We start from the raw sequence: 121,896 nt of genomic DNA on the forward strand, positions 1-121,896 counted from the left end.
TTTCCTGTTGTCACTTGCATGTAAATATTGTTTCAATGCTGTTGGTTTTTCCATAGTCAAATTTACCGACTTCCCCTTGCAATTTCATATGTTTTCTTTATGTTTGTAAAATTCTTTTCATCTCTGAGATATTTTTCGTTCTTTGTAAATTTTAAATGGTATTATTTTATCCATCCAGAATTGATACATTTTTTCAAAGTGTTAATTGAACAACTTTCTGGTTGCTGTGTCATTGGTGTGAGTTGACACCTTAAGTAGACACCAAATTCTTGAACACGATGGCATGTATTTCTGGGTCCCCTCTTCCCTTCCATTGATCTATGTTTGTGCTGCTGTAATACTATTTATTTAGGTTGATGGCACATGTGAATATCCAGTAGGATAAGTTCTACTTAATAATTTTTTCTTCAGAGACACTTTAGAATAAATGTTTCAACTCTCCTCCCCACCCTCCAAATTACAATCCCATTGGGTTTTTAAAGTAACATTTTTTATTGAGATATAGTTCACACAACATGCAGTTTACCCATATCAATGTACGAGTCAATGTTTTCTAGCATATTCACTGGGTTGTGTAACCATCACTATAATGTAATTTTTAAAATATTTTTTATTGATTTCAGAGAGGAAGGGAGATGGAGAGAGAGATAGAAACATCAATGATAGGGGAGAATCATTGATCCGCTGCCTCCACACTGGGGGTCAAACCTGCAACCCAGGCATGTGTCCTGACTAGGAATCGAACCATGACCTCCTGGTTCATAGCTCACTCACCCACTGAGCTACTCGGACCAGGCACTATAATATAAATGTGTTTGGTGACTTATCCTAGTAAGTTTCACACATTTGTACAAAATGGTATGCTATATTTTGTTACATTGTTATTGCTATAATATGCTCAGCTTTACTTCGGTCAGTTTCATGCTTTCCGATTTTACTTTTTATAATTTCCAGAATTGTTCTTTGTTTTGTTTTGTTTTTTTAAATATACATTTTATTGATTTTCTACAGAGAGGAAGGGAGAGGGATAGAGAGTTACAAACACCGATGAGAGAGAAACATCGATCAGCTGCCTCCTGCACACCCCCTACTAGGGATGTGCCCGCAACCCAGGTACATGCCCTTGACCGGAATCGAACCTGGGACCCTTCAGTCCGCAGGCCGATGCTCTGTCCATTGAGCCAAACTGGTCAGAGCTGTTTTTTGTTCTTTGACCTTTGCCATATAGATTATATGTTCTCCTCTTTTCTTTTTAAGTTCTTCCACTGACTTGGAAGTTACATGTTCTGTTCTTATTCTATTAGTAATTAAGTACAAATTTTTAAAAGCACATATTTGAACCTATGGTTATGCAATTATCGATATTGGGAAATAAAATTATCTGTTAAACCTCCCATGTAATATGAGGGAGATAATGTAATTATTCTTTCTTCCTGGTAACTATCCCAGCTTTTGTTGATATAGTTTAGAGTTTTAACGTTATTCTTTATCCCTTCTTCCCCAGTATTTGGGGCCTTTATGAGGCCACCAAAGCAGCACGGAGGAGACAAAGGCCAGGTCAGTCCAGCTGCAGAATTATCCTATATAATAAAAAGAAACATGTAAGCCCTAACTGGTCTGGCTCAGTGGATAGAGCATCGGCCTGCAGACTGAAGGGTCCCAGGTTCAATTCCAGTCAAGGGCATGTGCCTTGGTTGTGGGCACATCTGCAGTGGGAGGTGTGTAGGAGGCAGCTGATCAATGTTTCTCTCTCCTCGATGTTTCTAACTCTCCGTCCCTCTCCCTTCCTCTCTGTAAAAAGTCAATAAAATATTTTTTTTAAAAAAAGAGAAACATGTAGATGAAACCAAGATGGCGGCATAGGTTAACGCCGGAGATTGCTGCCTCGAACAACCACTTTAAAAAAAAACTAAACGACGGAACGGACATCATCCAGAACCACAGGAAGGCTGGCTGAGTGGAAATTCTACAACTAGGAGGAAAGAGAATATCATACCCAGACTCAGAGGAGGCGCAGTGCTGAAGTGAAATACTAAGGTGCGGAGTGCATGCGGAGCGGGCTGGAGGCGGAGGGCGCGGTTGTTGTTTTCAATCGGGAAGAAGTTTCAGACTCTGAGCTCCAGATCCAGGCAAGTCTCTAGGGACCCAGACTCAAACGGGAGAAGCGGGACTGTCTGGCTTCGGTCAGAACTCGAAGGCAGCTTTCTCTCCGAGGTTTGCAGCGGTTGCTGGGACTCTGTGAGGCAGAGCCCCTAGGGACGGAACTGAGAGCAGCCATAACTGCTCGCTCCGGCCCGCCCTGTAGATCCCCGGGGACCCGCCCCGCCCAAGCCCTGCTCAGAGCCATTTGCCGGATAGCCTCAGGCAAACGCTAGATTAGCACCGCCCTAGAGATCCAGCACAGAAGCTCTCCCACTGCAGACACAGCGGACACTCATAGCCAGTTAGCCTGGAGGTCAAATCACCCCCGGTATCACCAACAACAATCAAGACTTAACTACAACAAGACTGCGCACAAAGACCACTAGGGGGTGCACCAAGAAAGCATAAAAAATGTGGAGACAAAGAAACAGGACAAAACTGTCAATGGAGGATATTGAGTTCAGAACCACACTTTTAAGGTCTCTTAAGAACTGTCTAGAAGCCGCCGATAAATGTAGTGAGATCCCCAAGAAATCTAATGAGACCCTCGATGTTATGATAAAGAACCAACTAGAAATTAAGCATACACAGACTGAAATAACGAATACTATACAGACTCCCAACAGCAGACCAGAGGAGCGCAAGAATCAAGCCAAAGATTTGAAATGCGAAGAAGCAAAAAACACCCAACCAGAAAAGCAAAATGAAAAAAGAATCCGAAAATACGAAGATAGTGTAAGGAGCCTCTGGGACAGCTTCAAGTGTACCAACATCAGAATTATAGGGGTGCCAGAAGATGAGAGAGAGCAAGATATTGAAAAACTATTTGAAGAAATCATGACAGAAAACTTCCCCTACCTGGTGAAAGAAATAGACTTAAGGTCCAGGAAGCGCAGAGAACCCCAAACAAAAGGAATCCAAAGAGGACCACACCAAGACACATCATAATTAAAATGCCAAGAGCAAAAGACAAAGAGAGAATCTTAAAAGCAGCAAGAGAAAGAAACTCAGTTACCTACAAGGGAATACCCATACGACTGTCAGCTGATTTCTCAACAGAAACTTTGCAGACCAGAAGGGAGTGGCAAGAAATATTCAAAGTGATGAATACCAAGAACCTACAACCAAGATTACTTTATCCAGCAAAGCTATCATTCAGAACTGAAGGTCAGATAAAGAGCTTCACAGATAAGGAAAAGCTAAAGGAGTTCATCACTACCAAACCAGTATTATATGAAATGCTGAAAGGCATCCTTTAAGAAGAGGAGGAAGAAGAAAAAGGTAAAGATACAAATTATGAACAACAAACATGCATCTATCAACAAGTGAATCTAAGAATCAAGTGAATAAATAATCTGGTGATCATAATAGAATCAGGGACATAGAAAGGGAATGGACTGACTATTCTTGGGGGGGAAAGGGGTGTGGGAGATGCGGGAAGAGACTGGACAAAAATCGTGCACCTTGGATGAGGACAGTGGGTGGGGAGTGAGGGCGGAGGGTGGGGCAGAACTGGGAGGAGGGGAGTTATGGGGGGAAAAAGGAGGAACAAATGTAATAATCTGAACAATAAAGATTTAATTAAAAAAAATAAAAATAAAAAAAGAGAGAAACATGTAAATTGACCATCCCTTCGCTACGCTCACCAGCCAATCAGGAGAGTATGCAAATTAACCCAACAAATATGGCGGGGTAATTTGCATACACAGGCCGCCAAGTGGCCTGGGTCCTGGGAACATCCTCGGGACCCCGGCTGCTCCTAGCCTGTAGGTCCATACATAGGCCCTGAGCAGCTGGGGTCCCAGAACGCCACCGGCCACTTTGGGCCTACGGGCGCAGGCGCCAAGCAGATGTTCCCGCCCCGTGGCCGCTTGCGCATGCGCCGGTGCCAAGCAGCGGCCTGGATCCACGCCCCCCAGCCTGGCGCCCATCATGGGGCAAATAGGCCAGGCCAAGCCTCCTTGCGATCCCAGGAGAAGAAGCCGTTCTGCTGACCAGCCTGCACTATGGACCTGTTTGGGTGGGTGGCGCGGAGTCTGGGACCTCTAGCTTGCAGCCACGGGAAGTCTCCCTCTCCCCTGAGTTAGGAGCACCAGCCCAGGTACACCCAGCGCCGGGTCCTGACTGCCGGGGTGAGTTCCTGCAGGCTGGGGTTTGATCCCTAGGCATTAGCAGTAGGAGACCAGTGCCTTTGTTATTGCTGTGTGTCCGTGTTTTAATTGGACAAATGACTGGCAGTTCCGGGAACCAGCTTAGCAAAATCTTTTAGGAGGAGAATTCTGTCTGGGTTTCCTCAAATGCCTTCAGCCACTATTCACCCCTCTGTAAAGGCGCAGAACAAGTGAGGCCTCTTAAATAAAAATCAGGGGTCTCCAGCAACAGTGGGCCTCTCTCATCACAGTCATTTGGACTGGATGGCATTTGAGTATTTATCTAGGCACCATGATAGGGAACACACAAGCTCAAGTCATGATCTCTGCCCTTAAATAATTCACAATCTTATTAGAGCGAGTGGCTGATAAAAGCGCAGTAATGACATCAGAATGTAAGGCAACAATACAGAGAGGAACAGAGGCAATTGCTAGGATGATTTTCCAACAATTAGTACAAAGAGTATGTGCTGTGAATTAAATAAAAAAAATATGTGTGGAAGTAGCTGCTTCATGAGTATGGGATCCCTTCCTATTTTAAAGGAAACTGAGTTCCATGTGAACTGTGTAATATGCTATGGTATCTGAGGCACAGGACAAGGGAGGCCCTAAGTGTACTATGCTTTGATATTTGAGTTATTCTTTATTGTTCAGTGTGATTTATTTCTGCACGCCTCAGTTTTGTAATAGATTACTAGAATAATACATCTTGCTATAAAATATTACTAGAAGATCAAATGATCAGGTGACATTTATTGTTATTTTCTATAAATGAACACAATCTCTGGTATGCTAGAGTGATAGATATTATAGAAATATTCAGATAGGGAGACCTACAGGCTTGATTACAAGTGAGGCTTACTATCACAACCCAAATTTATTGCTTAAAAAAAAAAGCAGGGAGTCAACTAGAAACTGAACCAAATATAAGCCCTTGAAGGGCAAATGTAAACTGGATAAGCTTTGCTATTACAAGAGCAAGAAGAAAAAATTCAGATGCAAGAATGAGAAGCACATTGCATCCACCCTAAGTTGCTGTTAAAGAAAAAGAATGATATACTATGAAAATACTTAATATGGATTGTAAAGAGATTTGTTCAAAGAGGATTTCCTAGAGTAGGTGGTATTTCAGTTAATTTTTTTAAATGTGAAGAGGTTAGCTAGATAAGAAAAAGGCGTAGGGGTCCCGAATTGCAGAGGGTGCAGGCGGGGCTGAGGGACCCCCCACCTCCGTGCATGAATTTTGTGCACCGGGCCTCTAGTTCTTTAATAATCAGTGCTCCGTATTTTTAGTAATATTTGTTCTGATTTTGAAATAATCACAAGCTTAGAGAAAAGGCCCCCAGACAGGCCCTCAGTGGACAGAGCTGGGAGATGCTGGGCTTTGGGCAGCTCCCACTCACAGCTGCGTCCCTCAGAGAATTGCCTTATCCATCGTTGTGCTCCTCCCTGGGGATAGCCCATGCCCATGACACAGGGCTCCAGGATGCAGAGGCCTGGCCCCTGCCTTAGTGAGCAGCTGTCCCAGCCCCAGAGCTCCCGAGAGCATCATCTGAAGCTTCGTTCCCTCCAGATGGTCCTGTGGGCTTTCCTCTGTCCAGTCCTGTTCCCCTCACTTCCTTGTGGGGATATTGCCTGAGGCCATTCCCCAATAACCCTCTGCAGGCAGCTCTTTGTTTCAGTCTGTTTCTAAGGGACTCAACCTAATACACGAGTGATACAAATATGTGTCATTTAAGTCACACTCTGGGGTCACCGGGTGACCTGAGCTGGAATACACACTTCCAGAATAGTCAGCCAGCATCTGATCAACAAGTAGGCAAGGGTTCAACTGCTTATCTCTGGGAAACAGCAGAGGCTTCATTAATTTTCATGATGAGTGTTAGAAATGAGTTTTCATTTGTGTATTAAGTGTCTTAATAATTAGCATAGTGTGTGTTAAAAATGGGGTATTGTTGGTGAAATTGATAGCAAGCAATATTGTCTAAAGTATTGTAGACACTTCCCACCCTTGTTTGAACAGTGTTTCCTGTTAGTGGTGCCCACGGCTTGAGCTCTAAATGGTCCTGCATTCAGTCAGTAGTGCAGAAGGATCCTGGTCCCCGATGCCAGCGTAACAGCTACCTGAATATGGACCTCAAGGAGGTGGGCAAGTTTACCTCGAGGGCACCTTTTATGACAGGCGAGTTCAGAGCGCCTAGAAGGCTAGCCTGCTGGGACTCCGTCAGAATTACAGAACAGGCTGTGAGCCCATGTTGTCCCTGCCTGCTATCAGTCATCACCAAGGACTCTCTGTCTCTACAGTCGGCTGGTCGGGTCTCAGCTCTGACTCCCACTGCGGCGCCTTCATTCTCCAGCACTCTGGCCTCCCAACGCACCAGGCTTAAGCCAGGTTAATCTGTCAGGTGTCAGTTCTTGTTGGAAGATATCAGTAGCTGCCAAGAATTGAAGGTAGGTTTTCTCCTCACACAACCTCACTACCAGGTAGTTTGTTGCAATAAAAACTCTTTCTTTTTTTTTAAATTTTTTTAAAAAATATATTTTATTGATTTTTTACAGAGAAGAAGAGAGAGAGACAGAGTTAGAAACATCGATGAGAGAGAAACATCGATCAGCTGCCTCCTGCACATCTCCCACCGGGGATGTGCCCGCAACCCAGGTACATGCCCTTGACCGGAATCGAACCTGGGACCCTTGAGTCCGCAGGCCGATGCTCTATCCACTGAGCCAAACCGGTTTCGGCGCAATAAAAACTCTTAAAAGGAATTCTGACACATTTTTTTTTTTAATAAACAAGTGTTGCTCTGACAAGTGGTAAATAAAGGAAAGGATCAAGGAAGTCACCTTTTTCCTTTTATGCACCATACCTCAGGGCAACTAAATGACGGATAAAGGGAAGTGTCCCTTTATATAACACTAGAGGCCTGGTGCACGAAATTCATGCACTAGGGGTTGGGGTTCCCTCAGCCCAGCCTGCTCCTCTCATAGTCCGGGAGGTCTCAGTGGATGTCCTACTGACGGCCACAGTCTGGCAGCAGAGGCTCGGAGCAGGCTTCCCGTGTGTGTGTGTGTCTGTATGTGTCTGCTGGGGCCTGCCCCCAGCCACACCACGTAGGCTCGGAGCAGTTGCCGTGTGTGTGTGTGTGTGTGTGTGTGTGTGTGTGTATGTGTGTGTGTGTCCCTGCTGGGGACCTGCCCCTAGCCGCATTGGAGGCTCAGAGCAGGCGCTGTGTGTGTGTGTGTGTGTGTCTGTGTCTGTTGGGGGCCTGTCCCCAGCCACACCATAGAGGCTTGGAGCAGGCGCCCCTCTGTGTTGATCTCTCAGGCTCCTGGCCTCCACTGCGTGTTGTTCTCTCCCTTGAGCTGTGGCCAGGGTGGGGTGCTGCCTGCAGGCCGCATTTTCCTGCTCACGGATCGCCGGATCACCTCAGAGACCTGGGGGCAGGCCCTGCTGGGTGCTGTCTGTGCAGAACTTTCCTGCTCTGGGGTTGCCATGGCAACCCAGGAGCAGGCTCACCTGGGGGCTGCCTGCTGGCTGCACTTTCCTGCTCTGGGATTGCCATGGGGTCCTGGCTGGGGGCAGGGCTTAGGCGGCATGGGGCTTGGGCCACACACGGGGGCCCGGATGGCGGCTTGAGCTGGCCAGCCCTGCCTGCCGTATGCAAATTAGCCGCCATCTTTGTTGGTGGTTAATTTGCATATTGCTCTGATTAGCCCATGGGAGGTGTAGCGGAGGTACGGTCAATTACCATGTTTGTCTATTATTAGATAGGAATCCAGCCACTATGTGAAGATGAAACACTAGAAATAGAACATCACCAATTTACCACACCCATCTTGACTCAGTGGGTGTAGGTGGCGATCACCTATGACTAACACCTCAAATGCAGACCAGGTGGAAAAGCCAAGCACCTCCTAGGATGTCGTCTTGTCCAAAAACTGAGCCTGCAACAGAGGAAGTATCTAGAGCTAATACTCAATGTACAGGGGTGACAGGAGACAGAGGCACACGCTACATGCCACTAGAGGGTGCATCACCAGTCAGAGCCAGACTAGGAAACTCTGGGACAAATGATCCAGGTCTTCAGCAAAAAATTGGGGGGGGGGGGGAAGGCTGAAAGAAAATAACCTGATAGAGAGCGATTTTCAACCTTTTTCATCTCATGGCATACATAAACTAATTACTGATATTCTGCTGCACATCAAAAATACATTTTTTGCCAATCTGACAAAAAAAATAATATAATTTTGATTCATTCACATTGGATGGCTATTGTTATGTTGGCTGTTGTCATTTTTTTATTTGACAAGCTAAGGGAAAAGAGGGCAGTGCCCCTGACTAAATAGTCAGGTACTGCATGTTTAACAAAATTCTTATGGCACACTGGTTGAAAATCGCTGTTACAGATTAAAAGAGATTTAAGAGATATGTCAATGGATTGCAGGAAATCTACATTATTTGGACTTTGATTCAAATAAATTACTAACAATTTTATAGCATCTGCTAGAGGCCCGGTGCACAAAATTCGTGCATGGGGGGAGGTGTCCCTCAGCCTGGCCTACGCCCTCTCACAATCCGAGACCCCTTGGGTATGGCCCCTAGGCCTGGCCTATCAGGGCTTTCCTTCCCCCTGGCTGCTGGCAGCTGGCCCTGCCCCTGCCGCTGCCACTGCTTGCCATCTGTGCCGTGCTGCCCCCCTGCCTCCCGCTGCCATCGGTTGCCTCCCTCTGTGGGTGACAGGCATGGGTGATTGCTTGGCTAGCCTGGGCCTCCCTCTGTGGGGCAATTGCTGGCTGGCCCCGCACACCAGCCACAGCATTGCTGGCTGGTGGCCTGAGCCTCCCTCTGTGGCTGCCAGCCGGGAGGCACCACCCACCTGGCTGGGGGTCTGCGATTGATCACTGTGCAGAGGGTGGCCTGGGCCACCTTCTTTGGGGCAATTGATCATGGAGCCCCCCCATCAGTTGCCCTGCAGAGGGGTGACCTGGGCCTCCCTCTGCGGGGTGATCATGGGGTGATGGCAAGGCCCCCCTGACCAATTGCATCACACCCACCTTGGCTGGCCTGGCACCAGTGCATGTGATAGCGTGGTCATCTGGAAGGTCGTCTGGATAGTCGTTCTGCTGTTCGGTTGTTAGGTCAATTTGCATATTATACTTTTATTATTATAGAGTAGGGGCCCAGTGCATGAATTCATGCACATTGAAAGGAATTGTGGGCTGAGAGGCTGCAGTAGGCACAGGGGCCTATTCTCTGCACCTCCCCAGCCCCTCCCACCATGGCCCCCAGTCCCCTGTCAGCTGGCAGCCCCACTCCCGCCACCGCCACTCTCATGCGCTGATGATGCCAGCCCCGCTCGCACCCGCTGACAGCGCACAGCAATTGGGGCCAGCACCAGCAGCAGGTGCGAGGAGGGCCAGCCCTGTCAGTGGGTGCGAGCGGCAGCTGCTGCCCTGATCGCCTCTCAGGAGCAGAGGGAAGTGGAGACTCCCTCAGGGGCGATCAGGGCCAGCATCCTCCACTCACACCCGCTGGTGATGCTGAGTGATCGGGACTGGTGCCAGGCAGCTCCAGTGCCTGCTGCAGATGTGAGCGGGGCCAGTGCTGGCAGTGGGTGCGAGTGGGACTGGTGCCGGCAGCAGATGTGAGCACCAGGTGGGACCGCAGCATGCGGGAGCAAAGAATGCTCAGTAACCACCAGAGATTCACTCTGATGACAGCAACTGGCGCCCTGCTTGGTCTGGTGCTCCTGCTCACCTGCTCCACCATCCCATGGTGGCCAACGCCCGCCATTTTCTGCACACGCCTCCTAGTGGTCAGCACATGTCATAGCAACCAGTTGTTCGATTGTTCAGTTGTTCTGGTTGTTCTGCTGTTCGGTCTATTTACATATTAGCCTTTTATTATATAGGATGAGACAGTTGAAGATATGGCACTGATCAGTTTGGCTTAATGGTCAGAGTGTCAGCCCTTGGACCAAAGGGTTGCAGGTTCGATTCCCAGTCAAGAGCATATACCTCTGTTGTGGGTTTGATGCCCAGCCCGGGTTGGGGCATGTGCGGGAGGCAACCAATGTGTCTCTCACATCAGACTCTCTCTCTCTCTCTTCTCCTCCTCCTCCTCCTCTGCCTCCTTTTCTTCCTCCTCCTCTTCCTTCTCCTGCCCTTCCAATCTATAAAAGTCATTGGAAAATATATCCTTGGGTGAGGATTAACAAAAAAAGAAAATGTGGATACCAACTGACTAATGATTTTAAGAGATGATTGTATATGAATAATTATTTTGGTGTGATACTGGTATTCAGGTTATGGTTTTCTTTGTTTTCATATTTTTAGATAAATATATTGAAATAATTACTGAGGAGTTAAAATGATGTCTGAGATTTGCTTCAAAATGATATGGGGGTGGGGTGGGGTATAAGTAAAGCTAGATTTGCTTAAGTTAACTATCGTTGAAGCTGGAAAAGAGGGATGTGAGGGTTCATTGCACCATTTTGTCTAATTTTATGTTTAAAAATTTTTTGAGTGCTCGCTTCAGCAGTACATATACTAAAATTGGAACGATACAGAGAAGATTAGCATGGCCCCTGTGCAAGGATGACACGCAAATTCGTGAAGCGTTCCATATTTTTATAAAAAAAATAATAAAAAAAATTTTTTTGAGCAATAAGTACTTTTATTTATTTATTTTTAATTCTCACCTGAGGATATGTTTGTTATTGATTTCATTTTTTACTTTTTACATATATTTTTATTGATTTCAGAGAGAAAGGGAGGAGTGAGAGATAGAAACATCAATGATGAGAGAGAACCATTGATCAGCTGCCTCCTACATGCTTTCTACTGGGTATGGAGCCCAGAACCAGGCATGTGCCCTGACCAGGAATTGAACTGTGACCTCCTGGTCCATTGGTTGATGCTCAACCACTGAGCTACACCAGTCAGGCCATTTTTCATTGATTTTAGAGAGGAAGGGGGAGAGAGTGAATCTTCAGTCAGTTGCCTCCCCTACGGGCCCAACTGGGGAGCGAACCTGCAACCTTTCGGTGTATGAGATGATGATGGAGCAGTAAGTACTTTTTAAAGAACAGTATTCTTCTGAGGCTTGTTCTTTCACTCAACATTATGTTTCTAAGATTCTCCCCCAAGTTGTAGCTGTAGTTCATCCAATGTTCACCTCTGTGTTGTCTTCTCATTGTATGAATTTTCTCATTTGGCGGACAACGGATATTTGAGTTGTTTTCAGGTTTTTGCTATCACAAGGTGGCTCAAGTGCATTCTTAACTTGGTAAAGCCAAACATCTGCACTTTGCTGGTGAGATAAAGCAACGAGGATGGAAACGGAGGAAACTGGCACCAGGGCGCTCTCTCAGACCTTGCTCACAGGGGACCTTCAGGCTGGTGCGCTGCTGCAGAACTCATGCCAGTGAATTGGGAAGGTTTCTTTGGTTGCTAATGAGAAAACAAAATAAATAGAGCAAAAATGAAATGAAATTAACTAAAATAGAAAGTGGGAAAAAGAGCACAATTTATTTGTTAATATCTTTAAACTGATTTTTAAAAAGTAATCCTCATCTGAAGATATTTTTCCATAGATTTTTCTTTCAGAGAGAGTGGAAGGGAGGAGGGAGGGAGGGAGAAAAAGAGAGAGAGAGAGAGAGAGAGAGAGAGAGAGAGAGAGAGAGAGAGAGTGAGAGAGAGAGAGGGAGAGAGAGAGAGAGATGTGAGATTGACACATCGATTGGTTGCCTCCTGCATGGCCCCTACTGGGTCTGGGATTGATCCTGCAACCCAGGTACGTCCTCTTCCCGACGGGGAATCAAATCTGATTAGTGCGTGGGCCGCCACTCTCAGCACTGAGCCACACCAGCCAGGGCTTTATTTATTGATTTTTAGAGAGAGAAATATCGATTTGTTGCTCCATCTTCTATGCGTTCATTGGCTCATGCTTGCATGTGCCCGACCAGAGTGGATCCCACCCCCTGCGGGCGCTCTAACCAAGGGAGCTGCCGTCCCAGGGCACTATAGCCTCCTTTCATGTACAAGTCTGATTGCCAGCACCTCCCTGTTGAGGGGCTCTGTTCCTGGGAATCTTGTCTCTTTCCCCATCACCTGGCTCTGCTCAGCCCCACACTGTCCTCCTTCTCAGGCAGGGTCTCCCCTGCCACTCCCTGCTCACATCCCGCCAGGCTAGCCCCAGGAAAGAGAAGCCCAGTCCCGTCTCCAGGCCCCGAATGGGGTGTGGCAGGAACTGCGCTGCTCCCAGTGCTGGTCTGGGTCGGCCGTCCTTCCCTGGAGTGTGGTGAGAAGCCAGCCCTGCCAGAGCTGCATGGCTTGAGACTAAGGTGGATCCTGAAAACATATGGGGGTGAGGGGTGAGGGGTGATTCCAGAAAAAGAGGCAGGGGATGCTGGGCTCACAGAGCAGCAGACACCCAGTACAGCGCATCAGCGCCTTTTCTCACGTTGGCCCGGGAAGGCGTATGTGGGACACAGTGAAACCGGAGCCAGGTTCTGCCGCCTGCCAACCCTGCAAACCAAGTGCTAGTGAAAAAGGAAAGAGGTTTTATTCAAGTGTCAGCCGCCGAGGAGATGGGGGACTCTTGTCACAAAGCCCATCTCCCTGTCTGAGTGCAGGCAGAGGTTCCATGGGGAGGGCGAGGGAAAGCACAACAGAGAGACCAAGGGGAGGGTTGGAAGGTTCCCTACGCGCAGGCCAGAGCATCCATTCCGATAAGGACCTGCACACCCGGGGTGATGTCTGTGCGCGTCATCCTGTGCTCATCATCCTGGCTCCACGTCATCCTGGCTCCACGTCATCCTGGCTCCATGTCATCCTGGCTCCACGTCATCCTGGCTCCATGTCATCCTGTGCTCATCATCCTGGCTCCATGTCATCCTGGATCCATGTCATCCTGGCTCCACGTCATCCTGGCTCCACGTCATCCTGTGTTCATCAGCCTGGCTCCATGTCATCCTGTGCTCGTCATCCTGGCTCCATGTCATCCTGTGCTCATCATCCTGGCTCCATGTCATCCTGGCTCCATGTCATCCTGTGCTCATCATCCTGGCTCCACGTCATCCTGTGCTCGTCATCCTGACTCCATGTCATCCTGGCTCCATGTCATCCTGGCTCCATGTCATCCTGTGCTCATCATCCTGGCTCCACGTCATCCTGGCTCCATGTCATCCTGTGCTCATCATCCTGGCTCCACGTCATCCTGGCTCCATGTCATCCTGTGCTCATCATCCTGGCTCCATGTCATCCTGTGCTCGTCATCCTGACTCCATGTCATCCTGTGCTCATCATCCTGACTCCACGTCATCCTGGCTCCATGTCATCTTGTGCTCGTCATCCTGGCTCCATGTCATCCTGTGCTCATCATCCTGGCTCCATGTCATCCTGGCTCCATGTTTGAAGGTCAGCAAATCTCCCAGAACTGGGACAACAGAAGGTCCGAGTCTGCATCTTCTGAAGTTAGTCCCTAGGATTCTGATACAAACGTGCTGTTTACTTACAAGCTGCTTATTAGTCAGAGTCCCATTTACAGAAACAATCCTTACAGTTCCCACTGTCACACCTGCCTGTCAGGGGTGCTAATGGGGAGTGAGGATCAAAAGAACCCTTGTTTGTGAGGTGTGACCAGAGCCCTGTAACTTGGCAGCCAGCAGGCAGCTGGGAGGAGCAGAGGCCAGGAGGGCTGCAGACGAGGCAGGAGAGGCTTGCTCGGAAGGCCGTGGGCCAAAGGCCTGTGATCTGACGGGCAGTTTTGACGAGGAGCTCTTTCCTGGTGACTGCAAGATGTCAGACAGGTTTTATTAAAAACTTCCTCCTACTGCGAGTGGTACTTTGGGGCAAATAAAAGGGGAGATGGCTGTGACCTCCTAGGGTGGGAATGTGAACTGATAATGGGATGGAGCAAGTGACTGTGGAAGTGGCAGAAACAGGGGCTAGAGGTGATAGGTGCCCACGGATGGGACCTCAGTACGCAGTCATCACATCCGATGCTTACTGAGCACCTACCGTGCGTCAGGCACAGCTCTGAATGTGTCCCCATCACATCTGATGCTTACTGAGGCACAGCTCTGAATGTGTCCCCATCACATCCGATGCTTACTGAGGCACAGCTCTGAATGTGTCCCCATCACATCCGATGCTTACTGAGGCACCTACTATGCATCAGGCACAGCTCTGAATGTGTCCCCATCACATCCGATGCTTACTGAGCACCTACCATGCATCAGGCACAGCTCTGAATGTGTCCCCATCACATCCGATGCTTACTGAGGCACCTATCATGCGTCAGGCACAGCTCTGAATGTGTCCCCATCACATCCGATGCTTACTGAGGCACCTACCATGCGTCAGGCACAGCTCTGAATGTGTCCCCATCACATCCGATGCTTACTGAGGCACCTACCATGCGTCAGGCACAGCTCTGAATGTGTCCCCATCACATCCGATGCTTACTGAGGCACCTACCGTGCGTCAGGCACAGCTCTGAATGTGTCCCCATCACATCCGATGCTTACTGAGGCACCTACCGTGCGTCAGGCACAGCTCTGAATGTGTCCCCATCACATCCGATGCTTACTGAGGCACCTACCGTGCGTCAGGCACAGCTCTGAATGTGTCCCCATCACATCCGATGCTTACTGAGGCACAGCTCTGAATGTGTCCCCATCACATCCGATGCTTACTGAGGCACAGCTCTGAATGTGTCCCCATCACATCCGATGCTTACTGAGGCACCTATCATGCGTCAGGCACAGCTCTGAATGTGTCCCCATCACATCCGATGCTTACTGAGGCGCAGCTCTGAATGTGTCCCCATCACATCCGATGCTTACTGAGGCACCTATCATGCGTCAGGCACAGCTCTGAATGTGTCCCCATCACATCCGATGCTTACTGAGGCACCTACCATGCATCAGGCACAGCTCTGAATGTGTCCCCCTCACATCCGATGCTTACTGAGGCACAGCTCTGAATGTGTCCCCATCACATCCGATGCTTACTGAGGCACCTACCATGCATCAGGCACAGCTCTGAATGTGTCCCCATCACATCCGATGCTTACTGAGGCACAGCTCTGAATGTGTCCCCATCACATCCGATGCTTACTGAGGCGCAGCTCTGAATGTGTCCCCATCACATCCGATGCTTACTGAGGCACCTATCATGCGTCAGGCGCAGCTCTGAATGTGTCCCCATCACATCCGATGCTTACTGAGGCGCAGCTCTGAATGTGTCCCCATCACATCCGATGCTTACTGAGGCACCTATCATGCGTCAGGCACAGCTCTGAATGTGTCCCCATCACATCCGATGCTTACTGAGGCGCAGCTCTGAATGTGTCCCCATCACATCCGATGCTTACTGAGGCGCAGCTCTGAATGTGTCCCGCATATTAACCATTTGCTTCTCACAACAATCTTCCACGGTAGGTCCTATCATTACCCCCATAATAGAGACGAGGAAACTGAGGCACAGAGAGGTTAAGTGACTTACCCAAGTGGCAGAGTCTGGATTCTACCACTGCCACTGCCTCACATAGGTGGGGGTGGTCTTGACAAGTCTACAGGAAGAAAGCCCGTTTTATAACCCTTTTGGTGGCCTTACAGCGGAGGGACTGAGTGTCTATTGGTACATTTGGAAGGAAAGGTGAAGGGGATCTGGGTGCCACAGAGGTGACCGGGTCCTGCAGGGCAGGAGACCTGTGCTGAAGGCAGAAGGTTTGCTGGGACAAAAACTGCTGAATTCCTGGTCTCTCAGAACTATTTTGCTCACTTCCTTTTGCCCTTTTCCAATGGCCCAGCACCCTTTTGGGGAAATACTGCTCCCCCAAAGGAGACCTTGAGCCGTTGTGGGCTCTGCAGGGTATCATGGTCCCTGGTGGGCCCCACTCTCAACCCAGAGCAGCCAGCCTTCCACTGTTAGCCCTGCCTGGGGCAGCCAAGCTGAGGCCTGCCTTGTCGGGAAGGCAGGAGATGGGCGTCCCGATGGCTCAGGTCCCGCTGTGGATGACTGAGGCGTTACAAGGAGAGAGAGAAGGATGAAGAGGCACAGACAGTGAGGCATGCACAAGATAGGCACAATGAGAAATAGAGAGAGAGAGAGGGATGGCCCCAGCTGGTTTGGCTCAGTGGACAGAGCGTCAGCCTGCGGACTGAAGAGTCCCAGGTTCAATTCTGGCCAAGGGCACATGCTGGTGAAAATGGAAAGGTGTCTTGATCCCTAGTAGGGGGCGTGCAGGAGGCAGCCAAACAATGATTCTCTCTCATCATTGATGTTCCTCTCTCTCTCCCTTCCTCTCTGAAGTCAATAAAAATATATTAAAAAAGAAAGAAAAATCAGTGTTTAAAAAAAAGAGAGGGATGGAGACAAGAGAGATACAAAGACAAACAAAAAAAGACAGAAGGAGATGAGAGTGATGGACAGAGAGAGTGAGATGGAGAAGAGATATAATGTCAGGCAGAGAGAAAATGTCAGATGGAGAGAGGGGAGCAGGAGACACACTGCCCTCCCAGCCCCACAGAGGGACACGCTGGGACAAGCTTGCAGAAACATACCCCTCACACTGACCTCCTTCTAGGAACTCCCACATTGGCAGCCGGTCCTCCCTCAGCTCTGCCCTCCTCTCCTGCTGCTGGCCAAGCCCATTAAGCTGCTCTCCTGGCCACAACTGAAGGCCCCACGCCCTGGGAAGGAAACCACTGAAGAGGCGTCCATGCTCCCCTGCACCTCAAACCATCAATTAGTGTTAATGAGGGAAGGCTTCTCACTGCGTAAAGACCCCCATCGGAGCCCAGTTGGCGGGGAAGCCCCACCTCCGTGACTCAAGAGGTTAAAGGGCCTGGGGCCAGCCTGTGAGCCCAGAGTGTCCAGATGGCGTGTGGCAGTGGGAAGGTCACCATCCAGCTGGTGGATGAGGAGGCAGGACCTGGAGCCCAGGACCCGAAGCTTTTTAGAGGCCAGAGCTATGAGGCAATCCAAGCAGCCTGCCTGGATGAGGGGATCCTGTTCCGTGATCCCTACTTCCCTGCTGGCCCTGATGCCCTTGGATATGACCAGCTGGGGCCGGACTCAGAGAAGGCCAAAGGAGTGAAATGGATGAGGCCCCATGTAAAGTGTGGCTGGGGGCTGGGTTCTGGCTCTGAGGGAGGAGGGCTGGGGCCTGGACTCCTGGGTCTGAGGGAGGAGGGGCTGGGGGCCTGGACTCCTGGGTCTGAGGGAGGAGGGGCTGGGGGCCTGGACTCCTGGGTCTGAGGGAGGAGGGGCTGGGGCCTGGACTCCTGGGTCTGAGGGAGGAGGGGCTGGGGGCCTGGACTCCTGGGTCTGAGGGAGGAGGGGCTGGGGGCCTGGACTCCTGGGTCTGAGGGAGGAGGGGCTGGGGGCCTGGACTCCTGGGTCTGAGGGAGGAGGGCTGGGGGCCTGGACTCCTGGGTCTGAGGGAGGAGGGCTGGGGGCCTGGACTCCTGGGTCTGAGGGAGGAGGGGCTGGGGCCTGGACTCCTGGGTCTGAGGGAGGAGGGGCTGGGGGCCTGGACTCCTGGGTCTGAGGGAGGAGGGGCTGGGGGCCTGGACTCCTGGGTCTGAGGGAGGAGGGGCTGGGGGCCTGGACTCCTGGGTCTGAGGGAGGAGGGCTGGGGGCCTGGACTCCTGGGTCTGAGGGAGGAGGGCTGGGGGCCTGGACTCCTGGGTCTGAGGGAGGAGGGCTGGGGGCCTGGACTCCTGGGTCTGAGGGAGGAGGGGCTGGGGGCCTGGACTCCTGGGTCTGAGGGAGGAGGGGCTGGGGCCTGGACTCCTGGGTCTGAGGGAGGAGGGCTGGGGCCTGGACTCCTGGGTCTGAGGGAGGAGGGGCTGGGGCCTGGACTCCTGGGTCTGAGGGAGGAGGGGCTGGGGCCTGGACTCCTGGGTCTGAGGGAGGAGGGGCTGGGGGCCTGGACTCCTGGGTCTGAGGGAGGAGGGCTGGGGGCCTGGACTCCTGGGTCTGAGGGAGGAGGGGCTGGGGGCCTGGACTCCTGGGTCTGAGGGAGGAGGGGCTGGGGGCCTGGACTCCTGGGTCTGAGGGAGGAGGGCTGGGGGCCTGGACTCCTGGGTCTGAGGGAGGAGGGCTGGGGCCTGGACTCCTGGGTCTGAGGGAGGAGGGCTGGGGCCTGGACTCCTGGGTCTGAGGGAGGAAGGATCACTGTGGGACCAGCTCAGAGCAGGCTCAACCACCCTGGGTCCAGGAAGGTCCAGAGAAGCCTACCCCCGCCCGAAGCTTTACAAGCCTCTCATGGGGTTGGAGACGCTCATTACTCCGGAGCAATGAGGCAGGAGGGGACCCAGGCGCCTGACCTCCTAGTGCTCCTTCCCGCCCTTCCCTGGCTGAGGCCTGGAATCCCCATCTCCCCAGGAGTTTTGTGCCGAGCCCCAGTTCATCTGTGAGGACATGAGCCGGACAGACGTGTGTCAGGGGAGACTGGGTGAGACCACTGAGCCCACCTAAGTCCCCAGATCCTGCAAGTTGCAGTTGCGACCCTGACACCTCTGCCCTCGATCTCCCCCTTCCCACCCTCCCACCTCCCCTCCCCCTCCCTCAGCTCCCCCTCAGCCTCTCCTCTCCCTGGGCCTTAGCCTTCTCTCCTCCAAGGTAACTGTTGGTTTCTTGCGGCGGCCGCCTCCCTCACGCTGCACCCCCGACTCTTGCACCGAGTGGTGCCCCCTGAACAGGGTTTCCGAGACAACTATGCCGGCGTCTTCCACTTCCAGGTAAAGCTCGGTTCCTCTGCTCATGCCTCAGTTTCCCCAGGTGACATGGTTTCATAGCTGATGTTGTTTCTTTGGGGCTGGAATTTTGGACAGGTACAGCAAGGTCAGGGGTCAGAGCTGGGCCCAGACGGGTGGGGGTTGGAAGCTGAGCCAGGCCCTGTCCCTTCCCCACCAGCTCTGGCAGTTCGGCTGCTGGGTGGACGTCGTGGTGGATGACAGGCTGCCGGTGCGTGAGGGGAAGCTGATGTTTGTGCGCTCAGAACAGCGGAATGAGTTCTGGGCCCCCCTTCTGGAAAAGGCCTATGCTAAGTAAGGACCCCCCTCCCCGTCCCGGCTGCAACCCTACGTCCCAGCCAGCAGACCCCGGCCTCATGACAGCCCCCAGAGCCCCTCCACTTCTGGGATCTTCTAGATGCCTTGCTAAGGGTTCCAGACCAAGTCACAGCCCCCGAGACCCTAATGCATACCACCCCCTGAAGCCCTCAAACAGCAAACTCCTTCCTCCACCAACAGGTCACACAGGACATTCTTAGAGACCCACCAACACCAGAATCGTATAGGTCCCTTGGGAGACCTGTAATCTCAGACAGTCTCTCCTGATCCACTGAGAAACCCAAAGCACTCCCCAAAATATTGGGTGGAAGACCTGGGACCTCAAATCTTTGCTTTTCCCCATCCTGTGGATCTGAAATCCCTGACAAGCCCCGTGGGGATTACCCCAAAGGGAGACATCAACCTCCCAGAGACCCCAGGTTTCAAACAGCCCCCAGGGTGCCCAGAATTCTGCCTGCGCTCTCCTGACACCCCCAAATCACTCAGTCCTGGTGGCCCAAACACCAAGGCTTCTAGGTGTGTCACAGTCCCCACCTCAAGAATCTGCAAATTTTCGGAATAGCCCCTGGGACCCCACACCCTGGGACAGAGGTGCCCACATCCCGAGATGCTCGCACATGCCTCAGGCACCCCCATGCCAGACCTGCTCCCACAGGCTCCACGGCTCCTATGAGGTGATGCGAGGCGGCCACATGAATGAGGCTTTCGTGGACTTCACAGGTGGCGTGGGCGAGGTGCTCTACCTGAGACAAGACACCCCAGGCCTCTTCTCGGCCCTGCGCCATGCCCTGGCCAAGGAGTCCCTCGTGGGTGCCACTGCCCTGGTGAGAGTCAGACTCCCATGGAGACCCCACCAGGACCAGTGTGGAGGGGGGCGCATTCCATGCCCTCCTCTCTTTCACTGGTGGCTTATGCTCTTTCACAAATCAAACATGGACAAGTTGAAAGGATATTTATTTGCTCTCATAATGAATGAGCTTCAGGCACAGCTGGATCCAGGTGCTTAGCAGATATTGTGAATGTGTTTTCTATTCCTGGTTCTATTTCTGGGTTAGCTTCACTCTCAGCCAGGCTTTCCCTTCATGGGCCCAAAAGAAGCTCCCACAGTTACCTCCCACCGCCCCAGAGTTGAGAAGGAAAAGTACCTCTTCTGAGAATCTCAGCAGAAGTCCAAGATAGATATTCATGGGCTCAGCTTGGGTCATATGTTCATCTGTGACCCAATTACATGCTCATTCATTCACTGAGTCAGTCTAACTCAGTGATGGTGAACCTTTTGAGCTCGGCGTGTCAGCATTTTGAAAAACCCTAACTTAACTCTGGTACTGTGTCACATATAGAAATTTTTTGATATTTGCAACCATAGTAAAACAAAGACTTATATTTTTGATATTTATTTTATATATTTAAATGCCATTTAACAAAGAAAAATCAACCCCAAAAAATGAGTTCGCGTGTCACCTCTGACACGTGTGTCATAGGTTCGCCATCACTGGTCTAACTCATTCACTCATCCATTTACTTAACCCTGTTCTCAGTTGCCCACTTGCTCTGTCTTATGTTTCTCTGCCTCCTTCTGTCTCCCTGTCTATTCTTTATCTTTCTTTGTCTCTAAGCCGCTGTCTCTCTCCTCCTTCCATCTGTGTTGTCACTTGTCTCCATCTCCCTCTCTCTGCTTCCTTGCTCCCCTTCACTCACCAACTCCTGCCTCCCCTCGGAACGCTGTGTCACTCAGCTGGGTGCTCTGAGAGGAGCACTCCCCAGCCCCCGGCTGTAGCCCCAAGTCCCAGCCACATACCTGAGACCCTCTGATGGGACAAGGAGCAGAGAAGGCACAGATGAGAGGGAGGGTCCTGACCCTCAACGTGGCCTCATCGTCCTATCCTCTGCCCAGAGTAATCAGGGCGAGTACCGTACAGAAGATGGGCTGGTCAAGGGACATGCATACTCAGTCACGGGCACGCACAAGGTGAGCAACGCCATGGGTGGGCTGGCAGAGGGTGTCCAGGCACCCACAGGCCGGTCAGCCAGTGACACTGTTGCCCTCAGATGTCACTGGGCTTCACCAAGGTGCGGCTGCTGCGGCTACGGAACCCATGGGGCCGTGTGGAGTGGACCGGGCCCTGGAGCGACAGGTGGGATGGATCTGGGGTGGTGGGAGGGCTTGGGCCCACCTGCCCATCCCTCACACCCTGGTCTCCCCAGCTGCCCACGCTGGGACGTGCTGCCCCCGGAGTGGCGAGATGCCCTGCTGGTGAGGAAGGAGGATGGTGAGTTTTGGTGAGTAGGAGAGGCCCTGGCAGGGCGCAGGGAGGGTTCAGTTCTGCTTGAAGGGTCCTGGCAGAGGTTCACGGGGAGGGGTCATAAAGGGAGAAACTGTCCATGTGAGTGGTGATTTGGGGACGAGCTTCAAGCTGGGGAGTGAGGACGATTAGTAGTAACATTAGGGAGCCTGGGAGGCATAGTAACCTCTGGGAGGTTGAGGGGGAGGGAGAATATTCAGAGCAACTGAGGGGTCTTGGTGACGCCTGGGCATTTCTTGAGATTTGGCAACACTGAGGGGCTGAAGGACATCTGTTGGTAATTGAGAGGCTGAGGGTCTTGATATTTGTGGGCTGAAAACAATTGGACAATCTTTGAGGGAGTTGGTGATCTTGGCTATTTGTGGGGCATTTCTGAGGACTCAGAGAAATCTGGGGGAGCTGGAGGGCTCAGGGATTTGGGGGTCATTCTGGAACATACTGGTTGGTCGTCTGCAAGATACTTGGCAATACTTGAGGAGTCTGGGGGCCGTGTGATCTGGGGGTGGGCAGGTGTGACTTCGGACCCTTTCCAGGATGGAGCTGCAGGACTTCCTCCGCCACTTCAACACCGTCCAGATCTGCTCGCTGAGCCCGGAGGTGCTGGGCCCCAGCCCTGCGGGAGGCGGCTGGCACACCCACGTCTTCCAGGGCCGCTGGGTGCGAGGCTTCAACTCCGGCGGGAGCCAGCCAGCTGCCGGTGAGGCCCAGAGGGGACTGAGAGGCGAGCGAGGGGGCTGCCGCAGGCGGGTAACCCCATTTCTTCCTCCCCCACTAGAGACCTTCTGGACCAACCCCCAGTTCCGGCTGACGCTGCTGGAGCCTGATGAGGAGGACGAGGAGGACGAGGATGGGCCCTGGGGGGGTTGGGGGGCCGCAGGGGCTCGGGGCCCTGCTCGCGGGGGCCGCGTCCCCAAGTGCACTGTCCTCCTGTCACTCATCCAGCGCAACCGGCGGTGCCTGAGGGCCCAGGGCCTCACTTACCTCACTGTGGGCTTCCACGTGTTCCAGGTGGGACCTCTGGGCTGAAGAGAGGCAGGGCTAAGGGGTGTCCGAGAAGGCCAAGAGGGGCTGGGAGGCTGAGGGTGGGAGCAGAGAGACACACAGAGAGACAGAGCTTGGGCTCACGCATGCTAAGCAAGGGGTGGGGGCGGGGCAGGGGGAGACTGAGGGGCTAGGGAGGGGGGGCACAGAGTCTGGGTCAGGAAGGAGTCAGAGAAGGGGGGGCGGCTGAGGATCAGGGAGGTGACAAGGAGCGAAGAGGCACAGATGAGAGAGAAGCTTGGCCAGGGGCTGAGGGCCAGGGGCTTCATGGGGGCAGAACGGGAAGGAAAGAGGGAGGGGTATGACGGAGGCCGGGAGGGAGCGCTGGGCGTCCTCCCCCGCCCACCCTGACTCCCCGGCTCTTACTTCTTACAGATCCCGGAGGAGGTGAGTCTCCGATGCGGCCCCATCCCAGGCTCTCTCTAAACTGGCCCCAAGGCCTCGGACAGCCTGCAGGGAAGGCCAGGGGCACCGTGGCGTGATGCGGGGACGGGCGGGTTTCACGGGCGTTCGGAGGGCTGCGGGGGACGCGCGGCTGGGCGGGGTGCACTGGGGCGTCCGGGTCACGCCGTCCCCGCCCGCAGCTGCTGGGCCTCTGGGACTCGCCGCACAGCCGCACGCTCCTGCGGGGCCTGCTGTGCGCCGACCGCTCGCCCTTCTGCGCCCGCCGCGACGTGAGCCGCCGCTGCCGCCTGTTCCCCGGCCACTACCTGGTGGTGCCCAGCGCCACCCGCGCGGGCGAGGAGGCCGACTTCACGCTGCGGGTCTTCTCGGAGCGCCGCCACACCGCCGTGTGAGCCGGGCCCCCAGCCCCGCTGCCGGGGGGAGGGGGCACCCACCTCCGGGATCCGGGGCCTCGGGGGACCAGCCCAGGGCCCCAGGATCCTGCCTGGGCCCCACGCGATCCTCGGCTGAGACCCCGTCGGCCCCCAGCCCCAGGCGCGGAGTGAGCTGCCGCTCCCCCATTTCCGTCTGTAATTCGCAGGGAGATAGACGACGTGATCAGCGCTGACCTGCTCGCTCTCAGGGTGAGGGGCTGCCCGGGGTCGGGGTGGGGGCCCTCTTGGCTACAGCTAAACTCCCCCCACCACGCAGGCCCCCAACATTCCCCTGGACCTGGGATTGAAGCTGCTGTTTCAGGAGCTGGCAGGAGAGGTGAGGAGTGGGCTGCGGGGGTCCTGCCCTCCCCTGGAATTGCTCCTCCACCCTGTCTAATTTTCCTTTCCATTTCCCCCTCTTAAATCTCTCAAAATGCTCACAGCTCCTCCCTGCCTCAGGGCCTTTGCTCAGCCTGGGAATTCTCATCCTTTGTGCCCCCCCCTTCCCGGTCTTTCCAACGCGCCCTTCGCTGAAAGCTCTCCTGCCCCTCCCAGGCTGGTCAGCCACATGCCCGCTATGGGTTTCAGCAGCCCCCGGGCTTCCCCATTGCAGCCCTGACCACCCTCCTGGGCTGTGAGCTCTGGAGAGGGCAGGCCTGGGCTGCCTTTGCCTGTCCCCAGCACCACCCAGCATGTTGCTTGGCTGGGCCCAGAGCCCCTTATTGAATGGCTGCCTGAGTGAATGGCCTCATCACCGGCTCTCTTTGACCAGGAGGAAGAACTCAGTGCCCCTCAGCTCCAGACCTTATTAAGCATTGCCCTGGAGCCTGGTGAGTTGGGACCAGAGTGGTCATCACAGGGCCCCCCGATGTGTGGGAATCCGTGATGCTGCTGGGAGTCAGACCACAGGAAGCCTCACACGTGGGCCTTGCGGCAGGACCGGTGCCAAGGCCCAGCGACTCATAAGCCCCCCTCCCCTGAGGGACAGGCAGGGAGTGTGGCTGCTACTAGCACTCAGAACTCCCTCGCCTGGGTTCAGATCCTGGCTGTTAGGTACCAGCAGTCCTTTGTGTGCCTCAGCGTCTATAAGATGGGGGTGCAGTAATCCCAGCAATCACAATGACGGCCAGCCACGGGAGCTTGGGTTTGTTTGTTCCTGTAGCCAGGGCCCACAGCTGGACCACCGGAGAGATCGGGCTCAGGACCTGTGAGCAGCTGCTGCAGTGCTTCGGGGTATGTAGGGAGCTGTGCCTGGTAGGGAGGATGGTGATGTTGGGGCCTCTGCTCCCCTTCTGGGGACATTGACTTAACCAGATGTCCCTCTCCAGCATGGCAGAAGCCTGGCTCTGCACGACTTCCAGCAGCTCTGGGGCCACCTCCGGGAGTGGCAGGTAAGGTGACTTGGGTGGAACCATCTCCTGGACAGAGAAGACTTTACTAATAGGGACGCAGATGCTCTGTGGGCTAGCAGGGCCCCAGGGGAGTCGGGGGACTGGGCCACACCACGCCATCTTGGAGGGATCTGGCTAGGATGTCCCTGCTCCATCACCCTCTGTGGTCCATGTAGAGTGGGGGTGGGAAACTTATTTTCTGCCAAGGGCCATTTGGGCATTTATAACATCATTCATGGGCCATATCAAATTATTGTCTTAAAAACTAGCCTGTTGGGGATTAATGGGGGGGGATGAGGACACATTGTAATACCTTAACTAATAATAATAATAATAAATAGCCTGCTATATTTAGACAAACATTTAACTCACCCCTAATGCCTTGGCAGGGCCAGAACAAATGATTTCAAGGGCCTTCTACGGCCTGCGGGCCGGACATTCTCCATCCCTGCTCTAGGGCATCAAGAAAGAACACTGGCTCTGGTCTGGGTTGGCATTTTAGCTCCCAGCTCAGCCCCTGTCTGGCTGTGTGATCACAGGCCAGTACCTCCCCTTGGAGCAACTTTGCTTGTCTAGTAATGGGAGGTGGTGATCCTCCCTCCACCCCCAAAACCCATGTGAGAAGAAAATGGTCTAAGGCTTCTCTGTACTAATAATGGTGATAAGCCACCATTTGTTGTGCCCTCAGTAGGCCCCCTGTGGGTAATCTTAGCGTGTCCTCACGACCACCTTATTACAGCTCTCATTACTGGTCCCATTTTACAAACTGGGAAACACAGACCCAGAGTGTAAATCTGCTTCCCCACGCCACGAAGCCAGGAAGAGAGGGAGCTGGGGTGGGCACCCAGCCTGTCGGGCCCCTGAGACACCCTTTCAGGCAGCTCAGGGGCCTGGCGGGGGACTGACCTGTTCCTCCCCACCCAGGCCATATTCGACAAGTTCGACCAGGACACCTCTGGCACCATGAACTCCCATGAGCTGAGGCTGGCGCTGAATGCTGCAGGTATGGACAGAGGCCTTGGGATTGGCTCCCCCTCCTGCCTTGTCCTCTTCAAGTCCTAGCAGCTCACCCAGCTGCCAACACCCACAAAGTTGACCTCTCAGCTTGTTGCCAGCTCTTGGCAGGGACTGAGAGGCCACAGGGAGAATCCTGTGAGGGGAAAGGAAGGTGTGAGAGGTAATGGGCCAGGGAGGGCATGGGAGCTGGTGTCTGAGAGGCCCTGGTCCCCAGGGCACCGTGGCAGAACGTCCTGTGTTCCCATGAGCTTGGGTTGGAATCCCAACTACTGACAGCTCCTTGGGGCCCTTCCCTAGGCATGTGAGTCCATCCCCTTGAGCCCCCATTGCCGCCTGTAAAGTGGCTCCAACACAGAGTGGCTGCAAGAGTTCAACATTCCCCCTTGTGTGGAGGGGCGGGGGAGGGAAATCAGACAGGAACTCCTAGACCCCCACCCACCCCTCAGCCAAGTGAAGGGTAAGACATCGGGAGATCAAAGATCCAGGGATGTGCAAGGAAAGAAAGGAGCCCAAGGCAGAGGGGGAGGGATGGAATCAGAGAGAGGATGGGGAGACAGGGACAGGGAGAAACAAAGTCCCAGACAGACAGAAGCAATGGCCAGAGAACAAGGAGAAGGTGCAAGTTTGTACTTAGTATCACTGAGCACCTGGTATGTGCCTGGTGTACTAGGCGGAAGAAAAGCGATCACGTGCCCTTGAGGTTCTATGGTACAACAGCAAATAGAACCCCTAGGTCAGATGGTGGTAAGTGCTAGGGCAAAAGAAAGCAGGGCTGAGTGCCAGGGCATGCAGGGATGGGTGAGGTGAGACAGGGTGGTCAGGGAAGGCCTTGCTGAGGTTTGAGCAGAGACCTGAAGGGAGTGAGCTTTGGGGACACTGGGGCAAGTGTTCCTGACAGAGGGAACAGTGAGTGCAAAGGCCGAGGTGTGAACCTGCACCCTGAGGGACTGGTGTGAAGGAGGGCCCCCCTTGGAGATAACACAGGGGCCTGAAGCCAAGTGGGGAGGGGAGTGGTGGTCAGAGTAAAGATTGGTGGTGGTGGTGGGGGGGAGACAGGAGAGCCCACGGGGCATCGTGAGGACTTTGGCTCTTTAAAACATTTTAAATTATGTATGAGGGAAAAGGGAGAGGCAAGTCCAGGTCAGGGTGCAGGGGCTGGAGTGACGGCAGCATCTAGAGAAGGGAAAGCCAGGGAGGGGACCAGCAGGAAGCAGGCTCTGAGACCCAGGGACAGGTAGGGTGTCAGGATGGGGGATTAGCAGGAGAAACAGCCCTGTTCCAATTCAGTCACATTCTTGGCTCCATAGAGTCCTTGAACACCTGCTCTGCTCACGGCCCTGGGCAGGCTGATGTTGGGACTCAGGGTGACCAGAGTCACGCTGACCCCCCACGGCTTCCAGTCCAGAGGCAGCAGCTACCAGTGACAGTGACAGCCCAGAGTGGTCAGGGTGGGGGTGGGGGAGGCCCAGGGAACTGTGGGAGCCCAGAGGTGCTCGGTGCTGCGTGCTGGGGTTATCTATGGGGGTTTTCTGACGTGTGAGATGAGGAGGAATGCCTTGGGCCAAGAGGGTAAGAGGTGCTCTGGGCATAGGGAACAGCATGCACAAAGGAGGCAAGAGGCCAAGGTCCAAGTGAGGAGGGGAGGAGAGTGGGAGTGAGGTTTGGTCTGTGAGGGCATCATGTGCTTGGTACAATGGGGCCCTGGGAGGGGTAACCAGGTCATGGTCACTAGGAGTGAACCTTGGGTAAACTGGGTGAGGGACTTCACAAGGACCAAGCAGCCCTGGGCAGGACCCCACATCAGGCACCACAGAATACAGAGCCCACAAAAGTGGTCAGAGGAAGCCGACAGCAGGAATTCCAGAGAGGGCTGCTGAAGGGCTCTCGGCCCCTTCACCTCCTCTGCCTGCCTGGGTTTCCCATGGCCCTGGGCACAGCAGCTCTACCCCACCCCCACCCCACCCTGAGGGCAGATGAAGGCCAGAGGTCACACCACCAGGATGAGGGGGCAGCCTCTTCTTTCCCCCAAGACTTTCATGGCACCCAGACAAGGCACAGATCGCAATGGCACTTGATAATTATCCTCGAACTGTTTATCTGGACCTGTGGCACATGGAGGGGTCACCCTGCAACCTTGAGTCCCAGAGTGTTATCTGTGACCTGGGAGAACCAGTGTTTGCAGCTTTTAGAAGCCTGCATAGGTTCCTCATCAGAGATGCTTTCTAAACCTCAGAAATCACCCCTGATGTGGAGTATAAAGAAACTGACCCCATATGGAACTGTCAAGAATGCTTTGCTACACAGAAAAATTCTCCAGGGCCCACTAGCAGAAATTCTGCGTTTAACACTGACACAGCTGGCATGTGCCAGACAGTCCTAAGTGCTCTACACTGAACATCTTCACACAACCTTATGGGGTCAGGGCTGTCACAGTTCCCCTTTGACAGATGCGGAAACTGAGGCCCATAGCAACACAGCTGGGTTGAGGCAGAGCTGGGAACAGGTCCCGAGCTCCCTGAGGAGTCAGGGTGGTGCCATACTGAGGCGGGGCTCCTGGCAGCCCAGGCTCAGAGGCAGCCTCCCCCTAGGCTTCCACCTCAACAACCAGCTGACCCAGGCCCTTACTAGCCGCTACCGGGACAGCCGTCTGCGTGTGGACTTGGAGCGCTTTGTGTCCTGTGTGGCCCAGCTCACCTGCATCTTCTGTGAGTGCCATGCCTAGCAAGCGTTGGGGCACAGGGAGCATGTCTCCCACAGCAGGGGGATGGGGTGGTGGGCACTCACCTGGCCCTCCCTGCACAGGCCACTGTTGCCAGCACTTGGATGGGGGCGAGGGAGTCATCTGCCTGACCCGCCAACAGGTGAGCCTGGGCTGGAGGGAGTGGCACCAGGCCGCTAAGGCAGGCGGCCCGAGAGACCCCTGCCTCAAGCCCCCTCACTGTCTTCTCTCACCCAGTGGACGGAGATGGCCCACTTTTCCTAGGATCTTGTCAGGGGAGCGACTGCGGCTGGAGGCAGGAGAGCTGCAGGAGCCCTGCCTTTCCGGGTCAGCCTGGACCAGGGTTTATTCCACAGCAAGGGGGTCCTGAGCCAGACCAGCCCACCAGCCCCTCCACCTCCCTGCCTGGCATGGGGGCTGATGCCCTGACATCAGGCAGTGCTTCTGAGCATGGCCTTGGGAGCGGGTCTGCCACACACTCACCACCGGGTGACGCTGGGCAGGTCACTGCCCTTCTGTGCTTTGCTCTCCTCGCCTGTGAACAGGGGTGGTGACGCGCCTTCTTGGGCAGGCTACGTGAGCTAGTCGATTGTGTGCTGAGCATAGTGCCTGGCCCTGACTGGGTCCCCAATAGCGTTATTTTACACACATGGAAACAGGGATTGTGGCACCCCAGGCCCTGCCCCACTCTGCGGAGAGGTGCTGTATCACTGCCCTGCTAAAAATTAGAGAACAGAGACTGGAGAAAAAGAGAGGATACTGCAGACTCCTTAAAAATATTAGGTTTTATTATCCTGTCCCCAGAAGGGTGGTTTATCCAGAAACCAAGAAAAAAAATCAATCCAAATAAAACAAAAGGGAAATGGGAAAGGAACAAAACCATCAACTAACAGGCAGCCAGGCCAGCAGCCCACCCCCCACCTCAGGAGGGTCCCCAGAGACCCATGCCTGACGGCAGACAACAGAAAAATCAGTAAGGGGCTGGGGGAGGGGAGCAAATCAGCTATGTCTTCATTATGAGCAAGAGGCGGCAAAGATATGTTGCTAGGTGAATATATATTTATATAATAAATCCGTAACTTAATAAAGTAAATAGTAATTCTCTGAAAGGTTTAAATTTTTTATAGCTTTCTTTTTTTTGGTGATTTTGTGTGTTTTTTTTTGTTTTTTTGTTTTGGTTTTGGTCCTTAGAAGATCTGAGAGAGACCCAGGTCCAGACAAAGCCAGGTGTGAGCGGCTGGGGGCAGGGGTAGAAGGCTGGGTGCCCAATCCACTCCTCTGTTGCAGAAGGGGACACTGAGCTGCACTCCCCCACCTCCTGGCAATCGCAAAGGAGGGGAGGGGTGAAGGGAGCAGGGTGGGGTCCTCTTTCCTATTGGTTAGCTGTGGTGCCCTCTGCTGGGCCCATCACAGGTGTGAGCAGTTCCTGGACAAGGCACATAGGGCTTTGGCCTAGATGTGGGAGGCCTTGAAGGGACCTCAGGGGGGAAAAAAGGAAGGGGCAGGTTGTGGTGGGCATTCCTTGGGCCCGGAGGGGACCTGTTTTGCTGTGGGGATCCACTGTCCCCTGGTTAAAAACAACAACAAACCAATACATCATATATATTTACCAGACCAGAAGTGTTGACCCCCAAAAGTCTCCAGTACCCCTATCCAGGGGGAGCGGGAGAGAACCTCCTGGCCAACTGACAAAGAGAGAGGAGAGAGCCTGCCCCAGCCCCTCCCTGCCCACCCGCCCCACCCCCCAGAAAGGACTAACAGAGTGCTTTGCATAGATACAGAGTCAGAGGAACAGGACCAGGGAGGCCCCGCAGCAGGGAGAGGGGCTCTCCCAGCCCCTCCTGGAGGCTGTGAGGAGGGGGTGTTTGGTCAGGGCTCTCCATGGGAGCCTCACAGGTCACTCTCGCCGTACAGGGCTGTAGAGAAGGACTTGTAGTCAAGGGCGCCGGGCATCGCATCAGGGCCCTGGTATGGTGCCATGCGGGCAATGCAGTACTCGGCCTGGTCAGGGGGCAGCTCTCTCCGAAGCTCCTCGGCTGTGATAAAGTTCTGGGGAAGGCAGGGTGGGACTTTGGGCCACCTGCACCAACCCTGGCCCCCAGCCCCTCATGCCCAGTCCTGACTGCAGAGCCCCTTCCTGCTGGCCCCAGGTGCTCAGAGGTGTCTGGCTTACCTTGTCCCCAGCCAGGACTTTGAAGGAGGCGATGACCTGGTCGGCTGTGTCTGTGTCGGTCGTTTCCCTAGACATGAAGTCGATGAAGGCTTGGAAGGTCACGAGGCCGCTGTGGTTGGGGTCAACGACGCTCATGATGCGGTTGAACTCAGCATCCCCCTGCGGGGCAGGAGTGGGCAGGGGACAGGCAGCATTTGAGCGGGGCAGGATGGCTGGGCCGGGCAGCAGAACCGAGCTAGGAGGGCAGGGTCCGACCCCAGTGCACACTCCAAGTTGTCAGTCTGCCTCTAAGGGCCTGGATTCCCCGGGCAACTGCCCCATGTGCCCCAGACAGGATGAGTGCCCTCTACTCTTCCCCTCCCACATTTTTGGGAAGTGGGGTACAGATCAAATAGGTCTGCTGCTCCTCAGCCCTAGGCTCACAAGTTAACTCTGGAGGGTGGGGAAGAAAGAAAAAGAGAAAGAAAAGGGGGGGAGAGCTGGAGGCCTGACCTCCTCTCTCAGAGCCTCTCCTCACAGCCTCCAGGAGGGGCTGGGAGGCTCAGGGAGTCATCGGAGGGACCCAGTCCAGCAGATGCAGCAGAAGCGGGGAGGTGAGGCTGCACTGATCTGGTGGAGGGGTGTCCCTGAGGACCTGGAAACTCTAGACTGGGGTAGCACAAAAAGGAGGAGGAGGAGGAAGGGGGAGGGAGGAGGAAGAAGAGAAAGGGGAGGAGGAGCAGGAGGAGGAGGAGTGGCACAGCAGCGAGGGAGGCAGAGGCTGCATACCAGGCTGTATCCTGTGGAGATAAGCAGAGCCCTGAAGTCATCCGAGTCCATGCTGCCTGTCTGTTTCTGCTCGAGGACGCAGGGACAGCAGGAGGCCAGGCCCACAGTAGGCAAGAGGGGCAGACCCATGTGCACAGCAGGGAAACAGGACAGTGGCAGGAGCAGGGGAGACCAAGGCGGCCCCAAGAGACCAGGTAAGGGGAAGGGGTCCAGAAAGACACAGGTAGGAAGGAGGCAAGAGAACCGGTGAGATGGTACACATAACGAAGAGGGGTGAAATGGCGAGGGTGGGGAGACAGAGAAGGAGAGAGAGAAAGAAGAGCAGTTAATGCCATGGTCCACTGGGGCCCAGGGGGCGCGTACCTGCCGGTCATTCTCCACGTCGTAGCCCAGGCTGATGAGGCAGGCCTTGAATTCCTCTGGCCCCAGCGCCCCGCCGTGGTCCTGCCGGGTGTCCAAAGGCAGGTGTGCAAGGGGCGGTGTGGAAAGCAGGCCGGCACAGAGGTGGGAGAGGGGCCAGGGTTATTTGCAGAGGGCCGGGGGATGGGGGAGACACACATGGAGGAGGGAAACACAGAGTTAGAAGTGATGTGGACACGGTGATGGCCAGGGACAGCTGGGGCAGGTGGAGGGATGTGGGTGGTCTGGAGGACAGTCAGAGGCTTCTTCCTACGTCCTCGGGGCTAGAGCAGGGTGGGGAGTTGAATGGTGCAGAATCGAGGATTGAGTCCCAGGACTGGGCGGGGGGTGTGGGGGGGAGGCACACTTTGCCTCCAGGGTCTGGGGTGGGAGAAAAGGGATTGCACTCTATCCTGTGCAAGGCGTCAGGGTCCTGCTTGATGGTGCAGGGCTGAGGCTGCACCCTCCTACCCACGGGTGAAAGCAGGCAGAGGACACATCAGGCCCAGCAGTGGATAGGGACTGGGGTCAACTCTGGCACTCAGGCCCTTCCCAAAGGGGCTGCCAGACCAAATCTGAATCTGAAGAACACTGTGTGTCTGGGTAAACCAGATTCACGGGTCAGGTCTCAACTCTCGGGTGTGCTGGGACTTAGTCTGTCCCATGTCTCATGGGCAGGTTGGTGAGGAAGCACGGCCTGAAGCAGAGCTCAGGACCCCCCTTTTCTTCCTAAGGGAAACTGCTCATGCTGTGGACACGGTGATGCACGTCTGCACCACCTTCTGTGGCTGAGGCCCTGACAAGCCCTGTGAGCGGCGGCTGATACATAGCAACTGTGATGTGAATGAACTGACAGATGCAAAGATAGAGGGGCAAGATGCGACAGTGACAATGGTGACAGTAGGGAGGGAAGGTGCCAGGGGCAGACGGAGTTGCTCACCTTGTCAAAGTGATTGAAGGATGCCCGGAACTCCTGCATCTGCTCCTGGCTGATGCCCTTGGCATCTCGGGTGAGGATTTGGTTCTCAATCTCGTTGATGGTGCGGGCAATGGTGGTGAGCAGCTGCTCCCAGCCCACTCGGATGTGCTGGGGGAGAAGGGAGGGTGTGACTGCAGGCCTGGCTGATGGGAGTGCTTAGACCACCACAGCTGTAGCTGAGGGACACTGGGAACTGGGTTCCCCCATATGGGAGTGCGTATAGCATGGCGTGAGGCTCACCCTGACTTTCTCCCAAATGCCAGTCCAGGCCCATGCTCTCTTGTGCACCTGATTTGCACACAGGGACAGAGGCATGGTACTTACCTGTTGCCTCGGCTCACCAGCAGAGTTCATGTAACCTTAATATATATTTGGTGACAGGTGTAGCAGAGGGCCAGGGCCCAATACCTGTGCAAGGTCTATGTGAAAACCTGGCAGAGATATGTTGGGCAAAGTTTAATTGGCTTTCTGGGGAGAAACACTCCCCGTTTTGTAGCATCTGCCATGTGCATGGTGTAAATACTGTCACCAAGGATGATTTCAGGCTACCAACATGATGATAAGCAGCCCTGACAGTGTAACTCGGCCGCAGAGAGCTGGTACACACAGATGCTGGCACACATTGGCTGGATCTGTGTTCTCAAGTGAGGACTCAGTGCTGAGGCCACAGCAGGGGCTGGTGCTACCCTCCCAGCTCTCAGGAGCTTGTCCTGAGATGTGTTGTCATGGTGTTGGGAGAACAGTGTTAGGAAAACAGTGATATTAAAAAATGTGTAAACATTTTGATCTAGTCTTTTCAGTCAGGATAAAAGAGACCAAGGAAGCTGCAGATGCCTTCCCTGCTGGACTACATAGGGCTCTTCCGTGCTACCGACGGGGTGTGGGGGCCTGATGGGGTATAGCGTACCTCCATGGTGTAGTTGGTGTGCTTGTTGTCGAAGATGAGGGCCTCCTGGATGAGCTGGTGCTGCTGCTCGAGCAGGTCCAGGTTTGGCTTGTAGTCCACAATGCTGCGCTCATACTGCTTCAGGTGGCTCAGCTGGTCCTCCAGGGTCCCGTTCATCTCGATGGAGATGCGCCCGATTTCCTGCACACAAGGCAGGTGCCACTGAGGGTGGGGCTGATGGACCCTTGGCCACAACCAGCCACCCAGAGGAGATCTTTGTTTCTGGTGGCCTCCCTCCCAGGGTCCCTCCTCCTAAAAGGCCTCTGCCTCAATGATGGTCCCTCTCTGCCCACCCTCCAGGGTAAAAGCAACCACACTGGAGAGTTCTGTGCTAAGTATTACACATGCCTGACCTCAATGCACCTTGACTCACTGTGACAGGCTCTGTCTACAAATGTGGAAACTAAGGCCCAACAAAGCAACTTCTCACAGTAAAGGCAGAGTCAGAGTCTGCACCAGGCCTGGCTGATGTTAGAGCCCCTGCCTTCGCTCCCTCCGTGGCCATGCTGTGTAGCTGGCAGGGCCGACCAGCCCATACCCTTCCCCAGCTGTCGGAGTTTCAGCGAGGCTGCGCTGGTCAGCGTGAGCCTGGTGGGTAGTAAGCACTTAGTAAGAGGTTGTCAGAGTTGCAACTGGCATCATTACAAACCTTCCTGTGGCTAGGCCACAAGGGTTACTGTGAGACGCCGCGAGGGTCTGAGCTGGGACCACCTTGACCACAGCGCCTGCAGCAGGGCCTGCACCGAGCAGTGCACAACAGCATTTGTGGAGCAAATGAAATAACTCTTTTCACCCCCATTTCAGAGATGAGAAAACCGAGGAGCAAGGTTAAATTGCTCACAAGCACCAATCAAGGGCAGAGTCAAGACTCAAACCTACCTCCATCTGCCTCCTCAGCCAAGTAGCCCGCTGGGTGGTGCTGCCACTTCCATTCATATCATTGATCCACCCTCCTAACTCCACCAAGGATCAGGGCTCCCAGCTGGTGAGAGCTGGGACCCACACCCACTAGGCCTCCAGGTCCGCTGGCCCTGGGAGCACAGATGTTCCAGCAGGGCAGACAACTTTTTCTGCTCACTGACCTCCTGCTTACCAGGGGCTCTTTCCCACTCCGCCCTAGGCTCAGCAGGGCTAGGGCTAGGGCAATGGCCCCTCACCTCCATCTTAGTCTGGATCCAGGGCCCCACGATGTTGGCTTGGCTGGCGAACTGGCGGCGGAGGTGCTCATTGGACTGCTGTTTGCTCTGCTCCTCCAGGAGGGCATGGTCCCGTTTGGGCACCAGCTGCTGCACCTGGGAAGGACATGGAGCAGGAGCAGTCAGGGTGATGGCCCCCTCACCTGGCCAGCCCTGCCCCTGCCCTGGCCCTGTTAAGGAGCTCTCCCCACCTTCTCCCACTTGGAGTTGATGATCTGGGGGGTGACGGTGGTGTAGGGGTTGCTGCCTGACAGTTTGATGTGGTTGCTCTCGGCGATCCTCTGGGCCTCCTTGTGGATGGCCAGAATGGCCTCCCGTTCCCTGTCGGCATCCGGCAGCGTTGACTTGAACTGGTCATGGGCTGAGATCAGACCCTGAGAGAAAAGAAGGGGTGAGGGGCAACCCAGACCCTCAGAAGGCCCACAAGAAGGATGGGTAGGGGCGGACCTCGATCTCCTCGATGGTGTGGACGATGAACATGTCCTGGAGGTCCTCCATGGCACTCTCCATCCAGTTGTTGAAGGGGGCTGCCCGCTTGGCATATTCCAGGTGCAGCTGGTCAATGGTCTCCAGCTGCTTCTCTGTTTTCTGGTGTGTGGGGAGGGGCAGGGACAAAGGAGAGAGGTCAGTCAGCAAGCAGGAAGTGGTGAATGGTAGGGAGGGGTCCCTGGGTACACCAGGCTCCAGGGTGACATTGCCCCTCCTCACCTCCAAGGCTTCCCTGCGACTGTGGGTCAGAGAGCCAAGGGCATCCCACTGATCGCAAATCTTCTGGCACCGGGTGTTGACATTGTGGGAGTCATAGTAATCCAGCTCACTGTAGGCAGAACAAAGGGTGGTGAGACCTGGCAGGGCCATAACGGGTGGACCCGGATGCACCTGCCCCCTAAAGTCTTGGTACCAGGGGATATCAATGTTGAAGACTATTAGTCATCCACTACTCCTAGGACTTACGGCCTCCCAGGGTAGGAAGAATTCAGGAGTGGAGTTGGGGGAGGGGTAAAGGAGGGGCAGGGGCTTCCTCTTACTCTCTCTATGGGCTGCTAAGCTGTGATAAACTAAATGGGTGGGTGGGTGGATGGGGGCAGGTGTGGCCCTTGACCAAGCCTGTATGTGGATTGCTTTCCCACTTAAAGAAAGTCAAGAAGAGTACACTGGTTAGACAGCATGGGTTCCAGAGCTGAGTTCCCTACATCTGAACTCTGGCTCCATGATTTTATACTTGTGTGGCCCTGAGAGGGGACCCTGTTCTCTTGTTTGTTAAGTGGTGGTGGGGTTATCGCAGAGAGCATGTGAAGTGCTGAGAGCAGTCCTTGACACCCAACAGGTGAAAGTAATAACAGCTATTTATTAAAGGTTGTGTATTTATTTTAATGGGTATTAAAACACACACACACACACACACCAGCCCAGCCAGTGTGGCTCAGTGTTTGAGCGTGGACCTCTGAACCACGAGGTCCTGGTTTGATTCCCAGCCAGGGCAAATGCCCAGGTTGCAGGCTCAATCCCCAGTGTGGGGCGTGCAGGAGGCAGCCAATCAATGATTCTCTCTCATCATTGATGTTTCTATCTCTCCTTCTCTCCCCCTTCCCCTGTGAAATCAATACAAAAATAAATTAAACACACACACACACACCATATAAAACTAGCCTGCAATTTAGTTCTAAGCAATTGATAATTAAGAAAAAAGTAAGCCAATTAGGATACAGGTATTATTATTCAAATGATTTAGATTTTGAAAATCCTGGGCTGATAATCGTTACTGGTCCCCAGCCCTCCACATGCTCCCTGCCCCCCCTCCCCAAATCCCCTATCAGCCCCAGTATTCCCACCTCCTATGGTCCAGACACTTGGATACTCTTAGTAGCAAAGCGCTAGGGAACTGGTATACAGGAAAAATCTTGGTGGCCTGGTGAGGGGTGGAGAGCAGGGAACAACTCTGGGAAGGAATAGGACATAGGGACCAGATGATGGTGTCACCTGCTTGGATACAGGGGCAGAGGGGAGCAGGCAAGGCTAGTAGAGGGAATGGAGCAAGGCTATGCTCCAGAGCAGCGGTCGCCAACCTTTCGGACCTCACGGACCACGGGTTGGCAACTGCTGCTCCAGAGGACCAGGCAGCCTGGGCTCCGCTCCTGCCTTGACCACTTCCTAGCTAAGTGACCTTGGGCAAGGCCCTTGGCCTCTCTATGCCTCAGTCCTCCCTGTGTAACATGGGTGCCAGAAGACACCAACATTTAAGGCTATCCGTCACCCAGGCTGGGAGATTAAGTGAGCTGGTACAGATATGGCACCGAGTGCCCTTGGAGTTTCCATCACTGCCATTAATCAGGGCTCAACCAGGCTGTCCATCAGGGCTCATTCTGGCTGGCTCTCGGTCGTCTGAATCATCTTTCGGGGAGCCGACAGCACCCATTTCTCTCCTCCAGGGCTACTGTCCAGAAAGCTGCTTCAGGGACCGCCTGTTCCCTGGCTCAGGGTGATGGGTTTCACATGGCAGTTCCCAGTGCCTGAAAGCAGGCTGGCCTAGGATTTATTCAAAATGTTTCTTAGCAGCTTCCAGGGGCTCACTGGTCAACTAAGGAACCTACTCACGTGCCACCCTCCATGATCCCTGTAGACATCTGCGTCTGCGGCCTTGCTGTCCTTGGCCTGGTGTGCCAAGTGCAGGAGCTCTATCCTAGGAGAGTCTGCAGGACTCCTAGGGGAGGCCCCAGCAGGGACCCTGAATTCCAGTACGGAAAGGCCCCATAGGACTTCTGCCTCTGGTGAGCAAAAGGGGAACCCCCAAAAACTGGGCAATATGGAGCGAATGAGTCAGGGAATAAACTGGCCCTCCCCGGCAGGGGGGTGCACAGGGCATCACGCTGGCCCCAGCCATGTAGGAACACGCAGAACTCTGGGAATGACTGTAGAAAGGGCAGCTCTAGCTAAGGATCCTATTTTTGAACAGAGAGCTATTTTGGGAGCCCTGCTGCCCCTCCAGGGCCTATGGATTTTCCATGAAGTAATGGCCTGGGCCTCCCACCCCGAGTCCTCCCTGCTGATGGCCATTGCACTGGTGGAATAAGGCCCTCATTCACTGGCTCTGGAGATTCAGTGTACTAATTGTGTGCACAAGTTTATCTGACTGGGGCAGGAAAGGGAGGGCAAAGAACCCGGCTGCCTGGAAGGCCTTACAATAGTGTATTCTGAGCATGAGAGGAAAGGGGCAGAACAATGGACTCTCTGTGCACTCCATGCAGCCAAGTCCCTTGGGGAGGAGCAGGGATAGAGGTGGGGGCTGGGCTGCCCACCCTATCAAAGACCAGGGATCTCCTTGGTGTGGCAGGCAGGGAAGTGGAGCCCAGGGACCCCTAGAGCCTGAAGAATCAGGACAAGGTGTCAGAGCATCTAGATTCTGCTGTTTCTCATAAGACAAGAAATGACACAGACATCACCCCATAAGGCCCTGGCATCTGAAGGAGGGGTGAGGGTGGAGAGGACTGGGAGACCCTGCTCCAGGCACGGGGCAGCATAACCTTAGTTGCAGTCCACCACTGTTCTGGGTGTGGTGCTGGAGGGAAAGCAAGTGATGGGCTCATGAGCCCGTACTTACTTGAGCTCCTGGGCAATAGCTGCGATCTGCTCCACGCGGTCCTGATGTGCAGCCAGGTCGCTCTCGAAGGCCTCGTGCTTGCGGATGAGGGCTTTGATGTCCGACAGGGTGGCTGTCTCGTAGTCCCGATGCTTCAGCATGGCTTCCTTCCCTGGGGTGGGGCAGAAGCAGGAGACACGTAGACAACAATGCACCAAGAGTCCACCAGAGGCCTGTGCCACCAGGGGCAAGGAAATGAGGCAGACCAACATCCTATCTAGCTGAGAATGGTGCCATGAAGACTAGAAACTTCCAGAACCTTTTCCCTTGACCTTTCCAGGGATCTCTAAGACCAAATAAATCCTGAATGGAGCTGGGAGACACTGTGGTGTTGTGAGCCTGAGCCAGATATCCCAGTTCAACATGTGTGTTCTAAACTTAGTGTCCACTAGTGGTAGGAGACTGGAAGCCTGGACTGTTGTACCATCTGTAGAGGGCGATGATCTGGAGAAAAGACTGGGGTGCAGCCCATGCCTCAGCAGGGTAGAGGAAGGGGAAGTGTTTCAGTTAGGCTTCTTCTTGGAGCCCACCCCTCTGCCTGCTCCCTGGCACTTGGGGGCTGGCTCCCTTGGGTGGGGGGGGCGGTGGTCTTATCACATATCTATAGGCCCCATACTGTCCTAAGGACTTTGCATGTGCAGTGAGGCAGGGCCTGTCATTAGGCCTTTGAAGGAAGGGAGGAACACTGTTATTAGACCTGGAGCCTGGCTAATTATATGCCCCAGGACAGAAGCTCAAGTGGCCCTGAAGGCACAGTAAGGTACTGCAGAACTGGTGGAAATGTTAGCCTGGGAAGGGGCACTGCTTCGGGTAAGCCACTTTGGGTTGCCCCTAGAGTGGCAGCTCAGAGACCTCTCCTCAACGCAGCACCAGAGCATCTGACCAGCAGCTGCCCTCCAGGTGAAGCGGCTCAGAGCTGTGGGTCGGCAGGCAGTTTCTCTCAGCTATTCCCTCATCTGCGGGATGGAGCCCATGCCGGCGCCCGAAGCCTCAGTGAGGTGTTGCTCGAGAAGGGCAGGCACAGAGCCAGGACCACTGCAACCTCAGCCACCCCGAGGACAGGGCCTGGCATTGGCAGGCAGGAGGCAGCAGCCTGGGAGACTGACTCCACTGGCCCTGCCACCACAGGCCTGGGGTAGGACACGTAACCACAAAGGCAAGCTTGCAATTCCCTTCCCTAAATTGCTTTCTCCCAAGGGTGGGAACCCAAAATAGTAGGTTAGCACTTCTCTGCCTCAGCAGAGTTTCAGCACGGGCTGGCAAGGGGTGCACTGGACGACTGGACCACAGCCATGGCCACCTTGTATGCAGGCCAAGGGGCAGCCACGAAAGGGAATTGGGCTCATTTTTGTTTCTTTCCCCAAATAACCCAAGACCTGAGAAGCATTCACATCCCTATAGGCTGCGAGGGATGCTGAGAGGGGTCAGGAGGTGGGTTTGTCCTGTTTTGCATACTTGGTGGTACAGAGGCTTCAGGCTGCAGGTCTTGGGAATGAATGGGCAGGCCTGCCTGGGGGCTCGGGCTGATTCATGACACAGGCCCAGATATTAAAGTGCCTGTGCACCTGCCTGTGGGGAGGCAGGGGTGAGGTGAGGGCATGTGGAGGCCACCAAGCCAGTCAGTCCACCCTGGCACAAGATCAGGCCAACTTCCCCTGAATGCCTTCACATGCAGCCAGCCCCTGCATCACTCCTAGGAGAGGAATGCTCAGACCCACACCCCTGGGCATCAGGAGGCCATCTTCCCAGGGTTTCCTGGAGCCCAGGTAAGGGACTAGAGAGCTGATAACACGGACCAAGAGGCCCTAGAAGAGAAATGCAGAAGGATGACGCCCAGAGCCTGTTGAATGACATGCAAAATGTGGAGAATAACGGGAGGAAACAGCTCAGTCCAAGTGTGGGACACGGGTGCTGTAAAATCCACTTATGTGCACAAGGCCCTCTGATGTGAGAAATACCCAAACCTGCTGGCCTGTGAGTTTCCCAGGCAGGAACCTCACCTACCTGGGCAACTACTGAACACAGGGAAGAGGTTCAAGAGGTATTTGTGGAATGAATGAATGAACTAATGAAGCAAATGCTAACATCCTCTCCTCCAGGGTTGGGGTAGAGCCATGGGTGCCATTTCTTCAAAGCGTGAGGGAGGTGCCTATACCCCTGGCCCAGGCTTCTTGTTTGCCCCACCTTCTAGCATCTCCCTCTGCATTCTTTCCCTGGCGGAGGAGGTTAGGGTATTGCTCTGATCTGGCAGCTGCAGCTGGAGAACAGCCCAGGACTGAAGATCATGCAGAGTTTCGTGTTCCCATGCTGTTAGGGGGTGGGGCCTCTGGGTAGGTCTTAGCATCTGGCCAGTGTTGGGGCTGCCTGACAAACAGCTGGGAGGGGGACTAGAAGAGCTCCCCGAGGTTCAATGAGATCTATCTCATGGTGAACTATGGGTTTGGGAAGGATGAAAAACCACCACGAGCAATGCAAAAAATAGTGAAATCAGCTGGGCAGAGTGGTAGCAGTGGGCGACCCCGAGTTTGATAATAGCAGGAGGGCAGAGATACTCGGGAAGGAAGGAGGGGAGTCCTGTGGGTGGCGCTCGGCTTTCCTAGGCACCGGCTGTTTCCTGAAGGCTTTTAGGCCCCTGGTATCTGGAATCCCAGCCATGGTGTGGGTCCTGACGGAGGGCCAGAGGCATGATAGAATTCCACATCCTGAGCCAAGGGAACAGGCAGCTGCAGAGCCACCGAGAAACAGGAGGCCTGCCCTCACCGAGACCATTCTGCCCTCGGAGGCCATGAAGGCTGCCCTTTTGGAAAAAGCCATCCTGCAGAGGCCCAGGCCCCTTGGAAGGAAGCTCTGCCTGGCTGGCAGTCAGTGAGCACGCTCTGTGGCTCAGGAGGTGGCTCTAGGCCTTTGCCTTGAAGGACCATGTTCGGGACCACAGACCCATACAGTGTGAGGTCCTCAGTCACAAAGGGCGTGGAGAGCGAAGGCAGACTGTCTGCACACAGGCTGCCAGGGATGGGAGAACCTGTCCACCACTCCTGCAGAGTGGAAAGGAACAGGGTTATTTCCCTTCCGAATGACTGGCCTTGATGACCCAGGAAGGGGCCCACCTATAAGTAATTTCTGAGAGCAGATGGGAAATGCATCAAGAAAAGGAGGAGGGGTGTGTGAGAGAGAAGAAGAGAGGAGGGGAGGGGAGGGGAGAGCTGGGAGGATCATACCATCGGTCCAGGCCTCGTGGATGGAGGCTTTCTGCCGGAACTTCTCTGCGAGGTGGTCAAGCCGCTCTAGCCTGCGGATCTCATTCAGCAGCCACTCTTCGTAGCCCTTCTCGGCCTGCTCCAGGTGCTGCCAGCAGTTGTTGATATCCTGCAGGGCAGCAGAGGGCAGGGCTATCACAGGGGTAGGTCATCCAGGATGGCAATGCCTCCCTGAGGGATGCTGCAATGGGCTGATCATGTCTACCTCCTGCTTTGTTATATCTGTGTACCCAGACAGGACCCAACACATAGCAGGTGCAATCAGTTCTTCTGGATTAGATGCATAAATGAAAATGAATAAATGCCATGGATGGGGCGAAGGTGACTATTCAGGGAATACTGTCCCACCCTGAGAAGGGGTCTCAAGCCCTTGGTGGTGGTCCTAGATTTATGGCCGACTGGGTTCCCAAACTCAAACAATTCCACACAAACTGGTGTGGTTTGAGGATGGGTACAAAAATCTGGGGAGTGATGAGGGGAGGGGTGTGACAGTGGTGGTGGTGAAGTGTCAATGCAGCCCCACCCACCTCTGCACCAGAAAGGCTGTGCATTCTAGTTAAGAAAGACTATGCTGGCCAAACATCAGACTGGGGGTTGTCTGGCTCATCTGCACTCCTGCGTCCTGGCTCCCTCTGCCCCCAACCCCTGTCCTCACCGAGACCATCCTGCCCTCGGAAGGCATGAAGGCGGGCCGGTTGCTGAGGCGCAGCTTGGTCTGCAGAGTGTTGAAGTTGATCTCCAGTTGGCACTTCTCCTGCACCTTGGGCGGCTTGTGGACTCGCCGGTAGTCTCGGAAGTCCTCCAGCTTCTGCTGCATCTCCTGGATGGTCTTCTGGGGCACGCGGTCCTCCAGCCAGGGGATGGTGCGCCGGATCCACTCCAGAAGCTGTGGGCACACAAGCAGCCATGTGGCGGGACCACCCCTGGCTCACAGGCACATGGCATCCAGATCTCCGAGGGTTCTGTCTTGGGGAATCACCCCTGCTTTCCAGCGCCCCGTTGGGATCCCAGGGCAGAGAATTCTGGGAACGGGTGCCCCCTCAGAACCACTGTGCTGTTCACTGGTTACTTCCTGTTCATGCCTATGCTCTTGGTCTTACTTTTCCTCAGATCTAATCAGGGCCCCTCCTTGATGGTCTCCCTCATTTAGAGGGTCTCACTGCTTCCCTATTCACGGACTGTCAGCGCCTCAAGGGCAGGATCTGTAGCATGCCTGGCTCTCTCAGGGGCAGCCAGTGCCATGCCCAAGGCCTGGGACATAAAAAATTAGAATGTAAAATTTAAAAAGGTGACATGCATTTTTATGAGCTACTCATATCTTTGATGGAGTGAGGACAGGCCACAAAGAAGCAAACAAACTGTACATTCTAGAACAACCTCAGGAGAGTAAAATCAGTTATTATGCAGCGTAGATATGCTCAGAGGAGTGATTCCCAATGACAACTTCTGGCAAAATGAGAAAAGCAAGGATAAAGGTATCCTTGTGTTTATGTCTTGATGCATGATGCCAAACACCCTTTCTTGGGAAGGGCTGGGATCCTAAAATATATAACCTTTAACCTTTTCCTGGTGTTAGAAATAATGGTGATAACAGAGGTAGCTTTCTTTCTTTTTTTTTTTTTTTATAAATATCCCCTCAACTTGGCAAGATAAAAAGTCAGCCACCACAGGTCAGTTGTAAAAATCTTTTCCGAATTTTCCTGGTCTGTGAAATCTCAATGTCTTGTGAACCACTCACTGGTCTAGAAGAGAAGTCAAATTATTGCCCTTGGAAAGCTTACATGTTTTTTAATTTTTTTTTAATATGGAAATTTTTCCAAGTAAAGGACAGAATCCAGAAGAGATTTATTGGACACCCACCATCCCAACTGATGCTCCAGGTCAGGCTCTGGAGCAGAGCTGCCTGTGTTTAAACCCCAGCCCTCTCTCCTACCAGCCGTGTGACAGTGGACGTGTGCCTGACCCTTCCTGGGCCTCAGTCTCCTCACTTGGGAAAGGGGGTGATAGGGAGGGCAGATCCTCAGCCTGCAGTGCTGTTGCCCAGGACCTGCCATGACAACCACGGTCCTGGCCAGCACCGCATCAGCTCTCGGTCTCTCTATCCATGGGGAGGGTGTGGGAATGTTAACTCTTAAAATGCTCCCTAGATGATTCTAAAGCAATGCAGTGTTCAGAAAACTCTATCCTTGATTACCTGTGTTGGAACCCAAATTCCAGACCTCAGGAGCCAGCTAGCATGTTGATGTATCAGTTTGATGCTTAACCATGTGAAACTTACCTGAAAGGCCACATCACATAGTGGCTTGGGCAAACTCCACAGCCTGTAATCTTACCACCTTTTCTAAAAAGTCTCACTGCAATACCTGCTGTCCACTCTAAGTGTCACATGACCTTTGGTCAAGGGTAACAACGGTGACCCAATCTTTCAGCTCTGGTGGTATCACTGGGGGTAGGGTAAGTGGCACTTACGTCACTGGCCAGCCTCTCGTAATCTTCCATCAGGTGTTCATTTTCCTGATTGACAGCCAGCACCTTGCAGATCCGGTTGGCGGCTGTCTCAGCCTGGAACGGGGGAAGTACACAGTCAGGGCTGCCTGGGGGCTAGGGACCCTCCCCCCTGACAGGCATGTCCCTAGAAAGCTGGCTCATCCACAGCCCACACAGAACTCCCCAAGGAGGAAAGGAGAGAAGTGCAACTTCAGCAAGACGGCACCTTAGTGCCTATTTCCTGACAGCCCTTGCCGGTGTCTGCACAGCTTACTGCTCAGGCCCCTCAGCTTTGCTGGCCTGGACCCCGGGGGTGCTGAGAAGGGTTGGAAAGCCCTCCACGGTGGAGGAAATGGGTTAACAGACTCCCTAGTAGCCCACAAAGTGGAGGGTTGGGTGAAGCTGGGTGGGGTCCTCCACTAGGTCAAACCCTGGATGAAGTCTCCCCTTGGGTGGGAAGGTAGGCTGCAGCACGGCTGAGTGCTAGAGAGCTGTAGGGTAAAGGGTGGGGATGCTGGTGCCCCCCAGAGAAGCCCAGTGGTCAGTGCACAGGCAGAACACACTAGGCCCCTTTCTAATCCTCCCCTTGATGGCTCACTGGGCCAAAGTCACCATCCACAGGGCAGAAGGGAGCGAGGGGTTCACAGAGTAGGGAGTGGTGGAGACAGTGACTACTCTGCCTAGAACACAGGACACTGCCCTGTGCTGGCCTGCTGAGGGGAGATGCGAGGAGTGGAGGAGGGGGGAGGGGTTCCACACAAGAGAGGAGAGACCAGGTACCTTTCAGGAAGCACAGAAAGGGTCCAAGAGGAAGAGTTGAAACGGCAACAGAACAGGAACAGAAATAGTGAGGAGGGTCTACAGAGTGGTGGGGAAGGAAAACAGAGAGGCTTGGGGATGGCTCCAGACCTGGCTAACTACAGGCACTGATGCCCGGCCTCTCCCTCCACACACTGCTTCTGGGACAAGCAGACAGGTGAGTGGGGGACCAGCCAAGGTTGGTGTGCGAACACACACACACACACACACCCTGCATCATGCTGCAGGATACTTGCCAATGGCTCCAGGCAGTGCTCCTCAGAGATGAGGTTCACAAGGGTTTGGCCAGTGAACACCCGGCCCAAAGGAAGTGCAAGAAGCAGAGCAAAGGTTGCAGCTTTCAGGGCAGTCATGGAGGTTAGTCCCTGACCGCTCACTTGGAAGAGACAATGATACCCCAAGCTGAAACCCTCTCCTGTGCAGACCCACAAAGATGGGGGCTGCTGGTCACGGTTTCACTGTCCAATTCCTGGCATCCAGCTCAGAGTTCAGTGTCTTAGGTAGTCGGGTTGATGAATGAATGAGTGAACAAGGAGTAAATGCTTTAGCCTGGGGATCAGCTTGAATTTATAAAACAAAAAGAACCCTAGAGAGCACTCTTTTAAGAGATGGGATTGGTGAACACACAATATAATATACAGATGATATAACAGAGAATTGTGCAACTGAAGCCTATATAATTTTATTAACCAATGTCACCCCAATAAATTCAACAAAAAGAGAGAGATGTGCTTAAGTCTACAGGGAAAGGACAGCAGCAATAATAAAAAGTATTCTATGGCTGGCCTGAGAAGCAGACACAAGCTGGGGGAACCCGAACTTGGGCTAGAGAAGCCTGGGTCCTGCAATGCCTTAGTGAACGGCAGCTCCAAGGGCCAGGCCTTTATTTCTTCCCTTACAAGAGCAGTTTGGCTACCTCAAAATGGCCAGGTGCTCTGACCTGGGCCTTCCTGTCAGTGTCCACTCCCACAAATCCCTCCAAGTCTCCTGTTCCCCACTACATGGAGGTTAGCTCTAAGCACAGGAGGGTAGCCAGGGCAGAAGAGAAAGCACTCTTGCAAGGGCAATGTGGTGGGCAGGGAGGCTGGCATGGGGCCCGCAGAAGGGAGTCCAATGGCATACATGCTATTAGTTGGGGTTTGTGGCAATGAATCGTCCACTGCTATCCACCCCTGCCCCACCCTGCCTTCCCACTAAGGCGGGGGTCCCTTCCACTCCCCTGCCTACGCTCTCCCACAGAACACTCCAAACACAAGCTCCCACCACATGTGGGGTAGGTGGCAGGAGGCTAGGAACATGGCTCTCTGGCACAGGGCTGGGAGGAACCACAGTGGGCAGGGACAAGGCTGCTCCAACTACCTGACCATGTACCAGGAACAGTCATTTCATCCTCAGAACAACCCTGTGAAACAGGTACTAGTACAATCCCATTTTACAGATGGGAGAACTGAGGTGAAATGACCTATCCAAGGTCATACTGCTAAGAGGTTGCAGAGCCCAGGCAGGGCAAACTAGCACAGGGAGCACCTGCTTGACCTGGACTCTGAAGGTAGTCCACAAGAGGCAGCAGACGCAGTCCATGTCCTATGACGCCCTACTCACTCTGAACTTAAATTTCCTCTTTTAATTGAGGATAACAGCACCCCCTGCCACATAAGGGGTGTGTAGGGACCAAGAGTGTGTGTCTAGCATGTAGTAAGTGCTCAATAAACCAAAGCTAGTTTCTTTTTCTCCTCCCTGCCCACTTGCAATTGGTGACACAAACTCAGGTCACTGGGAGTAGCTGCCCACAAGCAGAGACAGGAGGCAAGCAAAGGGGACAGAGGTGCCCAGGCCTCCATGTGGGACTCTCCTCAGGGGCAGCATGAGATCAGCCAGGCTCAGGGAGAACTGCCACTGGGAACACTTGTGACTGCTCTGCCTGTGGCAGCACGGCTGCTTCAGACAGGGGCCCCGAGAGCTGGGTCAACAGGAGCAGGCTCAGAGAACAGTCCAACCTGTTCAGGCCGAGCCTTTCCTGGACCATTTGGGAGGGGAAGGGGCCGCAGAGAGGGGCAGAAAAGCCAGTTCTCTCCGGTGAAAGGGCAGAGCCAGTGCACCAGGCAGGGGACCTAGTGTGGATCATGACCAGAGAGAAGCAGGGGCAACCGAGTGGTCAGGAGCACGGGTCCAAACTGCGGCTCTGCTAAACTTAATGTGACGCAGGGACTCGACTGCCATTTCTGAGACACTGGGACGCTACCACCCATCTCCCTGGGCAGGCTGTATCCACAGAGAGAATATCTGTGTTGCGTCAGCACTGGACCAGCGCCAGCTACGGGATGACACTGAAGCCCATGGTCACAATAAACCTGCTTAACCGGGTCAGTCCTCAGCCTGGCCAACCACAGATGGATGGTGAGGACAGGAGGAGGGCAAGGGCAAGCCTCTAGGCACAGCAGCCAGGTGTGCTCCCACCCCAGCTCACCTTTTGAGCCCCCGAGAAAGCGTGGTAGAAGCAGGACACGTAAGTCATGATGGCTTTCTCATCTGGCCTCAGAGTGCCTACAATATCTGCGCAGAGAGAGAAAGAGAGAGAAGCAGGAGAGAGTGAAAGATGCAGGGAGGGCAGCCGGGACAGGGCCCGAGGCTCATGCAGGAGGAATAGCGCTTGCTCTGGACTGGAAGCCAAACCCTGGCTCTGGCTATGCGGGCCATTTGTTCAGGTTTTGGTGAGGGAAGGGGGTGGATTCCTCTTCTAACCAGGCCTGGATTTGTGACACTAGCCATTGGGGCTGGAGGGGTTAAACCCTAACTGACCTTTCTGAAAATGTAAGATCATTTCTGCCACCTCAACATAAACCACTTAACAGTTTCCTGGGGCCCTAGAATAAAACCTAAATTATTTTTTTTAAATAATGATTTTATTTTTTTATATATTTTTTATTGATTTTAGAGAGGAAGGGAGAAGAGATAGAAACACCAATGAGAGAGAATCATTGATCGGTTGCCTCCTGTACGCCCCCTACTAGGGATCGAGCCTGCAGGCATGTGCCCTTGGCTGGAATCAAACCTGGGACCCTTCAGTCCACAGGCCAATGCTCTATCCACTGAGCTAAACCAGCCAGGGCTAAAACCTAAATTCTTGATCTCAGACTACAGTAGTCCTACATAGCCTGGCTCTGCACCTGCACCTCGCTTACTCTTCTCCAGCCATTCCTTGAATAAGCCACGCTTATTGCTGCCTCACAGCCTTTGTACTTGCTCTACCCTCTGCCTGGAATGCTTTTCCTACAGATCTGCATATGACAGCTCCTGCTCATCACTCCAAGTGCTGTTCATGTCACCCCCCGGAGGCTTCCCATGATGGCCCCAGCTAAAGCAGCCCTTGGGCTTCTCTGTCCCACCACCCTGTCCCATGTTCTCTGCTGTGCTTATCACATGAAATTACTTGATCTGTGAATATGCCTATTGTCTGCCTCACCCACTAGAATGGAAATTCCATGAAAGCAGAGACCCTGCTTGACTGTCACCACCATATGAGAGTATGGTGCCTAGTACAGAACCTGGCACAGACTGGGCACTCAATAGACAGTGTGAGCAAAGGGTGGCAGCAATGCCAAGGAGCTGGGGTATGGCTTCTAGTCGGAAAGGCCACTGCCGTCTGCAAGAGAAATGAGGTGAGCATGGGAGGCGAGAGGCAGCAGTGGCATTGGGCAGTGGCAGCGAGGTGGGCCTGCCTGGCCCTGCCCGGTACCTTCTGCGCTCCCGAAAAGGCATGGTAGAAGCTGGACACATAGGTCATTATGGCCTTCTCGTCGGGCCGAGCCGTGTTCACGATGTCTGCAAGTGAATGACAAGGGTTAAACTGCCCACGTAGCGGTGGGGGGAAGGGATGGTCACTCACCAGGATCCAAAGGCTCCCAAGACCACAGACATCCCAGGAGAAGGACCCTTACAGCTGATTCAGTGACCCCTGGTGACTCTGGTAGGCTTAGCCACACCCTCAGCCCCTCCATCCCTAAGGTCTTTAGAAAGGCCACAGCTGTGGGAACTGGATTAAAATGAGGCCACTTCCTCTCTCTGAGAATGGTCTCAAGGGGCTTCTGGATAGTCAACCCCCAAGGGCCACCAGAGGCCAGAGGCATGGATCCTGGCTGGGTGGTGCATGGCTGGGAAATGGAGAAAAGCCAGAAAAGGAAAACACAAACCACTCCAAACGGGTGGGCTCTGGACTCCAAACCACAGCAGGCAGGGTAGGTAGAAGCCTTGCTTATTCAGAGGAGCGAGCCCTCCCTGGCCACCTTGCTCCCTGCCTTCCCCCAGGTGTGGGACTGGGTCAGGCAGGGCTATGGCAGCCCCCAGAGTCAATCCTCCTCAAGCTCCCCCTTCCCCACTCCTCACCCTGCTCTATCCCTGAGCATGTCTGGCCTGAGCAGGCTGCTCCTGCTTTGGTTCCCCTGGAGACACACTGTCCCGGGTTCACCCAGATTCTCAGCCATTCTCACTGGCTCTGCCAGTTGTCTGAAGTTATCATAAGACACACACGAAACAATGTGTTGACTGAACAAAAGGGATGTACATACCCTCTGCATCCAACATTTTGGGGATGTCTAGGTATTTCTCTGCCACTTCAAAGGCATTGTTCAGGTTGGTGACTGGGTCGTCCTGGGGAGAGGGAAAGGAGAAAAGGAGAAAAGGAGGAAGAACTCAGTCAGGGGCAGGATCCAGAAACAAAAGGGACCCATGGCTGGCCTACAAGGAAGGGATCTGGGGAGGGGTTAGGACTGGAAAGGGTACTTTTTAGGCAGTTCTCAGCCACCTGTGCTGCTGGCAGGGTGAGGAGGCCACCTGGATAGTCAATTCCGACCCAAAGGGACGCCTCTGGAAATCCTGCTGGACAAACTAGGGACCTTTTCTCCAGAAAAAAATGTGCTCTACTATCCAGACCCCAGATTAAGCTCCCTGTCCTGAACCCCTGATAGTTAGTTGGCCAGACTTGAGACAGCCCTGGGTTGGGGGCTGGGGGAAGCAAATTGAGAATCTCTACATTCCAACCCCTCTGAACCATCCCTTTATGCTGTCTCCCACTGCTACGGGATTAAAGCCCACTTGACTTGGACCCTTCTTCACGTGTCTTTACTGCTTTCCAGCTAGAGCCTAATTCCATTACTCACTGTGGCTTGAACGGGCTCAATGAGGCCCATGCCCCCTCCACCTGGAATGCCTGCTCTCTGGCTCTAGGCTGGCCCTCCTCCACGGGCCTTTCCCAATCATGACAGCCCGAGTGTGCCATCCTCCCCCTGTAGTATTGTCGGGCCCTATCTCCTCCCCACCCCATTCAGCCTGAGCACCTGTGCATGGCCTCATGTGGCTGGCTTGCTCTGGATACATTGTCCTGCCTTCCCCACAAGGCTGGGGAACTCCTAAGGCAGGGCCTGGGGCTTACAGGGTCACAAGCTTTGTACAGACAAAGTAGAACAGGACCCTGCCAGGAAATGTCTGCCAGCAGTGATGGTTTGGAATGTCTTACCCCTCCTCCCCATGGACAGAGAGGGAATGCTTCCAGAATCCAGAAGTTAAGGAAGGGGAGCTAGAAGACATGGTTGGTCAGGCCCTAAAATAACCCTGATGGTTACAATGCTCATGGAAGGAGAAGGGGACAGTCTCTGAGGGGAGCAAGGGAGGTGAGAACTGAGCCAGGGGGTCCGGTGACAGTTGGCACTAGGCTCTCCAGCCTGCCCATCTGATCACAGAATCCAGCTTTGAATACCAGCGATAGATGGACTTGGGGGACGTGATCCAGCGTTAGGGTCAGACACAGGTTATCTGTGGACTGTTGAGGGGAACACAAGATGCATACCTTTCTCAGCTTGTCATACTCGATGAGCTCAGGCCTGTGCCGGTGGATCAGGGCATTAAAGGCAAGACCGTCCTTCCAGCTGGGGGTGGAAAGGCCAAGGTTATGAGGGTGTCCATGCACTGTAATGGGAGTTCAGAAAGGTCCCGGGTACCCATAGCAACGATCAATTCCCATTTATTGAGGTGGTTTAGTGTGTGTGCCAGGCTCTGCCGGGAGATGGTATGGCTATGACCTTGACTGCTGGAGCTGAGAGTTACAGGGTCAAATCCCAGCTCTTCTACTTAATATTAGCGTGACTATGGGCAAGTCCTACAATTGCTACCCATTTCCATGTCTGTAAAATGGGGATAATAACAGTGGCTGCTTCATGAAGGTTGTCATGAGGATTAAATAAGTATATATGGAAACACTTAGACCAGGGCCTGACATGTGTACATGCAAGGCTCCAATGAATTGGACAGGCCCAATGAGGGGAGACGGCCTACCGCGGAAGGCCGGTGCCTGTGCTGTGTGACCTCCGCACCCTGGCTGACATGGCCCACAGGCTGGCTAAATGCCAGGATGTGGCTGGCATGAGGGCCTTTGCGAGGCAAAATGACAACTGGTCACAAGCTAGGCTGGTCACATGTTTCTTCCTGGGACCCTCTAAGGGCTGGTTCCTTGTAGGGTCAAGCTTAATGACACTTCCTCGGGAAGGCCACTCCTGACCAAGGTGCTCTCCCAGTTACTTTCTATCACCTCACTCTATTGTGTGGTCCTAGTTTATATAGCACTTCTCACTACCTGAAATTGTGTTGGTTTAGTTGCACCTTTGTCAGCTCGGGGTCCCCTCTGCTGCAGTGTAACTTTCCAAGGGTAGGGAATCATTCTGGTCCTGCTGGATCCCCACTCTCGGCAAGTACTAGGCATTGCATAGCTATTTACCAGTCCGATATAATAAAAGCCTAATATGCTAACTGTCCAGTCATCTGGTCGTCCGTTCAAAGTGTAATATGCTAATGATATGCTAAGGCCGCTCAACCACTGGCTATGATGTGCACTGACCACCAGGGGGCAGGCACTCCAACTGGCAGGTTAGCTTGCTGCTGGGGTCCGACTGAGCGACATGGGCTGGACATGCCCTGGAGCCCTCCTGTGGTCCCTCCCCGGCTGGCCAACCTCCTATGTCCCTCCCCAGCTCCAATGGGGTCCCTCAGCCTGACCTGCGCCCTCTCGCAATCCGGGACCCCTTGGGGGATGTTGGTTTCAGCCTGATCCCTCTGGCAGGCTGAGGGACCCCGTTGATGCATGAATTAATGCACCGGGCCTCTAGTTGAAAAAAATAAATGAACAAGAAGTACAGAGAGGACCAGTGAGTTGGTGGCAGGAAAAGGAAGGAGACACACAGAGGAGCTTAAGGGCAGGACCGTTTGCTATTAGTAGCAGAGTACAATGGAAAGGTCCCCAACCTCTAATGCTGGGGCTCTGGAGAGACTGGGGGCACAGAAGAACCTCTGTGGATTCTCTGAGGCCCCATTCTTCATTCCTATGTGTGCTCTCTCCTTTGTCTATCCACCCTGGGAGGACACCAAAGGCTCAGAGGGTACAATCACAGGGCCAAACTGGACCTGACCTCAGGACCACCCTGCCCCCGGTCACACTGGATCTCAAGTGATGCTGACCATGTTTGCCTGTGTCCTGGCAACTGTGGACACGTCTCCTTTTCTTCTCACACAAGGGAGAGCAGGTTCATCAGAGGGCTGACTGGGTTTTGTTCACTAGAATGGACAAAGTGTGTTTTCCCAAACACTCAATTCACGAGCATCTCTAGGGATGGGTTTCTCTTGAGAGGTCAAAATCAAAAAAAGAGCTTTGTTGTTGCTTTAGAGAATCACTTTGCTTGTGGAGGAAGAAGAGTCATAAGGCTGGCCATAGAACCGGCCTTTAAAGCCTTCAGCCCAGGACGGTGAGGCAACTGCCACTGTCGGCCTCACCACCACCACCTCTCCTCCCCCTCCCCCTCCTCCTCAGAGAGGACACAGGGACCTTACAAGGAGCTCACAGGAGTCAGTGTCAGGAGAAGGGACTCCTGGAGGGCTGGCAACTGACAGATCATGAGGAACGCACAGGAAAAGAAGGCAGGTGGGAGGATAGTGCCTCAGGTCCCAGGAAGAAGCAAGGGAATGAGTAGGGCTTCGGGGCTGCCAGCGCTCACCTGATGTGGAAGTTCTGCACATTGACATTCTTGTATGGAGCTGTCTTTCTCTGGCACCAGAGGAGGAGCCCTTCCTTGGCAGAGGTCTCTGCAAAACACACAAAGACACTGAGCACTGGTTCAGACAAAATCATTCTTCTTGTTCAAGCAGAACCTGAGGGACAGGCCACCAGACAAAGCAGCAGCAGCAGTGACGGTAGCAACAGCCCCTTCCATTCCAGACACGGGCAGGCCTCTGCTGATCCTAACCACCGATCAGCACACATGGCCCCAAGAAGTAACTCACTCAGGGTCACCCCAGGAAATGGCAGTGACACAATAATGTCAAGGTCTGAACCTGTGCCATGTTTCAGACCACAAGGCCTGTGCCTTTTACTGCCAGGATACATCATCAAAGAAGCCTTTGATCCTGGCCTCGGCCTCTCCTTGAACAAAGTGAAGAGTCGGTGATGGCCTGGACTGATTCCAGATCCACAGAGGCAAAAGTCGGAGAGTGGAAACAGGTAGGCACTGACGCTCAGGGGAACCAGGCCAGGCCTGACTCTGACTAATGTCTATATGACTCAGATTCCTCGGCTGTAAATTGGAGCTGATCATGCCATCTTCATGAGGGTGATGTGAGGGTCCACCGAGACAGAGGCTGTGAAAGCAAAGTACTCTGGGTGGATACCAGAGTTGGGTGGCTTCGAGGGGGATCCCTTCACCTACAGCCTGGGCCAGAATCTCCACTAACCACCCCTGCACATGGCCAGGCCCTGGAAGTGACACTGGGAAACAGGGATGAGCCTTGAAGCATGAAAACAAAATGCCCGAAATCCTAATCTAACTCTCCCAACTCAGGTGGAACCTGGGTAGGGAGAAAGTGGTTTTGGCTATCAGTAGGACTCTTGGCTCTTACCTTCCACCGAGATGTCCTGGATGGCGAACCTGAGGATGATGGTCCAAATCATCCCCAGCGTCATCTTTGCGTTGCCATCCACGATCTCTGTGTGCAGGGAGGGGGCAAAGGGCGAGAAGGTTGTTAAACCAGACTGAGAGCCCCCTATCCCCAGGGCAGCCTTCCCAACCCACTTAAAGTTAGCTGCCCAGGCCTACCCTCCACCACTCTCACTAGAGATGTCCCCTGAACACTCTGGGAAGCACAGTCCAAAAGCCTCTAAACATATGTGTCCTTGGCCATGCAAGCCTCTTTCCCTCATGCCAGCTCATTCTCTCTCTCTTTTTTCTTTTTAATATATTTTTATTGCTTTCAGAGAGGAAGGGAGAGGGAGAGATAGAAACATCAATGATGAGAGAGAATCATTGATTAGCTGCCTCCTGCATGCCCCCGACCGGGGATCGAGCCCACAACCCAGGCATGTGCCCTTGACTGGAATCGAACCCGGGACCCTTCAGTCTGCAGGCCGCTGCTCTTTCCACTGAGCAAAACCAGCCAGGGCTCCCTTGACCCAGCTTAAAGACTGCTCCTCCCCGAAGCTTGCTCCCAGCCCTCTGTTGACACCTCCATCAGGCTTTATGGACACGTCTCCCCACTAGTAGGTACATGTTGCACTACTGTTTGTTGAGAACCTGTCCACTTCCTTCCAAGCCCAATGCTGCCACCTTTGCCCAAGCCAGTGTTGTCTCCTCCAGAGCTTGATGCACTGTGCCCTACACCAGCCCCTGCAATCCACCTCCACACAGCAGCTAGGATGGTCCCTTTAAAAACTGCATCAGATTTGTGTCACTCACCTACACCTCAAACGAAGCCCGTGTTCTGAGGCCCAGCTTACAAGGCCTGCCCTGGGTGACCTTGCCCTTCCCCTTCCCCAGCACTCTTTAGCTGTGTGCTTTTGGCAAGCCAGGCTCCTTTTTGCTTTAAGGACCTCACACCTTCTGCCCATCAATAAAAATGCATCCCTCAACCCCCTTTCTCAGATGCTAGTCATTCTTATCCTGTCAGCCGCTGCTTATTGTCACCTCTTCAAAACGGCTTCCCTGAACACGTCTAAAGGTGCTCCCTGCACCCATCCCAGGGCTCCTCTCCCCACCACCTTGCTCTTCCCCTCATACTGATTGCCAATTGGAACCATGTATTTCTTGGTTGGTTTACTTGTTCATTGTCTGCCTTTGTGACCACTGCATCCCCAGCACCTGGCCCTGGCCCTGGCCCTTGAGAAAGATATGATGTTTTTGAAGGAAGAGGAAAGTAGGGACACAGAACCCAAAAACCAACTTCTCTCTGAGACGTCTGGGAGTGAGAGAGAAGGGTCTGGACCACACATTCTTTAGCTTCAGCAACTTAGAGAAAGTCATCTCTGCAGCACTCAGGGTACCATGTGTCCACTGCTGGGTGACAGAAGTACAAGGGGCCTCATCCAGGAGGAGCCCATCAGCCAGACGTGCCTTTGGCAGTCTTTTAAATGTCCTCTGCCCCCACACACCCTGGCACAAAAGATGCAGGGAGAAAGGTGGGAAGAATAGAAGGACACTTCAAGAGATCTTGTTCAGGGATCCTCAAGAGCAGAAAACTCTAGGATGGGCTTGATTTAAAAGGGGGTATCGTGGTCATCCACAGGATGGGGCCCAACCTTCCCCAAGGACACACTCAAGAGAAAAGGGTGGGGACGCTATTGGCAATGGTGGGGAAACTCCCCAATTGAAGCCATGGGCTGATGGCTGAGGATAGCTTTTGGCTTTAGTTTCAGGATAAGAAAATATGTGTAGTCTGCAGCCTGGAGGCAGAGGAAGAACACAGTGTCTGCAGGCCCTTTCCCAGGGCCAAGAAGCCCAGACTCTGAAACCAGGCAGAGGCTTCCCAGTGTGGTGCACAGGCAGCCATTCATTCAGGAAATCTAAGCTGCATTCCTCCCAAGTGCCAGATACCCAGAGGTGGGGGATGGGCAATCTGGAGAGGAGGTCACAGCTCCCACCCCAGCCGGTTACATGGGGAAGCTGGTCACGGAGGGCTTAGGGAGTTCCTGTGAGGGGAAGAAGAAGGCTTTTCTCATTACACTTCCACCAGCTGCTTCTCGGAACTGCAGCTGTGCCTCCAACTCATTCCCTCTAATAACCCCCATAAGGAAGTAATGTTCCTACAACTGTGTAGATCCTTAGAGGGACAGGGAGATAAGGGCAGTGTGGGGGCTGGGGTTCTCAGGTATCCCAAAGCCCTTGGAATGTCCCTGGTAGGCTGTTCTACAGCTTTGTCTAAGGCCTGAGGGTCACAGAATTGGGAGTGAACTAATTTGGACATGAAAAAAGAACGTTTTTAGCCTGAGTTTTTCTCCAAATGAAAACTGATGACTGCCACGGGCCTCTCCTCTAACCCCTTCTGTATTTACAAAATAGAATTTGAGCAAAATAAATGCAGCTGTGAGAAGCAGAAGGCTGGAGGGCAGCCAGGAGGAAAGATCCATGCAAGGACAGAAAATCTCAGGGCCTAATTAAATCTTTGGGCTTTGATTTTTTTTTAAACAAACACCAACTACTCCGACTGTGGTATCTAAGGCTTGGCACCCTTCTCTGGAGAGGTCCCAGGGCAGCAGGGGCAGGGGAAGTCTTGGAACTCTCTATAGGCACTCTAGCCTAGAGTCTTGGCCACACTCTCAGAGTACTGTCACTAATGGCAATTAGTTTTCTTTGTTTTTTGAAATGCTGGGACAACATGGATGTTGTGCATAGGAAAACTGCTCTGACTAATGAGAACTTTTGAGTCTAGGCTGATGGGGAGCAGCTGAACTCCATCAGGCTTCACCTAGTCTCCAAAAGTGCCTGTGACCACAAGACAAGAACCCGCTGCTAGAGGGACAGCACATTGTTGCTCTAGTAGGAGGGCTTGAAGTAGAAAGTTACAGTCCTGAGAATCCCCATGGGGCACAGAAGGATCCTGGGTAATCAGTCAGAGGACAAATTCTCCCAGGCCATGTAGCCAGCGAAGTCTGGTCATTGACCTTTGGGCTTGCACTCCCTGCCCCAGAGCACTGACACTGGGCCTCAAGTGCCCTTCTACCTTCTGCATCCCCTCCTGCCCACAGATACCAGGCAGGGCCTAAGGGCAAATGTGCTCCTGGCACAGAGATGTCATGTCACTTGTCTGTCAGTGCCCCCAGGGTACAAGTCAAAGCCGTTCCTCTCCCTGCAGAGGAAGCATGCCCTGCGTGATCAGGGGCACTAGATTCCTCCGTCTTGGGCTGGATTATTCTGTGGGAGGGGAGGGGAGACTGTGGGCCCAATGCCACACTGAGGCAATCACTGTGGTCACTGTTAAGAATATATCGGGGCTTTAAGCACACCCAGTGTTCTACCATCAGCACAACTTCTGAGGCAGAGGTCAGGCCTCAGAGCTTGCAGGTCAGAAACTGAGCTGCCCAATCCAAGCTCACCTTCTGCCCCGATGGAGACCAGCTTGACTCCTTTGCTAGCAATGAAATCCAGTGCTTTGTTCACATTGTTGATTTTGTGCACTCTCATCTTGCCTCGCTCTGGCTTAGGTAACCGCTCACCTGAGAAAGAAGAGAAAAAAAGAAAAGCTCTAGGGTCCCCATTGCTGCCACAGAACGGGCTGCCACAGCACTCTGGGCCCATCCCAAAAGGCCCATGCTCAGACACACTGCTACTTCAGCCACACAGCAACTTGCTACTCTTCCCAGTAGCAACAGGACAGAGGGGGTGGGCCATGTCCTGGGGCCTGCTGTGACAGGTACCCGGTTCCAGGTGGGGTGTGCTTCATGAGAGAGGAGTCTCACCTGAGATGACCTCCAGGAGGAGCATGAGCTTGAGCCCATCTCGAAAGTCCTCGTCGATGTTCTCGATCTGCGTGCCGGCCTTCCGCAGGTGGGAATTGCACCAGGCTGTGAAGGTCTAGGGAAGCAAAGCAGAGAGTGGCCAGGAGGGTCAGTCAGCATGGCTGTTGGGGCTTCTAGCAAAAGGGCTGGGCCATAGCCCTGGGCTTCACCCTTTATATATACTGTTTCTAATCATTACAACTCAGCAGGTTGATCTGAGGAAACTGAGGCTCGGGGTGTTTGACAGGCCCACTGCACAAACACCTAGGTGAAAAGGGGCAGAGCACAGACTGGAACCTAAGTCTGCCACCCTTGGAACAAGTGCCCTCTCCAAGACATCCTAAACCTAGCACAGGTAGCAGACAGAGGTGCCACAACCTGTGGTTTGCTTGTTCAATCACACAAACCTATCCGACTAAGTACCAGGCCCAAGTGTGAAAACAAGAGGTAGGGGCCCTGCTCCTGTAGAGCAGCGGTCGCCAACCTTTCGGACCTCGTGGACCACCAGTGGTCCGCAGACTACCGGTTGGCGACCGCTGCTGTGGAGCTATGTTCTCTTGGGCAGACACGGCCAGCCCTCATTCATCCAGTGGACTGGCCAGATCACAAGCACCAGCTAGTACTGCCTCCACCCACCTGCCCTGTAGAAGCTTGGGCAGCCACTTCCCCATCTCTGGCACAGAGATGACCTGGGACAGGAAAACAGCTGGAAAAGTAAAGCCTCCTATAAATTCAAGGTTTCCTTATGTTAGTGTCCCTTGGGAGCTTTGAGTGGCCTACCAGCAAGCACCTCCCCTGTGCACGTCCTCACAGTTTGCTTTCCTATTGGCCACATGTCCTCTCTTCCCTGGGGAACATTCCACATCCCACCCTTCCAAATCTTAAGATCAATGTATCTTAGAGAGGGATGCCAGGCAAGTGGGAGGCAGGCCCCTCCTCCCCCAGTCAAACAACTGTTTCTGAGGAGGAAGTTTCTGAGGATCAGTGGGCATGAGGATGCTGGAAGGTGAAAGGGAGTTTTCAGGTAAAGAGGGCCATAGACAAGAAGCCCAAACCTGAACACAGAACACCCAAATCACGGCACTTGGCCTTCTGGTGGTGGCCAGCCACTCAGCCCCCTGCTGGTTGGGGCATGTTATCAGATGTCAGCACCAGGGAAGCATGTCACACCAATTAAAGGTGGACATGCCCAGACTCCTTCTGGGAAACCGGCCCACTCAGCCTCCCAAAGCAGGGTGTGGGAAAAGCCTCAACCAGTTTCTCATAGGAACCTCTACCCTCTTCATTCTGCAGGGGTCAGTGTGCACGTGGGCAGACAGCCAGGAATGTGCAAGAGCACACACTCCGTGCTCAGGTACAGGCACAGGCAGAGGCCACGTGGGGGTGAGGGGCTTCCAAGAAGCCTCTGGCCAAACACTATGTGTTCCGATAATGTCACCAGTCCTGCTCATTCAGAGACTCAACACAGGGTCATTCCCAGACAAAGAAGCTGCCTAATTAACATGCTGTACTACAATGGGGACCACGAGAGGTTTCCTTCCAAACCTGAGTGCGGGGAGGGGAGGGCATGGGACAGGATGGGATGGACTGCCGGTGGCCCAGGACTCCCCCGTCTGCCTCTTGACAACTATGAATTCCTCCGCCTAAGAGACAGAAAGCCCCTTCCTGTTTGAGGCTGTTCCCATTGCCTTGTTCCTGCCTCACCTTAGCCAGCAACTGCCTTTTCCTCAAACCAGCCTGAAAGGCAGCTCCTCGGGGGGTGCCTGCACCAACTTGCTTGCTCTGACCCGATTCTGACCTGGATGCCCCCTCCTTTGTGTCTGATCTCTCAACAATTATGCATTGTCCCCTGCCTCCCATAGCTGTGAGCTACTTTGAACTCTGGCCACCAAGCAGGTTCTCATTAAGGAATGTATGAATTTGCCTTCCCTATCAAATTCCCACACTGCCCCTATGCAATTCTGAATTCAGACAAACCAGGGCTAGAATGCTGGTTACACCTCTCATGTGGGCAAGTTACCCATCCTAGCATCTGCTTCCTCATCTGTAACGTGATGATGAAGATGGCACTGGGGTCACGGTCAGTGTGAGGACTCAAGGTGACAATGCCTGTAGAGCGCATAGCAGGTGCTCAGAAAATGTTCTCAATACGTCCCTGTGCCTCCCCTGAAATCCCGCCTGCCTCCTCCAGAGTGCTTTCTCTGTGCCCTGCCAGCCCGCATTGGTACACAGCCCTCAGCATCTGACAGCCTCCTCCTCTTCTGGATCTCACTGGAGGTTCCGTGCACATGTGCACACTCCCATGGGGTAGGAATTACTCCTCACATCTCACATGTTTTTATAATGCCCAAAGCACAGCTGGTCTCAGTGGTGGGCAGCGAGTACACATGGAACTCAGCTGACCTGTAAAGCCAAGGGCAGTAGCAGGCGGGGCTAAGGCAGGAAATGACAGGGGATGCTGAGCCTCTGATCTTGCATGTGCCTGATAGATGCTGTTGGGCAGTAAAGTGGCCAATCACATCTCACGGCTGAGAGGATGCAAGAGGGCAGTTCCCAGAGGGCAAGCCTTATTGGTGTTCTGCTGCTGCTGAGGCCAAGATCTAGGCACCTGGTCTGCAAGCATGGCTGAGCAAGTGTCTCAATGGCAGCTCCACTGCCTGGATTATACTTGCATGCTCTGAAGGGGCACAAGTCTGGGTTTAAATGCCAGCTCCTCAGCTAACTTGTTCTGTGTTTCCAATCAAGTGACTTGACCTATTATACCTGATTTTTCCTTCTCTATAGGATAAACTTACCAAACCTACCTCCTGTAGTTGTTGCAAGATTAAATGGGGGGGGGGGGCCAGTATGCTTTAAAGCCTCTTACACAGGGTTAGCATGAAGTGTCAAATGAGCCTGGCCAGTATGTCCTGCACACCGAAAGGTTGCTGGTTTAATTCCCAGTCAGGGCACATACTGGGTTGTGGGTTGATCCCTGGTTGGGGCATGTGCAGAAGACAACCAATCAATATTTCTCTTTCTTTCTTTCTCTCTCTCTCTCTCTCTCTCTCTCTCTCTCTCTCTCTCTCTCTCTCCTCTCTCTCTCTCTCTCTCTCTCTCTCCCTCTCTCTCTCTCTCTCTCTCTCTCTCTCCCCCTCCCTCCCTCCCTCCCTCCCTTCCTTTCTCTGAGCATGTTCTAGGGTGAGGATTAAAAAAAAAATCTCTATATATAAAACCCTAATATGCAAATAGACTGAACGGCATAACAACCGGTCGCTATGATGTGCATGAACACCAGGGGGCATGAGCGAAACATGGCAGGCATCGACCACAGCGAGATGGTGGAGCAGGTGAGCAGGGGCGCCAGACCAAGGCGGGGCACCTGTTGCTGTCATTGGGGCCAGCCTCCAGTGGTTACTGAAAATTCTTTGCTCCCACATGCCACGGTCCCACCTGGCACTCACACCTGCTGCTGGCACTGGAGCCACTGCTCACACCCATTGCAAGTGCCCAGCACCAGTCCCTATCGCTTGGCGCCATAAGCAGGTGCAAGTGGCGGCTGCGGCCCCAATCATCCCTGAGGGCTTCTCCACCTCCCCCTGTTCCTGAGGGGCGATTGGGGCAGCAGCCGCCACTCGCACCTGCTGCTGGCGACGGCCCCAATCACTCGGCACCATCAGTGGGTGCAAGCAGCAGCGGGAGCTGCCAGCAGACAGACCAAGGGCTGCAGCAGGAGGGGCTAGGTAGGGGCGCAGAGGACGGACCGAGACCTGCCTCTGTGCCCACTGCAGCCTCGCAGCCACAGTTCAAGGGGCACAGATTCGTGCACTGGGCCCCAAGTAATAAAGTGCCATTTGAACGGTGTGAGCACACATATCCACACTGCTGCCTCCCTCTCTGCAAAGACCCTTACCCCACCCCCATGGTTTGAAATGGAAACAAGATTGCAGGAGATCCTCTCAAGATGCACCCCAACCTGTGGAGGCTTTGAACAATCTTGCCTTGTTGGGTTCACACCATCTTTGCTCACAAGGTCACTGCACTACCCATGTCCAAACACATGTCCCATCTCTGCCCTCTGCTCATCTTCTCCGAGCAGAAAGCAAGTGCCCTGGCTTAGGACCCACACAGACCTGGGTTCAAATCTTGTCTCTGCCATTGAGGCAATCTGCCAAAAGTGTAACCTTGGGCAAGCAATGAGCCTTGGCTTCCTTGTTGATGAAATAAAGATAATAATCTCTTCATTTAAATGAAGATCAGACAAAATAATGCAAGTAAACCACTTAGGACTGTGCCTGGCACAAATTAAGTGCTCAGTGCTACATACATGTCAAGAAAGATCTATTTTTAAATAAGTGGTAACTCTGCCATGTACTTCTGTCTCCCTGGCTAGAGGCAGGCAGAGTCCCAAGCAGAACACTGAGCAGGTGCATGGGGAGAATATCCACTTACCTGGCCTAGGTGGTGAGTAGGAAGAACTCCCTCCTGAACCTGACAGACACAAAACGGAACTCCACCCACAGGCTTCCCCCGCCTCAATCCATGCCCTGCTTGGCACTGTTTTCTCTCCTGAAAGTTGAGAGGCGTCTACTGACACTGGAGGCTCATGGAGCCCTGAGCTCTGAGCAAGAACAGCATGACCTTGTGAGGCCATCTTCAGGGAACTGCAGAAGGTCATTTTTCCATGCAGTATGACTGGTGAATAGGAGCTGGAATTCAAATAGGATATTAAAAATTTATAGCTTTTTCTAGTTGGTTACAAAAATAGCATTCTGCTTATACACTCTTCCTACCTGGATTTAGACTAAGATGTGTGGAGTGGATAGTGCCGAGGGGCAGTTTCTAAAGATGGAGGCCTCATGAGCAAAATTCAGCTATGCAAAATTCTCAGTCTGACAGCAGGGCCCACCTGCTCCCACGCCCCAGGCCACTGCGGGGTTGGTACACATCCATTCCTCAACAAGCATTTGCTGAGTGTCAACCCAAGGCCAGGCACTGCACCGAGGACATAGTGAGCCAAAGCAGACACAGACTGCACTCTACGGAGTTCCCAGTCTGATGAGGAAGAGGATCTCATTAATCAAGCAAATACTCAGTACAGAAAGAAAAGTGATAACATTAACAACCGTAGCAGATGCTTCCATAGAGCTAACTATGTGCCAGGCACTGTTCTAGGCAATTTGTCATCCTCAGAGCTATCTTCTGAGGTCAGTGCTATTACTGTCCTATTCTACAAATAGGACAAGGGTCTAAGACAGCGGTTCTCAACCTGTGGGTCGCGACCCCTTTGGCGGTCGAACGACCCTTTCACAGGGGTTGCCTAAGACTATCCTGCATATCAGATATTTACATTACAATTCATAACAGTAGCAACATTACAGTTATGAAGTAGCAACGAAAATAAATTTTATGGTTGGGTCACAACATCAAGAACTGTATTTAAAGGGCCAGAAGGTTGAGAACCACTGGTAAGAGGTGATGTGACTTGCCCACAGGTAGTTACACAGCTGGCAAGTTCTAGAGCTGGATTTAAAGCCAGGTACTAAGCTCCAGAGGCCAGGCCCTGATGTAGTATGTTGCACCTGTTCTCCTCTCTCACCACTGGAAAGGGAGTTAAAGAGAGGGTTCCATGTGCTGGGGTACAACTCCTGATGTAGTGGCAGGGGTAGACACGGGAAGTTTCCCTAAGGAGGTGATTCTCCAACTCTGATCTGACTGAGAATGAGTTAGTAATACAAATGTAAGGGAGACTTTCCAGATAATGGGAACAACAGGTGAAATAGCATGTTTCAAGAAGAAAGGAGTGAGGGGAGTAAGATGTGCCAGGAGGCGGGCAGACCAACCTCATCGGGCCTTCAAAAGGTCATGCTGGCTGCTGTTGCATGGGATTAAGCTGAAGGGGGCAAGGGTCAGTGTGGAAAAGAGGGTAGAGAGCTCTGAGAGAAATTTGCAGGAGGAAGGCAGAGGAGCCATGTTGGCAATGCCAGCTCACGATGTCAATTTCATTTGGGAGGGCCCAAAGGTGCCGGCCTCTGTGGGGAGGAGGGGAAAGCAAGAGCATCGAGCTCATCTGTATTTTACTGTCACGGGTCATTTTCCAGGGGCAGCGCTGACTGACTGGTGGCCATGTCCCCAGAGCTTCACCTAAGAGGCACTCAATGTATTCACTTGACTGACAAATCCTGACTTGGAACTCCTGCTAGGTACTTGCTATATAGGAGGAAGCAAAACAGACACAGAATTTACATTCTGATGGGGAGAGCATGCTAAAGGTTAACTACGCAATAACGGATCATTGCTAGTTCTTTCCATTTACACACAGTAACTCTTTAAAACCTCCAACCTCATGATCATGTGAGAGATTATCATCTCCATTTTAAGAGGAGACTGAGACAGAGAGAGGTTAAGTGACTTGCCGAGGGTCACACAGCTAATTAGGACAAACATGGGTAGTCACTCATTCCACAATGTTTTGAGTAGAGTGCCAGGTACCAGATGGGCAAAGCAAAGCGAGCAGAACCAAGTCAGCAAAAGCTCCAGCCCTACCTCAGTCCCAGGGCTGGAGGTGAGCTCACCAAGGCAGGCAGGCAGGCAGGACTGTGGCTCCAAAATTTGGCATGCTTTTTAGAGGATGGCCTAGGCCCAGTGTGTGAGGCAGGCACAATGCCAAAGGTGGCCCTGCTATTCCAAGTCTGTCCCTGTCATCCCATGAAGGGAGCTTGCACCCAGCCCTAGACCTATCTAGGCAGGAAGGATGTGGACTCGTCTGTCTTTCAGAACACACGTGAACAAAACCACAAAGAGCCTCCCAAACTTGCCTCTGCACACTGGCAGCCTGTTAGAGATTCTTCTCTAGTTGCTAAAATAGCACTGGGTATAGAGGAGGAGAGGGAGGGATAAAAGAAGAAAGACGAGCTTGTTGGTTCCATTGGGATCCACTGTTACCACTCCCTATGCTGAGGCCCCATGGTGCACCCAGGAAAGCAGGTTTCAGAGGGGCCCCAGAGCTGTTTCTGCTTTGTCACTCAATATGAAGGGGGAGGGAGAGGTGGCCTGGCATGGCTGGTCATAAAGTCCTTCCTGTGTCACAGGGACCCCTCCCAGCAGCAGGATGTGGGGTGGCTGGGTAAATGAATGATGGATATTGTTCGAGAGGTGACCTAAGCAGCCAGGAATGTGGCAGCAGTGGGCTTTAATGAGCCATTCGGGGATGACGCCCTCTCCCAACCCAAAGAGGTAAACCCTCTCTCTCTATGCTGGGGCGGGGGAGGAGGGGGGCGGTGTTACTGAGCAAGAAACAAACATTTGAAAGACACTGGCAATCCAGTGGTGTTCCAAAGGGCAGAGAGATGGAAAGTGCAAGAAGGATCCTGGTGGGGTGCAGCTGATCCAGCTAAAAAGCTTTTCTTCTACTCCCCCCCGCCCCAACGCAATGACTTCCTGCTACACAACATTTTCTTTAAGCCCAGAATGAAGGGACTCTTTTGCAAAGTCAGTTTTGACCTAGAAACAGCCCCCGCTCCAGGCTGAGGCAAGCATGCTGGCTTTTGATTATTAGCAAAGAAGAGCTCCTGGATCAGCGTCAGAGGCTGCACTATTCCTGCCCGCCCAGCAGAGGCTCACATGTGGATTCTGCTGACTCCAAGATTTTCGAAAAACCTGTTCACTGGCCCGCTGTGTACACCATGACCCTCTTTAAGCAGGAGGTCACAGGTCAACTGCTGCCCCAGGAACAGCAGCAAGTCTTTCCCCCAGGCCCAGGCTGACTGGAACTGGACACAGCACACTCCCCAAGTGTGTTCCTATGGTGCTACTTTTTAAACCTCATCTCTGCTATACCATGTAGGGCCTGCTGGTCCGCTGGGGCACTAGCTGCTTTGAGGGGGAGGGTACAGTTGCACCTCTTAAACTCCCACCTTGCCTGCTGTGGCCTCTGACACTGCCCATAGTTCCTGCTTCCCTAGGTCCTCAGGGAGGATGCCTGGGGCTTGGACATAGGGGAAGGAGAGCTATTTATTCCTAGGGTAGGCATCCACCCTTCTTATTGTCCATCTGCCAGGCTCCTGCCAGACCTCAGAGCACCTTTTCAGTTCTGAAAGCAGAGACTGCTCCCCTGGCCCTGGGCTTCATCGCTAGCTATGAAAGTGCTTTCAGGGCCCAAAGGCTAAGCCTTCTGGAATCTGGGTTACCAGGGGCCCAAGCAAAAAGGTGATTATTCTGGCAGTATCTGCATGGATCTGTCCAGGGTGTCTGTGAAGCCTCTGGAATGGTCTTGTGATGGTACATGTAAGCACTTGTTTGAAGATCCATTGCCTTCACCAGATCCACAGGAGAAAAAACAAGAGACCAGGTTGGGAGACAGAAAATGAACTAATCATGACAACATGGCCACAATTTAAGTGGGTTACAGCAACCACTAACTTGCATACAGTAGGTGCTCAATAAATGCTAGAATAAATAGAATGGTATCGGGGCTTCTCAGTCAGCCCTGCCAGCATGGGTACTGTGGCGTGGGGACACAAATGCATATCTAGCCAGGGGCAGAGTGGGCATGCTGTATGTGCCTGTCCCATGACAACATAAGCTAATCTGAAAGCAGTTACAAGGAGTATGGAATGCTTCTTTTGTGCCGGCCTCACGTTGCCTTATTCGGAGTCTTCTCAGCCTACATGAAAAATCTCTGATTTCCCAGTTGGAGGAGAGGTATAAATACTGAGTGGAATAGCAAGCATTCCAAGGGTCCTGCGTGTCCATCCAATAAACCAGCCCTTTCCCCTCTGCTCCCATCCCGTAGCCAATCCCCTGCGAGGCACCAGAAAGCATGCATGTCATTGCCGTAAAGGACGATTTTGGAGTGTAGTCCCTTTCTCATGAGGAACACTGGTCTAAGGCTTTATTCTAGCTCCTAATAGGATTGTTCCTTTCTTATCACTCAGGACTTCCCTCAGAGGCCATCATCCTAGGAGGCTTTCCCTGACTTATCTCTACCATGGAATTACTTTACTCTTGTTTTATCTATTCTCTGTATTTGTTACTATCAGAAATGATGTTCTGATTTGACTTTGAGTAGTGAGCACATCATGCAATATACAGATCTTGTAACATAGAAACCTGTACCTGAAACCTATATGTTCATGTTGACCAATGTCACTCCAACATATTTAAAAAAAAAAAAAAAAGAAATTATGTTCTTTGTCCACAACCAGTCTCCTTACCAAATGTAATATAAGCTCCACGAAAGTGGGATATTTTTTGCTGCAGGACTCCACTAACTTGCATACAGTAGGTGCTCAATAAATGCTAGAATAAATAGAATGGTATCGGGGCTTCTCATGCCTACTCATTTAATGACCCCATAGTTTCTAATCCCATTTTGCACTGGTGAGGGTTCCTACTTAGGGATAAAACTGCTTGCTTTCAGGAGGAATCCTGGAGCTGGAGCTATTCCCAAAACAAGCCAGTGCTCTCAGCTTGCCACTCCAATGGAACAGGAGCCCTCAGCAGCCGTTTGCTTAGGCACCTGAGGTCCCTGAACTTGCAGATATCCTGGTTTAAGGGCTGGGCCCAGATGGTGGGGTAGAAGCGGCTCGGCTGGAAGGAGGCAGGCTGAGGAAGGAACAATGTGACACAGAGCTCCAGAGCAAGGGCTCTTGGATCTTAATAAATGTGGGTTCAAATCCTTACTTCTCCACTTATTGTGTGTGGCCTCAGAAAACAAATTTCACCTCTCTAAGCTTCAGTTTCCTCCTTTGTAAAATGAGTATAAAGGTACCATGTGAGCCCTCAATAGGATAAGGTAGAGAAAGCATTAGTTTATCACATAGCCTAGCAGAGAGTGAGTAATCAGTAGATACCTTCATTACTATATGATTCCTGGACAGGAAGGTGCCTCAGTATTAGAGCTGCAGTTGGTGAAGGCAGACCCCTCTAGATTATTTTCCATTTTAAATATTTTTCTTTGGTAGCTTATGCTTTTGGTGTCCTATGGAATAAGCCATCACCTAATCCCAGGGTTATGATTTATGCCTATATTTTCTTCTAAATTTTATGGTTTTAGCTCTTACATTTTGGTCTTTGATCCAGCTGGAGTTTTTTGTATATGCTGTGAACTAGGGGTTCAACTCCATTCTTTGTATGTGGATATCTGGTTCTCTTAGCACTATTTACTGAAATCGTGCTGAGAGAAGGTGAACAGAGGGAGCAATGGGAGTATTTGCCCTGCCTCCAGATGCCCCTAGCCTGCAGCATTCTTTGCACCTCTCAGTTTTGTTCGGGAGTTCCCAAGGTGGTCCCATTGAATATGTTTTTTATTCTTATTGAAAGTGAACTGACAATAAATGTATGGGACCTAGGGGCTTCTTAAAAATGCCTAACCTTCACCCCAGGCCAAATGAATTCGATTTCCTGAAGGTGGGTCCTATACAATGATATTTTACAAAACTTACCAAGTGTGCCCTAGCCAGTTTGGCTCAGTGGATAGAGTGTCACCTGGACTAAAGGGTCCCAGCTTCGATTCTGGTCAAGGGCACATACTTGGGTTGCGGGCTCGATCCCTAGTGTGGGGTGTGCAGGAGGCAGCCGATCAATGATTCTCTCTCATCACTGATGTTTCTATCTCTCTCTCTCCCTCTCCCTTCCTCTCTAAAATCAATAAAAATATATTTAAAAAAAAAAAAACTTCCCAAGTGAGTCTAGCATGTGGCTGGGGTTGAGAACCACCCACTCTAATCTAACCCCCTCATCCTACAATTGAGGGATCTAGGGCCCAGGTAGAACCAGGGAGTCCTTGCCACTGGATTTGTTAGACTGCATTGGACCCTGGATGCTAAAAGACCAGAGAAGCAAGGGATAGGGAGCCCAGGGTAAGGAGGTGCCCCAGTCTGATCTTATCTTAACCAACCATCCAACCCAAAGCTACTGAGATTAGATGCCACAGAACTGGGTCCTCCCCAAGGGGGAAGAGCCTGGCCCCTGCCAACCTGTACAGAGTCCACAGAGAGATGAAAGTCCACAGAGAGATAAGTGTCTGAACTAAAGACAGGTGGGACCCACAGGGTAGAGGTCAGAGGCAGTACTCAGGTCTTAAAGGAGAGCTTTTCGGCAGGAAAAGGAGATGGGTGAGGTCTACCCTGAAATAGCTACCTTTAAAAGAGAAAACGTCCACTCCCAAAGGGCAATTTTTAAATTAGGGCAGCAGCAGAGGCTAGAGACCTGCCCTCCGCTTCCTCTGGCCCCGTCTGGCATTTTGCTGCAAATGGATTGGGCACAGGGCCCTTCACCTGCAGAACAGGGAGTCTGAACTACAAAAACCCCATTTACTGTCAATGGCTTATAGCTGAGCTCAGGTTTCGGGGTGGGAAGGGAGATTAAAGATCGTCTGGTTTAAACTCTGATCCTTCAAAAAGATACCGGAGAGAGCCAATTCTGGTCGTGAGACTGCTTGGCTTAGAATCCTAACAGGTGTCTAAGAGGGTCCAGTTTTAGTTGGGACAAATCCTCCCATGGCGTGTTCATCCAGATAATGGGAATTTGGCATTTGAGGAGAAGTCAGAAGGGGCAATTGATGAGACTCTTCAGGCAAGGGCTACTTCTGCCCTGGGCTACTGGGACCGCCTTGGGAACTCCCCAACAAAACTGAGAGGTGCAAAGACTGCTGCAGGCTAGGGGCATCTGAAGGCAGGGCAAACACTTCCATTGCTCCCTCTGTTCACCTTCTAGCAGACAGTTTTTTTTCTGCTGGAATTTACAAGATCTATAATTGAGCCTTGCTGGTTGGTGGAAGGGCAATTACGCCAAGCTGAGTGGATTTCACCTTTGACAACTAAAACTCCTCCTTGCTGATCTTTTATTCCTGTTTTGGGATGATCTGATTCCATGGTCTGCCTATCTGGTCAGAAGCCTTCTGCTGCTCCAGTGAAAGCAAGGAAATGTGCTTGGGGTGGGCACCATGGCTAGGATGAGGCAGGTTGGTCTGGAAAAGTGTGCTCTTGACACACTGGGGGAAACTGGGCAGTGCTCACAGACATGCCCTTGTTTCACATATACTCTGGCGGCCCACTGGCTTCCCACTCTCAGAACCTGGGTGTAAGATGATCCCTTTGAGAAGCAGGGTGAGTTTGGAGGCCAAGAGAATATAGGGCATTTATCTGCATGATCAATTCCTCTCATCTCTGAGTGGACCAGCACTGGCAGGGGGCCCACAGAGATGCTGGGTCCTTGTCAGCCAGCCTGCCCTTTGCCGAGGTTCAGTGCAGCTCCTCTTTGGGGCTGGCAGCCAGCAGGGATCAGGGAGTACTGGATGAGGGAGTGAATGAACCCATCAGTCAATCTGGGAGGTGCCTCAGACCAGAAATTCCTGGCTTGGAGTCTGGAGTTTGCCAAGAAGTAACTGGTGGTGTTCAGAGTTACCTACTCTTACCCTTGGCCTCGTGTAGCTCTACTTCCTGGCATGGCACTAGGATGGTGTTGGGGGCACAGTTTTTGTGGTTTAAGAAATCATTCTGGATTTGAGGTCTTTTGTGTGTGTGTTTTTTTCTTTGTCATATTAACTCTATCTTAGACCCCTTGGACACATGAGATGGACAATATTAATAGTATTTTGGGAGAGTCTTAAAAACAAAATAAGGTTCTATAGCCAAAGAGTGATTATAGGATTGGGAGGAACCAATACAGAGAGACTGAAACCTCTGACTCAGATTGCTCCATTAAAAATAGTGAAACCATTTGCCCTGGCAGGGTGACAAGGCTAGACTCTCACCCTGGCTCTCCCTACCTACAGGCCTTCCTGGGGCTGGCACTAAGGGCTGGCCAAACCATACAGGAGTCATAAGGAGTGGCTGTTTCCAAGAACAGTGTGAGGTCAGAGGAGAAAGGGGCCCCCACCACTTTCAGGGACAGTTCTGACTCTGGCTCTGTAACAACAAAGGAGTGTCTGCCTCTGTGTATGGGGGGGTGGGCTGTAATGGGGTGCCATCATGAAGGTGTGGGTTATTTTAAAGGGAGGGACTCAACATACCAGTTCACTATGCCCCATTAAAGCTATAAGGGGCTGAATGGGTGGGGTAGGGCTTACCCTAATTGTACAAATGACTCATTTATTGAGCACATTCTGTGTACCAGGATTTGTTGAGTGCTCTACATTTTACAGATAAGGCTCCAAATGCTGAAGTTATCTGCCCATGGACACAGAGCTGGTAGGTGTCAGAGCTGGGACCCACTTCATCTCCTAATTAACCTCAACTCTGGCCAAGGTTGCTTTCCATTTCTGTTTCTTTCCCTGTCAGGTCCTTGTGAGTTACCTCACATAGTTTCTCTCATCTGATTCACTCTATGGAAGATATAAAACCAATTGCTACCCAGGAGGCCCTTGGCCAATTCCATCCACCATAAACTCAGCAGGCCTAGTGCTGGGCTGCAGGGTGAGTCATGGGAGAAGGACAAGTCAGGTGACCCAGTGAGAATCAGAGCTATGCTGAGGTGTCCTAGTTACCTTGACATTCCTGTAATTCTGCCAAGGTAAAAAGAAACCTGAGGAGTTTGCCTTATATGGGCACAATGACAGATTTCGACACCACGTGTTAACTGATCCTGCATCAAATCCGTTCAGGATTGCATAGAAGATAAAGGTGCTCTGAAAGAATAGGAAATAACAATTTATGATAGGTGGGGCTAATTGCCGATGACTCATAAAGCTAAGGTGCAGCCCAACTGCCATTGTGTGCCTTTAGAGAAGAGTGGGATAAAGTCAGTGGCTCCTGGGCTAAGTGGCTATATCACTCTTCTCCCCACACATGGCAGGGGAGGCCTGGCTTTAGACACCTCCTTCTGTTCTCAGGGCCAGATTCAAGGCAAGGCCCAAAGGAAATCAATTTCAGGCTGGAACAGACCAGAAAGTCCTGTTGAGGTTCAGAGACTGGGCCTCACAGGATTCCAGTCATCCCATCCTGGGCCCAAAATGTTGGCATAACACATCTTCCCCCCAAAGGGCAAGACTCACTGCTCTGAGCCTCTCCCAAACTTCATTCATTAATTCCAATTTTAAAATGTATCGAGCGCTTACCACATGCCACCTACTACTCTGAGCACGAGAACTAAATGGACAAATATTCCTGCCCTCATGAAGCTTACGTACTAGTGGCGGAGACAATACATAGGAAAAAACGGTATTGGATAGTGATGGTGCAATAAAACAGGGTAATGTGGTGAAGAGTAAATAGAGGAGGCGGTCAGCCGGGTAGGGAATCAAGTTTAGCCAATCAAGGAAGACCTCTCTATGGATGGGACATTTGAGCCTGAACAAACAGAAAAAGTCAACCAACGGACAAGTAGATGGAACATTAATTATTCCAGGGGGCCTAGAGGAAGAGTATTGGAGCATTTACATTGTACCTTATAGGCCATGGGGGTGGGGGGTAAAAAAAGAAAGAAAAGCAGGAGTCCTTTAAAAAAAAAAAGTTTTTAAAAAAAACAAACCAACAAAGGGAAGACAAGAAGGCCTGCATCCCAAAGTTCCCCCAATGTCTGGCCTGTTGTCCACAGATGGGACCTGACAGGGAGAACCAGATAATGGCAACCTGAATTCAAGTCAGGGTTGCCCAAAGTTGCCCAGTGGGAGCAAACCCTTGCATGAGTTTCTAACTTCCACAGCATTCTCTCCGGGGGGGGGGGGGGGGGGGGGGGGGGGGAAGAAAGAACTAACTAAAGACAGAGCGAATAAGAAAGCCTCAGTTTAGTTAACTAAACATCTATTAAGGTGAAACTGGCCTTCAAGTAGCTAGCTTCCCATCTTCTGGGGGACCTGAGCTTCAGAACAAGTAAAGACAGTCACAACCAAGAATGTGGGGAGATCCGCAGAACCTGCCAGTCCTACCCTGGAGGAGTGCATGGTCTGGTTGGAGAGGGACACTGGTGAGCCAGCCCCTGCTGGGCAGTGTGATCTGAGGACAACAGAGGTCAGGTGACACCTGATCGGGGCCATGAAAGAGGAGAGCTATTTCGATAGGTGGTGACCTGGGAAGAAGATTGTTCCATGTAGTGGGAACATCAAGAGCAAAAAAAAAACACACAAATATGCAGGAGATGTTTGGGAACCTCTAAAGGAGGTGGCAGGAGATGGTGTCAGTTGGGGTCAGAAGGTAGAGAGACCAAAAAAAACTAAGATTTGTTCTCTGGGTAGTGGGGTGATGGGAAGATTTCTCAGTGACCTGGTTAGATATGAGTCTTGGAGAGATAATGTTCATGGAGACACTGAGGTGAATTAGGAGACTGGAGTGAAGCCAGGTAGGAGCTGCTTCGGGAGACCTGAGCACAGGAATGATGATAATGATGGTAGTGGTGGTGGGAGCCAACACACTTCCTGGGTGATGGGCATGGTACAAAAGGCACACAGGTACTAACACACTCGAGTCTCACCACAGCCTCTGGAGGCAGACATTATCCCCACAGGGTGGTTAAGGCATTCTCCCGAAGTCACCCAGCTCAAGGTAGCAAGTGGCAGCACTATAGTTTACACCCAGGCTATCTGACTTTGGAATCTGCACTTTTAAGCACCCACTATGTGGTCCTGACTTAGGATAACAGTAGTAACAAAAGAAAGGAAAAAGGTTAGGATGCTGAGAGACATATAAAAGAAAAAAATATGTAAAACTTGGTTCCCATTACAGACAGGGTGAGGATAAAAAATGATTCCAAGGTTTTGGACTTGGATGACTAATGTCAAACCGGGTATGGAGAACCCAGAGAGGGACTGGAAAGAGAGTTTGATTGGGGACATGCTGACAATTAGGTATGTGCTGCACAGCCAGCATCATTCAGAAACTGAGGTCTATGCCCAGCTGGCATGACTCAGTGGTTGAGTGTCAACCTATGAATGAGGAGATCATGGTTTAATCCTGGTCAGGGCACATGTCCGCGTTGTGGGCTCGATCCCCAGTGTGGGGTGTAAAGGAGGCAGCCAATCAATGATTCTCTCTCATCATTGATGTTTCTATCTCTCTCACCTTCTCCTTTCTTCTCTGAAAGCAATAAAAATATATATATTTTTTAAAAAGACACCGATGTCTAAACCTCGTCAAGAAGGTCATTTATTCACACACCTTCATTCCGTCACTCATGTAACCATTTCATTCCTGAGCTTCTCCTAAGGCCGGGCATGGTGATGGTGCTGGGGATACAGAGAGAAATAAGAAAAGGATCTTCCATGAAAGACCTCCCAGTCTAATAGAGAAAAGAGACATGCTAGTAAATAACCGCTCTGGAGAGTAATAAGTGCATCAGGACTAGAGATATGGGAGTTATCCACAGAAGCGTGCAGCTTATGACTAGGGGAGGGTGGGCAGATAAAATACTCCAGGGAAAGGACATTGTGGAATGTCCACATTTAAGGAGCAGAATTCAGAGACAGGGAATGAGAAGGAAGAGAAACAGCGAGAAGGTCATGTCAAGGAAGGCAAAAGGAGGCATTTTGAGTTTGAGTCTGAAGAAAATGGTCAGAAGCATCAAGTATAACTGTAATTATATAAAGAACATGTACATCGAAATCTATTAGGAACATACTAAAGCACTTATAGGTGATGGCTGGGATTGTCTTTAAAATTCTCTAAGGAGGGAGTATGTTGGGAGAAACTGATGGAACAAGTCTGGCAAAATGCTGATAATCATTGATGCTGGGTGATGAGTACATGAGGATTCTCTCTTCTTTTGCACATGTGTGTGTGTGTGTGTGTGTGTGTGTGTGTGTGTGTGTGTTTAAGGATCATGCATTGCAGAGAAGTTACGAAGAGAGGGTAGGGCCTACCGCCTATACTATAGCACCTAATACAGCACCTGGCACATAGGAGGTGCCAAATACATCCTGACTAGGTGGTGTTGCACACACACCCTCAGGGATGGAAGTCTCTAGAGATCTTAGAGAGCAGACTCAGGGGAGCCGTGGGGCTGAGAAATATGTGGGAAGTGAGGAAATGGAATCAGTAAGCACCAGGTCAATTTCCAAGTATGTTTTTTTTCCCAGGGTAGAACCCAGCTTGTGGGCCATCCAGCCCATTCCATTTTCCTACAAGAGAGACTCGTCTGCTCCTACTCCCCTTCCAGCTTCAGATTCCCACTAAGTTCCCTGTGTTCCCCTCCTTATGTTATCCAGTAAAAGCCTTTTCAAAGGCCTATTGGAGCACACCTTACTATTGTCAAAGGAACAAGCCACCTCTTTCTCACCTCTTTCTCGCTTTTCGCCTCTCCTGCAGAACAAAGTTGCATTTAAAAGGAGGAACAGTCTCAGGTTTTGTCTTCCAAACAGAGAGAAGGTCCCAGGGGCAGGGACTCAACACAGTGAGACTGATTCCCTAGCATTGCTCATGCCGGCAGTGAAGGAGGTGTGGAGGGACAAGGCAGACAAAGCCCAAGGACAAGCCCGACAGCAGAGACAGGGCGGCCGTGTTGTTCTGAGTCCCATGGCCTGGAGAGCGCTGAGGAGCTATCGAATTCTGCTCAACCACACCGTGTAGCCTCTATCTTTCTCTAGAGTTTCCATGGTACTGACTTCTCTGCCAATGCCCCATAAATAACAATGGCCACCAAAGATAGCCCAGACTGTGCTTCCTTTCCTGGTATTGCGAGTCTCCAGGCTCAGCTCAGGACAGGGAGATGAGTGGGCTGCCCCAAAACTCAATATAACAGTGAGCGGGGTTTCAGGAAGGTGGCCAGCCAGCTAAACCACAGGGCTATGTTTTTATGCTTTTAGCTATCTCTAGAAATAAAACACTTTATTGTCTCTTACTATATATGTTTATTTGACCTATAGGTAGCAATTTCTGCATAAAAGGGAAAGCTTAAAAAGGGGGGAAAAGGTCTGGCCACATGTCTCACTTTGAGAGGGGCCTTCTCTTGTCTCTATCACCCATGTGTCCCTGTGCCTAGACCCATGCCTGGCACACATAGACACCTAGCTTGATAAATATTTACACAAAATAGGATGAATTCTGTTCTAACAATGATTCTCTCACCTCTTCAGGCAACAGTGATTATCTCCTCTTCTTTCCCCACTCAAAAAGCATCCTATTTGTGTCTCATACCTGGCAGGCACTGATACAGAACTCTTCAAGGACACTTGGCTGCCTCGAAATGTCCAGGGAAGTACTTGTTATGATCATCCAGCACACGGCTTAGCATAGGGCCAGCTTTTAGATGGGACTCAACTGGCCTGCAGAGGTAACCTGGGCCTGGACAGTGACAGCATCCTCTTTCTCAGAGGAGGGGCTGTGAGTGATCAATCTCTGTCCCTAACACTAAGCAGAGGTACTGTTCCATGCAAAGTTCTCAAATAAACTAGAGGCCTGGTGCATAGGATTCATGCACTGGGCGAGGGTGGGGGGGTGGGGGGTGGTGCCTGTGGTCATGCCCTCTGAACAGCAGCTCCCTGGTCAGGCATCTTCCATGGAGCCAGAGCACTCATCTCTCCAGGGGACCCGGTCAGGGCCGGGCCCAGGGACAAAAGCACTGAGAGGCAGCAGAGTAGGCCTCAGTCCTGCTGCAGCCACAAACCCGCATCCCAGCCTCTGGGGTCAGCTCTGTGAGCCTGGTGGTGGTGCTGTGTGGCCTATGGGCATCCAGAGGAGGCGGCAGGGAGTGAGGAGGAGGAGCTTAGGGCGAGGAGACAACTATTGCAGCCTGGGTTTCTGCCCATTAGCCTGGGGTTCACAGCGGGAGCAGCAGCCCATCCCAGTCAGCAGAGCGGCGCTCCCACTGTAGTTGGCACTGACCACCAGGGGACAACTCCTGTGTTGAGTGTCTACGCCCTGGTGGTCAGTGTGCATCATAGCGACTGGTCGACCAGTCGTTCTGGTTAGTCTGCCGTTCGGTCACTGGGCTTTTATTATATAGGATGGGTGGACAGATGGGTGGCAGGTCCATTCTATCAGCCTGATTGGTTAACTACTGATCTGCTCATTCAATAAATACTTATTGAGCACCTATATTTGCCAGACATTGTCCTGCATACTATGGACAGAGCAATGGAAGCAATAGATTCAGTCTCTATCCTCAATGCTAATGGGGGAGGGTAGTGGTGGAGGTAGAAGGAGCAAAGGATAGTTAGAGGTAAAAAGAAAAGTGGAGGTAATAGGCATGCCACAAGAAGGACAGAACTCAGGTCAGAGGGTTGAGGCCCAACTTCCCTACAAATAGGAATATAAACTCAGATCTAAAGTGGGGATTTGGAGAGGACAGGGGATTCCACAGGTAAGAAAGAGAACGGAGCCGAGGCAGCTGGTGTGTACTGATATGATGAAGGATAGAGAGAGGAGGCTGGAGAGAACAGATCCTGCAGGGCCCAGCAGACTTCCAGATTTGATCCGGAAGGCAAAGGATTCCGATCGAGATTTCAAGCAGGGCATTTTCTGGAGAATGGAGTGGAGGGGGGCAGGGGTTGCTGCTCAAACTTCAGCCTCGGTGCCTGGGCCACAGTGGTTCTCCATTGGTGCTTCAGGAGCTGGAGCACTGGTTATGCTCCTGCAAAGGAACAATGAGCTGCTTCAGGAGAGCCGGGGGACCTCAGGGCTTCCTGAGATGAAAAGCTACAACACGGGCCTTTCCGGGCCTGTCTGTGGTAAAGAACAGAAGGGCTGCCTGTTTACTTTCCACATCCGGCCCCAGAGGCCCTGCATAGGTGGAAGGTTTCCCAGAGGGAAGGGCACACGTAGTGTTCTGCAGGACACACAATACCTCCTCCTAGCCTTTCCCTCAGCCGTCTCCAGCCAACTTGTGGGACACTACTGAACAAAGCACTCAGCCTCTTCTGGCTTAGCTTTCTAGCCCAGCAATGCCCAGAGTATGCCCCTAAACTACATGGGCTCCATCCACCACCCTGTGTCTGAGATAATGATGATGAGTAAGAGATTGCTGCCTCTTTCTAAGAATCTTGCTTCCTGGACCCCTTGAATGCTTAATGTGTATATGCCTAGCAGTTGAACTTGTTGGAACTCAGGATCAATATTCAAAGAGCAGCTGTCTTCAAATGTAAACACCATAAGACAGCCCTAATGCCTTAGTTCTTTGGCTGCAGTTTCCTGGTTGAAGAAAGGTTCCCAATTCTCACTCCCCCAACCAATCACTCCTATTGGGACTCCAGACACCACAGGATGAGACCTCATAAGACTTCATCCCAAACCCCCGCACCCTCGGTAGACAGAGTAATAATTAAAACAGCCACCATTCACTGATCTCTACAAAGTGCCAAACACATCACTTCACTGAGTCCTGGTGTAAATACATTATCGACCCTGTACTGTATGAGGAACCCGAGGCTTCCTTCCCCAAAGTCCCTTGGGCAGTTAAGTCTTGGGCCAGGATCAGCACCTGAACTTCTCTAGCTTCATGACCTGTGTTCATAAGAAACCAAGTCCACAGCCTCCAACGCAGAAGAAAGCCTGAGAATGCACATGGGTCCAGCTGCAGCCTCTGCTCAGCTGGGCCATGTACCATGGGTGTCCAGGCCCTGCTCTTTCCCTGCTATGAGGCCTCTTGGCTGACAATGAAGAACTGGATCCATCCAGCTGACCTTTCATCAGGAAACCCTCTGGTAGCGGCTGAAACCTCTGCCCAGCACCTCATCAGCCAAAGTCTACAAGACAGAAAGATGGACTTGAGACCTTCTGATAGCTGGAGGCCTCTGCTGTCAGCCACAAAGAATGCGCCTGAGACTTTCACAAAGATCCTCCCTCTTGAGAGATTTTTAGGCTTATTAAAAAGCAACAAAGTCACCTGGCTGGTTTGGCTCAGTGGATGGAGCGTCAGCCTGTGGACTGAAGGGTCCTGGGTTCAATTCTAGTCAAGGGCACATGACCAGGGTTGCGATCTCAATCCCCAGTAGGGGGCATGCAGGAGGCAGCCAATCAATGATTCTCTCTCATCATTGATGTTTCTGTCTCTCTCTTCCTTTCCCTTCCTCTCTGAAATCAATAGAAATATATAAAAAAAGCAAGGAAGTCAAGAAGGCAATACCCAAGCCAGGTTGGCCGTACCCTCATCATATGCTTTTCAGACCTGGATTCACTGCTTGGCTAGTTTCAGACCTTCAATTTAAAAAATATCTAGTTTGTGCTTGTCTACAAAGGAATGTAGCTGGGCACCTCCTACCAGCAACACAGAAAACTCCCACTGCCATCACCTGTTCTTTGAGATGAAGCCATATATAGACAGACTGAACCCAGAAGGTTTGTTCAGAGCCAAGTCAACACCCCAACTTCACAACACTGTTTAGACAGGTTCCCCAGAAAGGTGTCAATCAGTGAGAGGAAGGTGAAATGCCCATGGACTGGCACGACTAGGCTGTCCCCTCTCCATACCCCATCCTATAGGACCCAAATCATTTGAACTTTGATGCTCACACAGCCATAACATCCAAGGATCACTGAGAACCCCAAGTCTTACTACTAAGGGTGGGAAGTGAGAGGGAAGAGAACCAACAGCTCAGTCATGACGCGAGAGAAATAACGTAAAAGGAGAAATAACCTAAAAGGAGAAGAAGAGTACCTAAAAGGATTGATTCTTAGTTCTGTTGATGACTGGCTGAATGACCTTGGGAAAGTCATATAACCTCTCTGAATCTGTTTCTTCATCTGTAAGGTGGGGATAAAAACACAAGGCTGATGTGAGGATAAACTGAAGGAATAGAAAGAAAAGTATTATTTGCGTTATAAGCTATCACAGGATCTATACTAGCATCAAAAAAGACACATTTCCATGGTGTTCCACTTGTCTAGGAGTGCAATGAGGGCAAGGATGGTTCTGTCTGTCTTCTTCATAGCTGTATACCCAGTGCCTAAAACAGTGCCTAAAATGAAATAAATATTTGTAGGATCCATGCTTTCTGTTGCATTTAGATTCTAGATATTTTTTTATTTTAGAATAAAATCCATTAGAGGTATGTTCTGGCGGCCATCACCTTTGTTACCTCATCTCACACCACCCTCCCCACTCTGCCCCAACTTCTTCTTCTTCTTCTTTTCTTTTCAAGATATGTTTTTATTGATTTCAGAAAGAAGAAATAGAAACATCAATGATGAGAAAGAATCATGGATCAGTTGCCTCCTGCATGCCCCCTGCTGGGGGGATGGAGCTCCAAACCAGGGCATGTGCTCTGACTAGGAGTCGAACCAGGACCTACTATTCATAGGGGGATGCTCAACCACTGAGCCACACTACCTGGGTGACTCTGCCCCAACTTCTAGTTCTTTTCTCCCACGTTCCTCAGGACTCCTGCCTAGGATGCTCCTCTCCCAGGCTGGCTCCTGCTTACCCTCCAGGTCCCATTTCACTGTCACCATCTCAAAAAGGACATCCATAATGGCTCTTGCCCAATCTGCATCAAGTTCCCTACTCTACCCTCTTAAAGGGCTCTGTTCTTTTCCTTCATAATTTGGAACACTCATACTTCGGATTTTGTTGTTTTTGCTGTTTAATGCCTCTCTTCCCCACTGGGCTGTAAGCTCCATGAGGATAGAAACAACTGTTTTGTTCACATCTCTCTTTAAAAAACAAACACACACACACACACACACACACACATATATATATATATATATATATATATATGATTTCAGAGAGGAAGAGGGAGGGAGAGATAGAAACATCAATGATGAGAGAGAACCATTGATCGGCTGCCTCCTGCATGCTCCCTACTGGGGATCAAGCCCGCAACCAGGGCATGTGCCCTTGATGGAAATCGAACCTGGGACCCTTTAGTCCGCAGCTGGCGCTCTATCCACTGAGCCAAACTGGCTAAGGCCTTGTTCACATCTCTTTATCTGGTACCTTGTTTATGCCACATACTGGATAATTGCTCAATAAATGATGAATGGATGGATGACCCCATCTTCTCTGTTAATCATGCTGGGATCAATTATTAAACAATGGTAAGAGGGCTTCTCCTTATCAAACTGTTGCTCTATCTCTCCTTTCCCCTCCATAATTCACTTCCTTACTCTCCATTCATTCCAAATCCACCAAAAGGAATACAGATCAAAAAATAGTGCCTCATGTAACAAACACCCCTGTGTAGCCAAAATGGCTGGCAGTTCCCACTTACATACGAGAACTCCTACTGTTCTGGCCTCTACTCCAATGAACCATGAGCTGCCAATCTGTGGAGAGCTAGAAACTTTCTCATCCTAACCTCTGTGGTAAAGTGACAGCCATGGGGCATAATGGGACAGGCTAGCCTGGTGGTAAAGTCTGTACTGCTCAGGTGTTTTTTCCTAAGTGAAAAGCCCTTTCCCTTGCAGGGTTTCCATCCAAGGAGAGGCAGTGAGCAACGCAAAGCATTACAACCATTTTTCCTCCAGCTATTTCTAGGCACAAATAACATCTAAGGACTCAAGGCCAGCTTGAGAAAACAATTGGGCCAGGAAATACTCAAACCAGTGCAGAGGCAACAGAGCCCAAAAAAAGTTAATGTTGAGGGCGATAGCTTTATGGAGAATTTCCTGACTTTTTCCAGACTGACAGTTCCAAATGCAAAGTTTGATAAGTATTCTTTTCTGTGAGGTCACTAATCCCATTAAAAGGGAACTCAATTAGAGTTTAGAAAAAAAATTACATGCATTTTTTCAGGTATAAGTGTCAATTTTTTTTTAAATATTTCATTGCTGCCCTAACCCGTTTGGCTCAGTGGATAGAGTGTCGGCCTGCAGACTGAAGGGTCCCGGGTTCGATTCCTGTCAGGGGCATGTGCCTTGGTTGCGGGCACATACCCAGTGGGGAGTGTGCAGGAGGCGGCTGGTCGATGTTTCTCTCTCATCGATGTTTCTAACTCTCTATCCCTCTCCCTTCCTCTCTGTAAAAAATCGGTAAAATATATTTTAAAAATATATATTTTTTTATTGCTTTTTTTACAGAGAGGAAGGGAGAGGGATAGAGAGTTAGAAACATCGATGAGAGAGAAACATCGACCAGCCGCCTCCTGCACACTCCCCACTGGGTATGTGCCCGCAACCAAGGCACATGCCCCTGACAGGAATCGAACCCGGGACCCTTCAGTCTGCAGGCCGACACTCTATCCACTGAGCCAAACCGGTCAGGGCAGTGTCAAATTTTTTTTCAAGTCAACAGCTTTATTGCACACCTAGTATATTCCAGAAACCATCAACTGTTTCCTGTATAATTAGTGCTGTGTTCTCACTTTTCTATCTACTTAGTTCTTAGAATTGATCTCTTTCACAAAACCTGGATTGCAGGTATCTTATGGATGTCTAATTGAAGTGGTCAATCCTATGTGAGTACTTCTGTACATCTGCCATTTGGGGGCAAATTATGAATTGGCAGTTAATTTTGAAGGTTGGCATTGTTCACCAAGTTACTGTGTGTGCAAAATAACTGCCTTTGTATGAAAGTGTTCTTTGGAGCCTTCTAAAACAAAAACAAAAATAACTTTCCACTATTTTTGTTCACAAAAACATGGAGCCAAACCCTAAAAATATGTATATGGTGAGAGGAATTTTGAGGAGCCAACTCAATAATTATAGCAATGTAAAAAAAGGGAAAAGTCCAGAAATGGAAAATCACAGATATAGAGCTGTCACCAAGGAGCAAAAGAATATGGATTTTCTCCTTTCCAGTAAGCAGCAGCAACCCAAGAAGGAAGAAGGAACTAAAAAGGAGAGGCAGAGACAGGATAAAAATCATGCAAATATCCAAGGTCAAAGGTCAAAGATAGGTAGTACTCAGGGCCAAATAGATCTGCAGGTTTTTAAGTTGAATTAATTGCCCCACATAACTCTTGGTTTCAAAATTCTAGGAAAATTAAATGCCAGGCCCTCATGCACACCTGGCCACAGTCAACTGAAGCTAAGTAGTATCTGTCCTGTCCCCACCCAGGCTACTTCATTGGTTGTCACCTGCCCTATAATAATACAGGACAACAGTTCCTCAGAGCTCCAGAAGAAAACCAGGAGCACTCACACACATTCCCTTCACAATGGCCTGGATGACAGGACCACTCGTGGAGCCACCTGTCCTCACTATTTCTGAAAGGGAACTGATGGCGGAGATGTACCTGCTCAGCCTCCAGCCTCTTTTGACCTGCATTTCCACATATGGCTTGAAAACCCCAGGCCAGAGTGGAGGATGTTATGTGGTCCCCAACTTCTCTGAGTGGAAGCACCAAATTTCCTAGGGGACCTAGGAGACATTCTTTCCAGGCACCCTATCCAAATGGTGGGGCTGGAAAGCTGAGCTAGGGCAATGTTAGAAACACCAGATATACTGGTCTACAGGGCGCTGGAGGAATGACTCCCTTCAGCTGCCAACACTTAAATTTGGTGCTAAGAATGAACAGCTATTTCCACTAAAGATCAGTAAAGTTTCCATACATTGAAGACTGAGCCTGGAGATTTTGGGCTGGGCTGCAACTGCCTCTCCCTCCTTTTCTCAACTCTTGCTTCAAGCTACCTAATGAACAAGTGAACAAGCATTCCAAGAACGATTTCCAAAATGTGCCCCAAACAAAATCCCAGGCACAGACCATGAGGTATCAGCCCTGGTACTGTTATCAGCCAATCAAAAAGGGTGCTAACTTCACCAACTTCCCGGCAGTTACCACAAAAAACATGGCTCCAAGTGTACAAAGTAGCCCCTTAATCAAGCAGCAGCTCGAGCAATCCTTTCCAGGCAATGGCCACCACCCCCACCATGATGATCTCCACCAGCTCCTCTCCAGCTGTCTCAGACAACTACTTAATCTAAGTAAAAAGTAGCACGCTTGCAGCTTCTAGCCTAGTCTTTTACCCATCCACTTCAGACCAGACTGGGCCACCTAAGCTTTTCCCACATAGAAATTCTAGATGCCATTGATGGGGGTTATCTGTAAAGTCTGGTGTCCTGGGCCAGGAGATTCATCCTTCTTGCCTAGATCTGTCTTCTCTTCCCAGCAGCATATCCCAAGCCAGAACAGTTTCAGGAAAAGCTGGATCTCACAGTGACTTTGCAGCTCTGAGGAGCTTATGAAACCACACACCAAAAACCAAATACTCAAGACTCACCTGCAGTCGATTTATAAGAGAAGTAGCCCTGAACACCTAGATACATACAGCATGTTGGAAAGATCCTTTCTGAATCCAGGAAATGAGTCTACTGCAGTTAAACTATAAGCAGTAAACCAAAGATCGTATTCACATCCACTTATCACCCTAAATATTTGGTTCACTTCCATCATTCCATTCATTGTCTATCTGCATCTCCAGAATGTAACTGCTATGAGGGAAAGAGCTACATTGGTTTTCTTTCTTAGTGTATTTCTAAGACTAGGGGTCTCAGTAAATGTCAGTTGAATGGGGGGTGAAGGGGGCAGATACTAACTTATCACAAGATGTGCACCACAATGAAAGAGAATTACAGGCCAATATCACTCATTAACATAGATGCCAAAATCCTCAACAAAATCTTAGCAAATCGGATCCAGCAGTACATCAGAAAGATCATACACCATGATCAAGTAGGATTTATCCCAGGGGTGCAAGGATGGTACAATATCCGAAAATCAATAAACATGATACATCACATAAACAAATTGAAAGAAAAAACCACATACTCATATCAATTGATGCAGAAAAAGCATTTGACAAAATTCAACACCTATTTTTGATAAAAACTCTCAGCAAGGTGGGAATAGAAGGATCATACCTCAACATAATAAAAGCCATATATGACAAACCCACAGCCAACATCATACTCAATGGACAAAAACTAACACCATTTCCCCTAAGAACAGGAACAAGACAGGGATGCCCACTCTCACCACTCCTGTTCAACATAGTACTGGAAGTATTAGCCATTGCAATTAGACAAGAAGAAGAAATAAAAGGCATCCAAATTGGAAAAAAAGAAGTAAAACTGTCCTTATTTGCAGATGACATGACATTATACATAAAAAAACCCTAAAGACTCCATCAAAAAACTATTAGACTTAATAAAAGAATTCGGCAATGTAGCAGGATACAAAATTAACGCCAAGAAATCTATGGCATTTCTATACACCAATAGTGAACTAGCAGAAAGAGAGACTAAAAAAACAATCCCATTTACCATCGCACCAAAAAAGTTAAGATACCTAGGAATAAACTTAACTAAAGAGGTAAAAAACCTCTACTCATAAAACTACAGGACATTGAAAAAAGAGATAGAGGAAGACATAAACAGATGGAAGAATATACCGTGTTCTTGGATTGGTAGAATCAACATCATTAAAATGTCCATACTACCCAAAGCAATCTATAAATTCAACGCACTTCCCAGTAAAATACCAATGGCATATTTCACAGACCTAGAATGAACTCTCCAAAAATTCATCTGGAATAAAAAAAAGATCCCGAATAGCTGCAGCGATCCTGAGAAAGAACAAAGTAGGTGGGATCTCAATACCAGATATCAAGCTGTATTACAAAGCCACTGTTCTCAAAACTGCCTGGTACTGGCACAAGAACAGACATACAGATCAATGGAATAGAATAGAGAGCCCAGAAATCGGCCTGAACCAATATGCTCAATTAATATTTGACAAAGGAGGCAACAACATAAAATGGAGTCAAGATAGTCTCTTCAATAAACGGTGTTGGGAAAATTGGACAGATACATGCAAGAAAATGAAACTAGACCACCAACTTACACCATACACAAAAATAAACTCAAAATGGATAAAGGACTTAAATATATGATGGGAAACCATACAAATACTAGAAGAATCCAAAGGCAACAAAATCTCAGACATATGCCGAAGCAATTTCTTCACCGATACAGATCCTAGGACATTGGAAACTAAAGAGAAAATAAACAAATGGGACTACATCAAAATAAAAAGCTTCTGCACAGCAAAAGAAACCAGCAACAAAACAACATGAAAGCCCACTGCATGGGAAAACATATTTGCCAATGTTATCACTGATAAGGGTTTAATCTCCAACATTTATAGGGAACTCATACAACTCAACAAAAGGAAGATAAATAATCCAATCAAAAAATGGGCAAAGGACCTAAATAGACACCTTTCAAAAGAGGACATTCAGAAAACCAAGAGACATATGAAAACATGCTCAAAGTCACTAATCATCCAAGAGATGCAAATCAAAACAACAATGAGGTACCATCTCACACCTGTCAGAATGGCTATCATCAACAAATCAACAAACGACAAGTGCTAGAGAGGATGTGGAGAAAAAGGAACCCTCGTGCACTGCTGGTGGGAATGCAGACTGGTGCAGCCACTAAGGAAGACAGTATGGAGTTTCCTCAAAAAACTAAAAATGGAACTCCCATTTGACCCTGTGATCCCACTTCTAGGAATATATCCCAAGAAACCAGAACCACCAATCAGAAAGGATATATGCACCCATATGGTCATAGCAGCACAATTCACCATAGCTAAGATCTGGAAACAGCCTAAGTGCCCATCAGTAGATGAATGGATTAGAAAACTGTGGTACATCTACACGATGGAATACTATGCTGCAGTAAAAAAGAAGGAATTCTGACCATTTGCAACAGCATGGATGGAACTGGAGAGTATTATGCTAAGTGAAATAAGCCAGTCAATGAAGGAAAAATACCACATGATCTCACTCATTTATGGATAATAAAGACCATTATAAACTTATGAACAAAAATAGATACAGAGGCAGAACTGCCTCGAACAGACTGTCAAACTACAGCAGGAAAGCCAGGGAGGGTTGAGGGGCGGGAGGTGGGGCGGGTAAGAGATCAACCGAAGGACTTGTATACATGCATATAAGCATAACCAATGGACATAAGACACTGGGGGGTAGGGGAGGCCAGGGGATTGTCAAGGGCGGGGGGAAAAAAAGGAGACATATGTAATACTCTTTGTAATACTTTAAGCAAAAAAAAAAAGATGTGCACCACAGGTTGCTTACATGGCTCTTCTATTAATCCTCAAACTTCCTTCTAAAATTATTATGGTGTTTTTTACGGAGATGGGAGTGCAGGGGACACTCAACTGTATCTTGATCCTGCGTTAGCATTTCATCAGCAAACTGGACTGTGAAATGCATGAAACGAGACACCACATTATATCCCATCTGAGTAAATTACCCATGGTTTATTTGGAATTCTAAGGAACAGGCACCTCAAAAGACATAACTCTCCTTCACCAGGCCTGGATCTTCTTAAGACTGCCTTCTGCCATATAAATAGTAAGCCAGCTTGCATATTTTACATTAATGTTTTCTTGCAGGGCTGGTTCGAGTTTATTTTTGTTGCTTTCATTTTAAGACTGTGTTTATGCTTTTCTGTTAGACTTCCAGCCAGATGACAAGATGCAAAGTTTGTCCTTTTTTCAAAGATGCTCCAGACAGTTCCTGAAGGCATATGAAAAGATTAACAACTCAGAGATGCCAACTCACTGGCATTGGTAGTTTTTCAAATGGTTTTTGTGGAAGAAACAGACTGGTTCTGTGCCTCAGTTTCCACACTTCTTGGGTTTTGTGTGTGTGTGTGTGTGTGTGTGTGTGTGTGTTTTGTGAGTGTGTGTGTTTTTTATTAATCCTCACCCGAGGATATTTTCTCATTGATTTTTAGGGAGAGTGAAAGAGAGAGGGAAAGACAGAGAGAAACATCAATGTGAGAGAAACACATCGATTAGTTGCCTCCTACACAAGCCCCGATCAGGGCCCGGGCCAGAGAGGGGCCTGCAACCAAGGTACATGCCCTTGACCAGAATCAAACCCGGGACCCTTTGGTCTGCAGGCCAACACTCTATCCACTGAACCAAATCAGCTAGGGCTCCACATTTCTTAACAATGGAGCCTCTCATCCTCAGAGCAGCAGCAGGCGGTTACCTCGTGCCTAACTTAGCACCCTGCCTTGTGGGTCACAAATCCCAGACTGTAACAGCCAGTTACTCAAGAAAACACTACCAGTAAATGGAAAATGGCTCAGAAAGGGCTGTCTGAAAAAGCAGCAACATTTTGAGGAGCAAAAATAGTAAGAGAATTTTTTTTAACTTGGGAAAACAAGGAAAGTTGAACCTAAGAATATTTCAAAGACCCCAAAACTTGTGATTTCTCTTCTTCCCAGCTTTTCAAATGACTTGCCTCTTCTAGAGACAACTAAACACACATATTTACACTCTTTTTTGTAATCCCACGAACCCTCCTCCCTGCAGGCCATGCTTGGTGGTGACAGCTTTGAACAATGACATCATCCCAGGTTTGTCTCTTTGGCAAGGTCACCAATATTGTTTGCAGTTAATTTCCTGTAAAGTCAGGAAACTAGCCCTGTGCCTTGAATCCTCCGTCTGTTCTGAGCCATCCTGTCAAACCGAAACAAATATTTTTTGTTTTACTTTTAAAAATACAAAACTTCCCTGAACTTTTAACAAGCACCTTAATTACAGCTATTAGAATTAGATATATTTATGGATGACCTCATGCCTGCTGACAATTAGTCAACTGAAAGACCTTGCCCATCCTTAGATGGTTCCTTGTCCTTCATTCCCTCCTGGAAGCTCCTTTACCCCGACTCTGAACATTCAGGTTAATTACTAAACGTGGCCTACCAAAACAAGCAGGTCTGGCCAGTCAGCACCCCTCCCTCAGGGCTCCCTGAGAGGGGCTTGTCCCTCGTCCCAAGTAGAGAATAGAAAATGTGCACTGCAGAGGGCTAATGATGCAGGAGATGTGACAGGTTTCAGGGCCCCACTTTAAGTGTCGACACCGTTTAATTAAGCCTGGGCTAATTTAACCCTGGCACAATCAAGGGGAGAAACTGCTCATCTCAGAGGCAGCAAGTGTTTGGATTTGCCAAATCCCAGTTGCAACAAAGGAAGATCTCTCCAAGCAGATTCCCAGGCGGGCTCCTGATGTGCGTGTGGCGTACCCCTGATCTGTAGAATCCCAAATGGAGGTGCAGCTGACGCAGGCTGTTACTTCCTTTCCGTGCACTTTTCTGTATAAGATGGGTGTCAACCACCACAACCCTGGTGGCCCTCCCACAGGATCCGCCTGCTGCCAACAAAGGGCAGCTCCTGAAAATGGCTGCCCCCCCCAACTCCCCCCCACACACACACACACACCAGCCAGTTGTAACATTTTCCAAATTTGCTTAGGGCCTGCTGTGTTAGGGGAGAGGCTGGGAGGCGGACATTCTCCTCATTCTTTTGCCTTATTAGGTTGTGAATTTGATTGCTTTTGGGGGGGACTAGAGGCTAAGATGAGGAATGACATCAGGAAGTGACCTTGGGAAAGGAGGGGCAGGATGAAGGTGGAAGAGGCTGAAGCAGCAGGCATGAGAAGCACTGGGGAAGGAGGCCTAGAAGGAGCTAGAAGGAGCATGGCTCTGCTAAACCCTCTAGATCAGTGGTTCTCAACCTGTAGGTCGCGACCCCTTTGGGGGTCAAACGACCCTTTCACAGGGGTCGCCTAAATACATCCTGCATATCAGATATTTACATTAAGATTTATAAAAGTAGCAAAATTACAGTTATGAAACAGCAACGAAAATAATTTTATGGTTGGGGGTCACCACAACATGAGGAACTGTATTAAAGGGTCGCGGCATTAGGAAGATTGAGAACCACTGCTCTAGATGGTCCCTCTTTCCAGGTCAGCAGCTAGACACAGGATCCTACACACCTCAAGCCCCACATGATAGCAATTTGGAAGTTATTTTTGGGGTTATCAGTGGGAAGGCCTTCCTGTTTCCACATCATTATCAGTTGAGAGAAGGTGGCCTGGCTTAAGGCCTTAGGTTGTTTCTAACTTGAGTCAGTAAGTTTTCGTTTGTTTGTTCTTACTTTGGGGGAAGGGGAAAGGGGAACAGGGAAAGAGCCCCTCGGTTGGTTGATCCCAAACTTAATAACAAACTGAGTTACTCGTGGAAGAGCCTTGCCAGCACTGCCTATGGCTCATTGAGACACAAAACTGTTCAGGGCTTGCAACTCTGAAAAAGAAGTTACCTCCCAGGTAATGAGGCCCAGATGGACCCAGAGGCTGGGAACAGGGCTATGTTATGTCACTTGCAGCTCAAGTGCCAGCTGCCACTTGACAGAGGCTGCTTCTTTGAAGTTGGCTGGATTTAGGGTTCAGAGCTCCCTGGCGGAGGACTTCAGGAAAGGAGGTATATAGTTTGGCTTTCCACTGAGCTGCACATTTCTGCAGACCCTTTCAACTCTTTTGAGGAAGCTCAAGCAGCAGATCCCACCTGGACACAGGCTGGTGAGCTGCTGAAAATCTTTTGAGAAGCTACATTTATTGAGCACTGACAATGTGCCAGGCACTGTGCAAGTGCCTCACACACACCATTTATATCATTTAATCCCAGAATCATCCTGAGAGGTAGGATAATGGCCCTTTTCAAGGGACACTGAGGCTTAATTTCTGCCATGTGCCCAGGACCAGTAGGTGTTGGACGAATATGGAGCCCACGTCTGTCTTCCTCTAATGGCTGTGCTCTGACCCCAACCCTCTCCCATACCATACCTTTCACTACCTCCTTGTTCTGTCACCAGAAGCACCCTCCCACAGGAGCTTCCGCTCTCTCAACACCACATCCCAGGTTGCAGCTGCTTGGGCCAAGAGACAGCCTGAATCCCAGGGACATCTGAGCCGCCTCCTATCGTCTGGTGGGTAGCCTGGGTGCTATCGGCTAACCCACTGGCGGAGCAGGTGTGTCCTCCCAGCACCTGGGTTCATGCAAGAAAGTTATATTATGCAACAGCTCCCCAGAAACCTCTCTCAAAATGTGGGAAGAGCAATGCATCCCCAAATTACAACTAATGATCCTGTTTCTCTCCTGGAAAAATGTCCACCTTCCTAACACCTTTACCTTTCAAAGGGGTGGGAAAAGGCAACTCTTGAGGATCGTCAGACAGACCCTGTCTGGAAGGTGCAATAAAATGCAATAGGAAACAGAAACGGGCTGTGATAATACCTTGCAGCCCTTTCCCTAACACACAAGCTACAGAGACTGGTTCATTCCAGGAGACTCCTGCCATTTTCTCCATCTGCACCAAATCCTCCCACGGCAAACCTACTGGTCTCAGGCAGCTTAAGAGATGAAGACCGGGTTCTCCTGGATGATTTTAGCCACTAAGTTACTTGCATGAGCTGAGCTATGTCATGGTTCTCAAGCATTATCTAGGGGAGAAAAAACAAACAAACCTGAAACCACATGAAGAAAAAGGCCTGGGCCAGCATCCCAACCTTATCTCGCAGCAGGGCTTGAGTGCAACTCCAGTATGTCAAGTTTGGGAATGCATATCAAGGGCATTGCAGTATTTGAGTCAAACATTTAGCCATGAGCATCTGAATGAGTTTGTGTGTTTTTTTAACACACTAGAGTATTTCCTGGGATAGGAACTCTAAGTTCCGTAAGCCAGCTCTAAGGCATTTATTTAGAGAAAGAATAGCACCTGGCAGCTGAGCTTGGCAGGCAAGAATAAACTCTCAAGGCACAACACTTCGAGGCTACCTTCATTCCAAGGACAGCATGTTAGCTGTGGCACACCAAAATCAGCCAGCCTTTTGGGAGTCAACCCCATTCATTTCTATGATCTCAATACAGAACTACCAGTCCCAGCTTTGGGTTGACCAGGGGGCAGTGGCAGCTTCACACACTGGAGGGGCCATAAGGCACAAAGCTTGAAGAGACCCTTGCACATAAGAAGGGAATCTCTCTTTTCCTCTTTTTCTGAAGCCTGTGCTTATTCTGAAAGCAAATGCCTTAAAAGTATCAGTCAGCCCGGCCGGCACGGCTCAGTGGTTGAGGCATTGCCCTATGAACCAGAGTTTGATAACCGGGGAGGGCACATGCCCAGGTTGCAGGCTCAGGCTCCAGTGTGAGGCGTGCAGGAGGCAGCTGATCAATGATTCTTTCTCTCTCTCCCTCTCTCTTCCTCTCTGAAATCAATAAAAAATATAGACATATATTTTATTTTATTTTTTAAGTATCAGTCAGAGCAGACTCCCATCTAGGAAGGTGTCTGACCTGCTCACTATAGCCGTGAAAGCAACAGGGCCTGTGAATGGATTTGGATTCAGAACCTAGGGTCTTGCTCTTCAGAGCTCGCAAGGCATGGCTAAGAAATACCCAACATAGTGACTCAAACGTGAAACTCCACAAAGACAATGCTCATCAGGGGAAGGAATTGGTAGGACTGCTCCTAAGAGGCAGCTAAGGAAAACTGTTCAATTGCACACACAGGACCCCTTAATACTTGCCCCCAGAAACCTGCCCGCAGCTGAGGGAAAGGCCCACCCCTCCTGCACACTCACCTCCTTTATGAAAGTTTCCATGACTGACCCCACCTGCCCTTATTCACCCCTTTCCTCTCCCAGGACACGGCTAGAGAGCTGTGGGCTTGTCGATGTGCAGCTTAGTGTCCTCCTGAGGTCTCATGTGGCTTTGCTCTCTCCCCAACTACACCGTGAGCTCCTTGAGATCGTGGGCCGGGTCTCCGGTTTCTCATACCCCCGAAGGCTCACTGCGGAGCTTCCCTCTGCAGAGGGGCCCAGCAAGGGCTGTCGTCTGGCCCTGGCGGTCATGTTTCTACCTGAGTGCTGGACTCCAAAGCCCATGAAGCCCTAACTCATGTTACACAAGATGCTGGTTGGCTATAAAACGCAGACCCACTTTGGTCAGTGGCCTCTAATTCTGCTCCCAAGTGACGACTGCTGAGGTCTTTCAAAAGACCTCCCAAGTTTTTACAGTGTGATAGAGAGACAGCTTCTCGCAAAGAAAGCCTTTTCTAACTAAGTGCAGGAACAGCTTGGAGCAAGTTCAGCTCAGCATAAATGCACAAGCTACCCACCGTGGAAACTTACAGCCGCATCCCAAACGCGGGGTAGGACTACATAACGACACATTTTCCATTTGCCAAACACTTGCTTCCATAAGGGGAAGTTTCATTTTTTTGTATTCAAGAGAATAAGGATAAATACCTACACACACTTTTCTCCCCTCCTATACAGCTACTTAAAAGATTTAACAAGTTCACATGGGTATGCTGCCAGGAGAATGGAAACCTCACCATCTTCTTTCCAGCTGAAGCAGCTGGGCTGGCCATACCATTATAAAGACACCTTCATATTCATCCCCTCCTTTATATTGTGTTGACAAAGTTGATTTTTTGCTGCCAAATCACAGGCAGGGCAGGGCAGAGAGAATCCCAGCCCATGTTCACAACGGACATTTTATGATCCATGAGCTCCTTGCTGAATGCTGTGTGTACAGTCAGGAATGTCTATTGATAGACCCAAGCTCTCTCTGTTCCTCCCTCTCTGAGTAAAAGCCACATAACTAGTTTGACAAGGTGTGCATTCAAATGGTGAGCCATGGGCCAAATGAAATCTATGAGTTCCTGGATTGGCTTTCAGTGGGGTCTGGAAAGCTAAACGCCTCAGAGTGAATCGGCCTGCATGCCTGTCTACCAGACCTAAGAAAACAAGGGGGAAATACTGGGTAAATGAAGAGGGATTTACAGAGAAAGGGAGGACCTAGGAGAAGAGCCAGTTTAAAAAAATCAAGCTTCCTGCCTTCCCACTTCAAAGAAGGAAACACAACACTTCACCAGAGATGCTTTGTAAATCAAGCAGCCTCTTGATGGGACCGAAGGGGGCTGGAATTTGTTCATGGGGTAAAAGTTAAGCTCCCTGAGAGACACTACAAAGCTATATGCGTACACAGTGCCATAAAACTCCAGATTTAAAAGTTACCAAGGCTTTAATCAAACACAGGTGTCTCCTGCAGCAATGATCACGGAGATAATTGAAGCTTTTGTTTGGTTTAATGTTCTCCAGTCCTGGGGTTCCCACTTTAGAAGTCAGTTCTGGTCTGGCCTGTCCAGGAGGCCTGAGAGGAAAGGGTTGCAGTAACAGTTCTGGAAGCATGAGGTTCCTGATCTACCACAGTCTAAGACAGTGATGGCGAACCTATGACACCTCTGACACGCGAACTCATTTTTTTGGTTGATTTTTCTTTGTTAAATGGCATTTAAATATATAAAATAAATATCAAAAATATAAATCTTTGTTTTACTATGGTTGCAAATATCAAAAAATTTCTATATGTGACACGGCACCAGAGTTAAGTTAGGGTTTTTCAAAATGCTGACACGCCAAGCTCAAAAGGTTCACCATCACTGGTCTAAAAGGGACTATATTTGCATATTCTAGGCCTCAACACCAATTCTAACAAAGCTCTAAACAGCGTTTCTCAACCTGTGGGTTGTGACCCCTTTGGGGGTCGAATGACCCTTTCACAGGGGTTGCCTAAGACCATTGGAAAACACATATATAATTACATATTGTTTTTGTGATTAATCACTATGCTTTAATTATGTTCAATTTGTAACAATGAAATTGGGGGTCACCACAACATGAGGAACTGTATTAAAGGGTTGAGGCTTTAGGAAGGTTGAGAACCGCTGCTAAGAGATCTGGCTGTGCCCAGCTTTTCAACATGCCCTGCCCTAAACCACTTTGGCTTTCTTTCTCTTCTCAGTGCCTCCACACTAGTTCCCTCTGCTTGGAACAGCCTTAGCCTAAAGCTTTCTTGGCTCCCTCTTCCTCACTGGTGTAAAAATAAGAGCAAAGGCTTGAGAGGTAGACCTTCCAGGTTCAAATCCTGACACTGTCACTCGGGCAAGTGGCTTAAACTTCCACCAATTCATTTTTTGCACCTATCCTATAAAGGTAACAACACCTACCTCACAGGATTACACAAGTCAGTCCATGTAAAGCACTGAGAATAGTGTCTAATATGGAGTAATATGCTAGCTATTGTTTAATTCCTAGTACATAATCCTATCTGAAAATCCTATTTTATTTACATGCTTGCTCTGTCTCCCCACCAGCCTGTGAATAGATAAAGAACATATAAAAATGAAAAAAAATATATAGAAATGAGATGGAGGATGGTTTGCATTTGGTCATCAGATTTTCAGGGTAGCCAGTGGCCAATCCGAAAGCAGAGAACAGCTCCCCAAAGCCCCTCAACTGCCCACACTCTGACATAACTGAACCCACAGAGTCTGAATGGCTACTCAGACATCTCATGTTTAAACTATGCTTGGAATGTTTGATAGGAAACATGCATTTATTTTTAGGCAAAAAAGTTCTCCTAAGCTAACCCTATGGCCCTGTAGCAGGCCGTATTTGGCAAGGACTGCCTCGTGGTTGTTTATTAAAGAAGCCCAGAGCTTTCTCAAGTCCACGGTAGCTGCTAAGAGAACTCAATGCACTGTGAGCCGTCTATTTTTATGGCCAAAGCTTGTTCCCTTTGGATCTCTGGGATGTTTCTGTGCAGCAGGTAAGAGCTGCTCACCTTCCCCAGCTTTGGGCCAATCATCCCTAAAAAGGTTCACAGCTCTCTTCTGTGGGTTGTCCCTGAGTTGTGAGTTAATGAAAGTTACAAAAGGAAAGGGAAAGTTTGTTTCTCCAAATGGTTACCAAGGCCCTCCAAACTGGTCTAGGTATTCCCTTTCACCCCACCAGTAGACACAGTACTGGGTGACTACAGGCCTGACATCTCTGAAAAAGACATCTTGATACAGACCATTCTGTCTTACAGAAAGTCAAATCCTACCAGACTTGGCAGCATAGCTCAAATGGTCAAAAAATTAAATAAATAACTGCCTCACAATCCTGGTGATGTTTACCATCTGGATACCTTCCAGGACTGGTTTGCAGACAGCCTGTAAGAAGGGTTGATTCATCAGATTGCCCTTGAACCAGCTTGGCAAGCAGGCTGCTTCCAGACATTTTGAATTCTGAAACTGAGATTATTTCATAGGCCAAAACTGGAAGATCATACAAACCTAATAACATTTAAAAACAAAAAACAACAACAACTGACTCTTCCAAATACAAGTCATGCCAGCAACAGGCAAAGAAGCACTTGGTAAAAGCATTTAATATTTTCTTTTTTTTTTAAAATATATTTTATTATTTTTTACAGAGAGGAAGGAAGAGGGGGAGTTAGAAACACAGATGAGAGAGAAACATCGATCAGCTGCCTCCTGCACACCCACCACTGGGGATATGCCCGCAACCAACGTATATGCCCCTGACCGGAATCGAACCCGGGACCCAACCCGGGACCCTTGAGTCCGCAGGCTGACGCTCTATCCCCTGAGCCAAACCGGTCAGGGCAAGCATTTAATATTTTCACCAGACTCTGAGTCTAATGCTCATTTCCTTAAAGAAGGGGAGAATAAAAAGGGGGAAAATGGTTTATTTACTGTCAGAGTTGAGGTAGGAAGGAAGTGGATTTTTAAAAAAATGTTATCATGGAATGAACTGTGCTTGGATTTGCTGGAAATTTGAGTTCTTTTTGTCAGTGTTTGTGAAAGCAGGCAAAAGATGCAGGCACATTTTGCCCTGCTATTCAGAAGTCACATAGCTGAGATTCCAACTCTAAATGCCTAGAGAAAAAACACACGTCTCAGCCACAAAACCAACAGCAGCTTTCAGTGTACTCTCCTTTTTCTTCTCCTTCTCTCATGTGCAAATACACACCCCTAGTCGATAAAACTGGCCTGAGTCCTATGTCAGGGAACAGGGGTCCCTGGTCCCCCTACCCAGCATGGCCACCATGCATGCATGTATTTTCCTGAGGCCAGTTAGAAGCATCAAATTTCTGTCCAGTGAAACCAACATTCCACCATTAGAGATGCCTCCCTCTGGTTCGAAGGCACTCCTCCCCCAAAACAGTAAGTAAGCAACTCAGTTTCTATGGTAATATCAACCAAATACCTCTCATTCACACACCCAGATTTAGACTGATAGAACACTAATGTGTGACTGTTAACACACTGGCATACTAAGGCCATGACTTCCAGCACTGCCCTTAGCGCTTGGTAAGGAACGCCTGTCATTTCAACAATGCAAGCTGAGGAAGCAATCTTCACAACCTGTCTAAGTTGTTGAATCACTTTCAAACTTCCTCCTGAGGTTTTTACTAACTTCAAACTGGCCTTCTCAGCCATCAAAACGAAGCATGTATAGAAAGAAAGAAGGAAAGAAGGAAAGAAGGAAAGAAGGAAGGAAGGAAGGAAGGAAGGAAGGAAGGAAGGAAGGAAGGAAGGAAGGAAGGAAGGGGGGAAGGGAAAGGAAAGGAAGAAAGGCAACTCTTTTACTTCCTGCCATGCCCCCATCCTGGATGGCTGCTAATTAAGACATTCTTTTTTTAAAATATATTTTTATTGATTTCGGAGTGAGAGGGAGAAAGGAATAGAAACATCAATGATGAGAATCATTGATTGGCTGCCTCCTGCACACCCCTTACTGATGATTGAGTCCACATCACGGGCATGTGCCCTGACTGAGAATCGAACCCTGACCTCCTGGTTCATAGGTCAACGTTCAACCACTAAATCACACAGGCCAGGCTAACTAAGACATTCTGAAGAGCTGAATCAGATTCATTACTACACAGGAGGTAAGATATGAAAACTCTTTACTTTGGGTTTTTTTGAGATTAAACAACCAAATATGTTCCTTTCACACATGGAGAACAAGGAGTAAGGAGTGCTGCCTGCCTTCCCATCCACCTAGACTGTGCCTTCTACCTACTCTCAACAGCTGTCAGGGATGGGGGAAAGATGAAAAGAAAAACCCACTAGAAAGCCAGTGACAGACATCACTCGGCCCCACACCTTTGGGGGGGAAACTTTAAACAGCATAAAACAAACCACAGTGTCTTCTTTATTCCTACCCAAAGCTGTAGACACAAATGCTATTGTACTGCTAGTGCTCTAGCATCCCATTCAATCATTTCAACACCATCACCGATATTTCCCAAGATGACTTCACTGTGTTTTGCATAGTAACTGCCACTTCCAACTATTTCTGCCCCATTTGGATAGTTCCACTGGAAGACAAAGAATCTATTCTGCTCTGATATTTGGAAGAAAAACATTTAAATAAGCCTTTCTTAACTCTGCAGGAGAGCATTGCTTTCCTTTCAGAATTCAGGATTCAAATACCCAGACGGGGTAGCAGTATAGTTGATGCATGGAGCAGCCAAACTTTAAGTGTATATGTGTAAGAAAACTGGAGTCTTGAAAAGAAAAAGGTGCCCAGCGGCATGGCTAAGTGGTTGAGCTTCAACCTATGAACCAGGAGGTCATGATTCGATTCCTGGTCAGGGCACATACCTGATTGCAGGCTCCATCCCCAGTGTGGGGTGTGCAGTAGGCAGCCCATCAATGATTCTCTCTCATCATTGATGTCTCTGTCTCTCTGTCTCTCTCTGTCTCTCTCTGTCTCTCTCTCTCTTCCCCTCTCCCTCTCCCTCTCCTTCTCCCTCTCCCTCTCTCTCCCTCTCTCTCCCTCTCTCCTTCCCTCCCTCCCTCCATCCTCCTTCCTCTCTAAAAAAAGAAAAAGATGTTTGGGGGGCAAGTGCTGAACCTGCAATTCTTAAATTTACCATGTGGCCTTGGTTTCCTAAAAAAAAAAAAAAAAAAATCCTAACCTTTGGAAGCAAAGATAAATCCCATGTCAGCCAGCTATGAGTGACATGTTCAAGTTTGGTTGGACACTGGGCAAGCAAAACGGGCTGTGTACTCCTGGGTATGTCACTCTGCTCTGAGTCCAGTGAGATCAAGTTCTTTGCAAGTGCGGCACACACATATGGTAGAGTTTACGCTTATCCACATTCTATATTAAACCTTGAATCACAATGAGAAAGTTATTCCCTTTAACTCTCTTATAAACCTTTTGATTACTTCAAAGAGAAGGTCTATGCTTGATAGCACCTCACCAGTACCTGCCAATCTCTCTCTCTTTTTTTAAATAAGTTTGCTATTTTTTTATTTGTTGTTAATCCTCACTAGGATATTTTTTCCACTGAATTTTGGAGAGAGTGGAGGGTGGGAGGAAGATGGAAAGACACAGAGAGAAACATGGAAGTGAGGGAGACATTGACTGGTTGCCTCCTAGGCAGTGGGATCGAACCTGCAACCCAGGTACATCCCCAACTGGGAATCTAAACCTGACATCCTTCAGTGCACAAGCTGATACTCTACTCGCTGAGCCACCGCATCCAGGGCATTCTTTCTTTCTTTCTCTCTCTCTCTCTCTCTCTCTCTCTCTCTCTCTCTCTCTCTCTCTCTCTCATCTATCTATCTTTAAATTGATTTCAGAAAGGAAGGGAGAGAGAGATAGAAACATCAATGATGAGAGAACATCATTGATTCATTGATCAGCTGCCTGCTACACACCCAACACTGGGGATCAAGCCTGCAACCCAGGCATGTGCCCTGACCAGGAATCAAACCATGACCACTGAGCCACTCGGGCCTGCCAATCTCTTTTTAACAAAGGGAGCAGGCCCCTGGCCCAGAGCCTTCAGCAGGAATAATGCCTAGCTAGAATTTAGCAGCATTGTTGTTTTCAGCCTGTTTATTTTTGCCATTTCTATTTATGGCCAGAGAAGCTGGGTTTTCCATTTACCACACTCACAACTTTCCCTTTTAAAACAAGTTTAAATAAACAAATTGACTTAAAGCTATAAAGTATATAAAAGTGGGGAAAATCACAAATGACTGATTTAGGAAAAGCGCAGGTGGGGGTCGGGGGAAGCAACTACTGTCCCTTCTGAAAACAGGATGGTTCCTCACACTTGTGGACATGGGGACTCATCCCAGGAAGGCAGGAGCCAATACAGAAACAAGTGGCAAAAAATAAATAAAAAATAAAAAAGAAACAAGTGGCAAATAGCAAATCCCAAGGAAGCTCAATCCACTCACTTTTAGATAACACTTCAATAAATTACATTTAAGAAAAAGGCTGGAGTAACTGCTGCCCAGACTAAAGAGAAAGCCATCAAGTTACACACCAGCTTTCTAAAGATTTTCCACGGACATTCCAAGTAAAGGCATTCGTTGTTTATGAGGGAAAGGAGACGGGGCAGGACATAAAAGAACAACACAACCTAAACGCACACCACCCAGGCAAATGTCTCAGGGATTTTTATAAGCCCAGAGAGACCACTTCTTGGATAGAACTTCCCAAACACTGGTGTCAGCACTCCTGCCAGTTAAATATATGCAAAGATTCCACTTTCTGGAGGAGGCAGGGTCCTTCTCCTCCCAGCCAGTTGGTTAATTTCTCCTCCCAATCAGCTAACTCTTTATACAGAGGTTGGAATTTTAAATTATTTGTTTCTCTTGATTCACTGAACCTTACACTACTTGATACCTGGGATACTGACTAAAATGTAACTCATAAACCCTCTCCAAGAAAATCAAGTGTTACTTGTGCCACTTTCAGACACTTTAACAAATTCTGGTGCCTACAATGCCAACACTGTAATACTAATGGTTCCTTATATGTGTGCTTTAATGTTTCCTGGAGACTCAAACCACCCATGATATAAAGACTTCTTTCAAACCTCATGGATGATGGGATTTGTATCTGTCCAAGTAGAAACTTCCGCCTACTTTTTAGTAGGTCAGTGTTTCAGTTACCACTGCCATTGAATTACCAAAATGCTATCACTTGCCTCCTATTTCCATGAAAAAGAAAGGGGGGAAAGGCTTAAGGTAACAGGAGTGCTTTTGTTATTCTCTAAAATAAATACATACATAAAGACAGCGAAAGAGACTGAAGGTGATGATGAGAACATGGACATCACTAAGTGAAAGAAATAAGGATAAAGCTAGGGGGATCTAGAATATACTAATGTCAGGGAAGAGATAAACATGTTGACAGGTTAGCTATTCAGAACACTTCAAAGTTAGATATTTGCTTATTATTTTTGCTCTCCCCCACCCACAAATAAAACAGCAAGAGAATTGTTTTGTTGTGTTTTTTGTTTTGTTTTGTTTTTAAAGAACAATCCTTTGCCCTAGCTGGTTTGAATCCGTTGATAGAGCATTGGCCTGCGGACTGAAGGGTTCCAGGTTCGATTCTGGTCAAGGGCACGTACCTCGGTTGCAAGCTTGATCCCTGGCCCTAGTCGGAGCAAATGTGGGAGGCAACCAATTGATGTGTCTCTCTCACATCGATGCTTCTCTCTCTGTCTCTACCCTTCCCTTCCACTCTCTCTAAAAATCAATGGAAAAATATCCTCGGATGAGTATTATTAAAAAATAAAAAATATAAAAATATATAAAAAGAACAATCCTTAGATCTGGTCGCAGCACACTATAAATCAATATTACAGCAAAAGCCTAGTGTTCACCTCAACAGTCTCAAATTCCTTGAGCCTTCCCAAATCAATTCTTTTTTTTGCTCCATTCTCTTTACGGTCATCTGCTAAATAACATTGCCAGATAACTTACACCACTCATTCTGTTAACTCTGAAAATGGGCAGTGTCTGGCCAAAGTCTGCCATGACTGTAGTATGTTTAAATGGCAGAAACTCCCCACCCGAGACTTAAGATTGGAATCCAGACTTGTCCCTGCTGTCCTGACATCTGATTAAGAGGACATTTTGGGAGTGCAATCCTACATTTTAACTGACCTCCCTGACTGCATCCCAGGAGTTTAACAGCAGCAGCAGCAGCACCTGGATATTAAAACATCACCCTGATTTCCTGGGTTGTTTTCCTCCAAAACTTTCACCAAACTTTCCCCTCACGGCAGCCCACTCGAGGCCAGGCAATCGGCTGCCATTAAATGAAACCATTTGTACCAGTTTCCAACTGGAGAGTGAGTCAGCTCCCTGCTGTAAAGTAGTCTCCGAAGCTGGAACTAGGGAGGGTGTTTCAAAAGGCAGAGGGCAATCCTGGGTCCACGTCCTGAACTACTGGAGATTAGATGAAGCAGCAGGCAACACTCCACACCACCAACCAGATTTCAGCTCTCAACTGAATGAGTATGAGTGGCTACAAGGGACGCTGAACTCCCAGGCCATTTTCCCACACCTCACCACTTCTGCAGTCATCAGAAAAGCCACGTTCTAAAACACATCTGGGGAGAGGGAAAATATATAGTGCTAGCAGCTGAAAAGCTTCCTCTACTCCATCTTCCTGAAGGCAGAGTATACCTGCCCCCCACCCCCCACAGTCTTATTTCTAAATGGCAACAGAGTTTGGTGGTGGTGATTGTGTGTTTTGTTTTATTGTAAGTATGTTATTCAATTTGGAAAACTGCAAAGGACATGTTAGTCTTAGCCAGATCCTAAGAGGTAAGCAATTAGAGTAATGGAACAAAATAACAGGTGGCTACTTTGGTGCCTCCATCATCAACCTAAAAAAAAACACCTTCTTGGGCCCTAGCTGGCTTGGCTCAGTGGTTGGAGCGTTGGCCTGCGGACTGAAGGGTTCCTGGTTCGATTCCGGTCAAGAGCACATGTCCAGGTTGCGGGCTCAATCCCCAGTAGGGGTTATGCAGGAGGCAGCCAATAATTACATTGATGTTTCTATCCCTCCCTCACCCCTCATCTCTGAAACCAAAATATATTTAAAAAAAACAAAAAACCTTCTTGGAGAAAAACAAAACACCATCAGACCTTTCAAATAATTAACTCACATCTGATACAGCCTGAGCCAAAGGTCAGAATATAAAGCACTGAGGCCCCGTAAACTGGTGTTTCAATGAACATGCAAGCTTAGCAAAGGCAGCATTTCCTATTGCTGTGATAAGTTCTAGAGCAGCTGTCACCGGACCTCACCTATCCAGGAGAATAGGTGGTGACCAGGCTACCCAAGCCCCTTTCAGTTCTGGAAGAGGGAACTGTAGCCCAGAACTATAATTCCTGGAGCACTTACTCAAAAATCAGACCTGTCCTTGCCCCACCCCCCAGGAGAACTCCCAGGGTCTTCTTGTGTCATTAACTGTTGTATAACCTACTTATCAGGAAATGCCTTGGTTACAGAGATCCCTAGAAGTCAGAGCAAAGGTAAAAGCTTTAAGTAAAAATAAAGAACCACAGGAACCACAAACACCCTCTGACTTGGGCCAATCCTTGTTTAATTCCTAGAAGAATTCAATTCCACACGCTTTAAGGGCCTACAGATGTCCTGGAAACAGCTTTTTAGAATGAGAATGCACAAAACATTTACAGAACTGCCCTTCTCCCTGTGACTAGTGGCTCAGCCTTGAAGAGGCAAGAAGGCAATCTGCCATTCACTAAAGCAACGCTGCAATATAGAAAAATCCAACTATCCTGTTTGGGTGTGTGGGGGTGGGGTGGGAGAGGGTCCTCTTAGAAGGAGAACAGCACAAACTTGTGTATATATTCCTATTATTCCTTCTTTTCATAAAGGATCCCTACCCCATAATAGGAAAGTGCACAGCAACCAAGTAATATTTTCCCCCAAAGAACAGGTATGTGTAAATATCTGCTGTAGTAGGTATAAAGCAGGACATACTGGAATCTGGCCCTTATTGAGAATCTAAAGCACTGGTATTACAACACACGGTGAGCCACCCTTTCCTTCAACCTTGCCTGGTCACTGAGGATGGAAGGAGGGAAATGACACACAGCAGCAAGGCCTTGGGGTTCTGGTGAGTCCTGGTCCACACCCAGAGTTGGATGGTGCCCCAGCCTCACCCTGTGTGAGGGAGCCTGTAACCACAAAGGAGCATACACTCTACCTCCCAGAAGAGTGGAACTGAGCTGGCAGGAGTCGCTCAGGGAGTAGGGGAGGAAGGGAGGGAGAAGGGGCAGGGGCTCCAGCACCTGGAGCAGGAGAAGATCCCAGACATTCTCCAAAACAACCGCACGGCACTTTGTTCCCCTCCCAGCTTTCCAGGTCTCTTGGCAACTCTTAACCTTTTCCAAGCCGGCACTGCCTCAGGTAATAAATTATTGTTCCAACTGCAGAATAGATCTCCCGTTCCCCTCAAAAGGCATTTTGATGTCAGATTATCTCACCCTGCCCACCCTGAGGTAGGTGGGGCAACAGGTAAGGACGCCACCCCCACCACCCAGGAGGAAATTCAAGCAGAGGTTGGTAATTTACCCAAGGTTATGCTAGGCCCCACCCCAGGGAGGGCCTGGAACAGCTGCTCCCTTCACCCTTTCCCCTCCAGGCTAGGCTGCCTGCACTGAGCCCCAGAGCAGCACTCCCTCCGCTCCCCCACCCACCCAAGAGGCTTCCAGTCACTATCTCCCCTCAGCTCAGATCCCAAGTCTGCTCCCAAAGCCCCAATACCACACATGTCCATCTTTGTAGGGCCAGAGGAAAGAATGCACTGAGAGCTCAGGGAGCTTACCCATTCAATGCTTCCAACTCCAAGGGCTCCCCACCCTCCTGGGCACACCTGCTGCTCACACAGTGCTCTTCAGCTCACGCTCAACCCTCTCCTGTATGGGCTCCGAGTTCCCCTCCTTCCCCACACACATCCCCTGCTCTGGACCTTCCACTTCTTTCCATCTCCCTCACTTCTGTGAGTGCCCCGTAAATTGCTTCCACACCCCAAAGTGCCACCTAAACAGGCCCTGCTTTTGGAGCTCTTCGTCCCCTCCCCCCTCCACACACACACCTCTTCCTACTTTTCCACCTTCACAGCAGACACACTTCCAGCCCAGAGCTGCACTTCAGGCGCCTTTCCCGGTGTCTCCAGCACATGCGCCCTCCTAGCCAGCCTTTCCTTTTCCTAACCGGGCTCCCTCCCGCCGGCCTTCCACTCCAGCTCCTTTCTCCTGCGCTCACCTCTCCCGGACCCGCGGGCTCCTCCAACCTCGCCGCACTTTCCACCTTCCATCAGTTCTTCAGACAATCCTTCTCAAAACAATTCCAAATGCTCTCTGCCCCTGCAGCCTCTCCATCCCTCACCCCTTCACGAACTTTTGTTCACAGGTCCCTGCCCAGCCCCACATCCAAGCCCACGTCTCCACACCCACTTCCTGGCCCTCTCCTTGCCCCTTGCCGATCTTCGTCCTCCCGCTGCACCGGACTCCACATCCCTCCCCACATCCCACTCCCCTACAGCCTCCGGAACCCCGTCCCCTCCGCGCTCCCCCCGCTGCTCCCACAGTTCCAGCCTCTGCGAACCTTTCTTTATGCAACAACCCTCCAGCCTCCAGCTCCTCTTCACACTCCCTCAATCCCAGTCCTGTCCTGGCAAAAATTCCACTCCCCCGTTTCTCTCTTAGCACCCAACCTTCAATGTCGGCTCAGACCCCAATTCCGTCTGAGATTCTCCAATCACCTCCTCGGTCTCCCCAATCCCCCGCCTCACCTTCCAATTCCTGCACCGGGCTCCCTGCGTCCTTTTCCTTAGACTTCCACATTCACAACTGGGCCGCCGATTATTTTTTCAGTCCCAATTCTGGCTCAAGTTCTGCAATTCTTTTTCAGGATTCCAAACCCACCCCAGACCCGCCAACTCCTTCTCAGGACCCCCAATTCCCATCACAGACCCTCCAGTCCCCTTCCAGGACCTCCAACCCCCTTCCCGGCCCGCAGCCTCCCTGAGAAGCCCCTCTCCAGCCGGTCCGGCCCGCAGGCCGCGCACCTTGCGCTGCTGCTTCTCCCAGGCCGGGTCCAACAGCAGGTCCCGGTCCCAGTCGTCTTCCTGGGCCATGTAGTCGCCCATGCTGCCCCCGCCGCCTGCGCCGTTGCCCCCGCTGCTGGGGCCGTACTGGTACGACTGGTTCGCCGCGTGGTAGTCCACCATTCCGCCGCCTCTCGCTCGCCCACCAGCCGGTCCGCTCCCGCCCCTCTGGCCGAGCTGCTGCTGCCGCTGCTGCCGCCGCCGCCGCCGCTGCTTCAGCTGCTTCAGCCCGCCCTCGGCCCGCGCCTGCGCACTGCCCGCCACGCCTGCGCACCGCGCCGCCGCCGCCGCCCTCCCGCGCGCGCGCCTGCAGCCCTGAAAAGCGCTTGGACACTCCGTGCTCGGAAGCTCGGCGCCTGCGCAGAGTCCACTTCCCCCGCCGCCCCTTCAGCTCCTGGAGGGGCCGCGCCCCTTTCCCGCAGGAGCGCGCGGTCTCCGCGTGTGGGCGGGGCCAGTCATGAATGATTCACTAGGCGGGTCTGGTCCTCAGGCCTTAACCTGCTCAGGCGTGGGATGAAGTCCCACTCGGCAACACAAATTCAGCAAGTATTTATTAAACGCCTACTGTGTGCCAGACCATGTTTTATGCATCGGCTGGAAACAAGATAGACAAAAATCCTTGCCTTCATGGAGTTACTTTCTAGTGAAGGGAGTCGACAAACAAAATTTTAACATGTATATAGTATATTCGAAGGTGAAACGTGTTATTGAGAAAAACCAAGCATGAGCTTAAATGTAAAGTTGGGTAGCCTTTGCGGAAGAGGACGTTTGAACAAAAATTCACGAAATGGACAGTGGAGTTAGGTAAACTGGAATAGACACTAGCTGACTGGGACGGTAGAGGACTTTTTGGACTTTCATTTAACAAACATTCACGGAACTCCTATATTGCCAAGCCCCGTTCTTGGGGGCAGAGTGCTGAGCATGATAAGCGTGGCTAGTTCTCAAGTGGCTAACATACTGGACAACAATAAGTAAGTAAATGCATACAGATAAGTGACCTTGCCACATTAACAGGCACCTCAAATTTAAATATATAGAGCTGAGCTCCTGCCCTGGCTGGTTTGGCTCAATGGATAGAGCGTGGACCTGCCGACTGAGTAGTCCTGGTTGGATTCTGGTCAAGGCCACATGCCCAGGCTGCAGGCTCAATCCCCAGTAGGGGGCGTGCAAAAGGCAGCCGATCAATGATTCTCGCTCATCATGGATGTTTTTATCTCTCTCTACCTCTCCCTTCCTCTCTGAAATCAATTAAAAATATATTTTAAAAGGTAAATAAATGACATCCCACAATGTGGGATTTTAATAATTTTTTATTATTAAAAAAATAAATAATAAAAATAAAGCTGAGCTCCTGATCTTCCTCCCCAAACCTGATCCCTCACAGTCATCCCCATCTTGTGAATGAAGCCCCATCCTTCCAGCTGCACAGGCAACAAACCTGGCAATCATCCTCGATTCCTCTTTGTCTTCACACCCCATATCCAGTTCTTCAGGAAATTGTCAGTTCCATCTTCAAAGTATATATAGAATGCACCCACTTTCCCCTGCCCCTGTGGCCCACTCTGGTCCCACCTACATTAGCCTTGTCTTTGCTTGGGCCACTAAACATCCTCCTCACCAGCTCCCAACTCTCTCCAGCCCCTTTCCCACAAGAAGCCAGAGGGAGCCTGTGAACACCTGAGTCAGATCAAGTCCCCCCCCCCCCCCCCCCTTCTGCCCAGAACTCTCCCCTCCGCCCCTAGCACTACACTCAGAAAACGTCAAAATCAAGGAAAGGAGCAAAGGTGCAGAAGTCTCCCCTGCCCTGGCCCAGCCCAGCCCAGCCTTTGAAAGGAGTGAGACTCCTGTGGCATTAGCCAGACCCACAGGTCTTCCATGTCCTGGTCCCCATTTCCTCTCCCAGCTCACTTTCCACTCTGCCCCTTACTCTCTGAGCTCCTGTCACGTTGCAGGCCTCCTTGCTGTTTCTGGAACACACCAGGCCTGGTCCAGCTTCATAGTCTTTATACTTGGTGATACCTTGTTACCACTGTCTGGATCACTTTCCCTAGATACTGAATCCCCAGGGCTCATAGCCTCCTCTCCTGCAGGTCTCTGAGGCAACATCACCTCCCCAGTGAGATATTCCCTGACCACGTTATTTAAAATAGCATCCTACAGCCCTGACCGGTTTGGCTCAGTGGATAGAGTGTTGGCCTGCAGACTGAAGGTTCAATTCCAGTCAGGGGCATGTGCCTTGGTTGTGGCACAACCCCAGTGGGGGGTGTACAGGAGGCAGCTGATGGATGTTTCTCTCTTGTCTCTTGTCGATGTTTCTAACTCTCTATCCCTCTCCTTTCCTCTCTGTAAAAAAAATCAATAAAATAGAACTCACAGTGATAACCACGCTATTAAAATACCCCTAAGGAAAAAAAATCCTCAAAAAAATCAATAAAATATATTTTAAAAAATAAATAAAAATAAAATAGCATCCTACATCTTTCCTGCTTGTTTTTTTCCAGAGCATGAATTACCATTTAATATATTACATGATTGATTGATCTATTGATTGCATTTATCTGTCTCTTTCCCAAGAATGTCATCCATGGGGTGGAGCTTTTTGTTTTGGTCATTGCTGTATCCCTAGTCTGAAAGTAGCATCTCACACAAGATAGAAGTTTAATAAATCCTAGGTGAATGAATGGACTTAAAACCATGATGAGAAATTTGAATTTTTAATTGAAACCTGATTGACATAAATTTTATTCTAAATGCAATGGGAAGTTAAGGGAGGATTTTAAGCAGGGCTGGAATCTGATTCAGCTGTGCAAAGGGTCCCCCTGGTTACATGATTGTAGAAGGTGGGTTAGGCACAGGGAGCCCAGTGAGGAGGCGGTTACAATGGTCCAGGTAAGGGTGGACAGGACCAGAGGCTTGGAGGGAGAGAGAGCTGTGGAGGGGCAGTGGGAAGTTTTGGGAAAACATAGCTGACAGGACTTACCGTCATGAATTTAGGGTTGGGGGAGGGCAGAGATAAAGAGCAGTTAAGACTCCAGAAGCTCCAAGTTTTCTACTGGGGATGGGGATTGAAAGACATGGCTCCTCCAGGTATGAGAGCTATAAGGTCTTTTTCCACCTCTCTCTAAGGCACTGGAAGGGACCCAATGGCAAGCAATGGGAACAAGGCCTGGCAGGAGCCCTCTCCTAGGAAATGATGCCAGGATCTAGCCAAAAACCCAAGTGTTGATGGCTTACAAAGCTGGGCTGGGCAGGCAGCCTGTTGACTTGGCGAACAAGCCCAGGACTCTTGTGCTGGGCCTGGTCAGCAGGGAAAGGCCCTCGGGTTAAGGGCCATTTGCCCAACTCTGCCTGCTCCTGGTGGACACTGAACTAGGGCTGAGAGACAAAGTTCACGGTCCCAGGCAATGAGGTTTAAACTAAGGGTTCCCTTTGTTAGTCACTTTCGAGGCCATCCAGGGACAGTGCAGTAATAGCTATCATCCACTGAGGGTCAAGGGGCAGGAAGAGACTGGAAGGGGCATGCCAATGGGTTCACCATTTCTACACCACTTGGAATTCTCGAGACTGCAGTAACGGATTAAGCACTATGTCCTATTATTAGTGCCACCTGGGCGAGACAAAGGAGACAGCTGTGTCCCAACGTGCGAACATAGAAAGATACTGGGATATCTAGAGGTGACAATGGAAGCAGCTGAAACAGCAGCCCTGAGCCCAAGTGAGCAAGACAGGCTACAAGTTTGTGATCTCTTAGTGTGCCAAGATCTCTGAAATTTCCATATGTTAACTCACAACTATGGAAGTGGGCACTTTCAGCAGCAGTAAAATTGAAGCAGTTAACAAGCCCAAAGGCCACTAGGCTGGGATTTGAACTCAGGCTGTCAAAAAGGATGATGATCCTCCTGGAGCAAAAGCAGGTTGGCAAAGTAGGACAAGACCTGGCTTCCAAAGGACACGGGTTATTTCCTCTTCCTTGTAGTGGACATGGCCAGTTGTACAGGTTTTATCACACACAGGGTACTACCAAGTGGGTGAGTGGAGTTATGCCCACCCTGAGGGGGTGCCCACAAATGAGTGGGTAGCAGCATTAGTTTTCCCTCCTGCTACCTTCCACCCCCCTTACAGCAAGGCTCCAGAGTCCTGAGCTACATAATCACCATTTGTGCCCAGGGTTTGAACACACCCTAGTTCCTGGCTCCTGCTCAAGTCTGGAACCCAGGGCAAAGGGTGTCCCACCCAGCCCTGGCTCCTCACATCCCTGCCCAGAGGATGGGTGTGAGTGCAGGTGGATCAGGGAGGTTGGCAGCTCGGGCACTGCCACTCTCCGTAGGCCAAGTCCACTGTGATGAGAGAATGAAGGGCTCCCCCAGGCAGCAGCAGGTCCACACTAAAGGTTGTGTATCTACCACAGCATTTCATTTCCTTCATTTTCCTCCCAAAGGAGTCACTATTGTTATCAACCCCTTTACACACAAGCACAGAAGGGAAGATACCTGCCCAAGGTTATTCTGCAAGATGCCTGGAATACTTCATGTATAAATGGGAAAGATAACCAACCCAACTAAAGAATGAGTGATGTGAACTAGACCTCCTAACTAGCATAGGCTGGGATTTGGGGATGGAGGAGTATGGCCTGGCTGAAAATCTGAATTACTTGTAAAGTCTCTCCAAATAGAAGAATGCTCAGGACTAGTTTGCAACCTCAGGGACAAACCCAAGTCTAAAATCAACAACTCCTGTTTTCTAAGCGCCAATAACAGGCTAGGACCTGGTCTGAGACCTTTACTGGAAAGAGCTCATGAAATCCTCATAACTCTGAGAAGGGTGCACCATTCTCCACCGATCTCAGAAAACTGAGGACGAGGGGCAGAGTCACTAGACCAAGGATACACATAGGGTAGAGCAGCCAGAATCCTCCCCCATTTACCCTCTAGCCACAGCCCTGGGGCCACTAGTGCATGCTTTTTTGAGGCCCAGGGGCAAAGATATGCCAGCCCTCCAGGTCCTCACCCAGGCTTTCCTGAGTACAGAGGAGCCCAGGCTAGAGCCAGCTGCAGGGCTGGGCTCCTGTCCCTTTCACACTCTCCTCCTTGCTGACTCACTGTTACCTGCCCTCTCCTGGGGACCTGATAGATCAGAAAGGTGGGGGTGGAAGGTCAGTTGCAGGGGTGGGGCAGGCAAAGAAGTGGAAGGGAAGAAAAAAGATGGAAGCCCTGCCACTAGGGGGCCCCAGCACAGGGCCAGCAGAGGCCTGCTCCTGGGCTCCCTCTGGTGGATGAGGGACAGAGGTAGGACGCCAGTAAGGAGACACCAAGGCTAAGGCAATAAATCTTTATTAAGCACCTGCAAAGTTACTGGGAGGAGGCCATGATGCTGGACACACCTGTTGAGAAGAGAAGGTGGGACCAAAGATCAACGTGTGAAGAATGGGAGACAAAGTTCCAGTCACCAACTACAGCACACACAATTCTTTAAAGTCAACAGACCACAACCCCCCTCTGGGCCCTAGTCACCATCACAAAGGCAGTTTGGGGCAGTAGTTAAAAGTCTGGACTCTAGAGCCAGGAGGCCCATGTTTAAGTCTTAGCTCTGCTGGTACCAGGTACATCAGTTTCCCCACCTGTAGGAAGCATCTATCTAACAAGATAGTGGGATTATGGATGCATTAGAACAGTGGTTCTCAACCTTCTGGCCCTTTAAATACAGTTCCTCATGTTGTGACCCAACCATAAAATTATTTTCATTGCTACTTCATAACTGTAATATTGCTACTGTTATGAATCGTAATGTAAATATCTGATATGCAGGATGGTCTTAAGCGACCCCCGTGAAAGGGTCTTTCACCGCCAAAGAGGTCGCGACCCACAGGTTGAGAACCGCTGCATTAGAACAATGCCTGCTAGTAAGTGTTATTCACTATTATTGTAGTAACGTGTACTATTTGCAAGACACTCGGTGCTGGACTTGCATCTCCTCACTGAACCATTTACTCCAGTAATTTCTCACATAGAACAGGTACCACAGAGTGAGGGTCTACAGTACCCAAGTGCTCACGCAATCTGGTTCCTCAATTAGGTACCAAGTTAACTGGTTTGTTCTGAGAAGCCTTGTTGTACCAATAAGTCTCTTTAATGGTACCCACCTTATACGATGATGTGAGGACAAATTGACTCAAGTGTAAAGAAACAGTGTTTGGCCCTAGCCGGTTTGGCTCAGTGGATAGAGCGTCGGCCTGCGGACTGAAGGGTCCTGGGTTCGATTCCAATCAAGGGCATGTACCTTGGTTGCGGGCACACCCCCAGTGGGGGTTGTGCAGGAGGCAGCTGATCGATGTTTCTCTCTCATCGATGTTTCTAACTCTCTATCCCTCTCCCTTCCTCTCCGTAAAAAATCAATAAAATATTTTTTAAAAAAGAATGCAAGAACTGCTTGTTTTTTTAAAAAAAGAAAGAGTTTGTCATAATTATTGATGCTCTTTTCCCATATTTTAGATGAGAAAACTGAAGCACAGAGCAGTAAAATCACTTGCCCAAAGTTACACAGCCACAGAGTGCAGAACCAAGATTCCCACTCACTAACCTAACTCCAGAGCCCATACTTTCTGGCATTCTGCTGCGTTTTAGCAGATGCCAGGGCCGAGGCCCCGGGAGCCCCAAGGATAAAGAAGAGATAATGGGAAAGAGCCCCGGGAACCCATAAGTGTGTGGAGACAACCCTCAAGGCCACTCCAGGCCCTTGGAAGTCTTATTGGGTGCTGTGGGGCAGGACACAGGGCCTGAAAGTTCTAGGGAAGGAAGCCTAGTACCCCCTGCTATTCCTCCCTGGGCTGCAGCCCTGTGACAGAAGAGGTCAGTGGAGTGGCAGATGCCAATTTCCTAGCCCAGGTCTCTGTGGAAGGGCACCTGCTGAGCCCCACACCCTGAGGCCTCAGGATACCACTCACTGTCAAAGTCAATCTTCTCCACGATGTTCTTGGGCTTAATGCTCTCTTCCTGGCTACAGATGAAGATCTGGCCCGACTCATCAGCGCTCCAGCCGTACTTGCTCATCCACACCTTTAGCTGGCTGTCTGCAGGTGACACAAGGGTTTTGGTCACCCAATCCTGCAGTACCAGGGGGTCCTGGGAACCAGGAGCCAGGTACCCTCCTTGCCCAACTGCTTCAGAAGCCAAAAGCATTTTCTACCTGGACAGCAGCAGCACTTCTGCACTTCTATAGTTCATTCTCCATTTTACCTTTCTCATCCTTACACATCACACAGATTTTTGTCTTATTTTCTATTTATCTCTTTTCTCTCCTGTGCAAATCTTAGTTTCTAATATCCACAGTGTATTTATGTAACTGCTTTTTCCCACGACCTACATGAAATGGTTTCACAATCACGATGTCATCATTACCACTAACAATAAGCCTGTGGTTATCAGGTTTGAGAATTTCTTTACAGTTCTTTTTCGCCCTTGGAAAATATGCCACTAAGGACATAGGGCAAGAGGGTGTACCGTTACTGGAAATAATTCTTTTCTGTGTAACCATTATCAATGTGGTCCAGATTCATCTGCTTTTTTTATTTTCAATTTTAAGAGTTGTTTCATCTCCTTTTGGTTTAATTTCACTTTTAAGTATGTCAAACACCTATCTGATGTAAAACAGTATAGCGCCTGACACAAAGTGTGCAATCAAATCAAAGTTAGCTCCCATTAAAAACAACAAAACCCCACACAAAAAACTACCTGCATCAAAAGGCCAAACTGTGTAAGGTACTCAGAGAAATCTCACCCCAAACCCACCCCTCTCTCCTCCCTGTTCTCAACCCCCTCATCTTTGACCCATTTTCCATATCTTCTATTTTCCTTCCTGTGTTTCTTTTTGCAAAAATGGGCAAACACACACACACACACACACACACACACACTTTTTTTTTTCCTTTTAGAAGGATCTTTTAAGAACATAAATCTGATCATGTCCCTCCCTGCTCAGAACCCTCTGTGGCTCCATCTCACTCAAGGTAAAGGTCAAAATCTTTAGAAGGCCCTGCTGTATCTAGAGATCTCCCTCCCTCCACCATTTCTCTGCTATCAACTCCCAAAATACCCACTCATACCTACAATCACTCTGCTCTAGCCACGGAGGGAACATGACAGGGCCTACTGCTCGAGGGTCCTCACATTTGCTCAAATGCTGCCCCCACCCTACTCTACAAGCTGCCTTGCATGTAGACAGAATAGTGTCTGGCACAGAGCAGCCATTCAGTAATTAATACAGAATAAATGAATGAATGTCTATATCTTCCCCAAGGAAGGGAATGTCTCATACCAATTCCTTCCTTCCTTCCTGGGCTGGGCCTTCAATAACCATTGGGTGAGGAAGGGATGGATCCATCAGAGGTGCTGGCTGAGGCCCACTACCCCAGACTACCCTGAACCTCCTAGACTGGCACTAGGGACCCAGAGAGCATCTTACCAGTCAGGTCCCCGAGCATCTCAGCCAGCAGCCAGCGATCGATGTGCTGATAAGTGATACCCACGACATGGCAGATAACTGTGGAGGTCAGGGACAAAGATGGTAAAGAGCCACGCCCCGCTCCCAGGACCCTGCTGACACTCCCTACCTGCCTCCCCCTCTCTCCTGCCTGGGAGCTCAGTCGCAAAAAGGGACTTACATTTTCGGACAGAATCTTCAAAACCAGTTATACCTTCCAAAAGGTCCATGTTTTCATCCAGGGCTTGCTGTGAGAGGAATAACAATGTTGACAATTTTAATATTAGTATCAAGAATACCAATATTAAAAATATTAACAATTGACCCCCACATGCCAGCCATTCTTCTGTGTGCAACCCTATGATGTAACAGTTACTATTTTTATGCCCATTTTAGAGATAAAGAAACCAAGGCTCAGAACAGTTAAGTGATTTGCCCAAAATTAAACCTAGGGTTTAAATCTGGCAGGCGGAACGTAAGATAAGCTGATGCACTCACTTTGCTCCTATCTCACTCAGAGAAAAAGCCTACCATGTCCTACAATGGGCCACAAGGCCCCACAGGATCTATGCCCTCACCTCCTCCACCTTACCCCCTCACTCCAGCCACAAGGGCCTCCTCACTGCTCCCGTTACACCAGGCACTCACCTAACTCAGGGCCTTCATGCTGGTTCTTTAAAAAAAATTTTTTTTCTATTAATTTTTAGAGAGCGGGAGAGGGAAAGAGGAAAATCAATTCGTTGTTCTCTTATTTATACATTCACTGGTTGATTTTTGTATGTGCCCTGACTGGGGATTGAGCCTGCAACCTTGGCCAGGAAGCTCTAACAAACTGAGCTACCTGGCCAGGGCTGCACTGACCTTGTGTCTGGAACTCTCCCCCTACCATGGTTTCTACTCATATGTCATCTTCTCAGCAAAGGCGCCTTCCAACATTAGTGAGGGAAATGTGGAAGCCGCAAGGACAATGAGTAGCCAATGAAATATGAGAAAAGTCAAGAGAGCAGTTGTCTTGGAAGCCAAGTGATTAAAGGATTTGACAGGACAGGTAAGATGGGGGTCTGAGAACTGCCTACTGAATCTAGCAACTGTTGACCTCAACAAGTTTCATGGAGTGTGTTTGTGCAAGGGAGCAGGGTCAGAAGGTTGGTCACAAAAGCCTGGAGTGGGTTCAAGTGAGCAGGGGAGACTGACCACAGGCAATCTGTCCCAGGAGCAGGGTGACCAACAGTCCCCACCTGCCTGAAACTGAGGAGTTTTGAGATGTGACATTTGCAATTTTAAAACCTTGAAACACGTGGGCAAACTGGGCAGCCAGTCCCCTAGCCAAGAGCAGGGCTGTAAAGGGGCGCAGGGAAAGGGGTAGGAGGCAGAGTGAATGTGGTCAGGGACACCTCTCTTTAAAAAAAATAAATATTTTTTATTGATTTCAGAGAAAGGGAGCAATAGAAACATCAACGATGAGAATCATTGCCCAGCTGCCTCCTGCATGCCCTCTACTGGGGATCAAGCCCACAATCTGGGCATGTGCCCTGACTGGGACTTGAACCAGTGACCTCCTGGTTCCTAAGTCAATGCTCAACCACTGAGCCACCACGGCAGGGGTAAGAGCTCTTTGTTATGCTAGAACTCCAGAGTAGGCATGTTCTATGGTGACACAAACAAGCCAGCAAGGCCACATTTGATGTTACAAGACAGTAGGGAGAATTGCTGTTGTAACACCACTGAGTGGGTGCAAGGGAAAGGGGACAGTGCACCAGATGGCCTGACATAGGAGGGACAACCCACCCTCTAAAACTGCAGAGTGCTCGGTCAGCCGCCATGATGTCAGGGCCAGGGACATGTGCGAGTTCTGGTGGGAGGGAAGGTCCAAAGAGCTGTCTAGGTGAGAGGGGAAGGGATAAACTGGGGAGGGAAGCAAGAGCCTAGGCCAAGAAGGGTGGACTGTGGATCTGCGTTGTCACGTGCTCCAGATGGCTTTTTCTCCAGCCTGTTCATCATCTCAGATATAGGGGGTGGGAGGGGGGAAGGGGGGATCCCAGGGAGGAGGGATGCACGACTTTTGCTAAGAGGAAACAGAACAAAGGACTGGAGTGCTGGTCAGCCCAAGAATGTCAGTTGGAGACCTCAGAGCGGCGGGGGAGCTGGAAAGCTAGGAGGAAGTGGTCAGAGAGTGGAAATGTTTAACATTCATGGCCAGAGGAAGGAGCAATTACTGCTGAAGACAATTCTAGGGCAGTGGGTCCCACTTGGGAAGCTGGAGAAGTGGAGGATCAGGTTCCAGTTAGAGCAAGAAAGCGAGAAGTTCAGGTGATGGAGGACTTTTACTGGAAGGATGCCTGAGCCCTGTGGGAGTCCTGACTCTGTGTGAGGATCACGATTCTATGAGATCCTGCTTGCAAAGCCCTGAACACAGGAAGCCAATTAACGGGCATGCTCATTACTTTTATCAGTCTGCTCTGTGTGGCCCAATCACCCATCCTGCCCTTGGGTCCAAGGGAAGTTACCCAGAAGGCCTGGAAGTGGCAGGTCTCTAGCAGGTCTCCAAGGTACAAAATCTGTCGGATGGGCCGTTCTTCTTGCTGAAGGAAAACGTTAAAGGAAAATGGTCCTAGAGCCTGAGGATGCTGTGGAGTCCTAAGCCAGCCCTCCCTACCCACCTCCTTCTGGTCACTGCAGCATGGGTTGTAATGGCAAAAGGTGAGAAACAACCAAATTATCCAATGATGGGGACAATGACAACAATGACTGACTGTCCACAGAGCCTGAGCCAACTCCCATAGAACATGACAAGACACACTGATATGAAAAAAGATGCAGAACAATGTGCATAACAGCCTAACATTTGGGCGGAGAACATATGCTATCCTATATAATAAAAGGCTAATATGCAAATTGACCGAATGGCAGAACAGGTTGCTATGACACACACTAACCACCAGGGGGGGCAGACACTCAATGCAGGAGCTGCCCCCTGCTGGTTAGTGTGCTCCACAGAGGTGTGTGTGTGTGGGGGGGTGCGCAGGGGCACTGCTCAGTCAGAAGTTGGGCTCTTGGCTGGCAAGTGCACTGGTGGTGGCGGGAGCCTCCTCGGCAGTACTAAGGATGTGCAACTGCTCCCTGACTGTGAGAGGGTGCAGGCCTGGCTGAAGGACCACCACCCCCACCCCTCCCGAGTGCATGACTTTCGTGCACCAGGCCTCTAGTGTGTATATAAACATATACACAGCTATACTTATGTAGCTATAGGACATCTGTGGAAAGGTCCCCAAGAACAGCAAACAACTGTTGCCTCCTAGGAGGGGAGAGAAGCCATTTCCCCCCTATATAATTTTTTTATGTACTTTTAACAATGTACTGTATGCCTATTTTTTTCAAAACCACCTGAACAGAACCCTGGAGAAGGTGGACAATCTCTCAGGAGGGAGGCACTCCCATGGACACACCTGGCAGAACAGGTTCAATGAGTAAGCAGCCATTTCTCAGCTTAGCCAGTAAGAGGCAAGTAGTTGTGACAACCCTGGGATGGTGATCACTATGAGAATAGGGCTCAGCATGGTTGGGAGACTCTGCCAAGTCTCTCAAGTAATTAAAGGAAAGTTAGAGGCTTTCCTAGCTAAGTGTTAGATCAGCTACAAGAAAGCAAGGGGAAGTGGGGGGAATCCAATTCACTGATTTTTTCACTCAACAGCTCTTCACTAAAGGCCAGCACTGTGCTAGGTAGGCAATGAGGATACATAAAATGAAGTTTAGCCGCCAATCCAGCTCTTCATGGCTTCTGCCTGTTGCCCAGCGCCCAGCCCCTCCTGCCTCTGGCCAGGTGGTCTTTACTCAACTAGAATCCTCATGAGAATCTTTCTAAAGCATAAATCTACCCCCATCACTCTACAGCTCCCTGGTGCCCTTCCAAATTCCACTTTGAAAGCTGTGGCATGGCTATGCTGAACTTTTCCTCCAGGCCTCCCTACTGTTCCCTCTGCCTGGAACACCTTCCCTACCACTTCACCTAACTCCTCATCTTTCAGATGGTCTCTCCTCCAGGAAGCTCTAACATCCAGGCAAGGTCAGGTGCCTCCTCTGGCCCCTCTAACCCTGAGCCCTGACTATTGGAGGCTGTCGCTAACAGGGAACAGGCCTGTCTTAACCACCACAGGGCCCCAGCCCTACCCAGCAAAAGGCCAAGCCCAGAGCAGGCACTCCAAGTGTGACTAAACTCACAGACCACTTCCCAGTGAAATGATCTCTCTTGCCCCTGCCTCCTCCCACACACACCTGGGCCTGAGAACTGGAAGGATACATGGGCCTGGTCAATCATGCACTTGCAAAGGGTGAAGTCAGTGTGGGGCAGGTTGGTAAGGGCCTTTAGCAGGATCTGAGCAGTGACCGTGGTCTGAAAGAAGGCTGGGTTGAACTGGTACCTGAGAAGGGAAACAAAAGACACAGCAACAGGTGACATCTCCAGGTCCCAGAAGCCTCACCAGGTGTGAGGCAGGGTACACACTGCTTTGGCCCAGGGCCTGGGAACTATACATGCCTGGGTTCCAGTCCCAACCACAGATTCTCTGACGATGTGACCTCCCTGACCCTACTTGCCTGCTCTGTCAACAAGGACAGTTAATTTTCACAACCACCCAGGAAGACAGATACTGTTAATTGTTAAGTGATTCATAAATAAATGAGTACACAGAGAAGTTTGAAATAGTGGTTTAGGGCTAACATCCAGGCAAGGTCAGGTGCCTCCTCTGGCCCCTCTAACCCTGAGCCCTGACTATTGGAGGCTGTCGCTAACAGGGGACAGGCCTATCTTAACTACCACAGGGCCCCAGCCCTACCCAGCAGTGGGCCAAGCCCAGAGCAGGCACTCAAGTGTGACTAAACTCACAGACTGGTTTAGTGGAACCAGAATGCCTGGGTTTAAACTTCCTTGCTGAGTGACCATGGACTTATTTTAAATTCTGTGCATCAGTTTCCTCCCTTGCAAAAGGGGGCAATTACAACCACATCTACCTCACAAGGACAATACAGCATCTAAGTGAGTTAATACATACAATACAGCAAACTACTACATGGTGAATACTCCCTAAGTAGTGATTATCACCAATAACAACCTAAACAAGCCTGTAAATACATCTATTTTACAGATGTTAAAACTGAAGCTATGGAATCGTAAAAATTACACAGCTGTGTGCCAATAAAGCACCGAGGGGGAGAAACCCAAACGTCTGTTAACAGGAAAACGGATAAAAACTGCAGCCACACAGAAAATGGATGAACCTCATTAATCCAGTGCTCAGGGGAAGCAGTCAGATGCAGAAGGGCTTGTTCTGTAGGACTCTCCTTGTATCAAGTTCAAAACAGGCAATCCTGAGCTAAGATGATCAGGATGCATGTGTGGTAAACTCACATAAAGTCAGGCCATTAGAACCTAAGAGTGATTACCAGGGTGGGCAGAGGGTGTGACTGGCATAAAACGTGGGGCAAAGGGCCTGAGTTGCTAGCAACACTCAGTTTTGCAATATGGATGGTGATCATATGGGTGAATTTATAATTACTTCTTAAACAATATGCAACCCCTTGGTATCCACTAGGGCTTGGTTCCAGGACCCCCTGTGCATACCAAAATCCCAAGTTCCTACATAAGATAGTGTAGTGCTCACATAACCGACGCACGTCCTCTCATACATTTATTTTTTTGTTAATCCTCACCCGAGAATATCTTTCCATTGATTTTTAGAGAGAGAAGGGAGGGTGAGAGACACAGAGAAGCACTGATGTGAGAGAAACACATTGACTGGTTGCCTCCTACCTGCACACCAACCAGGGCAGGGGATCGAGCCTGCATCTGAGGCACTTGTCCTTGACTGCAACTGAACTCGAGACCCTTGAGGCCACGGGCCAGGGCTCTATCCACTGAGCCAACTGGCTAGAGCTCCTCTCATACATTCTAAACCATCTCTTGATTACTTACAAAACCTAATACAATTATACACCATGTAAATAGTTGTTATACTGTATTGTTTAGGGAATAACAAGAAAAAAATTTGTACATGTTTAATACAAACATAACCATAGTAAGTCTAACTACACAATACATCAGCAACATCACATTCTTTAGGGGAATGTTTTCAACCTTTCCACTGATGTGGATCCTGTGGATATGGAGAGCCAACTGTATTTGTTTTATGTACTAGCCTGTATGTGTGTTTTGTAATTAATTTTTAAAAACATCCATCCTCCTGCTTTCCTTGGATTCCTAGTTTTGCATGCCAAAGATGCTTCATGCTGTATGCTACTCCTGTACCACCCCGTGTTGGGAGTGGTACCCTGCTGGCCACTGGCATGGGTTGGGGTTGGAGGCAGACACTCACAGCTTCAGGACAGCCAGGTTGGCTTCCAGATCATAGGCATTCTCCTTGGCCTGTGTCTCCACATAGCGCTCCAGGGTGGCCAGATTCTCAGGATTGTATCTAGAGAAGAAGCAAGATGGATGAGCAGAGAGGAGACAGGAGCTGAGGCCAGTTATTTTTTTTGAGGATGGGAGGTGGGCACAGTAACCTGCTCCTCCTTCCTCCTTTTCGTCTCTTATCTTACCCATATCTCAGGCCTGAGCCTAAGCTCTAAATCCCATCGGAGCCAGGGGTCTAATGCCTGGGATGCTTCCCCAACCTCTCAGTCAGTCAGTCATTGCAACCTGTATACCTGGACTCCCGGACATCTTTGACACACACGCCCCTTCCTCCCCTCCCCAGACCTCACCCCTGTTCCAGCCCCATCCTCTCGGCTCGAGCTTCTCCCATTGCAGTTCTGACCAATCTGCTTGTGCTTCCCCCATCGCAGCTCTGACTGCTCTCAGTTATCACTATCTATTGACGGTTTTGTCATGACTCTGAACTGGGAACTCCATGAAAGCATGGCCAGCGGCTGTCTTGGTCACTTCTGGTCCCCAACGTTGCCCGGCGCTGACTGGGAGCATGTGTTGAATGAATGATATGGGAAAAGAAGATAGAGATGAAGAGGCACTGTCACAGTGAGAGGAAGACTGAGGGGCTGAGAGAGAGGCCTTAGGGCAATTAAGGAGGGGAGACAAGGCGAGGCAATCTCCCGCCTCGGGGCTCTTGCAACGCTGTTCCCCTTGAACAGCTCCTCCAGAAGACTGGAAACCACCCCGCGCAAGCCCGGGACCCTGGCCAGCCCTCGCGGTCTGCGGAAAGGCTCTCCTCCACCCGCTCGACCAGAGCTCTCCCTCCGACCAAGGGCATCAGACCTGTCGATGCCCTTGAGCAACTTGCCCACGTTCGCTCTCATCTGTTCAAACATGGCCATGCCTGCGGTCGCTTCCCTGTCGGGGGATGGAGCCGCGGTACCGGCCGTGCGGCGTCCAAGAGGACCGGAAGAGGAAGAGATGGCGGAAACGGAAACTACGTTACTGTTTTCGCTCCAGCCCTGAGGCGCTGAAGGGGGAAGGTTCTCGCGGTGGCTGCCGCGCTTTCCGGCTGCCACGTGACTTCTTCCCAGCGGGCGCCGTCGGCGCGTGCGCACCTTCTCCACCCGAACTGGACCAGCAGCGAGGCTAAAAGCCTAGCGGAGCCAACGCGCTGGCGCCGTCTCGGGGCGAGGGGCGGGGCTAAGCTGTTCGTGGGCGTCGCGCTGTAGTCCTCAGGCCGTGCGCGCGAGCTCGCTAGGAAGGAGGCGGGCCTCCGACGGGGTGCGCGCCGCTCGCGTTGCTCGCGGTATTGAACTTACAAAACTGTTGGAATGCACGTAGTAGCCTTCCTTTTGAGCCGTGATCCAAGGTCCGACGGCCTCTTTCCCCCAGGCCTTGAGCCCCCAGCGGGATCCTGAGCTCCATAGTTTCAAA

At 50.5% G+C, this 121,896-nt stretch overlaps 3 protein-coding genes, 1 long non-coding RNA gene and 1 other non-coding gene across 7 annotated transcripts; 2 read left to right on the forward strand and 3 right to left on the reverse strand.

Annotated features, from left to right (window-relative positions):
• Nucleotides 1-10,817: 10,817 nt before the first annotated feature.
• LOC118674893 lies at nt 10,818-10,924 on the forward strand. The gene has a single exon (XR_004973739.1). It is a non-coding gene; the product is annotated as a U6 spliceosomal RNA (small nuclear RNA).
• A 5,972-nt stretch (nt 10,925-16,896) lies between these two features.
• On the forward strand, nt 16,897-30,199 carry CAPN12 (calpain 12). 2 transcript variants are annotated; one of them, XM_036346307.1, is made up of 21 exons: nt 16,897-17,417; nt 18,693-18,762; nt 18,930-19,048; nt 19,224-19,357; nt 20,037-20,205; nt 21,276-21,350; nt 21,431-21,516; nt 21,587-21,661; nt 22,218-22,381; nt 22,460-22,692; nt 23,101-23,112; nt 23,310-23,518; nt 23,711-23,753; nt 23,821-23,880; nt 24,316-24,373; nt 24,706-24,776; nt 24,872-24,934; nt 25,859-25,937; nt 28,540-28,656; nt 28,754-28,812; nt 28,908-30,199. In XM_036346307.1, the coding sequence occupies exons 1-21, from the start codon at nt 17,181-17,183 to the stop codon at nt 28,932-28,934; spliced, it is 2,160 nt and encodes a 719-aa protein (XP_036202200.1). In that variant the 5' UTR covers nt 16,897-17,180; the 3' UTR covers nt 28,935-30,199. The 2 variants fall into 2 exon arrangements, with proteins under 2 accessions (XP_036202200.1, XP_036202199.1); XM_036346306.1 differs by having other exon boundaries at nt 28,754-30,199.
• On the reverse strand, nt 22,233-23,387 carry LOC118674462. The gene is made up of 3 exons (XR_004973645.1): nt 23,092-23,387; nt 22,666-22,760; nt 22,233-22,375 (listed from the first exon to the last, which is right to left on the reverse strand). It is a non-coding gene; the product is annotated as an uncharacterized LOC118674462 (long non-coding RNA).
• ACTN4 (actinin alpha 4) lies at nt 29,438-105,792 on the reverse strand. 2 transcript variants are annotated; one of them, XM_036346305.1, is made up of 21 exons: nt 105,522-105,792; nt 58,095-58,209; nt 57,732-57,851; nt 54,266-54,352; nt 53,368-53,455; nt 51,174-51,252; nt 49,897-49,978; nt 47,799-47,884; nt 44,495-44,587; nt 42,681-42,911; nt 41,987-42,134; nt 38,730-38,880; nt 35,840-35,948; nt 35,579-35,719; nt 35,323-35,505; nt 35,093-35,227; nt 33,897-34,076; nt 32,951-33,097; nt 31,612-31,677; nt 30,844-31,002; nt 29,438-30,719 (listed from the first exon to the last, which is right to left on the reverse strand). In XM_036346305.1, exons 1-21 carry the CDS (start codon nt 105,681-105,683, stop codon nt 30,561-30,563), a joined length of 2,721 nt encoding a protein of 906 aa, XP_036202198.1. In that variant the 5' UTR covers nt 105,684-105,792; the 3' UTR covers nt 29,438-30,560. The 2 variants fall into 2 exon arrangements, with proteins under 2 accessions (XP_036202198.1, XP_036202197.1); XM_036346304.1 differs by lacking the exons at nt 31,612-31,677; nt 47,799-47,884 and adding exons at nt 31,975-32,055; nt 49,068-49,153 and having other exon boundaries at nt 105,522-105,790.
• Nucleotides 105,793-110,877: 5,085 nt separating this feature from the next.
• On the reverse strand, nt 110,878-121,461 carry EIF3K (eukaryotic translation initiation factor 3 subunit K). The gene is made up of 8 exons (XM_036346352.1): nt 121,303-121,461; nt 120,407-120,505; nt 118,336-118,456; nt 116,546-116,620; nt 114,220-114,286; nt 114,021-114,098; nt 112,504-112,629; nt 110,878-110,943 (listed from the first exon to the last, which is right to left on the reverse strand). Exons 1-8 carry the CDS (start codon nt 121,359-121,361, stop codon nt 110,912-110,914), a joined length of 657 nt encoding a protein of 218 aa, XP_036202245.1. The 5' UTR covers nt 121,362-121,461; the 3' UTR covers nt 110,878-110,911.
• Nucleotides 121,462-121,896: the final 435 nt, after the last annotated feature.

This window comes from Myotis myotis, unplaced genomic scaffold, assembly GCF_014108235.1.
Source record: "Myotis myotis isolate mMyoMyo1 unplaced genomic scaffold, mMyoMyo1.p scaffold_m19_p_19, whole genome shotgun sequence".
In the NCBI taxonomy this organism is placed as follows: domain Eukaryota; kingdom Metazoa; phylum Chordata; class Mammalia; order Chiroptera; family Vespertilionidae; genus Myotis; species Myotis myotis.

Coding starts and splice junctions, on each gene's coding strand:
- EIF3K (XM_036346352.1), bottom strand. CDS start 121,361: ATGGCCATGTTTGAACAGATGAGAGCGAACGTGGGCAAGTTGCTCAAG. Junction 114,099..114,219: donor TGAAGATTCTGTCCGAAAAT/GTAAGTCCCTTT, acceptor TGACCTCCACAG/TTATCTGCCATGTCGTGGGT. Junction 110,944..112,503: donor GGAGAAGATTGACTTTGACA/GTGAGTGGTATC, acceptor TCTTCTCAACAG/GTGTGTCCAGCATCATGGCC.
- CAPN12 (XM_036346306.1), top strand. CDS start 17,181: ATGGCGTGTGGCAGTGGGAAGGTCACCATCCAGCTGGTGGATGAGGAG. Junction 20,206..21,275: donor TCGTGGGTGCCACTGCCCTG/GTGAGAGTCAGA, acceptor TCCTCTGCCCAG/AGTAATCAGGGCGAGTACCG. Junction 24,935..25,858: donor GCCACCTCCGGGAGTGGCAG/GTAAGGTGACTT, acceptor CTCCCCACCCAG/GCCATATTCGACAAGTTCGA.
- ACTN4 (XM_036346304.1), bottom strand. CDS start 105,683: ATGGTGGACTACCACGCGGCGAACCAGTCGTACCAGTACGGCCCCAGC. Junction 51,253..53,367: donor GTGCAGAACTTCCACATCAG/GTGAGCGCTGGC, acceptor TTCCACCCCCAG/CTGGAAGGACGGTCTTGCCT. Junction 34,077..35,092: donor GGATCCAGACTAAGATGGAG/GTGAGGGGCCAT, acceptor CCTTGTGTGCAG/GAAATCGGGCGCATCTCCAT.